A 144,179-nucleotide genomic window follows, 5' to 3' on the forward strand; every position below is an offset into this window, starting at 1 on the left:
ATAAAAGTATTTTAACAAGTGAGTTAATATGCTATATTAGTTTTATGTATTGCATACAGATTTATTATTTATTTATTATTTTCATTAAAGGTATACAGACATTTGATTTTATGGCGAAATTGCTAATCCAGCACGGCTGTGGTAACGCAAAGCCGAATTAAAGAACTTTTACTATATAACGATTAAAATCAATTAACTTGGGATGAATTTATTTACTACAGATAGCAAAAAAGAAGATAAATGCTGCGTTTTAATTGGAAAAAATATATAAATTTTAATTATGTACATTACAAGTGCATAATAGTACAGTACATAGTTTATTCAAGTATACATAGCATGTGTGTTCAAAATATATCCAATTTGACTAAAATACACAGGACAATGATAAACTCAGCTTTCTATGTATCTACAAAATATTACATTATGCATGTTCAAGTAGCCTCCGGGTTGATCGCAAGAGAAGAATGCACGCACATATAACATTATCAGATGCCTTTACCAAAATTATAATGGAACTATGAGGCAATGTTCTTAGACGAGCATTTCGTAGTATTAACCACTGCGTAATTCTGTTGTTCAAACAACACAACAATGTTCATACGGCAGCTATAATGAACCATCTCGCAAGAGAATCATATCTTGCCTCAATCCACACAGAGAAGAAACAATTGCTAACCAATCGTCATAGAGCTACTGGAATGACAGTGGTCCCAAGAGAAGACAGTATCGAAGCATTGTCGAAACAGAAATGTCAGGAAAGAGAAGGAACAATGTTACATGAACACACTTCTGTAACGTGATTAAATCAACGACACAGCAGACTTACAAATGTAGTAAGTTAGTAGTACGCAGTATAGCAGCCAAAATGTTAATGTATCCATTGTTTTGAAGTTAAAACAGGTTTACAACAGCTTATTTTAAACGATGCAGTCCATACAGACTTAACAAACCAAAACTTTTTACCAAGAATCAAAGAAACAAAAAAAAATGAAAATTTAAACTACCAATTTAAATTCTAAAATGTTAAGTACTATATACATTCCAATCTAGCACTACCTTAAAATTTAAGATTAGTGCAAATGAAAAACAAACTCAAATAGTATAGAATGATCTTAATTTAAGATAATCTCATACATGAAGCAATCTCATGTTATGACCTGACATTTAAATCGTAAAATCTTGTGGAATCGATCCATCCCTAATAACAATTTTAATCCTTTCAAACTATAACCAAAAAGGATTCTGAAATCTTTAACAATCAAATATAATTTGCAATAACTGAAGTTATTTTTTTTTATATTATTCACTGATTCAATTTCTTCTAGGACCAGAGTGCTCAATAACAGAATTATTCTATGGTTATTAGTATCTGAAAATTTCCGAATTCTTTAGTTGATGTTGAATAAATAAATACATATTATCAATATTCATAAATTTAAGTTTCTATTCACTTGTTTATAGGTGTAGAATTACTGTTGTATGAATAATTTAGCATTATTTAAAAAATACTCGCAGTCAATTTGAACACACTTAAAATAGTTTTGAGAATTATCTAGAACAACAACCAAATTGGAATGCAGAAATGAACCTACAACTGCAATCGAGTCAATACATTTTTTGTTCAGTACAAATAGCTCTAAAGCTTAGCTACAGATCAGACAAAGACAACCCGCGGTCCTGTTTCTCCGGCTTGCCGGGTGCGTACACTCTGCGATCCAACCCTTCCCGCCACAGTCATGAAACGTTTGTTCAAATCTGAGACTGGCACGGTTGCCAACACAACACACAGTTCGCTGCACTCTTGTAACTATGCGCGAGTCACCGACATCATCAGGGATGTGTCGAGACAAAATACATTATAATACGTATGGCACACCAAGCAACTCCCTACCTCACTAACACCTTCACGTCCTCCCAGATCACAACTCCTAAACTCTACAATGGAATGGATTCATAAGTGTCTCCACAGGGAAGGCAGAAGTAAGGTCCTTGCTGATAAGTCTCACTGAGACCACGAGGACACTTTTGTAATTTTTTTTGAACAAGAAGCAAGCATACGTTTGACCGAGACTCTGTGCGCTTTGTACTAGATGTCTCGTCGCAGTCTCGGGGCGACTAGCATCGCTTTTTGGCCGTATGATCACCCGCATCGAAGACGACTCCTTCCAAGTTTCCTCCCCCGTCTCCGCGGACGCACTGGTTCCCGCCGGGGAAAAGCACCGCTACGCGTGACTAGTCGTGGGGTCGTCGCGCCGGCGTGCTGGGGCAGAGCACCGCGTGTCTGCACGGCCTCACACCAGCGTGGACAGCTCGTGAGGGGAGGTGGTGGTGACGGAGCTCAGGTCCAGCATGGCCCCCGGCACGCCCGGGCTGACGCTGCCGCTGGCGTCGCGCAGGTGGCACGGCGCCTGCTTGGCTGGGTCCGTGGGCGTCGGCGGGGTGGGGTGCCTGTGCATCTGCTGCATCTGCTGCTGTTGCATCTGCTGCTGCTGCATCTGCTGCTGCTGCTGCTGCTGCTGCTGCTTCGCCAGCGCCCGCACCGCGTTGGTCTTCTCCTGCAACCACCGCCAGGTCACGCACCTCCCCACTGGCCCACCCTGCCCGCCACCACACACACCCTCGCGGGCTGAGGCAGGTTATAGTGATGATAACTGCCTCAATCTACTGTGGAAAATTTGACAGTTTATGTTGTTTTTAAACTGACCCATGTTATACTGTATTACTGTGTTGACAGCACATACCTACATATTGTCTTACAGGCATTGTAAAATAAAAAAATTAGTACTAAATGAAGATATGAGGGGACAGTGTGGCTCAGTGACAGCTTGAGAGAGAGGGAGGGAGAGTGTGTGAGAGAGAGGGAGGGAGAGAGAGAGAGGGAGAGAGTGTGTGAGAGAGAGCAAGGGAGAGTGTGAGAGAGGGAGGGAGAGTGTGTGAGAGAGGGAGGGAGTTGGAGGGAGAGTGTGTGAGAGGGATGGAGGGAGTTGGAGGAAGAGTGAGAGAGAGGGAGAGAGTGTGTGACAGAGAGTGTGTGAGAGAGGGAGGGAGAAAGTGTGTGACAGAGAGTGTGTGAGAGAGGGAGGGGGAGAGGGAGGGAGAGAGTGTGAGAGAGAGAGGGAGCTAGGTCGGGTGTTGGGCGGGGGCGGAGGCACGCACCCTCTGCCAGATGAAGACGTTGTGCACCATGGCGCAGCCACAGAAGATGATGCCCAGGCCGATGAGGACGCTCGTCACGATGGCCGGCGTGGAGTGGAACTGGATGAATGTGTACAGTATGATGCCTGCAACACACAAGAGGCACCGCGTCTCAGATGCCAGCACCTGGCTTCGACTCCAGCCTTCATAACTGTTGTAGCTTGCCGTGTCCTTGGCAAATAATTCACCAACGTTTCGGTCGGCACTGCAGTCGCCATCATCAGGGAGCAGTTATATACAGTAGGTAGCTTAGTTACCAGTAGGTAACTAGTAGTTACCTACTAGTAGGTAGCTATACATGTTAGAGCCAGTGTCTTCACTCCTTAAATATTAATTTGAAAAATAATCATTATTGTTTATTTTTTGTAATCACAACGGTTATGTCTTTTCAGCTATTAACAGAACATTAAGAATTTACATTTTATTTATTTCCAGGCGGACTAACATATTCTGAACGCAGCTTTGAGTGATTAAGAGTTATCATACTTTTTATGTTTTGAATTACAAATAATATAAAGAATTTGCATGAATTGTACAGTTGAATTCTTACAGATTAATCCTACATCCCCTTGAGTGGTTAAGAGTTATCATACTTTTTATGTTTTGAATTACCAATAATAGGTATAAAGAATTTGTATGAACTGTACAGTTGAATTCTTACAGATTAATCCTACATCCCCTTGAGTGATTAAGAGTTATCATAATTTGTATGTTTTGAATTACCAATAATATAAAGAATTTGTATCAATTGTACAGTTGAATTCTTACAGATTAATCCCACATCCCCTTCACCTTTTCAATTGTCCAGAATTACCTCTGGAACACACATACAACCCAAGCCCCAACATTTAATTTGATTACAAAATTAAATTAACAAAATGCACGTTTTTAGTTTTAAAGTGGTGTAAAAAAAAGCAGAAAATGAACTCAGTTTTTTTATGTATAAAATGTAATTACGTGGCCCCAAATTCTCTAGTTCTACTGGTCATGCGCAACACTGTTTTTGCTGCAGAGTTGGAAACAAAAAAAAAAAATTAAAATACCTGCATTTATTCAAAACTTTCACGCAATTGGTTTTTATTAAGGAGTTATTAAGGATTCTTTTTGAAATTTAAGGCCTTTTAAGGACCCCAATTAAATTAGAGACAGATTATGGACTTTTTTTTAAGGATATTAAGGGATTGTACGAACCCTGTAAACTTAAGTCATTTGTATTGTATCAAATCATTTTGTTTGACAAATAAGGTTTCAATTCATTTCGGTATATGTGGTTGTATTTCATTTCCATTTGTTTCGTTAAAGATTATTTTGGTTATTTCAGCTCGACATGTAAGAGTTGGGTAGCATTTCAATACATTTCAGTCAGTGGCGGATCCGGGTGGGGAGGGGGGGGGGGCATCTGGGGCAATGCCCTCTCCCCCCCGAAAAAACAGTTGTCTGCTACATTAATATTGCCGACAAAAATGATTGTTTCTGGAACCAATAAAATATTTTAATATAATTAATGAATTTCTTGTAGAATCATAAAAAATCTGGTGGTTGGATGTTATGTGTAGTGTGAGTAGATTAAATAAAAATTTAGTAATTTTAAGACATTTTTTCTCTGTCTATTCTGAAATCCTAGAGTGCCCCCCCTCCGAGGTGAACCTCTGGATCCGCCACCGATTTCAGCTCTTTTCTTTGATCTGTATTTCGTTTCAATTCCATCAACTGATTCACTGATATTCGATTAAATCAGGATGCGGAGCGCTGAGGACTCACCCGTCAGGAACACGGGGATGGAGATGAAGAACCCGCCCACGGCACACACCCGGGTGATGGAGGACTTCTGCAGGTACTTGCTCGTTCTGCGGACAAGCCAGCACGCCGCGTGTCCCTTCGCCATGCCATCCACCGAGCACAACCAGTGGCACAAGCTGCACATCGTCAGCAGGATCACACGAACCGTGTTTTATCACCAGATACCAAAAAAATTCGCGGGTTCATTTCACGACAGCCTGAAATTCAAATAGTTATACCTCAGTGCAGCCTCTGATATTGGCTCACAACTCACCTGGATGACTCCGGGCCAGTGAGAAACACTCAACCGAAGCTGTATCGAATCACAGGCCGCTACGTTGGGACACCTTCACAAGACAGCAGCCAATGAGAGGGTGACATTTGACCGAGTGTACGTAGAACTATAAAGTTCATCCTAGAGGTCAATGAACCCGTGAATTTTTCCGGTCCCTATTTATTACTAGAGACTGGAAAAATTCGCGGGTTCAACGACCTCCAGGATAGACTCCACTATCCTCTACACACTCGGGGCAAATGCCAACTGTTCGTTGGCTGTTTGACTTGTGAGTCGTCTCGACTGGGCAGCCTGTGATTCGACACTTCTACGAGTGAGGGTCTCTAATTGGCCCTCATTACTCCAGATTAACAGTGAACCAATGGCAGAAGCAGCACTAAGGTATAATTATTTGAATTGTAGCATTTCACGAATTGAATCAGCGAATTTTTCAGGTCTCTATTTATTACTCAAAAAGCGTATTTTCAATTCACTGGAACTAAAAAACCTAAGATTTTCTTTTTCGTCCTGTAGCATTAGTCTGTAGAGTACAAAATTTTCTCAAGAACACTGCAAGCAATTAAAGAAATAATAACTTTGAAAATCACCATAATCTAAAAAACAAACACACTACAGCTTTGACTTAAACATTCGGAACAAGACTAAACACTGTTTACATCATTTAAGCAACAAACAGTTTGAGTAGGTCATGCAAGTGGACGTGATTACCTGAAATCATGATAAAATACATATTTAGATTTTAATAAAAAAAAAAAAATAGTGCGTGGAGTCCCTCCGCGCGGAAGAAGTGAAACTTCGTAATGTGGAAATGAAAATAGGAAGGGGTAGAAATTAATTTTTAGTGAAATCATATTGTTTATTTAAGAAAAAATTTATTAACATTGCTTACAATGCATAGTAAGAATACCACGCGCATGTGCTTGGGATCTACCGACTCACTCTCTTTCTCTCTCCTACTTTGTACCTTTGTGTATCTTTCTTTCTCTCTCCCTCTTGCGTTGGAAAATTGGACGCTACGCCGCTCGCGCATGCGTTCGAGTGCCACGCATTCACTCTGGCTCTGTCTCTTTCTATTCCCCCTCCATGGTTGCGCTAAACGTTTAACGCAACCTTGTTGGAAGTCGCATTAGAAGTTTCACTTCAAAAGGTTCTTTTTAGTTTTCACACATTCTGGTACACAGATTGGAGATATTTTGCGAGTTTGAGGTTCAGAAGTGTATGAACATTAGATACTGATTTAACACAATTTTTTGGACATACGCCTTTGCAGTTTGTCACTGTCAGCCATAAAAAAAATTGCAAGAATGCAAAATAGAAAAAAAATGAAAACATAAACCCCCAATAAAATAGATGGACCCAACGATGAAACTAAACAGGTATTATAGACAACACATCGACAACAGCACAGACAAACACATTCAAACTTTAAATACCAGACAGCACAAGTAGTTTAGTGGGTTAACAACGACCAGGACAGTTTCAACAAGAACGGTAAATGCAGACGGTCAACAAACCTGGACAACGCAGCAAACATACAAACACAACGATGACAAAATAAACAGGTATTATGGACAATACAATGATGACAGAACAGTTGTACTGTCATTACTGGCAAGGCAGCGAACTAGCGATCAGTGACTATAGGTAACCATTGTCTACTTTTGCATTATTCTGTACACAGTTTATTCCCAGGCATTTTACGTTTCAACACAAAAAAAAAATTATAAAATTGCAATTTGATAGGAATAATAATTTCTAATACATTGAATATGAATAACATACTACAATCCTTGGGTCTTTTAGTTGGCTTCATAGTTTTTTTTGCATGCATTAAAGGGTTTAAAGGTGCAATTAAATTCTGTGGTGTAATTCTTGTGTCTTATTGACTTCATTATTTTATAAAACACTAAAAATGCATTCTAATATCAACAACTGATAATTAGATTTTCCTTTATTGGATTGATGAAGTTTTCTATGATAGAATGGGTAAGTTCACAAATTATGGCAGCCTTACACTATAATTTTTGATGTGTAACATCTAAGCTCTGGGCACATGGCATTTTGTAGGAGTAATTTCATGAATGGAACAAAAATGTGTAACCATGGTTTTGCCATCTGTGGAAGGATCAGAAATCTCGAAAAGGGGCCGGATCCAATGATTCATCCATATATATTGCTTTCGTGAACATTGCAAAATTTATTTTGGGCATAGCTATTAGGAATAAATATTGACAACTTAAAAATTTGTTAAAATCATGGCATTACAATTTTGACAACCCTTCGTTAACATTGAAAAGTACAGATCGTGCAGCATTAATCATCCTGTAGAGACACAACAGTTGGCCTACATATATTCAATGCCATGAAAAATAGAACATATTAATGAAATTTTTAATGTTAAAACTTAAATGTTGAACAGTACAATAATGTTAAGGTTTGTTTGTAGGAAGTAATTACAGATTGATTAATTACAAACAGTAATTATCCTAACTGATATAACATGTGCTTTAAAAAGTTTAAAGGTTGATATTTTAATAATGCCATAAAACTGTTATTTATAATGTATGCACGTAAGTTCACACTCCCTTATTTGTATGCAAAATAGTCCAATTATAACACATACTTTCAATAATTACTTTAAAATTAGTAGGCCTAATGTATAAAATGTTTAAATAAGTAACATTTGTATATCTCAAGGCTTGCCAACTATTTAAATTAACTATTTTATTTTGTGGGGAGGGGAAGAAAAGGAAACATATTGTGATAGCTTCGAATAATGTTTCTAGTTGTATTTACCAGTAGAGGCAACCGTATTTCAAACACTACGCGTTAATTATAAGCAGCGAGTCAGTTTCAAAGTGGTTCAGGGCTTTCTAACCATGAAAATACCCATCGTCTTGGGTCTTTCTGTGCCTGACTGTGGAACTTGAACAGATACGACTCTGGGCGGACACCTCACCCACGTCGCTGCCGTGTGACGGACTCGAAATACAGCGACGTGGCGCGTCGAGATGTCGGAGGGTCGCTATACTTCGGAATTAGTCGATAACACCATGTCGAGGGTGGCATCACTAGGTCGGCCCCTAGAGGGAGACATCTCGAGGTCTATACACCTAGAGCTACACATGGAGAGTGTCATAGTTAGGTCGGCACGTAGAGAACTACGCGAGGTCTATACTTCGAGAGGGACACATGGAGAGTGTCATCGCTAGGTCGGCGCGGAGAGGGAGACGGAGCCGTGGGCGGGGCCGCGCAGGAATGCGGCCGGGTCCAGCCGGGAGGGAGGCTGCGCGCCGACCTTGGACCAGAGACAGATCTCCCCTGCCGCGCCTGCGCAGTGGCCGCTGGCCAGGCGGCGTTATCGCGCCCGTTTCGCCATTACGAGGACTAGGGGTTCGGGGTTCGAGTCCCAGGTGTGCACTTACAGCCATCCACTCTCAGTTATGAGTGTCCGTCTCTGACAAGTGTCACGCTCGCTGGTGTCTCTGGCGCGGTTTCGCCTCTGAACTGCCGAACTGGCGCGAAGGTTTCTGGTCATAGGGCAACTACCATGTTTGAGTGGCAACGACAACATTATGTGGCGGAGAAATTAAGACCAAAGGTGTAATGCATGGCCATTGAGTGCTTACTAGGATCTCTATCTGAAGTTTCTTGTATAAAATGTAATGTTATTATAACATTCATTTTAGCCATTTCAACTCTTCTAAAAATACAGTTTAAAAAAACATTATCCGAAAACAGAAATTGTTATCCACCCTCAGCGTGTTCTTAAAAGCTGTCTGGCCAAGAACTGGCGAACTTGAACTCCCAGGTCAGCGCCATCAGCATCTGACGTCACGAACATTATTCGCAAATGAGAAGCACAAACTGTGAAATCCCGCCTTTAAATAATTATTTTCAAACAAAAGTTTTAACCCTATGTTTGTGTAATTTCGTCTTCGGGAACCACTTTCTTTAGTTTTGTTTTTCGTTAAGTTGCTTTTAAATGGAAAATGAAGTAGCTACCCGAAAACGCAAATTAAACGGTAAGCGCGTGTAGGCATGAAAATAACAGGTTTGGTACAAATATACGACACATTAATTTTAAAAAAATATCGAAATTCCGTTGATATAAATATCATCATTAATCTCCATTTTGTATATGGCTCTCGGGTGAAGGTAATGCAGACGTATCTGTGTATGCCGACGGGAACCAGGAGGGGCAGGCGTGCAGTCGGCGCGGTGTTGCGGCGAGCTGGAAGGTAAGAGTGGGGGGAATGGAGGGGGACTGTGCCCCAGTGCTGAGGTGAAGGTCACGGCCTGCCCCGCGCGGCGTGACCCCGATACCCCCCAGCCCCTGCAGCGCCCCGTCGAGACCCGGTGTCTCACTCGCTTGTGTATCACTGTGCGGCGTGTTGCTAGCTATGCTGACAAATGAACGATACACATTACGTAGAGACCTGAATAAATTCGCGGATTCAATTCGTGAAATGCTACAATTCAAATAATTATATTAAAAAAAAACTTTTTAATTTGTAGTTATCAGAGGTATTGAGATAGGTTAATGAGAGAATTTTAAAGTGCTTAACACGAAAACTACTTGCAAAAGATCATGATGCTATCTTGAATAATTTTCAAGAAAAAAACATTTTTTTTTAAGTTGAGAGTGTACGTTAAAGGCACGATTTCCAAGGCTTCAGCTAGCACAGGAAAAAAAAAAACTACCAACGATTAGGCAAAAAAAATTATAGGTGTTATCAGCATTGTAGTAGGAAGTCAATTGTGCCATTTTTCATGAAAAGCTCAGGTTGTGGGTGTGAAACTAACTTTCTATTAGTAGAGACCTGAAAAATTGGCGGATTCAGTTCGTGGAATGCTTACAATTCAAATAATTATACCTTAGTGCTGCTTCTGCCATTGGTTCACTGTTAATCTGGAGTAATGAGGGCCAATTAGAGACCCTCACTCGTGGAAGTGTCGAATCACAGGCCACCCAGTCGAGACGACTCACAAGTCAACAGCCAATGATTAGTTGGCATTTGCCCGAATGTGTAGAGGATAGTGGAGTCTATCCCGGAGGTCATTGAACCCGCGAATTTTTCCAGTCTCTAACTATACACATTAGTTGGATAACAATGTATTGAGATGAGAATAAAACGATGCCATGTTAAGCACGAGAAAGGGTAGATAATTAACAATAACCAACTTAAAAGGCATGTTTAGTATTAAATGTTCGCACGAAATATTTTATTATAGCACCTGCTTTAAATTACTAAAAATGCAAGTCATTTCTTTAAGATAACACGTCTGATATTTATAACATAATGAAACCAATATATATATATATATATATATATATATATATATATATATATATATATGGAACTATTCTCACTCAAAAATATTCGGAAGAGAACTAACTCCCCCTTCCCCCCACCAAAGAGGCCAAAAAAGCAGACTTTGGCATAACATAGGCAGGATCACAGCTTTACTTGGTTGACGAGTGGATGTGTCTGTAGGACTGTGACAGAGTTACGGCTCGCTGAGATTGGAAGGCAATGTATAAGGTTTCTTTCTTACTCAACCGTTCAAATCACTTTGTGCAACACCATTACGAATATTTTTTAAAAAAATTTATAACGCTTTGATCACAGCAGGGCCGGATTCAGGGGAGGGCAACTTGGGCGAAAGCCCCGGGGCCTCCACAATAGAGACTTCGGAAAAAACAATCTTTCAAATTCCGACAAGTAAACACTTTTTCCTTTGATATTCTTTTGTCGCTGTTTTACCTTTACCTACAGTAGTTTTGTACATACATGATTATATTATTGTTAAATATTAACATAAATATTCATTAACACTAAAATTTAATTTCATATAATTCGTATAATTTCCGATTATATTTATGTATGTTTTTTAAATACTAAGAGAATCTACTTGATTTCACAATAAATTATTTATTGGAAAACTCGACTGAAAAAATTTCATTTTATTTGTAAAATAATTTGGGGCCAGGGGGCCTCCGCTCCTCTGTTGCCCCGAGGCCTCCAGACCTCTAAATGCGGCCCTGGATCACAGACTCTATACAAATGACAGATTATCTGTTTTGTATCATCGTTGGGTTCGTCTGTTAGTCGCTGTGTTTTCCAAGACTGTCATCTTTATTTTTTCCTGTTTCGTGTTATAACTGTATTGTGATATTTTCCTGACTTAATTCCTTCCACGGTATTCTATGTGCTGTCTATTCATTACAAATTGGGTTTGTTTTTTCCGTGTTTTTTTGGTGTTCATCTTTCTTGCCCATTCTTGTGGTGTGTCTCTATGACACACAGTGAAAACCAGCAATTATTTTTTTTAACCAACCGTCCACACTGCAAGACTCCAGGAGCGGCTCCAGGGGGTTTATTCTAAGTTTCTCGGAAAAGAGTTCCCGATCGTGATTTCACGATTATCGGAAGCTGTCTACAATAGGGTAGGGTGGGGCTATTTGAGTACCCTAACATAAAAAAAAAAAAATTTACATCTTAAATTGATTAAAATTTTTTTTTGTTAAACATTGTAATTTCACTTATTGAATTACATGTTTCTCCGTTATAGAAGTCGTATCTATCAATGCATACTACAGAAATAAAAGTCAATCCCATTGTAAAATATGTCAATAAAAGAATATGTGAGGCTATTTGGGTTTCGCAAGGGGCTATTTGAGTCGTTAAAATTATATTTAATTCTGGAATAAATGAGTTGTTAAATAACATAAATTGTGCTTCGAAGTTATCTGCAAGTCCCTTTAGGCAATCTTTCGCGTACAAATGTTTCCTACTAAATAAAATGTCCACTAAGACCATGTTTAAAAAGTAAACAGAAACACGAGTTTCCATAGGCATTAAATGCATTTCCCACAAACAAACATTTTCTGACCGACAGCTCCAACACAAACTTCATGATACCAGCGAGCACATTGCTGATAAGCTATCCAGTCACCTTTCTTCAGCGATTCCAAGGAGTTATAACGTACGCTACAAAAACTACACGGTGTGTTATCAGTTCCTTCGCAGTGCATTGATACTTCGTTTGGATCATCCTAAGAAGATGAATTTGTAGATATTTCACGTAAATCTTCAGCTGGACAGTGAACACTTCTTGCACTGGAATTTTTCTTTAGTTTCTTGCATGGTTGTCCTTTCAATAGTTTTATTTGCCTCTTTGCTCTACAGTCAGAAATATCTTTTGATGTCAAAAGTCGAGATTTTTGTTTTCTGCTTCCTTGTTTTTTGTTACTATTTGTTTTAACTGGCGTTGAGAGAATCTGTGAAAAATCTGGAGACTTTGAAGACAACTGCTTCGTGGTTAAAGTTACAGTAGATATCTCGGAGGAATCACGATCTTTTTGCGTAGAAGCAGATTCTCCAGAAAGTGGAGTCGATGGAATAGAGCTCTCTAGCCAGGTGGTTCTTGCTGTGTGTAGAATAGTGTCGATGGTAAAAATTTCTCTTCAGGGACTATTTCAGGATTTTATGGATGTATTCCTGTACATTGAAAACCTTTTTCTGCAAGAGCTGGCATTGCAGTTTTGAGCCAGGCCATTTTGAACAGTTCCCCAAAATTGAACTTGCTGATTTTTCCACCTGGTTGGCTATGGATATACTGTGTGGCTTCAGCATGATAGTATGTTTTGAGAGACTTAAACACAGTTCTGTCCATGGGTTGAAGCACGTGAGTTGTGTGTGAGGGCAGACAAAGAAGTTCAATGTCATTTTGTTCACAAAACTCCAAGCATTCGAGGGAGCAGTGAGAAGAATGTCCATCCAGCACGAGAAGATATTTTCCGGGAACCCTAAAAACATTAAAATGTTTTAACCAAAAGAGAAATATTTCCTCGTTTATGTACCCAGACTCCGACATTTTAACTACCGTTCCTGATGGCATGTGCTCGTTATACTCTTGTCGGAAACGAACACCCTTAAATATCACCATTGGTGGAATATACTGACCACTTGCACTGCATGCTGCAACTATTGTAACATTTTCCCCACGTTCTAAACTGGTGATAGATGTTACTTCTCTTTTCCCTTTTGGAGCTACAACTTTGACTGGTCTATTGTTCATAGGTAGGCCACTTTCATCAACATTATAAATGTTCTGAGGTTTACAGTTGACTCCAATTTTAAGAGTTGTAGTTTGAAGCAAAGAATAAAAGTCACTAACCGCACCTTTATTCACCCCTGCAGCACGAGCCTTTGAAAGTCCTTCCATAAATGAAAGGAACCAATCTTTCCCTGCGATTCCAGATTCTCCCCATGGATGTTTTATACTATTTGACACAACATACTTGTAAACAGCACGACGCACTCCTTTAGAATCACATCCTAATCCTCGGTTGGATAAGTTTATCAGTCTCAAAACAAGTTATTTCTCTTGTTCGTCACTTAACACTGTTGGGTGGCCAATTTTTTTCTTTCTTGAAAGATATTCATGGAGGTGATGCTCACTGTACGATTGTCGAAGTCTTTCTGTATACACACTTCTCCTCAAAGGTTCATATGGTATGCTGAAATGAACTGCTGCCGCTCTCACGCTTAAACGGCACTCCAAGACAGCTTTGGATGCTGAATTAAGCTGCTCACTTGTCCACTTTAAATATGCACCAGTCCTTTTGTAAGTGCGAACCATCTGAAAAAAGTGAGATAAAATTACATAATATGGTGTGCAACAAAACTTTTTCATATAAATGTAATGTAATATAATAAATATTAGCAAAAACCATCTTTACATTTAATAAATATATCCTTGGTATCACAACAATCACTTTTGTTTTGACCCAAATAGCCCCATTGTTGACTCAAATAGCCCCAGAAAAACTACTCAAATAGCCCCAATTACTTTAAATCACAAATTTAGCAAAATATTCAATTCATTAAAAATAATTCTTGCGGTGAATATACTAAGAGACTCACAAATGCTTCTTTCGTTTGACATATAACACTTACGATAAAGTTTCATGTTACACTTGGATATCACTATTTCACCGGGTATTAAAGATAGAGTTTAATATTTCAAGACAGTGAGATGATTACCTTGCGCCGTTCGCCGCCCGTCCGTACACAAAATATCACATAACATCCGCACACAACATGTCCGTCTGCTCAGCACAACCTTCTTCTCGCTTCTGAAGTCCGGTCCGTGCCGATGATGCGCGGAGTTATTACGCAGTAGCCGAAAGTCTTATTTCGACTAAAATAGCCCCACGGCCCAAATAGCCCCACCCTGCCCTATGGTATTCTAAGTTACTTTCTCAAATCGGAACCTTTCGATTCTCGGAAGCCAACGATCGGTATTTTTCGAGTATACAATTGCTGTCAAAAAGCCTTTGCCGATCGGGAATTAGCAGCCATTTGAAATCATGGCGGATGCACTATTTATGTGTACACAAATAGTTAAACATGTTCGAAAATAGTACATTTTTGGGCGTGATCTATATTTACGATATTTTACGTAGGTGTCAATTGTGTTTAATATTTTGTAAAAGGAAATTTTTTCCCAGTAGCATTAAATATGTATGTTTTGGGGGCGTTATTCAAGTAGTTGACCTAAAGCCACGTCCAGACGATGCGATTTTTCATGCAACTTGCGCTGTGCGCTATTGCCTCTAGCGCATGCAATATTGCACGATGAAAATGCAAGACGCACATGCGTAAAGACGCAATGCTCGCTCCTGTCTACACGCTGCACTGGATGCAAGGTGCGCAGTTGAAATAATATCCATCGAAAGTGCGGTGGTTGCTACAGTTTCTGCTGCAGTGTGTGTCTCGTTCAAGAAAAAGAAGAAGACTATGGCAAAAAGAGTTCTTTAAAAGCAAACAAAATAACATGTTGCGAGAGCTTCAATGGGACGGAGAAGTGCTGTTTAGTTACTTTACACGAATGTCGCGACAGGATTTTGACGTAACGATGTTTGATGTAACGATGTTAAATACAATACACTTTATATGAAAAGGAAGTAGAGATACAAAATATAAGAATACCGGGATGCATTCAATACATTTATGAACATATTACTCAGGCACAAACACATTGCTACCACTGCTGTTGCCGAAACCATAAACTGCTTCATGATGATAAGGCAAACGCAGCTCTGTATATTGCTCTGACGATGAAGAACCCGTGGAACTTGTGCTTGGTAGGTAATTTAGTGGTTGGAATGGAGAGACGACTGATTGAACAACATCCTGTGAATCGATCTCAAAGAGAATGTTAGTGATACGGTTGTGAGCAATGTTTTGTAATCGAGTAGATGATAGGTTCCGTATCTTGTGAGCAACAAATTCTGCAAAGGAAGCATGAACATAGTTTATTTTTATGTTTGTACACACACTTTTCATGATCTTGAATGCTTCTTCCTCTCTGGTTACCGTACTCTTTCGTTTGTTCATTTGGAACTCGTAGTGTTGATAACTTTACACCTTCCTTCTATCGGAGATTTGAGATGAGAAGTAAAGACCACATCGTCCTCTGCATTCGTTTCTTCGTTTACTTCCGAAACCTAGTATAAACACAACATATTCATGCGGAAATTTGCTACTGTGTATAGTTTTAACTAGTATTACTAACAGATACGCAATATGTGTACGTTTATAGCATAAATAGTATAAATTTATTTCAGATGCCATCAAAGTGAAGAAGAGTGGAATGAAATTGGGAGTACCTTTGAAGCAAGATGGAACCATCCTAACTGCTGTGGTGCTGTTGACGGAAAACACGTTGTGATACAGTTTCCAGAAGGTAGTGCAACCGACTACTACAACTACAAAGGATGTTATAGTATAGAACTGTTAGGAGTTGTGGATGAAGACTACAACTTTATATATTGTAATGTAGGATGCCAGGGGAAAATTTCAGACGATAGCGTGTTCAAGCATTCGGAATTTGCAAATTAATTACCGACTGTCAACGGCACGTCGTACTGTTGAGAATACTTTCGGTTTGCTGCCATCAGTTTTCAGAATTTTTAGGAAACCAATAGAAATGAAAATTATTTCAAATGTTGCAGACGTTGTACTTTGCTGTGTGTATCTGCATAATTTTCTGCGAAAACAGAAGTCTTCCCGGACGTTGTATGGCATTCGGATCCCTGGATAGTGAGGATGCTAGTACCGGCAATGTTGTTGATGGTTTGTGGAGGCAAACAGTGGCATCTGATACCGGTATTTTGCCCCTGCAGGCTTGAGCATGTAAGCCTTCTGCGAGGGCTCACGACATCAGGAACGAATTTCGCGAATACTTTATGTCAAGAGTGGGGTCTGTTCCTTGGCAACACCAGTATTTGTAATCGTTGCAAAGTAATTGTGTCGTTTCCAGTCATGATGTGTAATGTTTCAGCAGATTGTCTTGGATTCATGTTTTCATCCATAGTGATTGATATACGTATAAACATTCTTTCAACAAAGAACAGAAATGAGACTAGAAGGTAATGATATATCAGAATTGAATATTAAGGGCTCTGATAACCGCTTTCTATATTTAAATTAGTAATCTTATTTAGCTACAGTAGATAAATTCTGGATGGACAGTTACAGACGATAAATTTTATCATCCCCGAAGCGAATTATGTGTAACATTTCATATAACAATTTTGCGATACAATGATTCACGATGTTGCTCGTTTCATTTTGTGAAATACCAATCGGTAAGTTATACATTTTCAAATAAAGTATGATTATTGAGGATTTAAATATCTATTGTACGGCAATATGTTTACAGACAAGACAGTACAAGTGGGATACTTTTTGTTTGATAGTTATCTTTAAATGAGATACATTGAGAAATAAATAATTGCAACTTTGAGTCCCCTATTACACTCTGTGGCTGCAAGCTCAGTAGACAGAGTCCTTAACTTACAAACATTCTCACATCATGCGGTAGATGCAATGTAACAGTGTATATTTGTGCAGAGACATATTTGTCAGTAATCACAAATATAATATCATGTATCATAACACAAATACATTACATTATACTTACATTCATCTCATTGTCACCATTGTTGGTGCTGTGATCAATGCTGTCCACAGTCTGAAATGGTAAAGCCGTGTCTTTCAAAAACAACAGTGCTTTGTATGCAAACCATGACGGCACTTCCTTTGCATTCGCTGCCATGCCACTTTTTGCACTACGGACTTTATCATGCTCCTTGCTAAAATAACAACGTAAGCTTTTGATCTTATTTTTCACAGCTTTTTCATTTAGTCCATACTTTTGTCCTAGTTCAATGATGGCATCCCTTCGAAGTTGTTTGTTTTTGTATTCTTTTAAGCTAGTGTTCCACAGGAGTTCATGTTTACGGTAGTCTTCTATGAACTGCAATGTGCTTTCCTGGCTATCACTATGAACAATCACAGTATCAATTAACTGAACTCTCACAACTCTCAACTACAAAAACATGCACACTTGTGTAGACAAACACGGCGTAGCGCACGGAAATGGCCGATGATACCCACTGACAACGGGAACACGTGCGCTACCAGATGCGCTACTGATTTCCAGGTAAACGCGCATGCGCTCGACGCACAGGCTGCTTGCGCTTGCCATGCGCTATTGCATGCGCGCAGCGCACAGCGCAAGTTGCACGAAAAATCGCATCGTCTGGACGTGGCTTAACAGTCACGAGAGGGCAGCAGGACTTGCGGGAGTGCGAGGCAGTAGCGCGCGCTGCGGCGAGTAGGACTAATACAACACTTTATCGGAATTAAGTTTCGCGTCCATTACCGTTTCCCGAGTGGTATCAGTAATTACTGAAGATATTTGTACATTTATTATGTATAAATATTGATCCATAATACATGTACAAATATCTTCAGTAATTACTGTTACCACTCAGGAAACGGTAATAGACGCGAAACTTAATTCCGATAAAGTGTTGTATTAGTCCTACCGGCCGCTGCGCGCTACTGCCTCGCACTTCCGCAATCCCTGCAATCTCGTGACTGTTAGGCCAACTACTTGAATACGCCCCAAAATAACGAAAGTATTTCTTCATATGGAAGCTACTTCTAACCATATACATATCACAATGCCATTTTATAGAATGATTTGATATGACGTATATAAGTAAAAGAAATGCATTCCGTTTTTTTAGTTTTGCCTTCTTTCGGATGAGTCCTTACCATGGTTACCGCTTTAAGTTACAATAATTACGTAATGTAAGTAGTGCTCCAGATACATAATAACTAAGTGGGAATGTAAAGACGTTCTTTCTATAATAACAATATTATAACGAAGATTTTATGCAAGTAAATTGAAATATAACCCAAATTTCAAAATACACATTCATAAATTATTCGCCTGTTTCAGATATCAAAAGTTTCAACAATAACTCAGCGTGTGTATTTTGTTGCAATCGTGAAATTCGATGAAAATTTTCTCCGCAAGTTTTCGGGGTGCTCCTCCATAAAATAAAGCAACATTTTAATTTGCCTCTCACTGACACGAGATCGCCGAGCAGCCATTATTTCAATAATACTGTTACGATTTACCGCGGGGGTTCGTAAAGGATAGCCCAATTAAAGATTTTTATCACACACACAGTTTTATTTATTACCACTACTTGTCCCTTACAATTAATGTTCTAAGATGGCAAATAATTAACTACACTTAAAGAAATGTCTATTCCCCAGTCACTCGTTCCACACACCTCGCTGGGCCGCACTTCCGGCGCAACTCTCGTCGCAGCACCCCTCGTGGGTCTCCGCCGCGGGACTCCGTCGCCGCACTCCGCCGCCGCCGTCACACCCTTCGCCGAGATCCCACACGACGACTCGCTCGCCACTTCACTCGGGACTCCGCCGCACCCGCAATTCTATCGCCCGGAAACACCCGACTCCACTGAACTCACTCACTCCCTGCCCTGGAACCTTCGTCCAAGGACTTCGCCACTCTGCCGCACCTGCGGCACTATCGCTCAGAAACTACGCCGCGGGAGAACTCCCGACTCCACTCACTCACTCAGACTCTCTGCCCTGGAACCTTCGACCAAGGACTTCGCCACTCTGCCGCACCCGCGATTCTATCGCCCGGAAACTCCCGACTCCACTGAACTCACTCACTCCCTGCCCTGGAACCTTCGTCCAAGGACTTCGCCACTCTGCCGCACCCGCGGCACTATCACCCGGAAACTCCGCCGTGGGAGAACTCCCCACTGAACTCCTCTCGAAGGTCGGCCCAACCTCCTTATATAGCCCTTGGGTTCCCGTCCAGAACAATCGGGCATGTCTCCGAGATATCGCGCGACCTTCGCCGTCGAAATGCCCAGAAACGCGTCGAGTCCTCGAAGGACGCGGCGGCTGCTCAAAGAACGCCGATAAACTCAACAAGCATCGGGTTCCCACAAAACGCGCCGATAAACATGTCTAAGTCCTTTTATTCCGCAGTACGGCCTCTTTTAAGTAACTCGATCTGAGGCAGGTGCGCGCTGCGACGGTCAGGATGTCGCGAGATAGTATGACACGAGATACCAGGGAGAGGATGCGGGTGGAAGGGGGGCGCAGACAGGCCGAACGAGCGCGGCGACGCCAAGCACTGCAGCCAAGCGCGATCGTAACAATACAATGACCGACCACGTGCAAACAACTCTAAACATTTCACACCAAATATCCCGTGAAAATAATTTAAGAAATAATAATGTTTTCGCTTGCTCGAGCACTTTTAAAATTACTTAAGATTTTTATAAATACTTTTATCAACATTGAAACATCTGGAAAGTATATTGTCTTATAAACTCTGTGTTATTATTTATAAATTTGTTAGAAATATGAAGTGTTTTTTGTTGTTATGTTGCAGTTTTCAAATCTCATCTTCGCTGCCAGAAAAATTGTAGAGGGGGAAATCGTAACCCGAACTTTGCCGAGATAGTTAGGCCTCGTAACGATACCGCGCTTAGAATAGCAATTTCAGTACCTTTCGATTACGATCGTTCGGAACCGTGTGTTGCCGATCGGCCAAAGAGCTATATGTCGGAATCGATATCGAAATGTTCCGATAGAAAACGCTTGAAACTTAGAATAAACCCCCACGGAGGACAACTGCCCGGCCCGCAACTGTCCACGCCCTGCGCCGGTGTATTCAGTCAGGTGATCTGTTCAAATATGGACACTAACGGGAAAAGGAAAATTATGTACTAAGATTTTATAAAATTGACCGGACGATTCTTAATCCGAAAATAATATCACAATATCGTAAGATAAATTGGCAAAACCATACTCGAAATGTAGGTCCCGAATGTTACGAATTATTAAAATGAAATAAATAAACAGTCGTGGGAAAACTACTGGGTTCATAAATGGATAGCCCAATTTAAGATTTTAGTACACAGTTTAATTGATTGCCAATATTTAGCTACATCACTAACAAATAATCTTCTAAAAATGCCTAATAATCAATTACACTTAAAAATGTATCTTCCCCTGTCACTCGGTTCTTACACACACCGCACACCTCGCTGGGCCGCACCTCTGGCGCAACTCTCGCCGCGGCACCCCTCGTGGACCTCCGTCGCGGGACTACGCCGTCGCACTTCCCTTCGCCGAGGTCCGCTCGAAGCTTCGCTCGGTACTTCACTCGGGACACCGCCGCGCCCGCGACACTATCTCCCGGAAACTCCGCCGCGGGAAAACTACCGACTGAACTCTCCACTGCACTCCGAGGCCAGCGTCCTGGGTTTATATAGACCCAAGCGCCACTTCTAGAATGCGCGAACGCGGATAGGGGCCAGTCGCGTCATCCAGCGCCGACCCGACGCCATAAATCTCTAGAAAGGCATCGACAGCTCGCATGGCGGCGCACGGAACTCCCCAGCTGCCAGGTGACAGGTGTCAGGTTCACGTGTCAAAGGCAGAGCGTCACACGGGGAGCGGAGAAAAAGAGTGGGGGGAAGCGGCGACCCTCGTAATCCACCAGGCGCGCGCGACACGTCTCACGTTGCGGCGGCCACTTGACGTCAGTGGCCGTACGGGGCCGCCAGCCAGCCCCGAACCTGCAGCCACCTCCGATCCTGCGCGCGCCGCGGCCCTGCTCACGTTTCGTAACAATATACATCTAAAATATTCCAGGGTAGGGCCTCTATAAAAGTTTAAAGCCCAGGGCCCCGCAGAGAGTAGACACGGTGCTGAAGAAACCCCAGGAGGACAGCGACTGGAGGCTAGGAGACACGCACCTCTCGCCGCCCTGCAGGGACTTGACGAGCTTGACGGCGAACAGGAACTGGACGGCGGCACGGGTACAGGACAGTAACAGGAGGCTAGGAGACACGCACCTCTCGCCGCCCTGCAGGGACTTGACGAGCTTGACGGCGAACAGGAACTGGACGGCGGCATGGGTCCAGGACAGTAACAGGAGGCTAGGAGACACGCACCTCTCACCGCCCTGCAGGGACTTGACGAGCTTGACGGCGAACAGGAACTGGACGGCGGCACGGGTACAGGACAGTGACCGGAGGCTAGGAGACACGCACCTCTCGCCGCCCTGCAGGGACTTGACGAGCTTGACGGCGAACAGGAACTGGACGGCGGCACGGGTCCAGGACAGTGACCGGAGGCTAGGAGACACGCACCTCTCGCCGCCCTGCAGGGACTTGACGAGCTTGACGGCGAACAGGAACTGGACGGCGGCACGGGTACAGGACAGTAACAGGAGGCTAGGAGACACGCACCTCTCGCCGCCCTGCAGGGACTTGACGAGCTTGACGGCGAACAGGAACTGGACGGCGGCACGGGTACAGGACAGTAACAGGAGGCTAGGAGACACGCACCTCTCGCCGCCCTGCAGGGACTTGACGAGCTTGACGGCGAACAGGAACTGGACGGCGGCATGGGTCCAGGACAGTAACAGGAGGCTAGGAGACACGCACCTCTCGCCGCCCTGCAGGGACTTGACGAGCTTGACGGCGAACAGGAACTGGACGGCGGCACGGGTACAGGACAGTGACCGGAGGCTAGGAGTTACGCACCTCTCGCCGCCCTGCAGGGACTTGACGAGCTTGACGGCGAACAGGAACTGGATGGCGCACACCAGCAGGCAGCACAGGTTCAGCGACAGGGTGAGCGCGCACAGGGCGAGCGTGACCTCGTACACGACGACGTACTCCTCGGCGGAGATGACGGTGAGCTGCTCGGCGCGCAGCAGGTCGCGCACGTCGGCGGCCGCCATGGGCGAGATGCGCAGCAGGAAGATGAGCGACAGCAGCGCCAGCAGCAGCGACACCAGGCACAGCAGCCCCAGCGAGGTGAGCATCTCCTTGATGCCCGCCTCCTTGGAGCGCGTCATGAAGCGCGACACGTGCGCCGGGATGAGCGCGGAGCCGGCGCTGAGGCTGGCGGCGCGGCCCCGCGGGATGTGCAGGCCGCCGTTCGCCATCTTGGGCGGCGGCGTCACCATCTGCGCACCACCCTCACCATCACCACCACGTCTCGCAAAGAGTGAATAGTAATGGTTAGAGACCGGAAAAATTCGCGAGTTCAATTCGTGAAATGCTACAGTTCAAATAATTATACCTTAGTGCTGCTCCTGCCATTGGTTCACTGTTAATCTGGAGTAATGAGGGCCAATTAGAGACCCTCACTCGTAGAAGTGTCGAATCACAGGCTGCCCAGTCGAGACGACTCACAAGTCAACAGCCAATGAACAGTTGGCATTTGCCCGAGTGTGTAGAGGATAGTGGAGTCTATCCTGGAGGTCATTGAACCAGCGAATTTTTCCAGTCTATAGTGACATGTCATCGGACATACATCTCGTATAGAGTTTAGTCATGGAGTGAAAGGTTAACGGGAAACAGAATTATAAATCTACTTTAAGATTTTATTCTTATTACTGGCCGAGAATCAAAACCATTGAGTCAATATATTACAATAATAGACACTTTTTTTTAAAAATAATTTTCAGAAAATTTTCTTAATTCCTAGGTTAATTATTCCGAATTCCCAAGATGGCAGCCAATAATGTCATCATTGGCTTACTGGAGGCTGGTAGACTAGGAACTTAAGCTGCTTTTAGGATTTTCAAACCTATTTGATTAAATGAGAGCCATTTACTAAAAAAAAAAAATATTTTTGTTTTTTGGAAGGAGCAAGGATCAACTCAAGTACTGCAATAGATCAAATTGATTACATAATTGCTGATTTTGTTGATATATTTTGGAATTTTCACAGAATTTCTAGTTAAATAAATACATATTTCCAAGATGGCGTTGAAATGTCAAGATGGCGGGCATCCTGGAAATAACTAATTGCCGAAGTCTAGTGGGTGAATTTAAACTAACATGGTAGTAACGCCCTCTAGCAGACGAAAACAATATGGCGGCCATTAGAAAACGAGATGGCGGAAGTGATTTTATACTAGCTGGTGATATATATACCTAGACACCTGTCACAATTTTTATAATTGCTTTCACCAGGTTCAAACTGAGGATCCAAGCTCAATGACATGTGAATTTTATATTAAAATTTTGTTGAAATTGTATTTATATTATTTTTTATAAATGAAATATTTCCCGAATTTCTAGCTAAATAATTACAGATTTTCAATATGGCGGACACGATGCTTTAATTTCAATAGTAGCGGACGTGATATCATAATCCAAGATGGCAGAATGATTTAATAAGAATTTTATAATTTTTTATTAATTTAAATTTTTTTCCTGCTTTTCAGCAAGTAAATTACCAATTTTCAAGATGGCGGACAAGATGTCACAATCTACTATGGTAGAATTTTTTATTAAAATTTAACTAATATTTTTTTATTAATTTTAATGGGTGTCCCGATTTTCTAACATAAAACTATGAATTTTCAAGATGGCCACAATGCTAATTACAACGATGATGTCACACAGAATTTTCCCCTCAAAATAGGAAATTTCTTCCTGATATGATTGAAACATTTTTGCTGATTTTTGCCTCTAAAGACTGGAAATTTGTGCAGATTTTGGCGAATTTTTGGCGTATTTTAAGTCTTTTCGGTAATTTTTGGACAATTTTAAGGTCAAGGTCATCAAATATGGCCACTGTGACGTCATAATCCACGATGACGGTCGTCTCGACAGGCTCCGTCTACTGACTCCTAGGCTCGGACCGGCCAACAAATACTACTGAGACGGTCCGCTTCTTGGAGTGTGACGCCACGGCGGCCATATTAGATGAACTTGACTTTAGACACTAACCTTCAAAATGTCCCGAAATTTGCCAAAAAATTACTCCAAAATTTTCCACACTTCGTCAAAAATTTTCTGCAATTTCCAGTTTTTTTAAAAAAAACCATTTCAGCCAAATAAAAATCCATTTTTCGAGGTGAAAATTACCGCTTTGAGGGAGAAATTACCCGTTTTATTCCAAAAAAAAATTCAGAGGTTGGAAATTTATTCGAAAGCCGCTTAAAAATTACCCATCGACAAAATAAACCCTAAGCCGCTGAGATCCCGGACGCCATCTTGGATGACGTCAAGTCCACCATCTTGGATTATGACGTCTCGTCTGCCATCTTGGAAAATCAGTTAATCTTCATCAGAAAAAAATTTAAATAAAAAAAACAGGTCATGCAGTCCTCGGTTGTAACCCGGTGAGAGCAAAAACAAAATGGCGTCGGATGCTTCCTCCGCGGAGGCTACGCACCGACTCCAGGGGCTCGGAGACTACAGTACCTGCACGACGGGGCCGCTAGAGGGCAGGACGGCGCTGCCTCCGCTGCCGCCGCCGCCGGGGCTGACGCCGGACGAGTTGCCGAGCGAGTGCTTGGACGTGCTGAGCGTGGACACGTTGAGCGCGTGCCGCTGGTGCGAGGGACTGAAGGCGCCGGGCCGCGCCAGCGCCAGCCCGCCGTTCATGGCGCCCGGGGGCGGCGGCGGGGGCGGGCTCAGCATGTGCTTCAGCATGGCGGGCGGCCGCGCGGGCGCATGGCTGCGGCCCGGCGGACCTGCGACACGCCGTCACTCCGCGTCACTTCACCTCACTTTCAACCACTACAAACACACACGATGGCTGAAACACCTGTATTTCGCGAACACATTTCGTGTCAAGGTATGTCACAAAACACTGTAGCTTTTTTCTTAGAGTGATGGCGAAACGTGTGCGTGCAGCAGTACGGTATCCACATTCCCATTGGCCCCGTCAAGTGCGGGAAAACACCTCTCGCCGACCACAGCCATTAACTACAAGAAAAAAAACTACGGTGTTTTGCGATGTACTTAGACACGAAATGTATTCGCGAAATACAGGTGTCCCAATTGTTAACTGAAACACGTGAAACAACTAATGGCGTAGAGACCGGAAAAATTCGCGATTTCAGTGACCTATAGGATGGACTCCATGATCCTCTATGCACTCGGGCGAATTGCATCAGCTCATTGGCTATTGAGCTGCTGCACCTGTTAACTGGGATGCTTGTTATTCGCTACTTCTTTTGTTTACATTTTTTCATTGGCCCAAAGTCCTTCAGATATGTTGTGGCCCAATCGCCGAAGCAGGAAAATTGCAACCTTTTTGGATTCTAGCCTATCGTGAAATGAATCCGCGAATTTTTCAGGTCTCTAATGATGGGAATAATGCTCGCAGGTTTTCACGGCCGTTGTCTGAAGTAGCTTAGCTTCTGGGTTGTAGCTGCGTCCTTGGCTAACTGGAGGTAACTGCTCCCTGATGATGGCGACTGCAATGTCGACCGAAACATCGGTGAATTATTTCACCAAGGACAAGGCTACAACCCAGAAGCCAAGCTACTTCAGACAATGGCCGTGAAAGCCTGCGAACATGGTTAATTAATGGGAAAATCATACAATTTACTGGTACTGATGCTTACAACATGGTATTATGCTAGTAAAAATAACTCCCAGCAAGCTCTTTTACCTACGTTTCTTTGAGCCCATATTTTTAACCAACGGGGCGCATACGAATAATCGTAGTTATTTAAGCCAAAAAGAGAAGGTACATAACAACAAAAATACATAATAACTAAAAAAAAGTAATTTTAGAAACATTATTAGTTCAGAATTTATAGAATGCTGTATTAACGGAGGGGCGTATTGAGTATAGTTTTGACAATGTTGCAGTAATGGTTGGTCGTATAAAAAATTATTTCAGACGAAAGATGTAAATACTAATTTAGTTTTTACAATAAAACAGAACGGATTTTTAACAGAGTACACGGTAAGTAAATTATGATTTTTTTTTAAAATTCAACCGCTTTAACAACAATGGTCCATCTTATCACAAATTGTGTCTTTCTTAAAGTAACACAAGGCAGGATTTTTTTGGCTTTCATTTCGTTTTCAAGTATTTAAGTATACTAACCTTTTTATTTGTATTTATTAGAAATTCGACTAAAATTAAAATAAATTAATAAATATGAATTTATTACTCACTTCAAAATAACTGCTCAGGATATCAATGATTATTTCTCAACCAATAACGATCAATTAACAATAACTATTACTCACTGTTGAAATACACCATAAAGAAACACTGTGCGCATTACTGTTTCTTTAAACAATTCTGCCATTTGGAACACGCCAAATCTCTGAACGAAAAATGAAATGCAGGGACTGTCTCGACAGCGCTCTCTGCGCTGCTGGTTGAACAAGGAGGAACGTGAGCGCTCTGGTAGCAAATATAAAATTCAAGGCATTAACAGCTGACTGCATAAGATACCTATATCTATTTTTTTCTGAAACAAGCGCATGCGCACAATCTGTCTTATTCTTTCGTTAATCTATCACTCTCAGTTCTATTTTTTGTTGGGAGGGGGACGAATCATCGCACAAAGAGGAGAACGAAAACGAGCTCAGATACGTATATAGCACAGTGCTCTCTTTACATCTCTTTGGCCAAGTACCTATTTATTTTCTGTCCTTTTCGCGTCAGAAACGTTTCACAACGTTTCACGAAAACGTTGCATTAAAATTCGGCCTAGAAATTTCACTCTCATCGCGCCCAAAGAAGTTTCACTTCAACAATAACGAACAGTTTAGCTTCATTAAATTCTAATACATGACGTTTACGTTATGTAACGAATAGTACAGTTTAATGACAAACATTTCATATTACTATTACTGGAGCCTGCCCTACCAAGTGTATTGAACTGGGAGAGGCCTCATAACTAGAGACCGGAAAAATTCGCGAGTTCATTTCGCGATAGGCTAAAATAAAAATAGTTATACATCAGTGCTACCTCTGCTATTGGCTCACAACTCACCTGGATGTCTCTGGGCCAATGAGAAACACCCAACCTAAGGCTTTATAGAATCACAGGCTGCTACGTTGGGACGTCTCGCAAGACAGCAGCCAATGAGTGGGTGACATTTGACCGAGTGTACGTAGAACTATGGAGTTCATCCTATCGGTCATTGAACCCGCGAATTTTTCCTGTCCCTACTCATCACATATGGGTTTCAACCATGCAGGAAGGGCAGCACGCATCGTGCCGTGGAAATGATTCAAGCCATGACTAACTCCCCGATACATACTCTAGACTACAACTAGCCAAGTTGGGCCCCAGGTAAAACCTCCATAGACGCAAGGAAACCCTGGGCTCAGATATGCTGGACTCGTTCCTTACCACAGGTCATGGCCCATGGGCGTATGCAGGTGGAAGGAGGGAGGGGTTGGGGGTGGACAGCTGCTCCCCTGTCTTTTACGAAATGAACAAAAATAAGTACAACAAGGAGCAAGGTGCTACGGTTTAAGACAACATGTGTAATTAATCCTCGCAAACTTACTGTTTTCATTGTGTTATTGTTTATAAACTGCTTGGCCCCATGAACACTACCCCACGAAAGAGGTTGAAATCCCCCCCTCATTTTCCTTAAGGTGTCATACAAATCTTGCGAGTTCAAATAAAATAATAACAATAAATATCCTCCACATCCAATATATCAATCCACTTATTCTAAAATGTCACACACACGCACACACACACACATATGGTAGACAGTTGTCTAAACAAGAAAACACATGGACATTTACACACTACGCTATTCTCCACAGCAAGACAACATGCGCCTTGGCATAGTTACAATTTGCATAAGCACGATGCACCATTCAATTGTTTACTGCTTTTTTCTCTGCCAAAGGTTATGCACTTTTTGACATAGGTACCTGAACAACGCAGAGAGATCGTCTCTTCCAAAAACACCAATAAACACTGTAGATTTTTTTCTTGCGTCTGCTACAAGTTATTTAGTAGAAACTTGCATGTATGAACTATAAATAGAGACCTGAAAAATTCGCGGATTCAATTCGTGAAATGCTAATTTCAAATAATTATACCTTAGTGCTGCTTCTGCCATTGGTCCACTGTTAATCTGGAGTAATGAGGGCTAATTAGAGACCCTCACTCGTAGAAGTGTCGAATCACAGGCTGCCCAGTCCAGACGACTCACAAGTCAACAGCCAATGAACAGTTTGCATTTGCCCGAGTGTGTAGAGTGTAGTAGAGTCTATCCTGGAGGTCATTGAACCGGCTAATTTTTCCGGTCCTGCGATATTTTTTCTGTCACCAAAACCCCTTGGGCAGAGGCGAATCCCATCAACCTTCCTGTTTCTTACTCCCCGACGTGACCTTGCTTGCGATTCATTTGAATGCATCATTCCCGACGGATCTGCACGTCGCTGGTCGCATCTCACCCGTCCGGAGAAGCCCGCGCGGCGGGAAGGTCACTGTTCACCCAGCACGGTTACACAATGCGCGGATTGCTTCAGTTCAAGGGGCCTGGTCAGGGACGTATTCGTGTCTGCGAGGCGGGACGGGTCGTTACCACAACGCCGAACGTACAATAACGCCGAATGCCAAATTGACCGCAACGCCTACAGCTAGAAAACTGCTGTGTACCACAACGCCGAAATACAGTAACGCCGAAAAATGTTGCTGCGGTGAGGGGGGCCAAATGAGCAAAATGAAAAACAACTGAATGAATTTGTGTGCTAACCTTACCTAACCTATACCTTTGTGACAGTCCTGCAATGCCATTTTTCGGGGTTAATGTATTTCGGCGTTGTGGTGCGTCCCAGGCGGGATGATATGTGCGACGCTCGCTGGTGTTTTTTGATTGCGGTGTCGCCTCTAAGCGCAAGGCTCTGAACTGGAGCGCACTCTTCACGTCGTTCATAGGACAACTGTGGAATCCGAGCGGTGACCGTAACATTATACGGCATATAAATGTGTAATGCAAGTCCCGTAAGTGCTTTCAAGTATATTTACTTACCGATTTGTTTATGTCTAAAAATTATTTTAAAAGACGCCTTTTTTGGCCCTTTTTCACTTTCCTAAAAATACAGTCAAAAAACTTAATCCGGAATCAAAACTACTTTCCGGACTTCAGCGAATTACTAAATGCTTTTTTGTAAACAGACCCCACTCGAACCTCTATTCCGATTTTTTATTTGCTGGTAGTTATGGGCCGGCCCAACAGATAGCGTCACATGTCGCGTGAAACATGGTTTCAGTTTCCACTGTAAGAGTCGCACTTCTTTATTTCCCTCTTTGTTCTGCGGTATGTCCGCCGCGCGAGATAGCGGTGTTCCGTAGCCTCTATCTGTCTCTGTCCTTGAGTCTCGTAGTATCGCGTTACCTTCGACGTACAGTCGGTACTTGGCGTTACGTTACCCGCCACCCCCACCACTCTCTTCTCCGAAGCGATCCGAGTTACCGAGTTCAACACCCAGTCAGCTTGCTCACACGCACACCAGACACAACTATTGGCTGGAGTGTTTTTTTTATGTGTAAGCATCAAGTTTTAGTTTTTTCCTACTATGCAATAAATACATTAGTTTTTTTTAATACCCAGACTTCTTTATTTTCGTGCTATAAATGGCACTCCGCTAAAGAGCAGAACAAAAATCCTATGTATGTTTTTTGCCTAAACATTAAAAGTGTCCAATGTTATAATCCCATGAAATGAACAGAAATCTGTTTCAAGAAATTTAACTCGATATCTCCCTTGCATTTGATTTTCTATCCAAACAAATATTTCCAACAGATATTCACTCTGTAATATCATGGGTAGAGAGACCTGCAAAATTCGCGGTTTCGATGGTCTTCAGGATAGAATGCACATACCCACGTACACTCGGGCAAATAACGCAAGTTCATTGGCTGCCGACTTGTAAGTCGTCTCAGCTGGTTTGTGTGTGATTCGATCCTTCTTTGGATGAGGGTTTATAACTGGTTGAGATTCGTCCAGATGAACAGTAAGCCAATAGCAAAATTATCTAAGAGGTATATGTGTTTGAATTCTAGCCTATCACCGAATGAATCCACGAATTTTGCAGGTCTCTAATCAGGGGTGTAAAAGGGAGTGCAAGCAATTCTTCACAATTAACATAACTAGCGCGTCTTTTCACACCGATGATCACAGGTGTAGATCCCGGAAGGGGGCAGCAGGGGGGCTTTACCCCTCCCGGAACTAAGATGCCCCTCACTGAGGGCGGGGGGGCTACAAGCTCTTGTAAAAGCGTGAAGTGGCTGTGAAACGGGTTTGATATCAATATGATGTCTCTTGGAAACCTTTCTGTGTATATTTAAAGTTTCCTGCTTATTGCAAGCATGCAGGCTAACATATAGGCAGTAGGCTATACAACACACAAGCAACGTATCCTGAGATGACTCGTCGCTTAACCCCTGGAAATTTCCGCGGGACCCCTTTGCGAACACTACAGATTTGTGTCCCTGCCCACGATATTACATTAAGTGAATATCTTTTTTAAATTTTTGTGGCAGAACAACAAATGCTAAGGAAATATCGAGCTAAAAAAATTTTTTTTAAGTGAAAACGTCTATGGGAAGGTTTGGACAGGGAGTAAATTCATGTAAGTCGTCATCGACATGGTCACGTGACGTGTAAACGATAAAACTATATATGTTCCTATGAGTATAACTTATTGCTAGAGACCTGTAAAATTCGCGGATTCATTTCGCGATAGGATAGAGTCCAAATACGTTTGACATTATTTTGCTTCAGTGATTGGGTCACAGTTTATCTGAAGGACTCTGGGCCAATGAAAAATCTTTAAAAGAAAAATTAGCGAATCACGATCATTCCAGTCAACAGGTATTACGAGTCGGTAACCAATCAGCAGATGTAATTTGCGCGAGCGCATAGAGGATCATGGAGTCTATCCTTGAGGGATTTGAAATCGCGAATTTTACAGGTCTCTATTTATTGCTAGAGACAGGAAAAATTCGCGAATTCAATTACCTCTAGGATAGCCTCCATTATCCTCTGCATTTTTCAAGAAAACATGCGTGTTCATTGGGTGCTAACTTGTGAGGCGCCTCCACTTGGTAGCTTGTGATTCGATGATTCTTTGATCGATAATTCTCATTGGCCCAGAGAGCTCAAGTTATCTCCGAGCCAATAGCAAAACCAGCAGAATTGTACACGTGTTTGGATTTCAGCCTATCACGAAATTAATCCGCGAATTTTTCCGGTCTCTACTTATTGCGCTTTTAAATCTTAAGTATACGATTACTGTGCAGTAAAAAGTAAGTATAAAACATATTAATATTCTCATATAGATATATAGTTTAAATAACGAAGAAAACGGAGTGTTTATAGCAATATAATCTAAAAATTAAGAACATCATTTATTTTTTTAATATCTACAATTACTATGCAATGCGTATTTCATAGTAATTTACTTACGTGGTAAAACAAATTTGTTGTGTGATAATATTTTTTTCGTAAAAATTGCGATAAAAAGGTTTTCACTTCTGTCGGCAGTCCTCACGACTGCTTTGAATTTTTTTTGAACTAGCACTTAAATAAATGTAAAGAAGAAAAAAAAATTCAACATGGCGTGTGAGACCGAGCCTTGAAGAACAGAACCACGAATCGTCATGAGTGTGACGTGCGCGAGGCAAGAAGTGACTACATATTCACAAGCAGCCTGGAAGCCACAAGCGCGCGCACAGAGGCGCATCTGGCAGCTGTCTGCCAGCACGTGGAGCCGGCACGGAGCAGAAAAACTGCCGCGTGACGCAGACCAGACTGCTTAGCGTCTCGCACGCACGCCGACTGAGAGAGCAGAGACGGCAGAGACGACGCACTTACCACGCACCGCGTTCTGTCGGTCGCTCCTGGCGACACTCTCGCATCGCTAGAGACCGGAAAAATTCGCAAGTTCACTTCGCGATAGGCCAAAATACAAATAGTTATACCTCAGTGCCGCCTCTGCTATTGGCTCACAACTCACCTGGATGACTCTGAGCCAATGAGAAACACCCGGCCAAAGCTGTATCGAATCACAGGCTGCTACGTTGGGACGTCTCGCAAGACAGTGGCCAATGAGTGGGTGACATTTGACTGAGTGTACGTAGAACTATGGAGTTCATCCTACAGGTCATTGAACCAGCGAATTTTTCCTGTCCCTACGGCATCGCACAAGCCCGTTCTGCGATGGCACGGAACAAGAAAAGTGATGTCAGGAAAAGTCAGGGGAAATCGTATTGCAGATTTGTGTGAAACACACCGACTACGATCTTGGTAGTTCTCAGTGCGTGACCATGCTACATCAGCACTTAAGCCCGTTCTAAAATGACACGCAGACGGAGACGGAACCGTACGTATCAGCTCGGCAATGCCCAGCTCTTCCGTTTACGTTGCTCCGTGCGACCAATAGAAGCCGAGTACTTGTCTGCGGTGGCAGCCATGTTTGTTTAAGTTATAAATACGTTAAATATTGCTTGAAGTCCAAGAATATAGTGTTCTATTTATCTTTGGCCTTTAATTTTTGACGTGACAACGTCTAATAAATCGACGAACGCCGGCTGCACGCACGAAAAAGGATGACTCATTGTCCCGTTACGCTATTTGTACGCTTGCGCCGCATCTATCTCTCTTCCACTCGATTGGAACAACCATCGATTTGACATTTTCGAGGCACATTCAACTTGAAACACTCATATTCGTTTCCTACTTTTCCTATCATCGTCCTATCCTTAACAGAATAACACAGATTGGAAGAAGTTAAATAGCAAACATGTATAAACGCTATAGTTAAAATAATCTGTTCGTTAAAGTAATAAGCATATATGAATTAATGAGTGCAAATAAAAGTAAATTTATCAATTAAATGGTAGATTTCATTTCACTACTTCTTTGTATCCATACAAAATAGTGATAATTAAAAAAAAATTTAATTCAGTTTTATTGATAAAAGTATGCAATCATTTCATCAATGTTTTGTTATGACGTTGTCACGTTAAACTATCGTCAGTAAACCGACTTTACAAACAAGCAATTTTTATTATATATGATAATTCTGTCCAAGCTATATATAATCTTGATATATATATATATATGTTTTAAAATTAAATATATATTTCGTATCCTTGAAATTCAATCTCAATGGTTGCCATTTGTTATAGTTCCGTGAGTTGTGGAAGCAGCAGACGCGATAATGAAAATCTCCGAGATCTGTCGTCTCCATTTCCGTGGCCTTGTAGAACGAGCCTTCAACAAATGTTGGCGGGAGGAATGGTGTTTGACGTGGGGTGACCCTTCAGCCAATATTTTTGTGACAGTCTATACAACCGACTCTTCACGAACCTCAGCTGCGAACGAGAAACCCAAAGTTTGGCAGATTCGTTTAGAATCACAGTGCTACATACACGTTCTTCCCACGTTTCATTCGGCTGCTGGCTCATTTCTACAGACCTGCAAAATTCGCGGATTCAGTGACCTCCAGGATAGACTCTACTACACTCTACATACTCGGGCAAATGGCAACTGTTCATTGGCTGTTGACTTGTGAGTCGTCTCGACTGGGTGGCCTGTGATTCGACACTTCCACGAGCGAGGGTCTCTGATTGGCCCTCATTACTCCAGATTAACAGTGAACCAGTGGTATAAGCAGCACTAAGGTATAATTATTTGAATTGTAGCATTTCACGAATTGAATCCGCGAATTTTGCAGGTCTCTACTCATTTCTTGATAATTGATCCCTTATGGGAATTTGTTTGCGTTATTAGTAGTGACATCAGGATAAACTCCCGGGTTCAATGACCGCTATACGATGGACTCCACAATTCTACGTATACTCGGGAAAAATCTCTCTCCCCACTCAACGGATGCTTGCTGTCTTGTGAGACGTCTCTTAGTATCTGTGATTCGTTACAGATTTGATTAAGTGTTTCTCATTGGTCCAGAGTTACTCCAGATGAGCTGTTAGCCAACAGCGGAAGCAGCACTGGGTTATAACTATTTGAATTTTAGCCTATCTCGAAATTAATCTTCGAATGTTTCCGGCCTCTAGTTAATAGTAGGCACATGCCAAATTCACGTTGCTATATGGCGACAGTCTGTAGTCTATTGAAAATATTTGTACAATTTATGGACACATATTTGTCGCGAAATGAAAAAAAAAAAAACTTTAAAACCATTGTCCGTGTGTCGTGGTTGGCTGGATTTCTTTCAGGTGCATGTCCATTGCCGTCACACCAATCACAGCCATTCAATGCGGAAGCAAATGCGTCCTGAATGGCTGTGTCGAATAATCAATGTCTTCTGTTGCAGACGGCCGCCAATCACAGGGAAGAAATCGCTGGCGCAGACGCACGGACATGCCTTATTTCTGTCTAACGAGCGATCAGATATTTTTTTTCCGCGAAAAAAATACCTTCCCCTAATCACGAGTTATCCGACACGCTGTGTCTTGTAGTAAATGACAAATTCCTAAAGATCACCTGCCTGAATCGCACTTACGACCCGGAGAGCAAGGTAAACCAGTGAACATGTGAACATTGACTTCAGCACGCACATGTTTATGGCTGCAGAGAATGAACGCCGTTACACGGCCACAGCTGCCGAGTGGTATAGTCGTGTACTGCGGTCAGGTTGCCTAAGACCCGTTCTACAATGGCACGTAAACCGAGCTGGATCACGTAAACAGAGACGCATCTCCCGGGACATTACACTATCGCGTCTGCTGCTTCCACAATGCACGAGAACTTATGGAAACCACTGAGATAGCATTTCAAGGTTACTAAATATCTATTCATCATTACGTATATATAGGGGCATGCATACATACAGGATAATTATAAAGTCCGTGAAACATTTCATAAAATCGGTACAGCGAAATGGAAAAGAATAACGTAACAAATTATATACCGCGTGAAAGATCAACTCTCAAAGTTTTTTTTTGAATGTAGCGCCTAAAAGCTATTTTAAAAAACAATCGACAGGGGCGCTAGTGCATGTAGTTGCTGAAAATGGCTGCGAACCAGGCAGAGAAAGCCTTTTGTGTGCTTTAATACGCCCGTAGCGAATCGGTAGTGAGTGTCAAAAGAGCTTTCCGTGGCAAGTTTAACAAAACACCACCAGTTTACAATAGCATAATGAAGTGGTACAAGAAATTCGAGGAAGACGGCTGTTTGTGCGACGCAAAACGGTCGGGTCGGCCAGGCGTGTCACAACAGACAGTGGATTGTGTACGGGACGTGATGGTGCGGAGTCTCAAGAAGTCAACTTATCGGGCTAGTGCAGAATTGAACATCCCTCAGCCAACAGTGTGGAAAATTCTTTGTAAGCGATTAAGAGTGAAGCCGTACAAATTGCAGCTTCTGCAAGCCATCAGCCACAATGACAAATTGCTCCGACTGCAGTTCTGCATTGCCATGCAGAACCGTCTTGAAGACAATGACTTTGCAAGCAAATTAATCTTCAGTGACAAAGCCACTTTTCATCTCTCAGGAAGAGTCAACCGACACAACACACGCATATGGGGGACAGAGAATCCACATGCAACTCTCGAACACGTCCGAGATTCGCCAAACAAGACAGTTTATGGCCCCTTCTTCTTCGCTGAGAGAACTGTCACTGGTATCACCTACCTCGACATGCTGCAATTGTGGCTTATGCCACAACTTGAAGCTAATAGCAGGGACTTCATCTTCCAACAAGATGGTGCTCCACCTCATTACCACAATGTGGTACGAGATTATCTGAATGAGACGTTGCCACATCGCTGGCCGCTGACAAAGTGCTACTCCCGTGGCCACCACGATCACCGGACTTGACACCTTGCGATTTTTTCTTGTGGGGATACATCAAGGATAGTGTTTATGTTCCACCTCTACCACAGAACCTTGACGAATTGAGATACGGCATCATAGCAGCTGCTCTTACCATCATTCCTGATATTCTGGGTCGGGTATGGGCAGAATTGGACTATCGATTAGATGTGTGTCGTGTGACGCAAGGTGGACACATAGAACATTTATAACTAGCGAAAAAAAAAAAAACTTTGAGAGTTTTTCTTTCACGTGGTATATAATTTGTTACATAATTCTTAGCCAATTCACTGTACCGATTTTTTGAAATGTTTCACGGACTTTATAATTACCCTGTATTTCGCGAAAAGATTCCCAGTCTAGCTGAGAGTTAAAACAGTATATCATCGCCTGTGTTTAGGATTGGTCGAGCTTCTTGCAGGTACACACCTCCAGTCAACACATCAATCACAGTAATTCAGCGCGGATGGAAACGCGTCCTGAGTGGCTCGGTCAAATAAGGCAACGACCTCTCTCGCAGACGGCCGCCAATCACAAAGAATAATCCGGTGGTGCGGGTATACCTTGTTGCAGTTTAATATGCATTCGATTTTTTTTTTCGCGAAAAATGCCTGCCCCTACGTATATCATTAAAATAAACGACAAAGTTATAACTTGATGTAAGCTTTTGGACATACGCCATTGCTAAGCACTTTTTCGGTAGAAGAAAACAAAAAATACCCAAAAGACAAAAACACAAATTAAGCAAAAAAATTCTGTTGTCAACAGGATATAAACACCACATAATATTCCATAACAGGAATATGGTCAAAAACAAAGAAAAACAAAGAAAAATGGACTAAGAGAACGAAAAAAAACCACAAATGATGAGAGCACGTTGGACTGCACAAGTCACCATTTTTCTTTGTTTTTCTTTGTTTGTCGACCATATTCCTGTTATGGAATATTATGTGGTGTTTATATCATGTTGACAACAGCAATGTTTGCTTAATTTGTGTTTTTTGTCTTTTGGGTATTTTTTAGTTTTCTTCTACAGAAAAAGTGCTTAGCAATGGCGTATGTCCAAAAGCTTACATCAAGTCATGCACTCCCATTGCACAAATCTTTCAAAGATAATGACAAAGTTATAATAGAATACTAAATAGTTTTATACTTGAAACAATGTCTAAAGAACGTAAACAAAGATGGCTACCACCGCAGACAAGTACTCGGCTTCTATTGGTCGCACGGAGCAACGTATAACGGAAGAGCTGGGCATTGCCGAGCTGATACGTACGCGTCTGTCTCCGTCTGCGTGCCATTGTAGAAAACTCTGTTCCGTGAGATCCGTATGCGTCTTCGCGTCACAGTAGAACAGGTCTAAGCGTTGACGTGGCATGGTTACGCACTGAGAACGTCAAGATCGTAACCAGTGTGGCCACACAAATCTGTAATATAATTTCCCTGACTTCTCCTGATATCCCTTTTCATGACCAAACTTGTTTTTCTTAAAATTTACCTGACTTTCCATATATATATATATATATATATATATATATATATATATATATAAATTTCCTATATAAAAAAAATTCAAAAGGACTCTTGCATGAACTATTTAAAGTGTGTATAACTATCCACTAAAACACCCTCCGAAAAAAAAAAAAAGTTCTTTCATTGTTTGGGTGATTGCTAGAGAGACCTGAAAAATTCGCGGATTCAATTCGTGAAATGCTACAATTCAAATAATTATACCTTAGTGCTGCTTCTGCCATTGGTTCACTGTTAATCTGGAGTAATGAGGGCCAATTAGAGACCCTCACTCGTAGAAGTGTCGAATCACAGGCCACCCAGTCGAGACGACTCACAAGTCAACAGTCAATGAACAGTTGGTATTTGCCCGAGTGTGTAGAGGATAGTGGAGGCTATCTTGGAGGTCATTGAAACCACGAATTTCTCCAGTCTCTAGTGATTGCAGACTGGAGCATGGCAGTTTACCCTGAAATGACAGCCACTGGGATATTTCCACGACTTTCCCAGGATGTCGAGTAGCTCGCCTGACTCTCCAGAATGCGCGCACCCTGGAACTGGGGTCGCACCCCGCCACCTTCTTCGCCTCTGAGCGTGACGCTCCATCATCGCCGAGACATCCGTCTGACTCGCAGTCTCCCCCCCCCCCTCCCACACCGCGGTCCAGCGGTGTTTGGGCAGACAAGCCGCGGTGACGTCACACGAGCCCACGCCTGTTCGCCGCGGCACTGCGCCTCCGCGCGTAAACACTTACCGCCTGCTTCGGCAGGAGGAACCGGGTCGTTGCCACAACGCCGAAATACCATAACGCCGAATGTCAAAATTGACCACAACGCCGACAGCTAGAAAACTGCTGTGTACCACAACGCCGAAATAACAACTGAATGAATTTGTGTGTGTTTCTTAAATGTGCCTTAACGCCGAAATACCACAATCAAACCTAACCTTACCTAACCTAACCTAACCTAGCGTAATATAACCTAACCTAACTTAACCTAACCTTTGTGGCAGTCCGGCAATTACATTTTTCGGCGTTAGTGTATTTCGGCGTTGTGGTGCGTCCCCGGAGGAACCTACCTACTTGATCTGAAGAAAAATTACTAGATTTTTTTCTATTGTTTTAAAATATTTAAAAAAAATTGCTAATTTGATGCGCTATTATGGATGCGCTCAAAACACAAAGCCACTGAACCAATAAAAAATATTTAAACAAACGGGCAGATGTTTTAACCGTCTAAGACAACTAATGTCAGGATTGTAATTCTTACAGTTGACAAGTTTATTGACTTAACATATTTAAAATAATACATTTGTACGAATTAAAATATTTATGCATTTAACTGCAAGTTATTTGATGCTTACATAGGTTTCTAACTCTCAAGGGGGAAAAAACCTATGTTACTCTTTTTTTTTGTCACAGCTGGCTAATTTAACGTGTTCTTCTGAAGTGGTAACATCTGTAGATGATGAATATTTGTTCGTAATTTGTTAACAATTTACTTTCATTTAATGTCACCGCTGAAAAGGTTTCTTTCAGCTGATGCTGCTGAATGAAAGAGGCGCAGAACAGAGGATAGTATATATTCCTCAAGCACCCAAAGGGTTCCTAGACAGTCAGTCATGCTCGAACTCAATAGAGTGACGGAACCTTTTGATCAAAATGACTGACCGTCCAGGGCCTACATTAAGCGCCCCATACACTAGCGGATATGTTCGGCGCATGGTCGCTACCACACACTACACGATAGAGACCGGAAAAATTCGCGGATTAAATTCGTGATAGTCTGAAATCCAAACACGTGTACAATTCTGCTGGTTTTGCTATTGGCTCGCAGTTTAACTTGAGCTCTCTGGGCCAATGAGAGATTACCGACCAAAGAATCATCGAATCACAAACTACCTAGTGGAGACGCCTCACAAGTTAGCACCCAATGTAAACACTTGTTTGCTTGAGAAATTCAGAGGATAATGGAGGCTGTCCTAGAGGTAATTGAATCCGCGAATTTTTCCGGTCCCTACTGCACGAGCATGCTTGTATCTTTCTCTACAACAGTGGTTCCCAACCTTTTTTTGATCAGGGACCACTTTAATTTCATTATTATTAGCAGGGACCACAAGGTTAAAAAATAATCTGTATCAATCTAAAAATAAACTTTAAGACTAATTGTTCAATGTTAATCGAAACGTTTAACATAAGCAATCTAAAAAACCAAAATAAACATTAATTAACAGTGTTATTATTGAAAACATATATTTTTAGTACACAACTCAGTTTGCATCAATGAGATTTTTGAGCTTGCATCTTCTGTTCAAGATCTTGAATTCTTGGGGTAATATTTTTGCTCAAAGCTACACGCATATCATCACTTACTTTCAGTCGAATCCTGGATTTGTTTTTAATGATCAGTAATGCAGAAAATCCTTGTTCGCATAAATAAGTTCTTCAGAAAGCATAAGATAGCGCAAAGCGATTTCTCAAATTTTAGTATATGAAATTGTTTTCTTACACCAAAACGTCTCCAAAGAATCAGATTCAAAAGCGTCCTTACAGTTCCTGTCATTTTGTAATTCAATACGTTCTTCTTGGATTTCTTCTGCAACTTCTCTAGCGTTAGTGCCAAAAGGGTTGCGTATCAGTTTTTGGTCCATATTAGCTGCTGTATTGTTATATTTTGGAAAGTAACGGTTGAATTCATCAACCAACATTTGCAAATGACATTTGCTGTTTTTTTGTATACTTTCCCCAAACATGACATACTTTTTGTCGTCAAGGAGAGCCTTCAATGTTACATACGCACTATAATTGCCCTCGCCAACTTCACTAATCCATTACTTAAGTTTGCAAATAAAAGTACGAAGTTTATCTTCAAAATTAAAAATATTTGCAACGCCTTCTAATTGTCTGTTTAATGAACCTTGCATTTGCAAGTTCAACTTATTTAAGTGTGTAAAAATATCCACAAGATATGCCAAATGCATCTGGGATGTCAAATCAGAAAACTGTACTAGTAAGTCTTCCATTTTTTTCTCACCTAGAAACAACTCAATCTCTCCTCTCAGCTCGTATAATCTTTCCAGCATATTGCCTTTCGACAACCAACGAACCTCTGTGTAAAAGAGGAGGTTCTCATGGTTGGAGTCAATTTAAGTGCACAGTTTTTTAAAAAGGCGTGAATTTAAGGCACTGCTTTTAATGACATTTACTACTTTTATGGCCAATTGCATTGTATCATTGAGGCATTTAGGAAGAGTCTTGGAAGCTAACGCCTGGCGATGAAGGATACAATGCGATGTTAATGTTGACGGATTCCTCTGTTTGATTAACGTTGCTAGACCGGAATGTGATCCTAACATCGCAGGAGCACCATCTGTACAGAAACCGACTAGCTTTTCCCACATAATGCCATATTTCTGGAAATATCCAGTTATTATGTACATGACGTCGATACCTCTTGATGTCATTTTCAGTTCCTGAGAATACAACAGTTCTTTTTTGATTATGTCGTCGTCTAAAAAGCGGACAAAAACAAGTAACTGAGCACAATTAGAAATGTCAGTGGATTCATCGCACTGCAAAGCGAAGAATGGCGACATTTTAATTTTTGAAACAAGTTGCTCCTCGATATCATTGGATATGAGTTCAGTTCTAGCTTTCACCGTGTTGTTCGACAAAGGTATATCTTGTATTTTTTTTTTTTTTGCTTCTAACCCTAAAACTTCTTCGACGGCTTTGATCAAACAAGATTTCACAAGAGTTTCTCCTATTGTGTGAAGCTTTTTTGATTGTGCTATTTATTTCGATATTTCAAACGAGGCTACTAATGTTTTTTTCAGATGATGGATATCTTGTACCACTAGGCCCGGGTTTCATTTTTTTTAATTCTCCAATTTTCCTTGAAAGAACTCTGGTGGTCGGTCGGAAAAATTTGGATGAATCGTTTCTAGGTGACGTTTTGATTTCGCAGACTTCAAGGCTTCGTTCGCGAGAACAGTTGCGCATATAACACATTGTGGTTTTATTGCTCCATTACTTTCTATCGAAGTAAATCCAAATTTAATGTAACTATTATTATATTTTCTTAGGCAGCATTTTCTGAAAACAAAACCAAAATGCAATAGAATGTAGGCCTACACTGTTATGATTATATTATGTTTTATGCCAAGTAAAAGAATAAAAAATAATATAGCTAAATTTGTTCATAATTCATAAAATAAATCACTAAATAAATAAATATAAACTGGTTTCCAAAAAATTCTAACCTCGCTATCATTTTTTTTACAAACTTAAATCTTTACTACACAATTTAAAAAATAATGTTGTCTAATCGTTAAAAACAAGGGTCTTGGTAGGTACCTTAAATTTCCCTTAACCCTCTTGATGCCAGCCTCAAATTGTCTAATTCTATGACGGTTATACTAAAAGTGCCAAGTCATTTTTAAATTAATTGCATATCTGGAGTTTAATATTAATAACTTTTTTACCTTTAATAACTTTTTACCTTTAATTACTTTTTTACCTTTAATTACTTTTACCTTTAATAACTTTTTTACCTTTAAGTATGGAAGTATAAATTTTTTACATCTTATAAATAAATTATTCTTTGTCATTTTTTTAGATTAAATAAAAACATAAATTTCCTTTTTTTATTTTATTTAAAGTTCTCGTGAAAAAGTTATATTATTTTTAATGGATTGGCGTTCGAATAGGGCATGGTTATCAAAGTAATATTCTTGGCACTAAGAATTTTTTTGGGAATATATAATCACTAAAACTATTACAAAAATTATTTTCAACGCACAATAAACAACAATAAAGAATAACTGGCAATATATAATATCCACGAAAATGCTTATTATTTTTTGATAAAGCAACTTAATAATTTGTTTGCCAGAAATATATAATTTTTGTAAATATTTGCAAAATACATTTTTATAAGCAGGAGCACATACTTACATATGTAGAAAATAATTAACACTTATAATTTACAAAAGAATCAAAATATATATTTTTTAAAATAAATATTGAATTTCTCACAACGGACACAGAAAAGGCGATTTATCCGACTTTGGCATTAAAAGAGTTAACGATGTTTTTATTTCGTTATGAAAAACCTAAAACAGCATAATAACAATTCAACAATTTTATGATAGCATATTTTTAAGAATTTTTGTGGCTTGCTCCACTTTTTAATTTGGGAGGCCAGTGTTATTTTACTATCTTAATTTTTAATTTCATATAGCTTTATTTTATATATAATTAGGTTTTCAACTAATTGTACCTAACTGTTGTGAACATTTGTAATACACAAACACAAGTATCATACGTAAACTAACGTCTACATTCTGTTTTGTAATTGTATGTTTTTATTAAAAAAGTTTAACAGAGAAAAATGCGTAGCCTACGTACCCTGTTCATATCTTATCAAAATATCCATAAGAATATTGAGGAGTTACAGATGTTGACCCACTAAACAGCTAAACAGAATCACTAACACAACACTGCTGAGCAAAACAAAAGAAAACGTACGATTGACTGACCGGCTTGCGCCATAATGTTTAGTCAGTTGCTTGCCGTTCCCCCGGTTGACTGTGCGCCACGCTCGCTTTTGTTCACCGACGCGCGTTCATTCAAAGTTTGAAATCTTTCACGGACCATATTTTAGCTCTCGCGGACCACTGATGGTCCGCGGACCACTGGTTGGGAACCACTGCTCTACAAAGACAGTCGGTGTTGTACTTGCACAACGGCTGCAAGCAGCCTTGCACTGTTCGGACGGATTATTATGTTTTGATGTTTTAAATTTTTCGCAGTTCACGACGAAAGCTTGCACGTAAATTGCCAATTTTTTTTGTTCACCAAGTCGACGTCGGCGTCTGGAAACATTTCTCTGGCTTTTTTTCACTATCTGTTCATAGCACTCTTGTCTGATATGCCTATTGACATATTCCTTACTCCTCATATCCCACACTGGTCGAAGAGTGCGATAAAAACGTTATTGTAATTAGAAGACATGCTGATGCGACAGCAGACAGCACACTCGCTGTGGGCTCGGGCGAGCATGTTGGGACCTGCCACTCGCTGGCGGATATGCTCGGTCCGGGGCTCGGCTCGGAGGGAACAATTTTCTTCCTTCACCAAGTCACACGGTCCCGGGGGCGCACGCGAGGGAAAGGGCGGTCTACCCGGGGGTCGACCGAGGGGGACTCCAGGTGAGTCTCGCAGGGTTTCCTGGTCCTCCCAGTCGGGGAAGCCCCTGAACTGTGTCACCCCCGTCGCACGGGCGCCGCTGGAAGCTCCCAGCGAGACTGCTGGCTCGGCCCCCGTGGCGGCAGGCAACCGTACAACTATGACCGGTGTGGGCCTAGCTTGTGCGGGGGGGCTGAATTGTATCCCCTCGGAAAGGGCACCTTTCATACTTTTGGTGGCGGTAGTGTAGCTGGGGTAGAAACTGGAAAGGTAATCCTCTTTCCGATTTCTTAAAATGTTTATGTTTTAAAGCAAATATGCACTGGAAAGGTATCCTCTCGGAAAGGGTACCTTTCAGGATTTTCTGTGCAATGACACAGCAGAAAATAAACTGGAAAGGTACCCTTTCCGATTTCTTAAAATGCATATTATTTTCTGCTTTAAAATCGTGAAAGTTATCCCCTCTAACCTAACCTTACCTAACCTAAACTAAACTAACCTAAACTAAACTAACCTAACCATTCCGAGCACAAACATGTCGCAAACTGGAAAGGTTACCTTTCCAAGGGGATAACTTTCAGGATTTTAAAGCAGAAAATAATATGCATTTCAAGAAATCGGAAAGGGTACCTTTCCAGTTTTATTTTCTGCCGTGTCATTGTACAGAAAATCCTGAAAGGTACCCTTTCCCGAGGGGATACTTTTCCAGTGCATATTTGCATTAAAACCGAAACGTTTTAAAGAAATCGGAAAAGGGTAGGTACCTACCTACCTTCCCAGTTTCTAGCCAGCTACACTACCACCGCCAAACGTATGAAAGGTACCCTTTCCAAGGGGATACAATTCTATCGTCCCGGCCTAGCATGTGCAAGGCGAGATCGTAAAAAAATGCTTCCTACTCTACGGAAATTACTTTTAAGCGCGGCAGCTACTATTTGTCGCTTTGGCGCTTACACACACACCAACAATTATAACAACTACAATTTATTACACAGCGACTTGGCGACTGTCAAAATTTCGCATGTGCCACTCATCTTTAAAAAAAAAATACAAAAAAGGCTTAACGTCACTGGACTCGCGCCCCAGCTGACCTGGGTTCGATTCCCGATCTGGCTACGCGAATTGTTCACTTTTTAAATACATCTCAGAAAAGGTCAAAGTGCAGGAAGAAGGGTTTACTAAAGGTCTTTAAGTGTGGAAGAGAGAGTGGATAAAATAAAAATTAAGGTTGTAGTGCATTGGCCTTGGAGTTAAGTAATGAATTTTTTTGGCAAATTTTGTATTGAAATGCACATGGACTGACGCATGATGCTGAAACTGCTTTAAAAAAAACCACATGCTCACCGCATTATAAATCAGTAATCAAAAAGACTTCAAACCCTCCAACATAAATTACAGTTTTAACACTAGGACTACCACTTCATTCTGGTTTGCTAACAATTCAACCTTGATGTGTTAGAAACCTTCCGGAGATATTCGAGCACGACACAACACAAATGCTTCCATGAAAACCGTCAGCGCTCTGCTAATTCTTACGAGGGAACTTCCATCGTGTGACAGGGGCTTAATCCTCGACGGGCAGGCTGCAGTACGCGGTCGAGTCGAAAGGTTTTGTGAGGGAAGCCTAAGATGTAGGGCCTACATCAAGTTCTGTCCCTGCCCGAACACGCCCGAATATTCACTTTCGGCCAACCTCGGGTTTATTTATATATATTTATATTTCTCTGTTTATTTCAATGTAGCTATACTAACCTAACTATAGTGTTTTAAAGTGTTTTAATGTAGTTAACCTAACCGACCACTTTTAATATTTGAATTCATTTTTCCTGCGCAAAAATAAAACAAATCCCGAGGTTGGCCGAAGGTGAATATTTGGGCGTGTTCGGGCTGGGACAGAACTTGATGTACATCTTAGGCTTCTCGTTTTGTGAAGGCAAATGCCGTATTCTGTGTCTCACTCTGGAGCGAGTTGCAAGTAGCGTAGTCGGCAACGCACAAGTCTGCGGTTGCAGGGGCTCTGGGTTAGAATCCCGGGTAAGGCGTGGATGTAATGTGTTAAAAATAATAGTCGCTTTGGCGCTTACTCACACACCAAAAATTACAACAACTACAATAATTACACAGCGACTTGGCGACTGTCACACTTTCCCACATGCCACTCATCTTAAAAAAAAAAAAAAAATAATTGTACGCCACTGGACTCGAGCTCCAGTCCCGATCTGGTTGTGTGAATTGTTCACTTTTTAAATACAATTTCTTCGACATACGCCATTGCAGTTTCGCACTCTTTGTCACAGAAAAAAATAATTCAATAACACAAATTAAGAAATAAAAATGAAAAAAACATAAACCCACAGAACGTAGAAGTACATCATTTAAGATAGGTTGATACAGCGTTTAAGCAACAATGTTTAGTTCTTATCAGTTGATGTAGAGTAGCAAATGTTAAATGAGCCATTATTTGGCACAGAAAAAAATAAACCTATTAGATTCAGTTTGTATAAACAAGTTAATAATTTTTTTGTGAGTTTCGGTGAAAGTATAAATGGTTGGAAAATTTTCCGGTAAGTTCCAGGAAATTCTTCCCAAAAATACTGACCCGGAAAACTAACATCCTCTAACTGGGCATAAGCCATTTGCTGCTGGTAGATTGTCCTGTGATCTATTGTCAACTTGGACCCAGAACAGAAAACATATTTGGTATGGATGTCAATTTGCGGAGATGAACCAAAAGAAAAGAAAAAAACCTGGATAAAAATACAAATTTACACAATTAAAGACCAGGTAGTAGCTTGGCTTCTGGGTTGTAGCCCGCGTCTCTGATGATGGCGACTGCAATGTCAACCGAAACGTCGGTGAATTATTCGCCAAGTACGCGGCTACAACCCAAAAGCCCAAGCTACTCCAGACAATGGCCGTGAAAGCCTGCGAACGTTATTAAAGACCAGGTAGTGTTAGCGATCAAAATTATATATTATTTTTTTTTTTTCACAAGGGACAAACTACAACCCCTGCTTTATCTGGGGCCAGCTCGAGAGAGAGAGAGAGAGAGAGAGAGAGAGAGAGATAGAGAGAGAGAGCACTCTCACCCCTCTGCAGCCAGGCCAGACCTCACTGTCTTGTTCTTGTTTGTTACCTCCTCCCTTCATCTATGGGATCGGGTGGGTTCTGAAGGTCGCGGCAGACAGACGCGGAGGTGCAGGCATTCCCAAGGGGGAGACCTGGAGGGGAGGGGGGCCGACAGAGTTCGGGAGTCAGGTTGCAAGGTCACGCCCAAGGTGTCTGGAAGATGGGGGAAGCAACTCCGCTCATGAAGAGACCCGCTCTCCACGATTATTCTCTCACTTGGAAACATAATTTTGCAAACTTGACTACTTTTTGCTTTTCACACAAAACATTGATATTTACTATAGTTTTTTTTATGATAACCTTAAACTTCATTTTTTTTTTGACGTGACGTCTAATAAATCGATGAACGCCGGCTGCACGCACGAAAAAGTGTCCCGTTACGCACATTGTTCCGTAACGCTGTGTCCCGTTACGCTCATTTTACGCTTGCGCCGCATCCATCTCTCTTCCACTCGACTGTTTATAAAGTGAAGTGAAAAGTTAATGTGGTTTTCATTGCTTATTACAACAACAATTTCGGCAATAAAGTTTAATTATTCTTGCATTTAAAAAATCTGATTACTAGTATAATTTCAAGTATTTATGCTTTTATTATTAAAATAAAAATGATTCAATTTTATTAATAAAGCATGCAATCATTTCATCAATGTTTTGTTATGACATTGTCACGTTAAACTATCGTCCGTAAACCGACTTTACAGACAACCAATTTTTTTATTTTTTTTGTTGCTATGCACAATATATCTGATCGCTTTGACGATGCATTTTTATCACTGAACGGTCATCTGATAGACAAGGATTTTTGTCACCTGTTTGGAAACCTCCGACGGAAAATTGTGCTCGACCGAAAATCAAAACTTTCCAGCGGGCTACAGAACCTGGCATGGAACACTACACATCGGCGGCGACTGACGCTTCCAAAGGATCCTCCGAGGAAACTTTAACAGTGGCGCACCTGCTTGGCAGGAGGCTGGAAGTTACGCCCATCAGTCATCATGCAATAAAACACCTGAAACCCAAACACCATTAAGTTTACGCCAGATATTATCCAGACTCCAAAAAATAATTAACACCCACTCCCATGCAGCGACAAGCTAACCAAGACATTGATTAATTTAAAAGTTACACAGGTTTGCAAAGCACTTATTTATAAAGCTAAAATAATCTTAAGGATTTATTTACGTTAAGTACCGTACAAAAAACAATAGTGTGTGGAGTCCCTCCGCGCGGAGAAGTGAAACTTCGTAATGTGGAAATGAAAATAGGAAGAAGTAGAAATTGATTTTTAGCGAAATCATATTGTCTCAAATCAAACTAAAAAAAAAAACAAGTAAATGAAATAATGAATATTATAAATTAAAATAGAACAATAAAATAGAGCAACCAGTAGGTATTTCAGCTAATTTCACGGCGCTCACACTGTTTACTTCGCTGCATAGCAAGAATACCGCGCGCATGTGCTTGGAATATTGGACGCTACTCGTTGCTAACGCTCGCGCTGGCCTGTAACAGGTAGGGTAAAGTAAGGTAATTTCGTGACACAGGTAATTTCGTGACATTTTTTATGACGTTTGTAACGAAAATACCAGCGGTTTTTTGGAGCTGCATTTTGGTCTGGTAGTTTCAGCGTTCTCCATTAGATAATGTGGTATGTATCGTTCGTGTCTTGGAATGCGTCAACGTCACAAAACAAAAGTTTTCGTAAAAGTGAGCAAAGTGTCGTTAAATTTGAGTACTCTTTTGCAGGTTTAACTTCGAATATTCATAAAAGGATCCATGTACATGGTATATTAGCATTTAATACACAGTTTTGTAGAGAATCTAAACCTCTTACAGTGTGAATAATTTTATGATTTTCCACGTCTGTATACAGTTGTTATTGCTTATGTTGTTCATGGCGTTTCTTAGCATTTTTGTCCTTGTTAAAGATACATTTTCAAAGCCTTTAATATGAATTGATCTTGTAAGTTTTCTAAGCTTGTTAGAACAAAATTATTATGAGAGTTTGTGTTGTAAATTAAGTTTACAATAACTTAGTTTCACTTAGAAAGCTAATTATAGTGTGTCACGAAATTACCTATATCACGAAATTACCCTTATCACGAAATTACTTATTGGCTACCACAAAAATATATTGGCTCTTATTTTATTTTTCAGTTGAATGATGAATAAAACAAGAAGTAAATACAGAAAATATGACTCAAGACAGTTAATTGCAGCTGCTGAATTCGTTAAACAACAAAATTGTTCACTTTATAAAGCCTCCAAGGAAATGGGTGTGCCATGGAGTACACTAAGAGACTGTCTAAAAAATAGCACCTGTGAAAACAGAAATGAACCTCTGCCAAAACTAGGAAGACCATTCGCTCTCACTTCAAACCTATAAATTAGTCTGTATAATTACATCATAGAGATGCAAGAGTTAGGATTTGGTTTAACTGTTTCTACAGTAAGGAAATTAGCACATGAACTCGCAAAAAATGCCGGCCGTGAAAATTTATTAAATTCCGACAGTGAAAGTGCAAGCAAATGGTGGTGGACATATTTCAAGAGTAGGTACAATCACTCATTAAGATCTCCAGAAAAACCTTGCAGCATACAGGGCTTCTATGGCAAATGAAGAAATCATTGGGGATTTTTATATTAAATTAGAGGAATTACTGGACAGATTGGATATCAAAGAAGCACCTGATAGGCTATGGAACTGTGACGAAACAGGTCTTTCGTATGTCGTGAAAGCAAACAAAGTTGTAACAGCAGTGGGAAAGCGATATGTTTATAAGAGAGTTTATGCAGACAGGGGAGAATAACATACACTTTTGGGATGTGCGTGCACAAATGGGACATGTATTCCGCCTATGATTATTTTAAAAGGTGTCAGGTGGAACGATAACCTAAAGAGAGATTGTTTGCCTAATGCAATAGGGAAGTTGTCTCCAAAAGGGTGGATTAACAGTGATCTGTACTTTGAATGGTTCCAGTTCTTTGTAGCCTCCATTCCTCCTGCTCGACCAGCCATCCTCTTCATGGATTCACACGCATCGCATATTAACCCTGAAGTTATTTCGTTTGCGAAAGAAAATCATATTTTCTTATTTACTTTCCCAGCCCATACAACTCATTTGTTGCAACCGTTAGTTGTAGGAGTTTACAAATCCCTAAAATCACATTGGGGTCAACATTTAACTCCTACATGAAGGGAAATCCAACGGAAAAACCAAATAGAACAAATTTTCATACTATTATGAATACTGCCTTTATTGAGAGCTTCTGCACTAAGAACATTACAAATTCTTTCAAGAAAACGGGAATTCATCCATTCAACAAGTGTGCTATTCCTAAGGAAGCTTTTGAACCCTCCAAACTAACAAACAAGCCTCTACCTCAAGAACAGCCGGAAAAGGATCAGATATTGGTAGCTGACAAGATCTTGGTCCTGCAATCAATGTCAAGAGACACCCTCATTAACAAAGGAAAGAGAAAGCGAGACTCAAGTGCAAGATGCCTTACTCCAGTAGGAGAAATTACCACCTTGGGGTCAATAAAATACGCATCATTGAGACCTGCCACTTCAACTTTAAATGCTGCCCTACCAACATCGAATCCTGTAATGTCATCATCGAAGGATATCTTATCAACATCCAAGGCTACCCCATCAACATCCAAGGCTACCCCATCAACATCCAAGGCTGTCCCATCAACTACTAAGGCTACCCCATCAACTTCCAAGATTGTCCCATCAATTTCCAAGGCTACCCCATCGACTTCCAAGACTGTCCCATCAACTTCCAAGACTGTCCCATCAACTACTAAGGCTACCCCATCAACTTCCAAGGCTGTCCCATCAACTACTAAGGTTACCCCATCAACTTCCAAGGCTGTCCCATCAACTTCCAAGATTGTCCCATCAACTTCCAAGGCTGTCCCATCAACTACTAAGGCTACCCCATCAACTTCCAAGGCTGTCCCATCAACTTCCAAGGCTGTCCCATCAACTTCCAAGATTGTCCCATCAACTTCCAAGGCTGTCCCATCAACTTCCAAGGCTGTCCCATCAACTTCCAAGGCTGTCCCATCAACTTCAAAAGCTTCGACACCAACATTAGAACCGTTCATATCTGGTCCAGAACTTCGCGAATGCAAGACAAAATCAAAGGAAGTCCAAATTCTTTATGAAGATTGGATCTGTGGTATGTGCGGGAACAGTTATTTCAGAGATATTCAAATAAGAAATGGCGCTTAATGGGTGCAATGCTGTTATTGCTTGATGCCTTATCATGAAGAGTGCCAACCTGCTGATTCTGAGGAACTAGTTTTCATGTGTGATAATTGTGCTAATGCTGAAAGTGAGTTGAGCGAGGTAAGCATCTAAAAAAAACTAGACTAAACCTAATTTTTCGAAGGTTATTTGAAAATTTTTTTGAAGAAATGAAGAAAACAGCAATTAGAATGCATGTTACAAGTTAAAATTATATTATTTGTTATTATAGTTGGTATTTATTTGAAAATATTTGTATTGTTATTGTATCACGAAATTGCCTAACCCCTATCACGAAATTAGATACCCATATCACGAAATTACCTGTCAAACCATTTAAAATTTGAAATTAAATTTTGTGTTGAAAATATGTATATAATTGCAAGTTTATTACTTATAATGTTAGTATTACACAGAAGTTAAACAATTTTGGCCAAATACGACAGTAATGGTTGAATAAAACAATATTTATTAGCGAAAAATTAATTTTATCACGAAATTACCTTACTTTACCCTATACTACGCTCATGCACTCTCGCTCTGTCTCTTTCTATTCCCCCTCCCCAGGAGCGTTGAACGTTTAACGCAACAGTGCTTTCATACCCCCTCCATGGTAGCGTTAAACGTTTAACGCAACCTTGTTGGAAGTCTCATTAGAAGTTTCACTTCAAAAAGTTTACCTTCACGAAATGCTGATACTGACGATATTTCAGAAATGTCATCGAGTTTTCCCGTTTCCGTATCAAATAAATGAATAAATGACACTCCGTTATTCCGTAACTGGATGTGTTAACCACCTTAGTTGGACCATGCCTGTGAGTTTACCAGTGTATGTTGTTCGTACTTGCATGTCTTTATTGCTACAGACCTGCAAAATTCGCGGATTCAGTGACCTCCAGGATAGACTCTACTACACTCTACACACTCGGGCAAATACCAACTGTTCATTGGTTGTTGACTTGTGAGTCGTCTCGACTGGGCGGCCTGTGATTCGACACTTCTATGAGTGAGGGTCTCTAATTGGCCCTCATTACTCCTGATTAACAGTGAACCAGTGGTAGAAGCAGCGCTAAGGTATCCGCGAATTTTGCAGGTCTCTATTTATTGCTGATGGGAGAAAACTTTTAATACTTTTGGTTCACGGCTTCCTACTTGTCATTTTTTGTATGTGAAAATTATCATTATTTTTTTAATTACCACTTACAGGAAGAATTTCCGTATTCTCTACCAGTGACAACTTAGGTTCTAGTGAAAATTAAGGAGCGTTTAGTTTGTTAGCACACATTTATATATTAAAAAAAAAAAACGCATTATAATACTGTTACTCCCCTTCTAACTCCACAGAAAATTGTAAATGTCATCGAATAATCGATGCACTATATATACACGGCCAGGTTCTTTAATCAACATAAGTTTGTTTAGAGTTATTTTTAAAATGGCCGTAGCGATCAAGATCAAAGTAAAAACTACATATTCGTGCAAAATATTTTGACTGTGCAGGTGGGTCTCCTTAAAAAAAAAAAAAAAAAAAAAAAAAAAAAAAACTTACGAAACTATTTACCTTTGAAATGTCGGACTGCGAAAACAACTGAAAACAGATGAGATACCAGTCAGCAACGGGGAATCTGCGATAGTACGGAACAACTACTGGGTATAGATGTTGTAGATCTGAGGTTCCCAGACTTTATTTTTTTCTCACAGATTCAAAATTTAGCTGGTTCCGGTGGTCCCCCCCCCCCCCCTGCAGCTACATTTCTACCATATTATTCTCAAAAAAGCCAAAAAAAAAATGGTTGTCTGTAAAGTCGGTTTACGGACGATAGTTTAACGTAACAACGCCATAACAAAACATTGATGAAATGATTGCATACTTTTATAAATAAAATTGAATCATTTCTATTTTAATAATAAAAGAATAAATACTTGAAATTATACTAGTAATCAGAGAATAATTAACCTTTATTGCCGAAATTGTTGTTGTAATAAGCAATGAAAACCACATTAACTTTTCGTTTAAATATAATTATGAACAAGTTTTCATATAAATAAACTGTAATCAAATATCTAACATAACCTATTATTACTGCACTCGCCGACAGATGCTTTTTTTAATAATAAAAGAATAAATACAGCGTAACGGGACAATGTGCGCAACTGGACAATGTGCGTAACGGGACACAGCGTAACGGAACAATGTGCGTAACGGGACACATTTTCGTGCGTGCAGCCGGCGTTCATCGATTTATTAGACGTTGTCACGTCAAAAAAAATGTGAAGATTAGATCGTTCATTTGCACGTCTGAACAAGCGTTGCGGACAGCGGCGGCGCTTTGCAAGTCTTGACACGTTTGTACTGAATATGGAATATGCAAGTTTTTACAAGTTAACAGTCACTGAGCTTCTTAAAATAAATTATCTGCCTACATTGATAGGTGAAGTCAAGCCAACATTTTAGTTCTTCACTTTCGAAAGCAGATACATTGTCGTGAACAACCCCCGCTGACGAATAATTGTGAACCCCCATTATTTTTTTTTTGTCACGCCAACGTAGACCCTTGTCGAGTCTCCCGTGGACTTCTAGGGCTCCACCTGGACCACTTTGGGGACTACGGGGGTAGATGATGTTGGGTGCTGTGGGAGTGTTGGTGGCACTGCTCGCCAGAGCCGCGAGGAACCCTGGTGCTGTTCACACGAGGCGGTGTGAACCAAGGTTGGGTGTGAACAGCAGCGAGGAACCCTGGTGCTGTTCACACGAGGCGGTGTGAACCAAGGTTGGGTGTGAACAGCAGCGAGGATCCCTGGTGCTGTTCACACGAGGCGGTGTGAACCAAGGTTGGGTGTGAACAGCAGCGAGGAACCCTGGTGCTGTTCACTCGAGGCGGTGTGAACCAAGGTTGGGTGTGAACAGCAGCGAGGATCCCTGGTGCTGTTCACACGAGGCGGTGTGAACCAAGGTTGGGTGTGAACAGCAGCGAGGATCCCTGGTGCTGTTCACACGAGGCGGTGTGAACCAAGGTTGGGTGTGAACAGCAGCGAGGATCCCTGGTGCTGTTCACACGAGGCGGTGTGAACCAAGGTTGGGTGTGAACAGCAGCGAGGATCCCTGGTGCTGTTCACACGAGGCGGTGTGAACCAAGGTTGGGTGTGAACAGCAGCGAGGATCCCTGGTGCTGTTCACACGAGGCGGTGTGAACCAAGGTTGGGTGTGAACAGCAGCGAGGATCCCTGGTGCTGTTCACACGAGGCGGTGTGAACCAAGGTTGGGTGTGAACAGCAGCGAGGATCCCTGGTGCTGTTCACACGAGGCGGTGTGAACCAAGGTTGGGTGTGAACAGCAGCGAGGATCCCTGGTGCTGTTCACACGAGGCGGTGTGAACCAAGGTTGGGTGTGAACAGCAGCGAGGAACCCTGGTGCTGTTCACACGAGGCTGGCCTCGCGGGCGCCTTATCGCTGCCCCGCGTTACTTCGCATTCCTCGCTCCCGTCCAATCAAGGGACTTTGTACACCATTCTTACCCGGCCATTTATGCTATGAGTTGCCCCAGTACCTCAAATGGTGTCAGTTATTTGCTAACCGTTCTCTGAATAGCTTTCCAGTTTCAACTGCGCACATTATTAGTCCAATTATTGAATGAAAGATTATCTTTTCCATGGTACAGAAAATATTCTTGAATGCAATGATCAGTATTGCCTCGTAATAGGTCTTTCATGCATGCAAAAATAACCATAGCTAGAGACAGGAAAAATTCTCGAATTCATTTCGCGATAGGCTAAAATACAAATAGTTATACCTCAGTGCTGCCTCTACTATTGGCTCACAACTCACCTGGATGTCTCTGGGCCAATGAGAAACACCCCACCAAAGCTGTATCGAATCACAGGCTGCCACGTTGGGACGTCTCACAAGACAGCAGCCAATGAGCGGGTGACATTTGACCGAGTGTACGTAGTAGAACTACGGAGTTCATCCTACAGGTCATTGAACCACGCGAATTTTTCCGGTCCCTAGTAATAGTGTAGTTGGTGTGTCCCAGCTCCGGGTGGAACTAGTGCATGAATGCAATGCAATAAGACCTGAAATGTATTTATCCCTTTTTTAGCAAAAACCTGGAACGACGCGACAGGGAGCTGAGTCAGGGTCACACAGATGAAGACGAACGCAGGCTCGAGGTTCGAGACGGCCGCGGGTCGATGGCTGGTCGCCTGCAGGGGAACACGTCAGACGTCAGGCTGAAGTTGCGCAAGAGAGAGACGGAGGTATTGCGGCCACGGACGCTCGCGCCTATCGCCGTCCTTGACTGCCAGCACAGCCGGTACACCCCCCACCACCCCCGGCAACCTGTTCATACCCGCGCACTCACCGGCGCGTGTACACACTCGGGGAGAACTCTCTTGGCTTCATTTGACGACAAGAAGCAATACGAACGTATCACCATGTACACATCAACCACTTCAACACGGAAAGGACAATCTCGTAGCTTCATTTGACGACAAGAAGCAATACGAACGTATCACCATGTACACATCAACCAGTTCGACACGGAGAGGACAATCTCGTGACGTCATTTGATAACGGAAAAAAAAAAAGTTTGAAATTATTTTAACACAGTTGCTTCAAGTCAAAAGTCTCAACAGCGATGCTAATAATATTATGGCCTTTTTGGCTCACTAAGAATATTTAAAATATTTCAACTTGATGTCATAACAATTTAAAATACCTTAAAATGATGAAAACAGTTTTCGGACAAAAGAGCATTCATAGGGGGAGTCGGGACTGGCTGCTCAGTTTCGTACGAGCCTTCATCAGTAGAGACCGGAAAAATTCGCGGGTTCATTTCGTGATATGCTAAAATTCAAATAATTATACATTTGCTTGCATCTGGTATTGGTTTGCTGTTAATATGAAGGACTCTTAGCCGATCAGAGACCATCAATTAAAGAAGTGTCCATTCACAAGTTACCTACTTGAGACGCCTCAAAATTCAGCACCCAATGAACAGGTGCCGTTTGCCCAAGTAGGGCAGAGGATCGTGGAGTCTATCCTGAAGGCCATTGAACTCGCGAATTTTTCCAGTCTCTATTCATCAGCCTGAAAGTATTATCCTTGATTAGAGCTTCAATGTGACAGGTCGAGGATGGGGGGTGAGGGGTTAAACCTTGGAATTACCACCAGGGCCATGTATTTTTCGCGAAAAGATTTGAACTCCTATTAGACTGCAACTAGGTATACCCGCCCCTGTGGTTTCCTTCCTTGTGATTGGCGGCCGTCTGCGAGAGAAGTCGTTGACTTATTTGGCCGGGCCAATCAGGGCGCGTTTACTTCCTCATTGTTATTGTGTATTCATGAGGTCGGGGCATAGTGGGAATTTGACCCGGGGTCAACTGTGCCCCTAGGGGAAGGGGAGGGGGTAAAAGAACCAAAACTGTGAAAATTTTTAAAATATATTATTTTTTTGGTTTGACGTGTTCCCGATCCCATAGGTCGGGGTATGGTGTAAAATGTGCCGGGGGATGTGTTAAAGCCCTAAAAATCAACGCTCCCGTAACCCGCCTTGGAGGCTGATTTTAGAAAAAACCAGTGCTCAGTTAATGCTTACAGAGAGTGACATAGACTACATATGATATGAAATTCCATCCCTAAGTAAGTATAAAATAGGTGCAAATTAAGTTTTACAATTGAAAATCGGGAAGCCTAAGATGTACATCAAGCTCTGTCCCTGCCCGAACACGCCCGAATATTCACCTTCGGCCAACCTCGGGTTTATTCATATATATTGTTACGATTTACCGCGGGTTCGTAAAGGATAGCCCAATTAAAGATTTTATTTCACACACACAGTTTTATTTATTACCACTACTTATCACTTACAAATAATCTTCTAAGATGGCAAATAATTAATTACACTTAAAGAAATGTCAATTCCCCAGTCACTCGTTCCGCACGCCTCGCTGGGCCGCACTTCTGGCGCAACTCTCGCCGCAGCACCCCTCGTGGGTCTCCGCCGCGGGACTCCGCCGCTGTCGCACTTCCCTTCGCCGAGATCCCACTCGACGCCTCGCTCGGAACTTCACTCGGGACTCCACCGCGCCCGCGACTCTATCGCCCGGAAGCTCCGCCGCGGGAGAACTCCCGACTAAACACTCCGAACTCTCTCAGACTCTGACTAACTCGAAGGTCGGCCCAACCTCCTTATATAGCCCTTCGGTTCCTGTCCAGAACAATCGGGCATGTCTCCGAGATATCGCGCGACCTTCGCCATCGAAATGTCCAGAAACGCGTCGTGAGTCCTGTCGAAGGACGCGGCGGCTGCTCAAAGAACGCCGATAAACGCAACAAGCATCGGGTTCCCACAAAACGCGCCGATAAACATGTCTGAGTCATTTATGCCGCAGTGCGGCCTCTTTTAAGTAACTCGATCTGAGGCAGGTGCGCGCTGCGACGGTCAGGATGTCGCGCGATAGTATGACACGAGATACCAGGGAGAGGATGTGGGTGGAAGGGGGCGCAGACAGGCCGAACGAGCGCGGCGACGCCAAGCACTGCAGCCAAGCGCGATTGTAACAATATTTACTTCTCTGTTTATTTTAATGTAGTTATACTAACCTAACTAACCGTCCATAGTGTTTAAAGTGTTTTAATGTAACTAACCTAACCGACCGATTTTAACATTTGAATTCATTTTTCCTGCGCAAAAATAAAACAAATCCCGAGGTTGGCCGAAGGAGAATATTCGGGCGTGTTCGGGAAGGGACAGAACTTGATGTATATCTTAGTCTTCTCTTGAAAAACATAGGTCACAGACACACAAACAATGAGTGTGTGTCATTTCTCTATGTCCGCCACACGGTCATACAGTAAGGTGTGGCAACTTCCTATCCTTCTACTTAGGGAAATCCATCCTATTAGCGAACTTAAGCCGCTAAGAACAGTTTATTTTAGAACTTCGTCAATAGATGGCGTTGCCTTGACTTTGTAAGGCACTATCGTTTGGTGCGTCCGTCACGTCTTGCCTAGGGGTTACCTGCCTTATCAAGAAATAAAGCTGAATATTGTCGTCCCCGGTTTTGCTGATGCGTAGACTTGATACACCAAGATTGTGCAATCAGTGGGACTTTGAAAGTCAAGAACAGACTTGTTAATAGAGACCTGAAAAATTCGCGGATTCATTTCGTGAAATGCTACAATTCAAATAATTATACCTGAGTGCTGCTTCTGCCATTTGGTCCACTGTTAATCTGGAGTAATGAGGGCCAATTAGAGACCCTCACTCATAGAAGTGTCGAATCACAGGCCACCCAGTCGAGACGACTCACAAGTCAACAGCCAATGAACAGTTGGCATTTGCCCGAGTGTGTAGAGGATAGTGGAATCTATCCTGGAGGTCATTGAATCTGCGAATTTTTCCAGTCTCTACTTGTAAATCGGCAGTGACGCTACTGATTACGCCGCGCACCTCAGCTGCCGAACAGCAATAGATAGACACCGAAAAAATTCGCGCTTTCGATGACCTCTAGGATAGACTCAACAATCCCCTACACACTCGGGCAAATGCCACCCGCTAATTGGCTATTGACTCGTGACACCTGTCAACTGGGACGCTTGCGATTAGATACTCTTTTGGTTGAAGGTTTTCCATTGGCTCAAAGTCCTTTGGATAAACTGTAAGCCAAACGCAGAAGCAATATAAAGGTATAGTTGTTTCGATTCTAGCATATCGTGAAATGAATACGCGAATTATCCCGGTCTCTAGCAATAGAAGGTCCCGGCGGAGCACGCATCCAGGCTGTGTTGTGGGAGCGGTGGTGACGGCACGGGCGCAGAATGCCGCGCGACCCTGAGACGGGAGTCGGGCGTGGGAAGCCGCAAGGTCGCCGGCGGCCTCGTGTTTGCACGGGCGCGCACACGCGGTCTGGCGCGGCGCCTCGTCCGCCCGACACAGAGGAGCACAGACTGCCCGCCCGACACAGAGGAGCACAGACTGTCCGCCCGGCACAGAGGAGCACAGACTGCCCGCCCGACACAGAGGAGCACAGACTGTCCGCCCGGCACAGAGGAGCACAGACTGCCCGCCCGACACAGAGGAGCACAGACTGTCCGCCCGGCACAGAGGAGCACAGACTGTCCGCCCGACACAGAGGAGCAAAGACTGTCCGCCCGACGCAGAGGAGCACAGACTGTCCGCCCGACGCAGATGAGCACAGACTGTCCGCCCGACACAGAGGAGCACAGACTGTCCGCCCGACGCAGAGGAGCACAGACTGTCCGCCCGGCACAGAGGAGCACAGACTGTCCGCCCGACACAGAGGAGCACAGACTGTCCGCCCGGCACAGAGGAGCACAGACTGTCCGCCCGACACAGAGGAGCACAGACTGTCCGCCCGGCACAGAGGAGCACAGACTGTCCGCCCGACACAGAGGAGCACAGACTGTCCGCCCGACACAGAGGAGCACAGACTGCCCGCCCGACACAGAGGAGCACAGACTGTCCGCCCGACACAGAGGAGCACAGACTGTCCGCCCGGCACAGAGGAGCACAGACTGTCCGCCCGACACAGAGGAGCACAGACTGTCCGCCCGGCACAGAGGAGCACAGACTGCCCGCCCGACCCAGAGGAGCACAGACTGCCCGCCCGACACAGAGGAGCACAGACTGCCCGCCCGACACAGAGGAGCACAGACAGCCCGCCCGACACAGAGGAGCACAGACTGCCCGCCCGACACAGAGGAGCACAGACTGCCCGCCCGACCCAGAGGAGCACAGACTGCCCGCCCGACGCAGAGGAGCACAGACTGCCCGCCCGACGCAGAGGAGCACAGACTGCCCGCCCGACGCAGAGGAGCACAGACTGCCCGCCCGACGCAGAGGAGCACAGACTGCCCGCCCGACGCAGAGGAGCACAGACTGCCCGCCCGACGCAGAGGAGCACAGACTGCCCGCCCGACACAGAGGAGCACAGACTGCCCGCCCGACACAGAGGAGCACAGACTGCCCGCCCGACGCAGAGGAGCACAGACTGCCCGCCCGACACAGAGGAGCACAGACTGCCCGCCCGACGCAGAGGAGCACAGACTGCCCGCCCGACACAGAGGAGCACAGACTGCCCGCCCGACGCAGAGGAGCACAGACTGCCCGCCCGACACAGAGGAGCACAGACTGCCCGCCCGACACAGAGGAGCACAGACTGCCCGCCCGACACAGAGGAGCACAGACTGCCCGCCCGACACAGAGGAGCACAGACTCCACCACCAGCGTAGACCCCCCCCCCTCCCGCTGGGAACTGACACAACTGTGGGACAATACACGTAAATGTCAAAACTATGTTTAATGGAAAATTAACTTTCTGTAAATATCAATGTTTTCTGCTATTTAATGCATATTGGCAAAACATATAGTCGGTACACAACATACAAGAAATGATTTGTGTCGGTTAAAACCTACGTGCTGAAACTCTCGGGCCTCGCGTGCCACCCCTGCGAAATTCCGCGGCCCCCTGCGTATTTTCCGCGCCCCCTGTGAATTCCTGCGGCCCCCTGCGTATTTTCCGCGCCCCCTGAGTATTCACGCGGGCCCCCCTGTTTATTTTCCGCGCTCCCCTGTGAATTCCCGCGGCCCCCTGCGTATTTTCCGCGCCCCCTGAGTATTCACGCGGGCCCCCCTGCGTATTTTCCGCGCCCCCTGTGAATTCCCGCGGCCCCCTGCGTATTTTCCGCGCCCCCTGAGTATTCACGCGGGCCCCCCTGTTTATTTTCCGCGCTCCCCTGTGAATTCCCGCGGCCCCTTGCGTATTTTCCGCGCCCCCTGAGTATTCACGCGGGCCCCCCTGCGTATTTTCCGCGCCCCCTGTGAATTCCCGCGGCCCCCTGCGTATTTTCCGCGCCCCCTGAGTATTCACGCGGGCCCCCCTGTTTATTTTCCGCGCTCCCCTGTGAATTCCCGCGGCCCCCTGCGTATTTTCCGCGCCCCCTGAGTATTCACGCGGGCCCCCCTGCGTATTTTCCGCGCCCCCTGTGAATTCCCGCGGCCCCCTGCGTATTTTCCGCGCCCCCTGAGTATTCACGCGGGCCCCCCTGTTTATTTTCCGCGCTCCCCTGTGAATTCCCGCGGCCCCCTGCGTATTTTCCGCGCCCCCTGAGTATTCACGCGGGCCCCCCTGCGTATTTTCCGCGCTCCCCTGTGAATTCCCGCGGGCTCCCTGCGTATTTTCCATGCCCTCTGCGTATTTTCGCGCGCCCCCTGAGTATTCACGCGGGCCCCCCTGCGTATTTTCCGCGCCCGCTGTGAATTTCCGCGGGTCCCCATATTTTCAGCGCCCCTGCGTATTTCCGCACCCTCTGTGTATTTTCCGTGCGCCCCTTCGTATTTTCCACGCCCCCTTGCGAGTCTTACAGATCTGCGCCCCTGGATGCTTCTCATTGGCTCAGATTCGACCACACAGAATATGGGGCGTGGCAGGTATGTAACAGATTTTTGCCCCTGGGCGTGTTGTCATGAAACTGAAAGAAACTCAACCAATCACGAAACACAGAGGTCGCTACAATGTTTTAACACACAGCTGGCCTAGAATTCCTTTCGCGAAAAATAAATGGCCCTAAATATTGTACAATCGGATAAATTAGCGGATTCACTTCACGATTGGTAAAAATTTAAACCATTTTAGTTATTTTTTTGCTTTTTCTACGAGTCTTCAAGTTTGTATGGAGGGCTGGGAGCCGACAATCCAAGTTTTAGTTGAGATATCTCAAAAGACATGAGCCAATGAACGTGTGAGTTTTCCCCAGAGCGTGCAGAGGGTTATGCAATCTACCCTGGAGGTCAAGGAATCCGCGAATTTTTCAAGACTCTGGGACAGCCACAGAAGAAGCCAGAATATAAAACATGTTTGAAATATAGCTTTAGCTTTTTTTTAAAAATAATTTCGGATGTTGTAACTATACATATAAGCATTGCAAGTTTTCGCTGTGTAACAAATTTTAGCACCCGATGTACGATACTTTTATCGACTATCAAAAAAAAAAGGTCAAACAGACATTAATAATGTAAGTAACTGGCTAACTATTTCCGCAATATTCACTTACAGATAGAGCCACGATTATTTCATAGATTCTCTGGGTAACAAAGTGGACTTGAAGCACCTATACATCGGCTTCACGTTGCTGATTGGACTGCAGAGCTCTTGACGATCCTGGGCCAGTTGTAAACAAGAAGTGGCTACCCAATAACAAGTAACCCGCCAAAAGGATGTGACCATGTTATCGACCAATGAGCACTCTAGAAAGACTATCATGTATAGGCCAGATGATTCCAGCCTGGAGAGAATGACTCCGCTAAATAATCGCTAGGGACCGGAAAAATACGCAAGGGTTCAATGACCTGCAGGATGAACTCCATAGTTCTACGTACACTCGGTCAAATGTCACCCACTCATTTGCTGCTGTGTTTTGAGACGTCCCATCGTAGCAGCCTGTGATTCGATACAGCTCTGTTTGGGTGTTTCTCATTGGCCCAGAGTCATCCAGGTGAGTGGTGAGCCAATAGCAGAGGCAGCACTGAGGTATAACTATTTGTATTTTAGCCGTGCTCGCATCAGCTGATACGCACTACAGGCTGTCAACCACTAGGATTTGAAAAGGGGGTGGGGCAGTAAAAAAAAGGGGGTGGGGGTGGAGGGGTTTAGAGGCCGGGCTCGCTTTGGCTCGACCCACCCACCCTCAGTCTAGCTACGAGAGGAATTCAGACCACCCTTGTGCCTTTCTCTCTCTCCTCCATAGCTTCTCACCCCACCCTCCCCTTCCGCAGAAGCACAGGGTGGCCAACATTCGAATATCGAGGGACAGTTACAAACATTCAGAAATAAACCGAGCATTTTTTTTAAAGTGAATACGTCTTTAAAATTGCTTCCATAGTAGGAGGCAATTAAAAAAACGAATGATAACAAAATCGGGGGATACAGTTCGGTGTTGCAGCTACACACCTATCATCTCCATCCAAAATTTAATTACACCACTGGATAGCTAAAGGATCAAATAATTCGTTACGCTAAGTGAGGGGGAAGCGCCGCCATTTTGAGGTCATTTTGCTGCGTTTAGAGATTTCCATTTAGTAGAAATAACTTTTGACTCTGAGAAGCTACGACGTTCGTTTGAGTTTCAATCGTCAGCTCTCGTCAAAATCTATCGATTGCATAACGTTGTATTGTTTTAACGTTTACCAGAAGTCACGATGTATCCTGTACGCCATTTGTGTCGTACTATTCGTATCACAGACCTATAATTAATAAAGTTATAACACGGTAATTATTTGTTTACTTGATTTCTTTCCTGAACCCGACAAATGGAAATAGTTGCTATCATAAACAAAAAAATGGAAACCCGAAGGACTTCTTAGTGTTCAAACATTATTATAACATACATAAAATAGCGTATTTTATGTTTTGTATAGAAAATATGACCTGTTACGTACACGTATTCACGTACAACACACGGCCGTGTCCATGACACAGCCACACCCCATTTTTTTTTTTACGTGTATCGTGTATGGAATGATTAGTATCAAACAACAAACTATCCCACTCTCCTTTGTTCTAGTTCTGATGTGTACCAACCTTAGCTCCCGGTATACGACATTTGGTAGGAGTAATTTCGTTAATGTCGAAGTAACGGAAATGCGTAACCACGGTGCTGCGTCTGCGCGGAAGTCTCAGAAATCTCTAAAAGACAGCGGACCGCAGCCATTGGGAAAGAGCGTGTTTATTGTTTACGTGTGTGGCGATTAATTTTTTATTCATAATTATTGCGTGTTGAATTGATTTAGCTCATGTGTTGTTACCAACAATGCTGTTTTGTAATGTTCGCAGGCTTTCACGGCCATTGTCTGAAGTAACTCTCGATTATAATACTACATTAAATAATTGATTTTATAAACGTGTTTATATTAATATAGAATACTGAGTTTTTATTTAGATTTTTTAAAAAATGATTGAATTTACACTTTAACAACCGTATTTATAATATCACAATAGCAATTTTATTTCTATTAATTATTTGCATGCAAAATTAAAGTTCTTTTTTATCAGACGAATTCGTGCCACACCCTGGATTCCCTCGTGCTAGAACACCAGCCCAAATCTCACACGGCTACAGATTGTTCCAACCTACAACAGGCATTCTCACTGTCCCCTCCCACATATGCGCCCTATCAGGGTAGGGTGGGAGTAGCATTCCAGTTCTCTTTTATAAACATTCCAGAGCTTCTTAAGTAACAGAACTGTGAGGGATCGCTCCTTGTTGTTTGATCGGGAGGGTGTTGGGGCTTCGGCAATGACCAGCGGCTGGGGCCACCAACCCAGCACAGTCACCGCCTCAGCCCTGTATCTCGCTCAGCTGACCAGACAGTTGGCTGTGTCCTGAGCCCTTAAGACTTTATCAGCACTGCTGGCCACACTCGGAAATGTTCTTCGACGTCCCACAAGGGGGGAACATCCAGGAAGCTCTCAGTAGACGGAAGAATGTGCTGTGCTAAGAAAGATTCGCCCGCGAGGAAAGCGCACTCGGTGCTGGGATGCGTCGCCCTGGAGGCGAGGCGCGGGGGTTGGCAAGCCTGCGCACCGCGGCCATTGTGGACGAGCGACAGGGTGAGGGGAGTCATTGACGGCGCCTGGCGGCTCCTGGGGAGTGGGGAGACCAGTTCCTTCAGTCCCTGTCGCGGCGGGCGAACCCCTTCGTCTTCACTTACACTCACATTTTTTTTCAAATTTTAAATCATTTAGGTATTATTAGAGACCGGAAAAATTCGCGAGTTCATTTCGCGATAGGCTAAAACACAAATGGTTATACCTAGAGACCGGAAAAATTCGCGGGTTCAACGACCTCCAAAATAGACTCCACTATCCTCTACACACTCGGGAAAATGCTAACTGTTCGTTGGCTGTTGACTTGTGAGTCGTCTCGACTGGGTGGCCTGTGATTCGACGCTTCTACGAGTGAGGGTCTCTAATTAGCCCTCATTACTCCAGATTAACAGTGAACTAATGGCAGAAGCAGCACTAAGGTATAATTATTTGAATTGTAGCATGTCACGAAATGAATCCGCGAATTTTTAAGGTCTCTAGTTATACCTTAGTGCTGCCTCTGCTATTGGCTCACAACTCACTTGGATGACTCTGGGCCAATGAGAAACACCCGGCCAAAGCTGTATCGTATCACAGGCTGCTACGTTGGGACGTCTTAAAACACAGCAGCCAATGAGTGGGTAAAATTTGACCGAGTGTACGTAGAACTATGGAGTTCATCCTGCAGGTCATTGAACCCGCGAATTTTTCCGGTCCCTACTTATCGCAGTCTGGTGAGCATTCGGATTTTTTTTTTCCCCGCGAAAAAATTCACGGCCCTAGCTGTTGTAGTAAATATTTGTAACTCACAGCTGTGAAGACGTGGACTGCGCGTAAGGTCAACCAATAAAAAATGCCCGTAAGGACGGCGCACGTCAGTTGTTCCCAAAACTAACGGTGCAATTGAATGCTACGGCTTGAATCGGAATATCAGTGTTCACTTTAGTGCCTGAGTAAGAGGCTTTTGCGTCTTCTTGGCTACATGCACGAAAAATCTGGGCGATGAAACGGGACCTTCAAGATGCTAGTGGGCTCCCAAATCCTTGGTTACCAACTCCGGGACTTACAAATCAAAAAGAGTTACACCACGGATTGGGATCAAAAGTGTCATCAATTTGAAACGTCGTCGCTTTAATAAAACTCCTTAAGTTTGTAAATAGTTTTATTGACTACTGTTTAATAACATTAGAGAATGTTTGTTCATTGTGAGGTACACCCCTCCACTCCACCCTACCAAAGCATCGCTGTTCTCCACGCCTCATTCGCAAAGTATTGCTATTCTCCATGAGTCGAGTTTCTAAAATGACATGTTTTTTAAACGCCATTTACAAAGTAGTTATAAAAACAAATATACGTATAGGAAGTAAAAGCTGGAATACGGTTGATATGTTACAATTGCCTTTTCCTATCCTTGAACTATAAATTGAGACACGATTGTTTCGCTGCAGGCTAGAGTAACTTGCCTATACGCTCAAGCCTTCCTAGTGTGCTCATTGGTCGATAACAAGGTCACGTTCTTTGACCGGTTACATGTGATTGGGTACCCCACTTCTCCTTGTTCATAACTCGCTCAGGTTCTTCAAGGGCGCAAACAACCGTGGCTATAACTATAAACAAAAAGCCAGGCACTGCCTTTCCTTGGAAATCGCAGGAATATTCTGGACCTATTAACGCTTGATTCACGCCTGTACCATTTCCGAGAATACTTGGACAAGTTTTTCTATCCTCAGAGTCGGGAAGTGACGACCACGGAGTAAGTAAAGAGAGACAGAGAGACGTCACTCCTATGTTGGCGAAGGTTCCTTATTGGTAGAGACCTGAAAAATTCGCGGATTCATTTCGTGAAATGCTACAATTAAAATAATTATACCTGAGTGCTGCTTCTGCCGTTGGTCCACTGTTAATCTGGAGTAATGAGGGCCAATTAGAGACCCTCACTCGTAGACGTGTAGAATCACAGGCCGCCCAGTCGAGACGACTCACAAGTCAACAGCCATTGAGCAGTTGGCATTTGCCCGAGTGTGTAGAGGATAGCGGAGTCTATACTTGAGGTCATTGAACCCGCGAATTTTTCCGGTCTCTACTTATTGGATATTCTCTGTTGGGGGGATGGATCTCTACAAGCGAACCAACTTCAGTCTAAAAACGGGGGAAAAAAAAAAAAATATATTAAAATAATATTTAAGAAAATAAGCATTTTATTAAATTCAGGAGTGCTTATATCCCGCATACCAATGTCAATAACTAATACATTCGTGTTAAATCTTTAATGTCTTTCGTTAATTAAATTCGGCCATTTTTGAACAAATGTATTTTTTACGGACATGCAGGACGGCATTTTCGTTCTTTTTTCCCCCTTACATAAAATTGTCATTTTCTCAAATATTTCATTTCGGGAAGATTTTTGTTTGTTTAAAACTCACTATCAACATTTTAACTGCCCATTTGAGATTTTTGAAACAAATTCAGTTAAAATTGGGAAGTTATCTAGCAACAAAAATTACGAAAGTATTCACGCACGTAAAGACTACAAACATCTGCCACAAGAAAAAAAAAAGAAAAAAAAATCAAGTGTAACAGTGTGACCACCCTTTCGGTTAGTTTTTACATATACCTATACTCAATAAAGGTGATAATTTCGTTACACTAAATTAAAATACCTATCTTTATAACCATTAAATAAAAAAGAAAGATTTTTTAACTATAGGATAGTAATTATTTTCGTTCCTATCGAATCAAACTTTTAAATGATAAGGGTTGGTACTTTATTTGTAGGTTAGGTTGGTAGTAGCACAGGGAGTCTAGTGCTAGGCCTGACAGGCGCGACTGGGACTCGACAAGCCCGCTGCCCCGAGGCTACACGGTTACATTTTGCGAAAAACTACCCCTAAGGGGTGAAAAAGGGGTAAGTACGTTTTAAAGATGAATAATAATATGTCGGCAATTAATTAAGCGTAATACATGATATCGGGTACCAATAATAAACATACAAATAGAAACAACGACATATTTTATATTTTGAAAAATTCAACCCCTTAGGAGTGAAAAGGTGTAGTATGTTTTTAAGACTGATTATATCTCCGAATTTAATTAAGCGTAACAAATGCTAGTGAGTACAAATAATAAACATACGAAAACCATTAACCAATAATTTTTATTTTGCGATATTCGACCCCTAAGGGTTGAAAAAGGGGTAAATATTTTATTAAGATAAATAATTGTTTCTCCGGATATAATTAAGGGTAGTAAATGATTTTGAGTACCAACAATACAAAAACTCCCAACTTCAATTTTTATATTGTGCAAAATTCAAATTCTGTGAGGAAAAAAATGGTAATTATATTTTAAGATTAACAATTACATCTCCTAATTTAATTAAGCGGAATACCTACATGATATTGGGTATAAATAATAATACAAAAGCTAACAGCCACAATTTTTTTTTAATGGGGATGAAAACGGGGCAAGTCTTTGTCGTCGCATCCTCTTTCTGGTGTATACTTTGGCCACACGTGTGGTAGCCACTTCTGTCGACTACACCGAAGTTCTACAGTTGTCTACCGCAACAAGTTGTGGTAGCCACTTCTGTGAACTCAACCTCCTTCTTCGATGTGTACGGCACCACGTTGTGGTGACCACTACTGTAAATATAATTTCTTCTACTTAAATGGGCGCCATGTTCCTATTATTATTCATAAAAAATAATATTTAAATGGAACAAACATTTATATATATATATATATATATATATATATATATATAGTAACTGTGATATAGCCTGATTGTAGTGTTTCCATCAACTTTATCGATCATAATTCAATAGATTCAACATAGGCATGGCTTTATATAGAATACTAAATTTAATATCATATGACAAAATAACTTCCAACGAATTAACATGTATCATTGAAACCATAAAATTAACTACTTCCATCAACCATTCTCTTACATAGGATATTGCCTCATTTATGTTGAACAAAAGAAAAATCTTACTCGAACAGTTATATTTGATAACAAAAATAAAATATTAATGTAGCTATAATACAGTCTGGATGAAAAATCATATAGGCCTAATAGATATTATTTTCCCAAAACTAGCTTCAATCGTTTACACACGAAATTCTCACCTCTACCTCTGAGCTTGTCGACAAAGTTTAAGTTGTGAATATTTCAAACATATCAGTTTAATCTGTGCCAAAGAATAGTTGTTTTTTTAACATTCAAAATAATCAGATCGTTCAGGTTTACCTAAATTCTTCATGAACCAAATCAAGCCTGAGGCATTGCAAATACTGAGAATGGCCAAAACTCAGCTAAATCAAACCTGATTAAAACAACTGATACTTAAATTTGTGGCCAAACTTCACAGGATTACTATCAATTGCCACTCTTGATATATTAAGACCATTTTCTGAAGTTACAACACATTTTCGTGGAACTCAATATACGATCAAGCCATATTCAAACAATGGCTTTTCCCAACTTTTTTCTTCTATATCCTTCCCTGCACTCATACGAAATTCAACTCTCTAATTGTTATAAAATTTAAACATTGATTGTTAGCCTAAATAAACAATATGGCTGGGATTAATTAACTTGACTGATACATTGGTATCTGATGAAAAATATACGTTAATACCTAACCAAATTATAGTAATCTGACTAAATTTAAATATAAAAATTCTGAAAATACTTGCCCTCCACATTAACCTTCAAACAAAATATTAGTAAACATTGTGCACAGATAGAAATTAAATAAACATATAGCCAACATGAACAAAATTAAACTTTAGAGTCCAAAGAGTAATCAAATAATTGTCCATGGAGGTAACACACTAATAAAATCTGAAACATACATAATTATAGAAATCAAATATTGGTTTGAGGCAAGACTCTGTACGTGGCTACGCGTTCCTCTTCATTTATTAAAAAGAATCGTACCTCCAAAAATAACTAAGTAAGACGTAAATCAATGGTAAAATAATAAACAATTAAATTATTATTTATATTTAACTTATGTCCAAGATTCCACCCCTAAGGGGTGTAAAGGGGTTGAGTTTAGTTAAAAAAAAATGCATAGCTATTTCTGAATCTACTATATCTATGGGTTAGAAATTAAGTATGAACATTAAGCCATTGAGTTAAAATTTTTATTATTTAATTTTTCCGGATTTCGTCTTTTAAGGGTGTGAAAAGGAAGTTAAGTTATGTTTTATCATAAAAAACATTAATATATTCATAGCAAACAAAGCTAGATGTAAGACTCTTGGCATAAATAACGCAAATAATTAATTACGCAGAGTAGGTACCTACTTTGTGTCTATTCATTTAGAAAAAAAAAGTTTGGAATTAGTCACATACATTTCTTTAAATGGTAAGATTTTATAAATACTCTGAAATGCAAGAGAGAAGTCGCGGGTTTTAAGCTAGTTCACAATAAATAAATGTTTCTAATGACATGGTAAAGTATTCAATGACATTTTGAAGTAATTGATTTTCAAAAAATCACATATCCTACTAATATTATAAACGCGAAAGTTTGTAAGTATGGATGGATGTATGTTTGTTACTCTTCACGTAAAAACTACTGAATGGATTTGAATGAAATTTGGCCTACAGCTAGCGTATAATCTGGATTAACACATAGACCCCATATTAATATGAAATTCCATCCCTAAGGGAGTGAAAAAGTGATAATTTCATTTTATAACAGAAAAAAATCATAGGTCATAGCATAGACATACAAATAGTGAGTGAGTGTCATTTCTCTATGTCTGACACATAATCATACACATAGTAAGGTCTGGCAAATTAATATTTTTCTCCTTGGTGGGACCAGTCCGCTTAGTGGAGCTCGCAGCGGCTAGCAAAATAAAGACGCTAATAACAGTTTTGTTCTTATATACTCTTTGTTCTTAACTTCGTCAATAGATAGAGTTGCCTTGAATTTTAAACGCACCATCGTTTGATGCATTTGTCATGTCTTTAAGTATCGTTTGTTTGTGCCGTATGCGTTCCTATACCATTTATCTGATTGCGATTAAATTTTGGTGATTTGTTATGCGCATGCCCATGAAGGTTACTGAGACGGTATAACTATTTTTCAATAGTTGGAGCACCAATCGTGTCAAAAAATGTGTTTATTTCATTTTATATAGCGGCACTTCGTCTGTTTTTATTGTCTAAGTGCGCACGCATGACACAATTAATTTAAATATAAAAGAGGACAAAGATAGAGTGATATATATATATATATATATATATATATATATATATATATATATATATATATATAGTGAGATAGAGACGGAGAGATAAGTTGAGATAGAGCGAGGTATAGAGAATGAAATGGGTTAGATAAAGAGATATACCTATAGATGTATAGAGCTATATATAGAATATATAGAGATAGTGGGAAGTATATAGGTACGTAGATATAAAGAGATAATAGAGATAGAGATACATAGATGTAGGCTATATAGATGTAGATAGAGATAAACATATATAGAGAGATGGATAGATGATTTATATATGTGGAACTACTTCAAACATATTACAAAACAAAACTGAATGAGGCATTGCAATCCAGGCCGAGCATTAGCTAGATAATGGAATCTTTTCAATATTAGTAATCTCTTATTTTTAAGCTTTTTTCTATATTGCTTTATAAAGACTAAATTACATACAGACCAGGTAAATAACTATAAACTGGCAGAACAACGTCTGTCGGGATCTGAAAGTAATATAAATTATTTTGCACACTTGACATTCAAATTAAGAAGACAATTACTAACTACATCTGATTTCGAAAAAGGTCCCCTTCACCCTGTGTTCAGCCCGGGCAACGCCGGGTATTGCAGCTAGTACATATATATATATATATATATATATATATATATATATATATATATAACTTTTGTTTGCATGTAGCCTCTTTTTTATCCTGCGTAAATTTCGTTGCAGGGTCGTAAAAATTCACTCTCATCATGTTTTTTTTTCATAAAGTACTTAAAAAAAAGTATCTACTAACTTCAATAATAATATCTTAAAATTTATATAATTTATGATGGCTTACTAAATGGAATGTTCGATGCAAATAAGCCACGCGATTAATTACTGGATGTCGGCCAGTGGAAACACTCTGTGCTGCAGGCTAGGAGGGCATGTTCTAAACGCGAAGGGGTCGATGTGGGATGGCGAGAGGAGGGGGGGGGGGGGGGAGGGGGTAGCAGGAAGCTATGCGCCAGGCGGAAGCTATTACTGGCGGGCTAGCCACCTGCCTGACCTGCCTGGGGGTTCCTTCACAGGGCGCGGCTTACACGGTCAGGCGTCTCTGCACACGGGGGGCCTGGTCGTTACTTCAGCGCCCCACACACTAGCGGATATGCTCGGCGCATGGCCGCCACCACACACCAGAGCTTTTTAATATAGGCACAGAACTGTTAGGGATCGTCCATTAATCACGAGAGGCTCGAAAAGGGGGGGGGGGGGGATCGGAAAAAATCACGAAATATCACAAGGGGGAGGGGGGTGTAGAGAGATATCACGTGTATTTATTTTTTCACGCGATTTCTACTAAACTGAAAAGCGACGTGTGACCTTGACTCGCCATAGCCAGGCAACAATATCCCCGCCCGCCGCAACATGAACCACCCGGCTCGGCTTGCCAGTCGCCAGTAAGACTGTGATTTTGGCGCGGAATACACGCTGTGCTTAATTTTCCAGAATTAAATTAGATTATACCTATATTTAAAGATAATATTCTGAAATTTTTAAAAAAAATTTGTAGCAAAAAAAATACACGTGATTTATTGGGGGGGGGGGTGGGAAAGTCTGAAACCTCACCACAAATCACTAGGGGGGAGGGGGGGTTAAAAATTTGCTAAAAAAACATCACGTGATTAATGGACGACACCTTAGGGATCGCTCCCTGTTGTTTGATCGGGAGGGTGCTAGGGCTTCGGCAATGACCAGCGGCTGGGGGCCACCAACCCAGCATAGTCGCCGCCTCAGCCCCGCTGACCAGACAGTCGGCTGTGTCCTGAGCCCTGAGACATCATCAGCGAGCGTCGCGCCTATCGGCCCGCCTCACCGCGCCCCCAGGAGGCAGAGACACGCCGTCGGTCCGACGCGACGCCGCGCCGCCAAATCGGGCCAAGGTCAGCGGCGACGAGCGCCAAGGCCTCCCCGCGCGAAGACACGCCGCCGAGTTGGCTGTCCCTCGCTGCTCGAGCACAACATCCACGTGGTGCGGGTACTCTTGCGACCACCGGGTCTCAGGTCACCGTCAGGGGCGCACATCTGTAGAGACTGCACCTCCAGGATATAGACTCCGCTATCCTCTGGCCAATACCAACTGTTCATTGGCTGTTGACTTGTGAGTCGTCTCGACTGGGCAGCCTGTGATTCGACACTTCTACGAGTGAGGGTCTCTAATTAGCCCTCATTACTCCAGATTAACAGTGGACCAATGGCAGAAGCAACACTAAGGTATAATTATTTGAATTGTAGCATTCCACGAAATGAATCCGAGAAAATTTTTCAGGTCTCTACCCGGACCCCTCCCAAACACACTTAGTTTTTAGTTAGGTTAGGGAAGAAAAAAATTGAACCGAGGACAAGGTTCGGGTGAGACGGTGTTTGGGGCAGCACCTGCCAGACACTCGCGCTTGACCTGGGCAGGGACCCACCGACCCATGAGGGGGGGGAGGGGGGGGCGAAGAGAGAGAGAGAGAGAGGCCCGCGCAACAACCGCGCAACGACCACTGTCTGCGCGCGCGTGCGACAAGTCCTCGGCGCGGGAAGAATATCCCCGAAACCACACCTACCGCCATAGCATCAAACACTTCTCTTGTACAAGTGGATTAGATTGACGATCATGAAAATTTAAGCTATTATATTTAAATTATTAAACGTCCCCCCCCCCTTTCCCCCCGCTGTGCTACTTAGTAATATATTCAGTTTTATCATAAGTAACTAATTAAACTTCCATGTCAAGGCCCTAGATTAAAACTTTGGTCCTAGGAGTATTTAGCATAATGGCTATTGTTAAAAAAAAGGGGGTTGTCTGTAAAGTCGGTTTACGGACGATAATTTTACGTGATAACGTCATAAGAAAACATTGATAAAAATTGCAAACTTTTTAATTTTCAAATATTATTTACAGTTTTAGCAAATTTAATTTAAATAATATGTTTAAATATAATCATGAACAATTAGTTACAAAGCCCGCCTTAACCTGTTTGATATTAGGTATAATTTTCTCGCATGGTGGTTGGCCGGTTCTTGCACGCTCGGCTCAGGCGAAACGTGACAATGAGTCATGCTTTTTCGTGCGTGCAGCCGGCGTTCATCGATTTATTTATCACGTCAAAAAGTTGGCTGAAACCGCAGGTTACCTAACGCGTCAGTGGTCGCGCTATGAGTATTTCTCTCAAACCGTAAAATAATTCGGTTTGTTTTTCAAGACGAGCCTTGGTCTTTCATCCAGCTGAATTTTCAACTTTCACTGGACAACACCTGAATTGGTTGCAACGAATCACGCACTGTGCGTAGTGTGAACCTTTCTCATCGGACTACCAGTCGCGTTTGTAAACGCGAGACGGTTATGAATATCGTGACCTTGACACTGCAGATTGAGCTAATTCTTGTTGCAGTTATGCTGAAACATACTTCCTTAAATTCGATCTATTAATTTTGTCTCGCAGAAACGACAAAAGTGAAAAATTACAAAACATCTAGCCAGAAGTTCCTACTTATATATGACCAACCTAAGAACATAAAAATTCCGTGTGGTTAAAAAAAACTTAACTATTTTGTATAATCTTATATTTTCACAGGCTTAAATCAATACTTAGGTGTAAATCTTAAGAGTTTAAAGGAAACCACTTATATTATGTTTATGTTATTGTATTATAAAATCATTTTAGGGCACAACTTATAAACAGTATGAATAATAAGTCGTATGTAGGTATTATTTTATTTACTCAAATATGTTTATATAAAAAAAAAAAATTGGTTGTCTGTAAAGTCGGTTTACGGACGATACTTTAACGTGACGTCATAACAAAACATTGATAAAATGATTGTATACTTTTATGAATAAAATTGAATAATTTTTATTGAATCATCACTATTTTGTATGGATGTAAAGAAGGAGTGAAATGAAATCAACAATTTTATTCATAAATTTACTTTTATTTGCACTCATTAATTCAAATATGTTTATTAATTTAATGAATATATTATTTTAACTATAACTTTTATTATGTTTGCTATTTAACTTCTTCCAATCTGTGTTATTCTGTTAAGGATAAGACGATGATAGGAAAAGTAGGAAACAAATGGGAGTGTTTCAAGGATGATGTGAAGGAAAATGGCTTACCCAACACCAAGATGCAGTCAAAAAAATATATTTGCGCCACGGACTCTGCAGCAATGCTAGGAGGAACGGGTTCGCAAAGAGCAATGAAAATGTTACATTGAAATGCATGAAAACAGAATTACGCCACGGACTAGGTCGCAATGCTAGGAGGTTCAGGTTAGCAAAGAGCAATATAAAATGAGCGTAACGGGACACAGCGAAACGGGACAATGTGCGTAACGGGACACTTTTCATGCATGCAGCCGGCGTTCATCGATTTATTAGACGTTGGCACGTCAATAAGTTATTGTGAGAAAAATTCTCACGTGCAACAAACAGTGTAACATTGTTAACACGCGCTAAGAGCGGTTATCCTAGAGTCTCGGAAACTTAACCTTTTACAAAAAAAAAAAAAAACTTTGCTGTACGTGCATTTTGCTCTAAATTATGTCTAACATGTTGGACGCGAAGGCATTCGCATAAAAATATTTTCTACTGCAAACCATTTTCACTCTGATTCTAATACCGAGCCAAAATGTACTGGAGCCACATGACTCGGCTATCACATGAGCGTTTGGCCCGGACACCGCAGTCCCTCACACACTCGGTGACACTCGACACAACAACTAATAATAATAATAATAATAATAATAATAATAATAACTTATTTACCCTTTTTGACGTGACGTCTAATAAATCGAAGAACGCCGGTTGCACGGACGAAAAAGTGTCCCGTTACTCACATTGTCCCGTTACGGTCATTGTTCCGTTACGCTGTGTCCCGTTACGCTCATTGTACACTTGCGCCGCACCGACAGAAGTGAAAACTTAAAACTTAGTTTATAAATGTGTAATATGAAATAATTTCACGTCAAATGTACGTAAGAAAATGAATCTCATTACTAGTATAATTTCAAGTATTTATTCTTTTATTATTAAAATAAAAATGATTCAATTTTATTCATAAAAGTAAACAATCATTTCATCAATGTTTTGTTATGACTAGAGACCCGGAAAATTCGCGGGTTCAATGACCTCCAGGATAGACTCCAATATCCTCTACACACTCGGGCAAATGCCAACTGTTCATTGGCTGCTGACTTGTGAGTTGTCTCGACTGGGTGGCCTGTGATTCGACACTTCTATGAGTGGGGGTCTCTAATTGGCCCTCAGTCCTCCAGATTAACAGTGAACCAATGACTAATATCAAGCAACTTAAAAACCTAGCTCACTTCCTTTATGTACTATCTATAGGTGCAGTATTCGCTATTATAGCAGGACTCATTCAGGAATTACCTTTATTTACATAACGAGCCCGAAGACTTGCTAGATGCCCGTGACCTCTTGACCCGAAGAGAGGAAGGAAAAAAAGGGGATTGTAAGGGGGGGGGGGAGGGAAGCAAAACAAAAATACGCACCGGACGCGAAACAAGAATGGTAACTGGACGCGAGCCGCCACTGAGCCGCGGCTACGAAAGTAGTTCTGGAGGGGGACGTACCACAACACCGAAATATACTAACGCCGAAAAATGTCATTGCAGGACAGCCACAAAAGTTAGATTAGGTTAGACTAGGTTAGGTTAGACTACGTTAGGTTAGGCTAGGTTAGGTTAGACTAGGTTACGTTAGGCTAGGCTAGGATAGGTTAAGTTAGGTTATATTACGCTAGGTTAGGTAAGGTTAGGTTAGGTAAGGTTAGGTTAGGTAAGGTTAGGTTTGATTGTGGTATTTCAGCGTTAAGGCACATTTAAGAAACACACACAAATTCATTCAGTTGTTATTTCGGCGTTGTGGTACACAGCAGTTTTCTAGCTGTCGGCGTTGTGGTCAATTTTGACATTCGGCGTTATGGTATTTCGGCGTTGTGGTAACGACCCGTTTGGAGTGGGGCTCCGTGGTATATAGCAGCTCCACGCCTCGGGAACACATGCCTGCCGCGCCTGCGCGAGCTCTAAGGGCGACACTTGCTCGCGCATCACACGCATCTTCGCCTCTACGTGCCGGGCAGCAACTGGCGAGCTGTCTTCCCCCCGTAGGCACGTTGGAAGCGGTTACCCTGTTATTTATTGCTGCCTGAACTTCCCTACATCACTTCAAATACTGTGTGTGGAGTCTATGAAACCTCCTCGCTAGTCCGCGGCGGGCATGACGCAGCCGCGGCGACCTTGGGCCGGCAGCGCCGCTGCTGAGCTCGTTTGCTCGGTCTGCCTGGCGGGAAGTTGCGTCACGCGGCTACGCGCTCAGCGCGTGGCGACTACACCTCTCTCAGATCGTAGCGGGGCATGTGTCTCTGCTGGGTTCGAACCACGACCCCGCCACAAGGGGATGAAGCTAGCGATCAGTCTATGACCTATGATTTTCTGTTTACCCATGTCTAGAGACCCGGAAAATTCGCGGGTTCAATGACCTCCAGCGCAAGGGCGCCCATATGAAAGTTTGTAAGGGGGGGCAGAATTTGTAGGGGGAGGGGGGCAAACCATCCCAAATGACAAAAAAATGGCCAAAAATGGCCTTAAAGAACTCAAAATTTGCCAAAATGCTCAAGAACACCTAATTTTTTTCTTTTTCTGAAAGCTAAGGGGGGGGGGGGGGGCACGGACCCACCCTGCCCATAGGTATGGGCGCCCTTGCCTCCAGGATAGACTCCACTATCCTCTACACACTCGGGCAAATGTCAACTGTTCATTGGCTGCTGACTTGTGAGTCGTCTCGACTGGGCAGCCTGTGATTCGACACTTCTATGAGTGAGGGCCTCTAATTGACCCTCAGTCCTCCAGATTAACAGTGAACAAATGACAGAAGCAGCACTAAGGTATAATTATTTGAATTTTAGCATAACACGAAATGAACCCGCGAATTTTTCGGGTCTCTATCCATGGCGATCGGTGGAACGGTTTAGTAGTTAATGCGCTTTGCAGCGTCATCTAGCGGCGAGTTACAAAAAAAATGAATAGCATAAAAATCTTTTCCTTGAAAAACTCGATGTACGAACATTCATGACGATCGGTTAAAGGCGTCGGAGTTCATCAATTTAATGCATACATACCAACATCCTATTTTATTTATATATATATATTTATATATATAAAACGCTAAGTTAAGCTAGTTTTCTTAGTATGCCACACCAAATTGGGTGTTTATTATTTAAATAAAGACTTTAAAACCTTGTGGGTGTATAATTTAGTTGAATGTCTGAAGTTTATAATGGCTGAATACTACAAATAATTAGAGACCTGAAAACTTCGCGGATTCAATGACCTCTAGGATAGCCTCCATTTTCCTAGCTGCATTTCTCAAGCAAACACGCGTGTTCATTGGATGCTAACTTGTGAGGCGTCTCCACTGGGTAGATTGTGAATCGAGGCTTCTTTGGTCAATAGTCTGTCATTTGCCCAGAGAGCTCCAGTTAAACTGCAAGCCAATAGCAGAACCAGCACAATTGTACACATGTTTGAATTTTAGCCTATCACGAAATCAATCCGCGAATTTTTCCGGTCTCTACAAATAATATAACCTGTGAAGTCACTGGCGTTTGCCTACAACTGGTATAATAATGTCAATATACAATATGTTATTGTAGTTGTTAAACTTTAAATGTGTAGCCCCTTCCATAACGAGAGCAAATAATATTAAATTATATAAAAATTGTTACGACACAAAAAAACTTCTGAAACCAATGTGGCGTCTTTCGATATCCATCCCTCTCCTTAACACTATTTTCCAGTTTTCGGTTTTTTTTTTCTTCCTGCAAGTGATCTAATAAACAGGAATGGACCGTGAGTCAGGAAGAACTTCACTCCTCCTGAAGCTGGATGAATCATCTCACGAGGATATGGAGCGTGACGTCATGCATCCCGTATCGCACAACATTTTTTTCTTCACAAACAAATTGAAAATGAATAAGCAACGCAAATTTAACTGTACAGTTCACGCAACGTCCATTACCGTTTTGCAGTAAAACTCAGAGAAAACGCTATCATATTTTAATAATCAGAACAAATACTCCAACCACATTCTTCATGTGTTAGTAGAGACTATGGACCGGAAAAATTCGCGGGTTTAATGACCTGTAGGATGAACTCCATAGATCTACGTACACTCGGTCAAATGTGACCCACTCATTGGCTGCTGTCTTGTGAGACGTCCTAACGTAGCAGCCTATGATTCGATGAAGCCTTAGGTTGGGTGTTTCTCATTGGCCCAGAGACATTCAGGTGAGTTGTGAGCCAATAGCTGAGACAGCAATGAGGTATAACTATTTGCATTTTAGCCTATCGCGAAATGAATTCGCGAATTTTTCCGGTCTCTAGTAGAGACCGGAAAAATTCGCGGGTTCATTTCATGATACGCTATATTCCAAACAACTGTATCTTTATATTGCTTCTGTGATTGACTTTTAGTTTATCAGAAGGACTTTTGAGCCAATGAAAAAACCTTTAACCAAAAAAAGTATCGAACCGCAAGCGTCCCAGTTGACAGGTGTCACGAGTCAATAGCCAATGAGCAGGTGGCATTTGCCCGAGTGTGTAGGGGATTGTGGAGTCTATCCTAGAGATCATCGAAATCGCGAATTTTTCCAGTCTCTATGTCTATGTATTAGTTAAAGTGATTAATCGTAACCATTACAGAACGACGTGAATTCTTTCTATTTTTTTCGGGGAATCATAGCCAGTCAGCAAAGAAATTCTCCATCATCAGGGCATTGCATTTTTCGCAAAAAAATATTTTCGCACAAGTTGTACCTTTAAAATATTGTAGCATTTGTCTGTGTTTCGTGAATGGTAGGGACCGGAAAAATTCGCGGGTTCCATGACCTGCAGGATGAACTCCATAGTTCTACGTACACTCGGTCAAATGTCACCCACTAATTGGCTGCTGTGTTTTGAGACGTCCCAACGTAGCAGCCTGTGATCCGATAAAGCCTTAGGTTGGGTGTTTCTAATTGGCCCAGAGTCATCCAGGTGAGTTGTGAGCCAATAGCAGAGGAAGCACTGAGGTATAACTATTTGTATTTTAGCCTATCGCGAAATGAATCCGCGAATTTTTCCGGTCTCTAGTAATAAACATTATTCAGTTGCAAGTATTGACGGCCTTATGAACTGGGAAGCCTTCTTTTCACAGACGAGAGAGCCAAACGCCCGATCGTGCATCTTCGGTTTTTTTTTGTTCATTGTAACTCATGATAACTAATTGTCCATTAGGTTAGGTTAGCTACATTATAAATACTTTAAAACATTGTGGACGGTTGATTTGGTTAGGATAGCTACATTAAAGATACTCATGTAAACGGTTTCCTAGCCCGGGATAGCTACATATTAAAAAATTATTTACCAAGCAACCATAAAATGATTTTATAATATTTTTAATGTAGCTGTACTTACCTAATATAACCAACCATCCACAATGTTTTAAAGTATTTATAATGTAACTAACCTATCCTAATCGACCGCAAAATTTAACGCCACACCGGTTTATACAATGAGATAGAACGGGGGGAAAAAAAGCGAGCATGAACTTGGGGGAACTTCGGGTGTGGCTCTCTCGCCTTGAGAACTGACTGGCCACAGTAGCGCAGTCTATCGTGGGTACCTACTGTCGGGCCGAGGGCAGCCGCGCGGACGTAACGGAACACACCTCCCTCTCCCCCTCTCAATGACTCGCGAGAGGCGGCATTCCATTCCGTTCCCCGCGACAAGTGCGACGCGGGCAGGATTGAGTAACCCCCGGGTGAAAGGAACAGGCGGGGCCGGCCGGAGTCCCAGCAGCAGGAAGGGGGGGGGGGGGAAGCCTTCTTTTCCACACCCGACGTTCCCCGAAGTTCATGCTCGATTTTTTTTTTTCTTCCGTTCTATCTCATTGCGGAGCAGGGATTCAATGTCCGCTGCTGAGACGCACACTGCACATTCACCCAAGAACAGAGTAGCCTCACTGCGGCGGAAACAGAGAGCCTTGGCGACATTTCTCAGCGGGGAACACAATTCAAAGTCATTGAGCTGTTTTTATTTCAACAAGAATTTTTAAAAGCAAGTGGTTTTACATAACTTTCCAAACAAAATTACTTTAGCAACATTCAACCATTTAAAAACATTTGGGCTTAAACCATATCCGATCCCATTTACAGGATAAGACTTTAAACAAATGTGTCGTGTTGTCGGCCATTTCCGTCTCTGTATTCCTAACATTTTTTTTGACGTGACAACGTCTAATAAATCGATGAACGCCGGCTGCACGCACGAAAAACTGTCACGTTACGCACATTGTCCCGTACCGATGTGTCCCGTTACGCTCATTGTACGCTTGCGCCGCATCTATCTCTCTTCCACTCGATTGGAACAACCATCGATTAGACTTTTTCGAGGCACATTAAACTTGAAATACTCCCATTCGTTTCCTACTTTTCCTATCAGCGTCCTAGCCTTAACAGAATAACACTGATTGGAAGAAGTTAAATAGCAAACATGTATAAAAGTTATAGTTATAATAATCTCTAAGGTAAAGTAATAAACATATTTGAATTAATAAGTGCAAATAAAAGTAAATTTATCAATTAAATTGTAGATTTCATTTCACTCCTTCTTTGTATCCATACAAAATAGTGATAATTCAATAAAAATTATTAAATTTTATTCATAAAAGTATGCAATTATTTCATCAATGTTTTGTTATGACGTCACGTTGAACTATCGTCCGTAAACCGACTTTACAGATAACTAATTTTTTTTTTGATTGACAGTTTTTTGTTCGGTGCTTTTGCAGTCCTACCAACTTTAGATTATACTTTATCTCACAAATGAATTTACTGAAGTTAACTTTTACGTCAAGCTATTTAAATTACATATTGATTTTTTTTTTTTTTTTTTTTTTTAAATTTAACAGAACAGTTTATCACGTTACGATACTTGTAACCGCGAAACAGCATTTTCCTGGTTGGGAAGGAAATACCTTCAGAATAAATAGGCTAGATGTTGATCTACTGATCATGGTATCTTGTCTTTGAAGCTTTTAACTAGGAGTTCATTAAATGTGGGCACAGACATACGAAAGTAATTTGGAAAAAAAAAATTAAAAAAAAAAAATCACGTCATCATCTCTTCGCTAAAAAGAGAACAAAATGCTCCATGCAGATGAACCCCCACCCCCTTTTTTTTCTAAACTGGGGTGAACCCAAACAGTTCTAAAACGTTTTCTTCTCCGTCTGTACTGAAGCAAACACACCACCGCGATTTATTCACGTCTGTTTAGTTCCATGTCCGGACCGCAACTGACGGACCGAGAGAGCAAGCATTCCATGAACTGGCAACAACCCTAGAGGCGGATGCAAAATTATTTTTGGGGAGGGGGGGAGGGGGGGGGGGTTACTCTCTATAATAGATAATACCAAAAAAAATTTTTTTGGGCTTGACTATGTTTTTAATAGCCTACTAACGTATTGGTTTCTTAATAAAACATATCAGTGCAGCATATACGATTATTCTTGTATACTTTCCTGTTGACAACAGCAATTTTTGTTTAATTTGTGTTTTTTTTGTAGTTTTCTTCTACAGACATACATGTGCTTAGCAATGGCGTACGTCCAAAAGCTTACTTCAAGTCAACTCAAGTACATTATAACGTTTTAAATTAAAAAAAAAATTGACAATGAAGTCAGGTTTTCGGGATGGTGACAGAGAAGGAAAAGGGGGAGGGGGTGAGAATGAACCATGTGACCCTCCCCCTCCCCCCTACCCCACTGTTTGAGCGCCGTTACATCTTACATCCCGACGGGGAGCAGAGACATGCGCCCAGGGATGCCAACTTGGGGGTTTTCCCCCCAAATTTAGGGGGAACCAAGATGTAATGGTTTTTTTTTAGGGGGTAAATTTATTTAGGGTGATTCTTAGGGGGATTTTTTTTTAGCGCGTACATTATTTAAGAAATTTTTTGAGGGCGTGAAATTGAAGTGTACCTATATCTTGAAAACAAAGTGAAAGAAGAACAGCAAAACAACTTGCTGGTCAAGAGAATTCCGTTTTTACTTTTACCGTTTAACACTTTCACGTTGATAGTAGTCTGGTTGAGGTTGTAGCCGTTAGTTTGTTGTGTACTCGCGAGTTTTATTGGATTGCGAAGTAAGTCGTTTATGTTTTACTGTGGTGCCAAGGAATAAAAAAAAACAAGAATAATTAATTATTCGTGTTCAAATCTTTTCCAAAATGCCAATATATATATATATATATATATATATATATATATATATATATATATATATCAGTAAAAATATACGAGATGTTGGGAGACCGACCCAGGACTTCAAGGATAGTAAACATGTATTCTTTAAATCGAAATTAAATTCGTACATATATAAAATTGCAGATACTGAATGTTATTTTTCAAAATTATTATGCTCTGCTTGGGCAGAAAAATAAGGAAATGTAAGGTTCAAGAGAAAATAATTTTAGCTCTGAAACAGGGTGTACAATGAAAATTTTAGGGGTTTTTAATCGAAATCTAGGGGTAATTGAAGTTGGTCATAGGGGGAACACTGTGTAGGAGTTGGCATCACTGCATGCGCCTTGCCCCGGGCCTATCAGGGCAAGAAGCAAACCTACATTGCGTCTCATCCTTAGCGCGCAGTGTGCATTTTAATGGGCATTTACTGTCTCTTTCCAATGCACGATGTATGCCATTAGTAGAGACCGGAAAAATTCGCGGATTAATTTCGTGATAGGCTGAAATCCAAACACGTGTACAATTCTGCTGGTTTTGCTATTGACTCGAAGTTTAACTTGAGCTCTCTGGGCCAATGAGAGATTATCGACCAAATAATCATCGAATCACAAGCTACCCAGTGGAGACGCCTCACAAGTTAGCACCCAATGAACACACGTGTTTGCTTGAAAAATGCAGAGGATAGAGGTAATTGAATCCGCGAATTTTCCCGTCTCTAGCCATTCGCGGGATCGATGACCTCCAGGATAGATTCCAATATCCTCAACACTCGGGCAAATGCCAACTGTTCATTGGCTGCTGACTTGTGAGTCGTCTCGACTCGGTGATTCGACACTTCTATGAGTGAGGGTTTCCAATTGGCCCTCATTACTCCAGATCAACAGTGGACCAATGACAGAAGCAGCACTAAGGTATAATTATTTGAATTTCAGCATAACACGAAATGAACCCGCGAATTTTTCAGGTCTCTAGCCATTACGCTGTCGTTCTTGTTCTGATGTACTCTGTTGCCAGATGTACGCCAGAGAGCACATAAATTTTAGTCACAAACTTCAAATGAAATGATTTAAAAAAAATTGTGTCTGAAACATTGTATTTTGTAATGAATATTATTATTATTAGTATCATCATCATCATCATCATCATTGTAATGCCAATTTTCTCAGGTATTTAAAACCTCAAGATTAAAATATTTTCCGGGGTAGTTTCACACTATCACATAGTTTCAATTGACACGCCACTACGTTTGGTATGTGCTCCAGTGTTTACGAAAGTGACTATACACGGGTTTATATTGCTACACGTGGGTCCTCCGTCTGTCGTGTCACATCTACGTTCGTCGACTTCAGTTTCATTTACACGTAAGTATACCGAAAGCTAATATGTTTACACATCAATAATAAAGGCTTGACAAATAGCTGACAATGAGACACGGAAGTTAGGAGGCGCGAGTACTGCACAGGCTGCTGCTTCTACTCGTCACCCAGCTACGTCACGAAGACGTATAGAACGGCAGTGGCACGCCAGAGAACAACCCCCCCCCCCCCCCCAAAAAAAAAAAGCGTCCCTCAAGGGCTCCGCCTACCCGGGCACACATACAGTGCGCTGAGCTTCAGGAAAAACAACGCGATTTCAAAACTACTCAAGATATCCGAGTGGGGTCTGCTTACGAAACGCATTTAAGAGTTCTCTGAGGGCCGAAAAGTACTTTCGATTTCGGATTAGGTTTTTAAACTGTATTTTTAGAAGTGTTAAACTGGCTGAAACGCATGTTTTCAGAGTAATTTTAAGACGTAAAACAACCGGTACAGATTCTTGAAAGCACTTAAGGGACTTGCATTACACCTTTATCTTCATTTCTCTGGCATATTTTGTTACGGTCACCGCTCAGATCTCACAGTTATCCTGTGACGACGAGAAGACTGCGCGCCAGTCCAGAGGAGACACCGCGCTAGAAGCACCAGCGAGCGTCGCGCTTATCATCCCGCCTCGCTAACACACACACACCCCTGACGAGGCGACGGATCCCTACAGACAGGGCAACTGTCCTCTCGAAGACCTCTAGCTTATGTTTTTTATATCTGTATCTCGGAAGAAAAGAGCACGTCAATTTTTTTTAGATAAATATAGTTAGCACCACATCCATTAAGTATATGTTTCGCTCTATGCATTGGTATTAGAGCACTCACACCATTATGTCCGAAGTGCATACATACAAAGGTCTACTAATTTTTTTTTAATGAAAACATTAAATTACTATCTTAAAAAAATTATTTTAGTTCAGCAAATAAGCATAAAAATATTATGTTTAAGTTCCATAAAGCAATCCCTACTACTGGCGAAGAAACCTGGAAATAAACAATGTTGAAAAAGAAAAAAAAAATAATAATTCTCCTGAAAAGTTACAATTTTGTGATATGGTGTCATAGACTTCTGGGGTACAGATACAATAATAATAGTCTTAACTTTCTAAACGGGGTGTGTGATTTTCATTGGCATGCGTACGGGTTGCATTTACATATTTTTTGTAGGGGTTCGGCCTTGCACTCTACTTTAGCAGATTGAGTGTAACGTGATCTGTTGCCTATTCGTGTTCATTTATTATTCCAATGAGTCGAATACAATGATGAAAAAATTTAGGATGTTACAATTATTACCGAGTTGCATATGGGTGCATTTGCACCGCAACTAAGAACATAGAAAGTAAATAGTTTAAAGAAACAGAAATGATGCGTCCGTAAATTAGTGTGGCTTGTGATCTTGTCAGCCGGTGATTTTTACTAGCAAATGTCTGCTACGACATCGCTGATTGATAACATACGTCCCAACATACAACGTTCATAGTTTTACCTATAGGTTTAATAGGGTACCTAATCAGGGCCGGCCCTACACATTTTTCAAGTGTAAGCGAACAACATTTTGGCGCCCTCCTCCCTCCCAAAAAAAAAATTTAAAAAATCGATAATGATAACTTTATTAAAAGCGATTTTGATAATTTTGGTTTACAAAGCAGTACCACGTGGTTATCTGTAGTAGTATATGAATGGGGTTCCGAGATCAGGCCTCAGGCGGTGGAGCCGAGAGCCGGCTCCGCCATCTTGGATTGTGACGTCACGGCGGCCATCTTGGATGGTTGTGACCTTGACCTTTGACCTTGACCTTGAATTTGATCCTCAAAAATCGCCAAAATCCGCCAAAATTGGGCAAAATTGCCCAAAATTCCTCAAAAATCGCCAAAATTTCCATTTCTGTGGAAAAAAGTTCCGCCAAAAAATCTCAAAAATTCCACAAATTAAAAATTTCTCATTTCGAGGGAAAAATTTCCCGTTTCGAGGGAAAAATTCCCGTTTTTAGTCCTTAAAAATCCCAGCGGCTGAAAATTCCTAAAACTGGCTTAAGCATCCTTAACTCAAGCCTCAGTTAAGCCATTTCTAGGAATAAGGATACCATGACCGCCATCTTGGATTATGTCGTCACCGTTGCAATTTTCGTTACGGTCGTCATCTTTAACTTTTTTATTATCCGATTTTAATAAAAAAAATGAAAATTTATTAAAAAAATTCAAATAATAAAAATTTAATAAAAATATTTAAAAAGCATACTTTTTCGACACGGAGCTCGGAGTCCTCGGTTCGAACCCGACGAATGCAAAAAAATAAAAATGACGACCGATCCTTCCCTCGTGGTGGGTGCTGGCAGACTGACTCCCACCACTTTTTATCATCATCTAGTATGACGTCATGGCCGCCATCTTGTCTTCGATGCTGGAAGCCATCATCATTATATCGTCGGCTAGAGTGCGCCGATGACATGTTAGTTTAATTCGTATCCGCTAGAGTGCAGTAATAATTTATTACTGTGACACCTGCCATCTTGTCATTTGGCCGCCATCTTGAAAATCCGTAATTATTTAGCTAGAAATTCGGGAAAAATTCCAAAATTCATTAAATAAATTTATAATCTATATACTGATTGATTAGGTCGACTAAGGTCCTTGGTACGATCTAGGACGATGCAAAAAAAATATAACATCAATTTAACATAATATTAACAGGTTCGAGGAATTAAACACCACAAGTTCTTTTACAAACATAATATTTATTACATAATTTCTATTCTACTACAGGATCATTTGCGAAAGCCAGCAATCTTATAATCATTTAGTTCCGCAGCGGTGTGAAATGACTAATTCTTAGCTCCAATCGGTTTATACTAGACAGAGTCCAGCCAGAACCTTTACAGACATAGTCCACCTCTTCTTGACAGAGTTTCTGGATACCGTTTTTTTAACAGTTTGCTTCACATCGTTAGAACTGTAAATTACTGCAGCCGATGTCTTGAATGCACACTTCTTCACTTTGTCATCGAACGGATATGGCTTTCCATATATACAGTCCAACCACAAGTTATATTTCAAAGGTCCGTTTGTTGCTACATCATCAGTAAGCTGATTGATTATGTCCTCTCTGATATCATCAAGAAAATTACAAATGTCTTTCGACTCACCTAACGTATTTAAATAATAGTAGTCCTTCAATGTTCCACGAAATGCAGACTGCGCCAAGTAGAAGCCATTATCGTTCACTTGTAATGCGCCGAACACAGTCTTAGGTTTATTTTCCTGTTCAGACGTCATACCAATCGGTTGCTGCACATCGGTTTTCTTGCTTGTACGCTCACGAGCCTTCAACCTAAACCGAGGAGTCGAAATTTCTGCAGGTAGTTCAGCAGTAGGCACACGGACTTCACCTTTACAGTTTTTCGCATGTCGTCGCAAATTATCAATTCTAGTAAACCATTCATGACACTCATCACATCGAAACTTCATGCGAGATGGATTCTTCGTGCATTTGCTCCGCTCATGTCTTCGTGCATCATGAGCAAATGCGAACGACGTATCACAGTAGCTGCAAGGATACCGTGGTGATGAAGACGAACCTTTCAGACCCGATCCAGATACTGACGTTGCTGCAGTTGCACCATCTCCAGGCATACTCTTATGAACATCAATGCATCGTTGTTGCGCCGAAACCTTTACTTTCTGCCGAACAGCAGGACCTTTGCATGCCTTCATGTGCGTTTTCATATTATCTTTTCTGGCAAACTGCTTATGACATTTCTCACAAACAAACATTTTACGATATAGGTTCTTGGCACATTCTCTATTCTCATGTCGTCGAGCATTGCTGTTGTTTGAGAAAAATTGTCGCAGTAACAGCACCGATGTTCGCTAGTTGTCAAATCAGCATCCATTGAAGTCTCCATCGAGGTCGTATCGTCGATCGTCGTGGTTTCCTGCACATCCAGCTCAGTAGTCATTAAGGTATCTTCTGCTGGTGGTATCACATCTGTTGAAGTCTCCTCCAGTGTTGACGTCGTCGTCGTTGCCAACGAGATCTGCTCCACCATTGTCGTCGCTGACGTCAAGGTTCCCGTAGACGATGGTACAACGTCCATCGAGTTCGGCGTTAAAGTCGGTAAAGATGCCATCGAGTTCTCAAGAACAGGTAATTACGCGACTTATGCACCAGATGAAATAATCTAGATGATCCTTACACCGACGACGTCAGTAACAAACTGAGCGACCTGCTGTCTAGGACTCGCTTATATATACATGCACCGGATGGAATAATACGCTAGTCAAATCAAGAATCATTTACAATAATACTAGAGTCAAAACAACATTAAAAATAGAAGGACCATCAACGAAAAGGAAAAACAAAAGGAAGCACCGACAACGAAAAGGAAGCACCATCAACGAAAAGGAAGCACATTTGGAAGCACCGACAAAGAAACGGCAGCACCGCCAACGAAAAGGAAGCACATTTGGAAGCACCGACAACGAAAAGACAGCACCGGCATCGAAAAGGAAACACATTTGGAAGCACCGACAACGAAAAGGCAGCACATTTGGAAGCACCGACAAAGAAAAGGCAGCACCGCCAACGAAAAGGAAGCACATTCGGAAGCACCGACAAAGAAAAGGCAGCACCGGCATCGAAAAGGAAGCACATTTGGAAGCACCGACAACGAAAAGGCAGCAACGACAACGAAAAGGCAGCACATTTGGAAGCACCGACAACGAAAAGGCAGCACCGACAACGTAAAGGCAGCACATTTGGAAGCACCGACAACGAAAAGGCAGCACATTTGGAAGCACCGACAAAGAAAAGGCAGCACCGCCAACGAAAAGGAAGCACATTCGGAAGCACCGACAAAGAAAAGGCAGCACCGACAACGAAAAGGCAGCACATTTGGAAGCACCGACAAAGAAAAGGCAGCACCGCCAACGAAAAGGAAGCACATTCGGAAGCACAGACAACGAAAAGGCAGCACCGACAACGTAAAGGCAGCACATTTGGAAGCACCGACAAAGAAAAGGCAGCACCGCCAACGAAAAGGAAGCACATTCGGAAGCACCGACAACGAAAAGGCAGCACATTTGGAAGCACCAACAACGAAAAGGCAGCACATTTGGAAGCACCGTCAACGTAAAGGCAACACATTTGGAAGCACCGACAACGAAAAGACAGCACATTTGGAAGCACCGACAACGAAAAGGCAGCACATTTGGAAGCACCGACAACGAAAAGGCAGCACATTTGGAAGCACCGCCAACGAAAAGGCAGCACATTTTGGATGCATCATCGAATAAGGAAGCACATTTGGAAGCTCCATCAACTAAAAAAGGCAAAAAGGAAGCACAAGTTACGAGATCTAAGTCTTAGTAAGAAATCATAATACAAGAAATAAAAACATTACATTCTTATAATTTAAATTATTTATTTTATTGCTTTACATTATACAAATGCAAGTAAAACAAGTCATTATTGTATGTAGCCAGCATTCCTCAGTTCCTTGAGTATGAAGGATATTTCTTTGATGCACGAATAGTTTCCTGCACAAAGCGAACCATGTAGAAGTCTTAGCCGGTCAACCAATATGTTTGGATCTTTCCATGATGTGTAATCATTCTCTTCTACAACCATCTTCCTTGCACCTTTATAATAAATATTATGATCTCTGGTGTCTTCCGTTTTACCACCAACCGCATGGTAACTTTCATGTTTGAGACGGTGATCATCACAAGCTTGATCAGATTTATTTAATATATCACGTCGTTTCCATCGTTTCGGTCTCAGGACACCGCCACATTCTTCGATCTTGGCAGCTTTAGGTGCTTCATCATAGTCTATGTCTTTGTCAACAGCCTCAGAGTCACTGTAACAATTACCGTAGAAGGAATCGTCTTCACCCAATTTACCGTAATAATTCGATGTTGATGATGTTGAAGTGTCTTCATCCTCTTCATGCTTCCTTTTTAGGAGTCCATCATTTTTACAAAGTAGGAAAGATCTACTTGAATTCGGCTGGAATATATTCTCACTTTTCACGTTAAGGATTCTTCCATTGTCTTCATTCTTCCGTAAATCATCAACCTTCTTCAATTTAAGTTCTTTGTCGAGATCGGAAGAACCAAGAAAATTATTGTCATAATGCAGATCACTCTTCCTTAGGCTAGTAGATTCATCGTTGTCCTCTAGCTTGTACGCAGGCTTGGCGCTACAAGTTCTGCCATGTCTTTTTAGGCTCTCTCTCCGCGTAAACGACTTGCTACATCGAACACAACTGATCATATTGCGCAGGGGATTTTTAACACAGTCATTCTTCTCGTGTTGTCTTTTATTCTTTCTCAAGATAAACTCTTTACTGCAAAACTTACACCTATGTTCTTTCGATACAGCGGCAGATCCCAAATCGGAATTCATATTAGTTACTGAGACTAATACCAGATACCAATTAAGTGTTTTAAATTAGATTCAATACTTAAATAGAAATTTTTTCATATTTCATCAGCGAGAATTAATATATCTCATGCAAAAGTACTTTATGCATGTAGTTCTGCTTTTCAACAACAGATGTCGCCACATGTTGCTTGCAGGTAAATAATATTTAGTTCTTTTATGCGGGATGCGGGATGCTCACTAACGATCGCAAAAGAAGGATGGCTTCGCTAGACTCCAAGGAAAAGGAAGTTCGTCTTGCATGTTGGTGCTCCACAGATGTCTCATGGCGTAATATTAATTTGACTGAGTAATGATATTTGTTAATTCCACCTGATAAAAATATTGCAAGTTTTGATTTAGTAGCAGAAATTATCAAATTAAATGTAACTCCAAATAAAATGACATGCCTCATTAGACCAAAAAAAATCCATGCAGAGAGCGGTTTCTCAGAATAGTCAGAAACACTTGAAGAAACCACAGGAATGATTGCAAGAACACGGGGAAAAACCATCAAAATATTGTCAAGAATAATCAGGAGCACACTGAGAAAACCACCATAATATTAACAATAATAATCGGAAGCACACGGAGAAAACCATCATAATATTGACCAGATTAATCGGAAGCACACAGAGAAAACCACCACATGTTTTCTTTGATATCATAAAATTACAAGAAAAAATATTTAAAAATAAAAATAAATTAATAAAAAAATTAAAAAAAATAAAAATGCATAAATTTCTGGCTTGTACAAGAACTCTATCTTTGCTCAACAATGATAAGTTTACAAGCTAGCAGAAACTGTTTATGCATTTTTATTTTTTTTATTTTTTTATTAATTTATTTTTATTTTTAAATATTTTTTCTTGTAATTTTATGATATCAAAGAAAACATGTGGTGGTTTTCTCTGTGTGCTTCCGATTAATCTGGTCAATATTATGATGGTTTTCTCCGTGTGCTTCCGATTATTATTGTTAATATTATGGTGGTTTTCTCAGTGTGCTCCTGATTATTCTTGACAATATTTTGATGGTTTTTCCCCGTGTTCTTGCAATCATTCCTGTGGTTTCTTCAAGTGTTTCTGACTATTCTGAGAAACCGCTCTCTGCATGGATTTTTTTTGGTCTAATGAGGCATGTCATTTTATTTGGAGTTACATTTAATTTGATAATTTCTGCTACTAAATCAAAACTTGCAATATTTTTATCAGGTGGAATTAACAAATATCATTACTCAGTCAAATTAATATTACGCCATGAGACATCTGTGGAGCACCAACATGCAAGACGAACTTCCTTTTCCTTGGAGTCTAGCGAAGCCATCCTTCTTTTGCGATCGTTAGTGAGCATCCCGCATCCCGCATAAAAGAACTAAATATTATTTACCTGCAAGCAACATGTGGCGACATCTGTTGTTGAAAAGCAGAACTACATGCATAAAGTACTTTTGCATGAGATATATTAATTCTCGCTGATGAAATATGAAAAAATTTCTATTTAAGTATTGAATCTAATTTAAAACACTTAATTGGTATCTGGTATTAGTCTCAGTAACTAATATGAATTCCGATTTGGGATCTGCCGCTGTATCGAAAGAACATAGGTGTAAGTTTTGCAGTAAAGAGTTTATCTTGAGAAAGAATAAAAGACAACACGAGAAGAATGACTGTGTTAAAAATCCCCTGCGCAATATGATCAGTTGTGTTCGATGTAGCAAGTCGTTTACGCGGAGAGAGAGCCTAAAAAGACATGGCAGAACTTGTAGCGCCAAGCCTGCGTACAAGCTAGAGGACAACGATGAATCTACTAGCCTAAGGAAGAGTGATCTGCATTATGACAATAATTTTCTTGGTTCTTCCGATCTCGACAAAGAACTTAAATTGAAGAAGGTTGATGATTTACGGAAGAATGAAGACAATGGAAGAATCCTTAACGTGAAAAGTGAGAATATATTCCAGCCGAATTCAAGTAGATCTTTCCTACTTTGTAAAAATGATGGACTCCTAAAAAGGAAGCATGAAGAGGATGAAGACACTTCAACATCATCAACATCGAATTATTACGGTAAATTGGGTGAAGACGATTCCTTCTACGGTAATTGTTACAGTGACTCTGAGGCTGTTGACAAAGACATAGACTATGATGAAGCACCTAAAGCTGCCAAGATCGAAGAATGTGGCGGTGTACTGAGACCGAAACGATGGAAACGACGTGATATATTAAATAAATCTGATCAAGCTTGTGATGATCACCGTCTCAAACATGAAAGTTACCATGCGGTTGGTGGTAAAACGGAAGACACCAGAGATCATAATATTTATTATAAAGGTGCAAGGAAGATGGTTGTAGAAGAGAATGATTACACATCATGGAAAGATCCAAACATATTGGTTGACCGGCTAAGACTTCTACATGGTTCGCTTTGTGCAGGAAACTATTCGCGCATCAAAGAAATATCCTTCATACTCAAGGAACTGAGGAATGCTGGCTACATACAATAATGACTTGTTTTACTTGCATTTGTATAATGTAAAGCAATAAAATAAATAATTTAAATTATAAGAATGTAATGTTTTTATTTCTTGTATTATGATTTCTTACTAAGACTTAGATCTCGTAACTTGTGCTTCCTTTTTGCCTTTTTTAGTTGATGGAGCTTCCAAATGTGCTTCCTTATTCGATGATGCATCCAAAATGTGCTGCCTTTTCGTTGGCGGTGCTTCCAAATGTGCTGCCTTTTCGTTGTCGGTGCTTCCAAATGTGCTGCCTTTTCGTTGTCGGTGCTTCCAAATGTGCTGTCTTTTCGTTGTCGGTGCTTCCAAATGTGTTGCCTTTACGTTGACGGTGCTTCCAAATGTGCTGCCTTTTCGTTGTTGGTGCTTCCAAATGTGCTGCCTTTTCGTTGTCGGTGCTTCCGAATGTGCTTCCTTTTCGTTGGCGGTGCTGCCTTTTCTTTGTCGGTGCTTCCAAATGTGCTGCCTTTACGTTGTCGGTGCTGCCTTTTCGTTGTCTGTGCTTCCGAATGTGCTTCCTTTTCGTTGGCGGTGCTGCCTTTTCTTTGTCGGTGCTTCCAAATGTGCTGCCTTTTCGCTGTCGGTGCTGCCTTTTCTTTGTCGGTGCTTCCGAATGTGCTTCCTTTTCGTTGGCGGTGCTGCCTTTTCTTTGTCGGTGCTTCCAAATGTGCTGCCTTTTCGTTGTCGGTGCTTCCAAATGTGCTGCCTTTTCGTTGTCGGTGCTGCCTTTTCGTTGTCGGTGCTTCCAAGTGTGCTGCCTTTTCGTTGTCGTTGCTGCCTTTTCGTTGTCGGTGCTTCCAAATGTGCTTCCTTTTCGATGCCGGTGCTGCCTTTTCTTTGTCGGTGCTTCCGAATGTGCTTCCTTTTCGTTGGCGGTGCTGCCTTTTCTTTGTCGGTGCTTCCAAATGTGCTGCCTTTTCTTTGTCGGTGCTTCCAAATGTGTTTCCTTTTCGATGCCGGTGCTGTCTTTTCGTTGTCGGTGCTTCCAAATGTGCTTCCTTTTCGTTGGCGGTGCTGCCGTTTCTTTGTCGGTGCTTCCAAATGTGCTTCCTTTTCGTTGTCGGTGCTTCCTTTTGTTTTTCCTTTTCGTTGATGGTCCTTCTATTTTTAATGTTGTTTTGACTCTAGTATTATTGTAAATGATTCTTGATTTGACTAGCGTATTATTCCATCCGGTGCATGTATATAAGCGAGTCCTAGACAGCAGGTCGCTCAGTTTGTTACTGTCGACGACGGTGTAAGGATCATCTAAATTATTTCATTTGGTGCATAAGTCGCGTAATTACCTGTTCTTGAGAACTCGATGGCATCTTTACCGACTTTAACGCCGAACTCGATGGACGTTGTACCATCGTCTACGGGAACCTTGACGTCAGCGACGACAATGGTGGAGCAGATCTCGTTGGCAACGACGACGACGTCAACATTGGAGGAGATTTCAACAGATGTGATACCACCAGCAGAAGATACCTTAATGACTACTGAGCTGGATGTGCAGGAAACCACGACGATCGACGATACGACCTCGATGGAGACTTCAATGGATGCTGATTTGACAACTAGCGAACATCGGTGCTGTTACTGCGACAAGATTTTCTCAAACAACAGCAATGCTCGACGACATGAGAATAGAGAATGTGCCAAGAACCTATATCGTAAAATGTTTGTTTGTGAGAAATGTCATAAGCAGTTTGCCAGAAAAGATAATATGAAAACGCACATGAAGGCATGCAAAGGTCCTGCTGTTCGGCAGAAAGTAAAGGTTTCGGCGCAACAACGATGCATTGATGTTCATAAGAGTATGCCTGGAGATGGTGCAACTGCAGCAACGTCAGTATCTGGATCGGGTCTGAAAGGTTCGTCTTCATCACCACGGTATCCTTGCAGCTACTGTGACACGTCGTTCGCATTTGCTCATGATGCACGAAGACATGAGCGGAGCAAATGCACGAAGAATCCATCTCGCATGAAGTTTCGATGTGATGAGTGTCATGAATGGTTTACTAGAATTGATAATTTGCGACGACATGCGAAAAACTGTAAAGGTGAAGTCCGTGTGCCTACTGCTGAACTACCTGCAGAAATTTCGACTCCTCGGTTTAGGTTGAAGGCTCGTGAGCGTACAAGCAAGAAAACCGATGTGCAGCAACCGATTGGTATGACGTCTGAACAGGAAAATAAACCTAAAACTGTGTTCGGCGCATTACAAGTGAACGATAATGGCTTCTACTTGGCGCAGTCTGCATTTCGTGGAACATTGAAGGACTACTATTATTTAAATACGTTAGGTGAGTCGAAAGACATTTGTAATTTTCTTGATGATATCAGAGAGGACATAATCAATCAGCTTACTGATGATGTAGCAACAAACGGACCTTTGAAATATAACTTGTGGTTGGACTGTATATATGGAAAGCCATATCCGTTCGATGACAAAGTGAAGAAGTGTGCATTCAAGACATCGGCTGCAGTAATTAACAGTTCTAACGATGTGAAGCAAACTGTTAAAAAAACGGTATCCAGAAACTCTGTCAAGAAGAGGTGGACTATGTCTGTAAAGGTTCTGGCTGGACTCTGTCTAGTATAAACCGATTGGAGCTAAGAATTAGTCATTTCACACCGCTGCGGAACTAAATGATTATAAGATTGCTGGCTTTCGAAAATGATCCTGTAGTAGAATAGAAATTATGTAATAAATATTATGTTTGTAAAAGAACTTGTGGTGTTTAATTCCTCGAACCTGTTAATATTATGTTAAATTGATGTTATATTTTTTTTGCATCGTCCTAGATCGTACCAAGGACCTTAGTCGACCTAATCAATCAGTATATAGATTATAAATTTATTTAATGAATTTTGGAATTTTTCCCGAATTTCTAGCTAAATAATTACGGATTTTCAAGATGGCGGCCAAATGACAAGATGGCGGGTGTCACAGTAATAAATTATTACTGCACTCTAGCGGATACGAATTAAACTAACATGTCATCGGCGCACTCTAGCCGACGATATAATGATGATGGCTTCCAGCATCGAAGACAAGATGGCGGCCATGACGTCATACTAGATGATGATAAAAAGTGGTGGGAGTCAGTCTGCCAGCACCCACCACGAGGGAAGGATCGGTCGTCATTTTTATTTTTTTGCATTCGTCGGGTTCGAACCGAGGACTCCGAGCTCCGTGTCGAAAAAGTATGCTTTTTAAATATTTTTATTAAATTTTTATTATTTGAATTTTTTTAATAAATTTTCATTTTTTTTATTGAAATCGGATAATAAAAAAGTTAAAGATGGCGACCGTAACGAAAATTGCAACGGTGACGACATAATCCAAGATGGCGGTCATGGTATCCTTATTCCTAGAAATGGCTTAACTGAGGCTTGAGTTAAGGATGCTTAAGCCAGTTTTAGGAATTTTCAGCCGCTGGGATTTTTAAGGACTAAAAACTGGAATTTTTCCCTTGAAACGGGAAATTTTTCCCTCGAAATGAGAAATTTTTAATTTGTGGAATTTTTTGAGATTTTTTGGCGGAACTTTTTTCCACAGAAATGGAAATTTTGGCGATTTTTGAGGAATTTTGGGCAATTTTGCCCAATTTTGGCGGATTTTGGCGATTTTTGAGGATCAAATTCAAGGTCAAGGTCAAAGGTCAAGGTCACAACCATCCAAGATGGCCGCCGTGACGTCACAATCCAAGATGGCGGAGCCGGCTCTCGGCTCCACCGCCTGAGGCCTGATCTCGGAACCCCATTCATATACTACTATCTGTAATATTATTTTTACACTCACTACTTTAATAAATTAAATCATGATATTAGATAAAATAATTTACAAACTTGCATCAATTTTTACAAGAATAAAAAACGGACCTATGTTATAACTGTACATAACATAGAGAATGTAAATGAATATAACTGCACTCACATTATAAAAACGTATGGCAAAACTAAAAATAAATCATTAAAAAGAGATTTTTCTGGCTTTCATTTTTGCGAATTCATTGAATATGAAATCGGTGTCCATTTCATTAAGCAACTCATTTTCAATGGCCATTGTTGCCAGCCCACTCAAACGCTCTTGAGAAAAAGTTGTTCTTAAATAAGTTTTTATCAGTTTTAACTTAGAAAAACTTCTTTCACCACTGGCCACTGAAACCGGAAGAGCCAGAAGAATTCTCAGCGCAACAAAAATGTTTGGGAAGGTGTCCATATAACCATTTTTGGTTATGAACGACAAAGAATTAGCTGGAGAACTTTCAGACGGCAGCATAAGTCCAAAAATTTGTAGCTCGTCAAACAGTTCAACTCCGTTTATATCACGATCTGCTCCATCACTTAGAACACTGTCTAGAAAATTACAAGTATCCTTCAACTCATTTCTATCCCAAGTGTGTAAATTTGTAATATCATAAAGAAATTTGAAACTCTTACTGTGGTTCTCCATGAGTTAAAATCTCTCTTTAAGCGAAGATATTGCTGTGTCAAGTACTACAAAGAAGAAGTTAACTTTGAACGATGTCCTCCCATCCTGAATAGGTTCATCTTCAGTCTCGTAGGAGAATTGCTTTTTTGTTTTCCTTGGACCGGACTTGAGTTTCTTTTTCAAAGTCAGCAGCAATACCGACTTTTTCTGCAACCTGTTTTGCATATGTGATGACGTTATTCAGGTCTTCATCAGATCTTATTTGCTCTAGAAATCTCTGTACACTTTTGACGAGATCCATTGAGCTTTGCAGGTTAGTTGTAACCTTTTACAAGACCTTACTTACCATGTTTATTTTGAACAGAATCTCATACCAAATTACTAAACAACACAGAAACTTGAAACTTTGCCGTTTTCTTACGATTCCTAAAGCAGCGTTTCTGCCAAATACATCGAGTTTCTGGTCTTGAGAGGCTTCATACACAGCATCGTATATTTCCTCAATAATCTTAGAGGCAATAAGGCCTCAATCCTACTCTCCCATCGAGAGTTGCAGAGAGCTTTTACAGTAAGATTTGGCGTGTGTTTCATCAAAATACTCCATCGGTGGGTTGAACATGAGAAGAAATTAAAAATTTCTTGAATAATGCTAAAACAGTCAACTGCAGAAGGTCAAGACAGAGCGGCATCATTAACCACTAAATTAAGGGAGTGGTTTCCACATGGCAGAAAAAAATGCTCGAGAATTCAAATCAAGTATCCTTTTCTGAACTCCAACATGCTTTCCTTTCATATTGGAGCCATTATCATATCCCTGGCCTCTCATGTTCTTTAAAGGAATGTTCCGTGTAGATAGCTCATTGAGTAAGGTTTCTGTGAGGCCTTAGCCTGTAGAATGTGTGATAGGTACGAAACCTAAGAAATGTTCCTTAATTGACACTTCTACATTTTCTACAAATTTAACAAACCTTACCACTAATGTCATTTGTTCAGTGTGACTTACATCGGGTGTACAGTCCAGTATTATGGAATAATATGTAGCCTGTATTATCTAATTTAAAATACGATCTTAGATTTTAGTGGACAAGATACCAATAAACTTATTTTGAATATTTTTGCTTAAGTAATGAACATATGTTTCTTCAGAATTAACAGACGCGTTGGAAAAGTGGTGTGGCACCTGACGGTGTGTGTGTACATGTGTGAGAAAGAGAGATATCGTCTGCTCTACAGTGCTCTGCTGCACCATGCGTCTTGCGTGATGTGAAGTTGGGCCCATCAAATTCGTTCCGACGAGACGTCACACTTTAGAGGGCGTGGTACATAAGTTAATGATAAACACCTTCGCAGTATGTTACGAGAATGTGAAAACTAAACAAGAAAAAATAAGTAATGCCACGAAGAAACACTCTACTGTAACTGCTTGTTATTAACAAATATTCTCTTCTCTTTGATATTAGTGCTTATTATTTTATATTTGGGGCCGCGGCGGCCGAGCGGTTAGATCGATCGCCTTCCACCAAGGCGATCCGGGTTCACTTCCCGGCCGGGTCACGTAAACTAGGTACTAATATGTACCATGGACAAGGCCGGGGGTTTGCCGCCTTCGGCGGCTCGGCGCCCCCGTTTGACCAGCGCCCCACGCGGCCGCGTAGCTTGCTTATACCTAGGACCGGCCCTGTACCTAATATCTTAAATTTTACTTCAATAGCTTCATATTTTTTACGGTAATACACAATTTTGCTTCATTTTATCCACTAGTGAAGAATTGAGGAAAACAGTAAAAAGTATTTGGTAAATTTTTGATGGTCATCATTATTCATACCCAATATCAACTTAATTTGCTTCGAAGATGGGTTTATTTCTCTTACGAAATTACTTGCAATCCTTTTCAACCCCTTACGATGGAATTTCGTAATGATGTATAGGATGTGTGTTGAATCACTATATGGGTTACCTGCCACCTCTGTTCCAAATTTTATCAAAATCTGCTGAGTAGTTAAGACGTCATTGGGTAAAGAAAGACCCGTCTGCAATAGCCCGAACCTGTGGGCGGTCCGTGTCCTTATCCTAATGTGAATGACGTCACACATTGTTGCACGGAAAACGGCCCTGTCTACAATTGCGATGTCTCAAGTCCGAATCTATTGATTTCTGAAGTACTCACCAGAGCGCAGTAAAATAGAGCGCCAAAATAAATGTTTTTCGGTTGTTTTTTATTCATTGTAAATGAGTAAGCAGCTAAGTTTTAAATATTAATTTAAAGTGTGAAATTCGTAGAAATCCAATAATATTTATTTTAGACAGCAAATGTAATTGCTAATAAATGAAATACAAGTCCACTGCAAAAAAAATTCATTCGTGTGTTTGGCCTTTGAAAAGCGCCGGTCGCAAACGGACAGCACTGATCATTATTATGTCTCGGTACTTTTGGCTTCTTACCACACCGTCCGTTATTACTGTTTAACATTTTGAAACGGGAACCAAAAACAGCAAAATTACAATTAGTCTTCTACTGTGCTACCGAAGGACACGGTCAGGGACAAAAAGTTCAAGTTGACAATGTATTCAGACCAGGGAGATTAGTTTCCGTCGGACACAAATCGGGTCATTGCAATTATATAAATTAGTAGGGAAAAATTCACATCCGCTTTTTTTTCTTCATTTTTATCCGGATACTCTCTTGATGTAAACAATTGAGGTAATAAAAATATTGGGTTTCTTCTAATGTTTCTTTACTAGTTTTGACCAAATATATTATTCGTGTAGGATTCTATATATATTTATGATACGTAACATTAAATATGTATGAAGCTTTGTTAAAATTATTTCAAGTTGTGGAAAATCACTGAAATAACGAGGATAAATGTAATTATTATCGTGTTAGTGTAACTAGTCACGCTACTTTACCTAATAACCACATAGAAATACCAATGTTATGTAGGTACTTATAATGATCGCACTGCTTGTATCACTTATTTGTATAAACAACAGCTTCACATGTTGGAGAAAAAAACACTTACTGTTTGTTTGTAATTAATTCCCATCGTATTTCCTCCTAGGATGTTTAAGTTTAACCAAAACCAAATAATATTATTTTGAATAATTATTTATTCAATACAATCCGCAGAGCCTTTAATTACCGCAGAAATCATGTTTTTGTGCGTTTACGTGATTGAGTAACAATCATTCATACGCTCACGTTTATATATTATTAGGGTAACACATTATTTAATAACCCCTTCTACAAAAAAAAAAACGGAAAAAACTTAAGAAACAAATGTAAATAAGTATTCGTGTAAAGGGGCATAACATTTCTCCGAATAAAAAAAAAACGCTGTTAATGACGAGCCCTGAAGGCGAGGATACGCATTAACTTACTAACGGTTTTCTCGGAAAACCATCGTTCCGTAACGAGAACTGGTAGCTCGACTGTATGCACGAGCAGGAATGCTGACATAACTGGCCGTTGTCCCTGAGAGGTCAAGACAACTTACTCCTGTTAACTTCAAATGTTAAAACCAATTGTCGTGGAACTAAATGCGGTATTTTTTCAGAATGGAATCCTTCACCAGGCGATGCCTACGGTAACAGTCGAGAAAAGCACACGTTTAAATGACGAAAAAAGGAATTTCACGACGTTGAACAAGTGGCCGCAGCATCCCAACCGCCCAGATCAGCTCCATCTGCATGGCCTCGCTACATTCCATTGCGACCAACTGGTCCCGCAGGCCAGGTAGGTAACCCTTCGCTCGCTCTACCCAGCCTCCTCACCTACCGTCTCTGCTCCGCTGACAGCTCCTTCCACGTATTTATCTTCGTTATGCAGCAAAGTTTCCAACACTCAAGTATCCACACTGCGTTACAAAAAAAAACACTTCGATCCTCACTGAAAACTCGCACAAGAACTGACTACGGTCATTTTGCCTTCCAGCTAAACACCTCCTCCGCTCGAAAAAATCAGTTTTTTTTCTTTCTTCTTTTAATTTCGCCCGGTGCAGTTAGCCATCGCGCCTTTTCAGTAACGACCGCACTTGGTGTATACACCCCAGGCGCTACGCGACCCCCCGATTCACCCGCCTGTGCCGTGAGCGTCCAAACAGACCAGCTCCGCTCCGCTGCGCTGCTAATGTAAGGTTATGGCGTTAGATGGCGTAACGGTCGCTCCCGCCCTCATACTTGCAGGTTCGGAAACATTTCAAAAATAATAGTCAGCTCGAGACTACTGTGGTTTTTGCAGAAAGTTGTAAAAAAAACAATTGCGTTTTACGTTAACTGATAAATGTAGTAGTAGCATCAGTGCACTTTAAAAGAACCCAGCTTTTACTTTATAAAAAAAACAATAATAATAAATTATATTGCTCATAATTACATTGTTTTACTTCATAATAATTTAGCAAGGCAAAACATTTTTATTTCAATGACAAATGCAGGTTTACATGTTATTTACTCACTAAAATTGTTTCTGTAGTTGATATAAGTTGTTGACTTGCGTTTTTTTTTTCGTCGATAGCAACTGCAATGTCACTTTTGTTTAGGTTATGTATGCTCATGCTATGAGAGAGTGTTTCGTTCGGGTTGTGTGAAAGCGTAAAGCATAATGGATAATAATAGTTTAGTGCTTGGAGTACGACTGTCATTGAACTCTTTCCAGCGAGTTAAAATCGACGGGATTAATTTCGACAGTAAAGTAGATCATCTGAGAGCAGAAGTGTCAAAGCAAACCAGTGTACCGAAACAATTATTAGGTTAATTTTTCTTTTTTGCTGCTTATTTTAATTAGTAATTGTAATTATTCTTAGATAGTAGCAAATAATGTTTCTTTGTTTTCAGTGCTTATTTATTGTGGGAATGTTCTTAATGACGGTGTGACGCTGAGATCGTGCGGATTAAAACCTGGGGTAATGGTTCACGTTCTCAAGTCAAAAGGTAACTTACCAACTAACCATTTTACTTTTGGCTGTAACAAAATTTGGGAGTTGTCTAGATCCCAATACCATAACAATATTGATGACAATATGGTGACGCTAACGTTAATAGTAATTTTCTTACGTAACGGCTTTTCCGTGAATAAATTATTAAATTACAAGAAAAATTTTTTGAACTTCTTTAGTGTAATTAGTATTCACCCTGAAAACAGCGTACCTAAATTCATACTGGATTTGTTGGTTACATTACTATACCTGTGCATTGGTACTGCTGTCACCATTTATTTCTTTCCAGTGTGGGTCTGTTTGTTTGTTTACGAGAACTTTTGTCAATACAGGCATTACTTTAATAATCAAAGTAGTTAATATTATGATTGTTTTACAATTTATTATAATGAAATTGTTTCTAACAAAGTCGTTCCTCTATTTACCCTGTAAACAGTGTTTCTTAATTTCTACTGGTTTCTGAAAAATTATTGTTTGTAGTTACCATTTGTATATTTTTGATTTGGGTATTGCAACTCAATGTAACATAAATAATAACTTTAAAAAAAATTATGCGAGTCCATACTGTTTCAAACGTAATAATTATTTGTGTGTGTATATATAATCACAATTGAATGGACACAATAACGGCCACAATTTTTCACAAATCACTTCCAAACTGAACCGTAAAAACTAGTAGTAGAATATCGTAAATGGGCAATATCCGACTAAAAGGGTAGAAATGGAGAAGATTATTTTAAAAACAGAAATATTGCTGTAACTCCTATAATATGGAAAAATGGTTTGTTTGAACATATTGCTCATAGAAGTAATACCAAAATCTTTTGTCTGAATAAATTTTTGATACGACCTACCTTAACTGCAGGGTGTTGAAAAAACAAGGCTTATAGAGTACAAACTATATCGTAGGCACAACTATAAATTTGCACAAATTTGTTAATCTTATAATTTTTATCTAAAACTTTTGTCTGAAATGATTTTTGATCAGACAAACCATTTCTGCAAGGGGTTGAAAAAATGAGGGGTAAAATTTAAACAAAATTCATTACTTCTTTGGTAGATTATTCAAATTGTTTGTAAATCTTATAATTTTTATCAAAATCTTTTGTCTGAAACTACTTGTGATAAGACAAGCCATTGTTGCAGGGAGTTGAAAAAATAAAGTGAATAATTTAAAAAAAAAATATATTTTTTTTTCTGAACCATATACACTATTAAATTTCTTCTGCTTTATTGTAAAACCTTTAATTATTATCTACAACTTTCGTCTGAAATAATTTTTTATACAACCAACCATTTCTGCAAGGGATGGAATAATCAGGGGTTGAATGACAAAAAAATGTATTACTCCCTTAGTATACACACTTGTCAAATCTGTTCAAATTATTTTAAACCTTATAATTATTATCAAAACTTTTGTCTGAAATAATTTGTAATAGGTACAACTAACTATTGCTGAAACATATGGATAAAGAGATGTTAAAATATAAAAATATATTAATAATTCCCTTAGTAGGCATACCATCAAATCCATTCACATTGTTTGTAAATCTTGTAATTTTTATCTAAAATGTTTGTCTGAAAAAGTTTTTGATAATAAAAACCACTTCTGCTAAGGATTGAAGAAACCTGAGGTTGAAATAAGAAAATGAATAAAACTTCCCTGCCATGTACTATTATCGAATTTATGTTTATTTTTGTTTAACTTTATAAATATTTTTGAAAACTTTTGTCTAAAAAAACCAATTAAAATATTTACTGTTCTGTGGTAAGTAGTTATAGATCAAATGTTAATATGAAATTTTTTTTTCCAAGTTAGATGGAGGCTCACTAAGCGGCAATCTCTACAAATACAGAATGAAAACAATTCTCAATTATTCCTAAGTAGTTAATATTATGAGTGTATTGTAATTAAAATTTTTTTTTACCATTTTGAAAGTGGTGAAGGTGATGAAGTAAAGAGGTCCTTAATCTTGGTTTGCACTTGAGGGTACAAACTGTGAGTGACCTAGCCAGGAATCAAACCCGCATCAAGTACAACATTATTGCTTGTGGGAGACAAGTGATCTGTCCACTTGAACACTGTGGTTGTCATTTATGGATGTGTGTATTAGCACATTTTTGGATGCCCTAAAAAGAGGAAATCATAGACATCTGTTCATTTAGGATTTTGAGGGTGAGCTTGGTATGAAAGTCTAAGCCAACTTGCTGACTTGATGTAAACTTTTGGACATACGCCATTGCTAAGCACATGTATGTCTGTAGAAGAAAACTACAAAAAACCCAAAAGACAAAAACACAAATTAAGCAAAAAATTGCTGTTGTCAACAGGATATAAACACCACATAATATTCAATGACAGGAATATGGTCAACAAACAAAGAAAAATGGACTAACAGATTGAAAAAACCCTCACAAATAATGACAGCACATAAAAAAAATTCAGCACAACAGTTTAAATGAGTCAAAAACAGACAAAACGAAAAGACGAAACAAACACAATCGTTTTCCAAAACGTTTTCTTCAGACATATGTGTGCTTAGCAATGGGGTATGTCCAAAAGCGTACATCAAGTCATGCACTCCCATTGCACAAATCTTTCAAAGATAAGCCCACTCGCTGGTTCTGTATGGACGCGTGTGCAGAGACGATGGTCCACGGCAGGCCGTCTCCGACGGAGGGGGACATCCAGGAGTTGGTGACAGCGTTCCGGTCGTTCGCCCGCAACCACAGCCTGAGGAGCGCCTTGCAGGTACATAGGCACTCTGCACCGTGAGGTGTTTCAGCCTAGCTACTTTCGTAATGGTACTTTTTGACGTGACAACGTCTAATCGATGAACGCCGGCTGCACGCATGAAAAAGTGTCCCGCTACACACATTGTCCTGTTACGCTGTGTTCCGTTACGCTCATTGTATGCTTGCGTCACATCTATCTCTCTTCCACTCGATTGGAACAACCATCGATTTGACTTTTTCGAGGCACATTAAACTTGAAACACTCCCATTCGTTTCCTACTTTTCCTATCATCGTCCTATCCTTAACAGAATAACACAGATTGGAAGAAGTTCAATAGAAAACATGTATAAAAGTTATAGTTAAAATAATCTCTTCATTAAAGTAATAAACATATTTGAATTAATGAGTGCAAATAAAAATAAATTTTAACAATTAAATTGTAGATTTCATTTCACTCCTTTGTATCCATACAAAATAGTGATAATTCAAAAAAATGATTCAATTTTATTTATAAAAGTATGCAATCATTTCATCAATGTTTTGTTATGACGTCACGTTAAACTATCGTCCGTAAACCGACTTTATAGACTAACCAATTTTTTTCTTTTCTTTTGAAGCTACAAGTCAAATTGAATAAATCCTAAAATTTAACAAAATAATTAAATGCCAGATAATTCATTCAGACGTTTTTTGATGTATTCTTTCAAAGGTTCAGATTGATTTAAAACGTATTTATGGACATATATGTCAATGCTGGTTTCCATTAAGGTAGATGTACCAGTAGTCGTCATGCTAAGAAGAGTTTTATAAAAAAAAAAAATTGTGTACATAACCTTGTAGATGTATTACTGCCCCTACATGTTTGTTCTTAACCTCAAACTTTACTCTACAATGCTATCCAACACTCTTCGATAAACACAAATTATTTTTGTAGATTTATAATTTTGAAAAAAGTGTGATTTCGAGCCAGTAGTCGTCATGCAAATTTTCGTGTTTGCCAGTGTTCGTCACATGTTTGTGCCAGTAGTCGTCATGTGCGATTTCGGCTGCATTAGTTTTAATTCATGGATCCAGAATGGTAGTATTGTACTATTTGGGCTTCAAATTTTATTTGGTACTATATTTTAAACATCAAAATGGCATTTCATAAAGATCGTTCAGTAATATAATGAATAATCCTCATTAAATTTTGAATTTACTTACAGCACTCACGGAACAAAGAGGGACAGCACATAGAGCTGTAGCAAACCGAATGTATTCGTTACTGAGTAACGGGTGTGCCGTCTAGTAACGAGTAACGAAACGTTACACACGGCTGCATTTTGTTACTCGCATTTCTTGTATATTTTACGCATGTGCGCGCATATTCAATGAATTTACGATACAAAGAACGATGTTTGTTTATTAATAAAGTATAATTTGGAAATTCCTCGTCTAAGTTTTTTTACTGTTTATTAAAGGTATTATGTGTGTAGACAAAGTTTGAGATTGGAACAGAAACAACGTAACAAAGTATTTTTTTACAAATTAGAAATATGTATGTTTTTGTTTTTCACTATCGCGTATTTTCACGTTTTTTTTTGTTCTTATCTTAAAAGAGATATAATAAAGCCACTCTAATGAGATTTAATTGTTTCTTGGTTAACAAAAACTGTTTAATTATCAAATATTGTTAATTGTTTATATTATATTTATTATTATTTACGCGACGTCATACTGTACGCGTACGCAATACGACTCAATTCGTTGCTGCAACATAGCATGTTATGCGGTATCACAAGTAAAATATAAAAATGAATCAGGGCCCGCCCATCTTCCTACCCAAGGGCGATTTGCCTTTGTGTTTATCGGACAATGTGTTCCTTGGCACACTATTTTTTTCCGCTGCACATTTTATACTCATACCATTCGCTACATCTTTAAGAGCAGCTTCCATGGCTGACTCTTCATACAACAGTATTTTCCGTTTTGGCATTTTGCCCTGTAATTAAAGAACGAGACACATTACAATGTTTAGTTTACTTATTAATGTCAAAATATATATCGAATGACCCCTAAATTAATGTAAACAACAATGCCTACACAATTTTTGCAATCAATAAAGTAAAGTAATTTCCGACCCAGAAGTCGTCATACACATGCATCGGAAGTCGTCATAGGTGACGACTACTGGATCTGATCATAATAACGTACTTTGTCTATTAACAACAAAGAACCAATATTATTTAAGAACTTTAGGGTGTAACTTAGCACAACTTTAAATAAAATATTAAATGTACCAGTGCTCGTCAGGTATGACGAACACTAGCAATACAAGGTTTTTATTGATCCAGTTTTCGTCACCCTAACTAAATCATACAAAGAAAACGAATTTTTTTAAATAAACACTTTCACCTCTTCAAGAACATTTAACTAACACATTCAGCACAAAACATCACGAATAAACATGAAAAATTACAGAATTAGAAGTAAAAATGTGCACTAACGTCCTTAGTGTTTTAGTATAGGAATTCCCCTATTTATCTTCACTGCTCTACGAACTTTTGATGCACGGACTTTTTTTGATTGAAAATAGTGTTTGTTCCGAAAACTATTGTGGTAATTTCAGCTAGAACGTCGACTAAATTTTTGTCAATATTTAAGTTGGCGATATATTGAGCTACTTCTCTATTATTTACATTTGAAGTTGCTAGTGACGACCATTGGAGCAGTGACGAGTACTGGGGCACTTACCTTATATGTCATAGAGAGTTTGATTACACTTAATCAACAGGCTACATACGTAATATAATTTTCTCACACTTTATTTCCATTTCTTTCCAAATAATTTAATTTTATTGAGTTAGTATATTAAATTTTTAAATAATTGTAAATTACATGGAATTGTAGAAGTCGTTAAATTAATTTCAGTTCATAAATTTTTGCTATTAAAATATCTCTTTGAAATGTTTCAAAGCAAAACTCTAGAGAACCCTACTGCTATTGCATATTTTTCTGTTGAAGCCTACTTCTTTTTGAATTTGACTTAGATAGAGTACCATAAACTTCAGATGCGTAGGATAGTCATGAATAAAATTATGGAAAGTATCAAAATTAGTGCATTAGGATGGTCATTGGGTAGTAACGTACATAATGTGTTGTCACTCAACCATAGCTCTAGTGAAATTGACACTACATACCATTTCTATTGGCTAGAGACTTGTAATATCAGTATAAATGTGTATTTGTACCATGTGGACAGTTTGTAAGCATGGCGTAGACAGTTTGTAAGCATGGTGTGGACAGTTTGTAAGCATGGTGTGGACAGTTTGTAAGCATGGCATGGACAGTTTGTAAGCATGGCGTGGACAGTTTGTAAGCATGGCGTGGACAGTTTGTAAGCATGGCATGGACAGTTTGTAAGCATGGTGTGGACAGTTTGTAAGCATGGCATGGACAGTTTGTAAGCATGGCGTGGAGAGTTTGTAAGCATGGCATGGACAGTTTGTAAGCATGGTGTGGACAGTTTGTAAGCATGGCATGGACAGTTTGTAAGCATGGCGTGGACAGTTTGTAAGCATGGCGTGGACAGTTTGTAAGCATGGCGTGGACAGTTTGTTAGCATGGTGTGGACAGTTTGTAAGCATGGCGTGGACAGTTTGTAAGCATGGCGTGGACAGTTTGTAAGCATGGCGTGGACAGTTTGTAAGCATGGCGTGGACAGTTTGTAAGCATGGCATGGACAGTTTGTAAGCGTGGCGCGACTGTGGTGTTGCAGCGGCTGACCCGCCCGGAGGTGCTGGAGAACGTCCTGATGGCGACGCCGTCCTTGCGGGAGGACCCGGTGGCCATGGGCATCATCCAGGACCCGGAGCTGCTGGTGCATCTGGAGGACATCACCACCGTGCGCAAGTGAGGCCCCCTCGCCGCTGCGTGTGTGCTGTGCATGGGTGGACCCTACCCTCCTGGGTTTTGAATAAATAAACTAATCAGTAGAGACCTGCAAAATTTGCAGATTCTTTCGGTGATAGGCTAGAATGCAAACACATATACCTCTTAGGTAATTTTGCTATTGGCTTACTGTTCATCTGGACGAATCTCAACCAGTTATAAACCCTCAACCAAAGACGGATCGAATCACAGACAAACCAGCTGAGACGACTTACAAGTCGGCAGCCAATGAACTTGCGTTATTTGCCCGAGTGTACAGGGGTACGTGCAGTCCATCCTGAAGACCATCGAAACTGCGAATTTTGCAGGTCTCTACTAATCAGTCATGAAATTCGTTGACTTTGGGGTCACTAGAGATGATGAAGGTGAAGGGGGAGAATGGAACGCCGGTGGGATGGGAAGGGATGACGACTTAGATAAATTTCTAAAGGCTCACGCCACAACTGACAGCTTGCAAAAAAAAATCTAAGTTTGACCTCGCATCACCTTGATGGGAGGCCGGTGATCAAACCACTATGGCTCTTTAGGTTGTCGAAAATCGAAAACAAGGTTCGGGGCCAAGAGAAGGTTTTTTTTCTTGATCCAACATCGCCGAGCACTAATTCATGAGCCGAGCTCATGGCCGTCGTCCTTCCCCTTGATGATTTTTTTTAATTCTGCTACAGGCATCTTAATCTTAATATCAGTTTGTGACAATTCTAAATAAAATTGTTTTAAATACAATTTAGGTTTTCCCAAAGTCTTAGAAATCAGATTTTTTTGAGGTTTTTTTTTTCGGAAAACTTGATTTTTAGAGATTTAATGAATGATTTAAATATAGGTAGTTCTGAGATGAACCCTATATAGGAATGATTAATCCAAATTGTAACAACCAAAATTACAGCCTTCCTCATGCAATCCAGTAATAATCATTTGTTATAAATTTTTTTCATATTTCGGGTTAGATGTAAAATTTTTTCCTTTCAAAGTTATTGTGAACGTAATTCTCCGGGTTTATTGTTTTTATTTTTAAAATTCATATGTTTATTTTTGAAGTATTTTTTTTTTTTGCGGTCTTCTTTGTGTGGGAAGGCGTGCTGACGTAATTCTTCATTTTTCCACGACCGAGGCTTTGTTTCACACGCTAGGCGTGTGAGTCACGGTCACGGGAGTGTGTTAGAGAGAGACAAAATCGCTGCGTCGTGGGAACAGAAGTAAGCGTTTCATGGAAGCCTGTGTTGCCATGCACCGTGGTTGGCTGAAAAATTCGTCAGCGAGCCCAGGACACTGCCCGCACGAAGGGAAGGAAGGCTGTAATATCAGTCATTGTCCGAGCACCGGGCGAGCGGTCGTTCGGGCGGCGGGCCGAGCAGGCTGTGGTTGGGCGATGGCTCAGTGTTTTATATATTTTTGAGGTACAGTTTAACTTTTTTTTTGTGTGCTCCATCGTACGGAATATAGTTTGACTTTTAAATGAATAAATAAAACAGGTAATACATCGAACTTTGTGTATAAATTTCGTATTTCTTCGTGACCTGCAACCTATATGTTCCACTCATCACCAAATTTGAGCTAGCCAGAGGTGGTGAGTGGTAACAAAATCCCTACACCACATGATTTCATGCTTTCATCACATGCTATGACTGACAAAAATTTGTCCTTTAAGTTTATAGGAACCATAAAATAAAGACTTGTTTTGTAGAAAAAATCATATTGTAACAGTAAATATATAATATGATCTATCTAAAATCGTGCGCAATAACGCAGAATAAAAGAAGCAAAATAATTTTGGATACTCATTCGAAACTTGCATCTGTTCTTTCTGTTGTCAATAAAGTTTCAGTTACCCACAATTGTAATAATAAATATGTTTAAAATAAATCTATCTAAAATTGTGCTCAAAAACACAGAATTAAAGAAGCAAAATAATTTTGGATACTCATTCGAAACTTGCATCTGTTCTTTCTGTTGTCAATAAAGTTTCAGTTACCCACAATTGTAACAATAAATATTTTTATAATAAATCTGTCTAAAATTGTGCGCCAAAACACAGAATTAAAGATGCAAAATAATTTCGGATACTCATTCGAATCTTGCACCTGTTCTTTCTGTTGTCAATAAAGTTTCGGTTACCCACAATTGTAACAATAAATATCTTTATAACAAATCTATCTAAAATTGTGCGCAATAACACAGAATAAAAGAAACAAAACAGTTTCGGATACTCATTCGAATCTTGCGCCTGTTCTATCTGTCGTCAATAAAGTTTAGGCTACCCGCAAGGCTCGGTGCTGCTGGTAGGGTCGGAGGTGCCGTGTGCGCAGGCTGGCGGAGCAGCACCCGCACCTAGTGGAGGCAGCCAATCACATCGCGGCTGCGGTCCACGAGGAGGCGGCGGCCGGCACGGCGACCAGCCAGGCCTCCACCTCCGGCTACTCGTACTCCGTGGACGCCCTGAGCGACGACGACGAGATGGACTCCTCCCAGGTCCGTCGCCTCGCTCGGCTGGGACCCACCCCAGTGTTTGCCTGCAACAGTCCATACACCTCCTCAAATATTACAAAAATATTTAAAAGATATGTACATCCAAGGGATATGGGCACTGCCAAATCTCTCCGGGTGGGTGGGGGAGGGGTACTATTTCCAAATATTTTCATCCTTCCTCCTTCACTATACACCTCAATTTCTTGGTAATTTGCATCAATGTAGCATTTGTTTTCCTTGATAGACGATGGGTAGGGACCGGAAAAATTCGCGGGTTCAATGACCTGCAGGATGAACTCCATAGTTCTACGAACACTCTGTCAAATGTCACCCACTCATTGGCTGCTGTGTTTTGAGACGTCCCAACGTAGCAGCCTGTGATTCCATACAGCTTTGGCCGGGTGTTTCTCATTGGCTCAGAGTCATCCAAGTGAGTTGTGAGCCAATAGCAGAGGCAGCACTGAGGTATAACTATTTGTATTTTAGCCTATCGGCTCGCGAAATGAACTCGCAAATTTTTCCGGTCTCTAGTGATGGGGTCACCCCTACACCCTGAATCCTCTCTGTGTGGTTTACTGCAGGCCCTTCGCCTGGTTTTTATGTAATGTACAGGATGTGTTTGAATTAACAGGCAAACTTCTGCTGCAGGTTAATCATGACAAAAGTTGAAATAGACTTGTGGTCTAAAGTGCTTCCCAGTGCTGCTGTACGTCTTTGAATATGGGGATGCACAACATTTTTATTGTACCATATTTACCCGCGTATGGATTGCAGATTTTATGTGGATTTTTAGGTTAATAAAATGTACTGCGATCCGTATGCAAAAATTTCCATTTTGGATTTAAAAAAAAAATAAGATTGCTCTGTTGTGGTTGACTACATGCTTAAATAACTTAAATAATGCTTATTTCCTTGTCAATTTTTTTGTCAGTTTCTTCAATAAAAACAAGAACGCTCTTAACAGCATTTTTTGTCATGAATGAAATGTTGCAGTAGAAAGCGTAGGAAATCTCACAATAAAACACACATTTGTGTTACAAAAACCTGATGAGTGATGTACAAAAACCTACATGCTCTAATCACAACCGGTAATGTTGTGATTAGATCATGTATGTGAAAGAAAAATTGGGAAAAATCCTCTGAAATCAGTTTTTTTTTGTTGTAGTCCAAATTATATTTTATTAATTTTTATTTGCCTAAAACTGTGTGTGATGAAGTAACTAGTGAATATTTTTTATATATTTTACGTAGGAGGAGACACTACCCTAAAATTGCTGTAAAGATCTTTTCTAATTTTTTTTTTTAATATCTATATTTCTAGCACAGCTTCAATGAATAGTTTCTGAAAAAGAAACAGGAATAAAGTTGTTAAAAATCGAGTGGGAACGCTGTATGTGGCACAGCTGCAGCCAGTGGCGGATCCAAGGGAGGGCACCAGGGGCAAGTGCTCTCCACCCCCCCCCCCCCCCCACCGAAAAACCAATTGTCTGCTACATTAATATTTCAGACAAAATTTATTGTTTCTGTAAAATATTTTAATATAATCAATGAATTTCTTGTAGAATCATAAAATCTGGTGGTTGGATTTTGTGTGTAGTGTGAGTAGATTAAATACAAATTTACCGTATATACCCGAATCTAAGACGACATTTTTTACCATAATTTATAATTCAAAACAAAGGGGTCGCCTTAGATTCAGATACACTGATTTTTAGGTAAACCTACCTATTTTGGGTTAATGTTTTCGGGTTGTGTAGTAGTTATTGGCTGCACATGTTACGACCGATGTTTTTGGAATTTTCTATACCACAATATGGCGCCCATCTTATAGACTAGTTTCTTGTACAAAAACATTAATGTAGGTTATACAGTACTTCCTTGCTGTGATTATTTTTTTGACAACAATGAAGATGATGTATCAGCGTAATGAAACTCTTAACAGTTTCCAACAGTTACAGTACCAGCCATATAGGTATTTATTTCTGTTTGTACATAAACTGTTAACAGTAGGTATTTCAAAAGTGGTGGTTGAACTACTTTGTAACATTCATATTTTCAATTTTATATCTAATTTGTTGGCATGTGTTTAATACAATGAAATTTTTTTTTTCCTTAAAACATGAGGCTGTAGTTTGGGGGTTGTCTTAGATTCAGGTACATACGGTAGTAATTTCAAGACATTTTTTCTCTGGCTATTCTGAAAACCTAGAGTGCCCCCTCCGAGGTGAGCCTCTGGATCCGCCACCGGCTGCAGCTGGCGATGGTGTCGCGATGTGACCGGTGTGGTTTGTCGACAGTCGTCGGACTCGATGCCGCGGGGGGAGAGCCTGTCCCGGCAGCACTCCTACTCCACCATCACGGCCGCGCAGCTGGCCGCCGCCCTCGCTTCCGCCACGGGTAACCCTCGCCTCCTCCTGGCCGAGTGTTCTCAACCTGAGTGCATGTTGCCGGCATTAGAAACTGCAAATGCAAAAAACATTGGTTGTCTGTAAAGTCGGTTTACGGACGATAGTTTAACGTGACAACGTCATAACAAAACATTGATGAAATGATTGCATACTTTTATGAATAAAATTGAATCATTTTTATTGAATTGTCACCTTTTTGTATGTATACAAAGAAGGAGTGAAATGAAATCTACAATTTAATTGATAAATTTACTTTTATTTTCACTCATTAATTTAAATATGTTTATTACTTTAACGAAGAGATTATTTTAACTATAACTTTTATACATGTTTGCTATTTAACTTCTTCCAATCAGTGTTATTCTGTTAAGGCTAGGACGCTGATAGGAAAAGTAGGAAACGAATGGGAGTGTTTCAAGTTTAATGTGCCTCGAAAAAGTCAAATCGATGGTCGTTCCAATCGAGTGGAAGAGAGATATATGCGGCGCAAGCGTACAATGAGCGTAACGGGACACAGCGTAACGGGAAAATTTTTTTTGCGTGCAGCCGGCATTCATTTATTTATTAGACGTCACGTCAAAAATACTTAAGCTAGCACAAACATATTTATTGCATGAAATACTTATAATTACATTTGCAGCTCTGTATGACGTACAGAACACTGACACATCAGCACTGTAGCCTCACCATTGATGGCATTCAAAGGAAGAGACATTGGATATCCATCTAGGGTGTCTCAGCCTATGCGTGCTCAAGATTCATCATTTGTGTTCATGAGTTGCCGTCCTACCACAGGCCAAAGAAGCTGTGTGACATTGTGATTTCCCATGAAATGTCAGAGGAGTCTACTTGGGGGCCCTAGACAGTGCTTGAAGTTGTGAGACAAGAAGGTGCTTCAACACTTCATGATCAGACGGTTGTACCATCGATGTGAACTAGGTTCGAACAGGACTGAAACTGACGCCACCCCACACCATTGCTCCCAGTGCTGGGCGCTTCAAGCATGTTTCGGCCAGGCGTGCGCCACAGTGTTACCAGATCTGGATGCGACTTGAAACTCAAGTAGGAACAGTATTCATCATTCGTCTCTCTAGGCACAACATTCCACGGATCAGCGCAGTCTCGTGTAGTTGTGGCGAGCAGTCGGTGACTGCTCCAGTAATGGGCACCTGGAAAATTACGCATGCCCTGGCACTACAGACAGCGATGAACAGTTAACGTGGACACAGGTTGAGGTACCACATGTGTGATTGATCTCCCGAGGGAAGGTGTTACGCACACCAGATGTCTTGTCTTTGCACTCGTTAGTGCGACGGGGCCGTTGCCTTCCTGCATGTCGCGTGACTGTCCCGTTGCTCAACTCATTCGTCCCGTATCCGTGTGACTGTGCTTGCATTTCGTACCAGTTTCACGTTCAGGTGATCCACAATCTTGTTAGGCCACGATCGTCCTGCAGCCAATCACCGAAACCTGCTTGCATGGTTGTCACGTCCTCCAACACGGCCAAGCCAACTCTTGTCTGTGCCACTTACTCTCAGCGTCCTCCGCTTTATACCGCCCGTAGTGTCGCAAGTGGTCAAGTGTTGCCCCTCTCTGTTGAAGAACTAATCATGTCATTGTCCAACCCCGGTCCATCCATTCTCCCACTGAGAGGTCGTTCAGGTGATTCCTTCCATTTGTTGGAATTTTAATGGCCAGATGTGTGTTAAATCTTAGCATGGGGAATGCACCCACTACAGGTTACTTCGTATTAGGAGAGGTAATCTAATACAGTGAAACCTCTATCCATCGTTTTTCAAAGGACCAGCAGAAAAAAACAATGCATGCAGGAAGGAAAACAATAGATGTGGGATTTGTTTACAGACCTCGTTAAATGTATGCAGAAGCAATGGTTTCCAAGCTTATTATACATAAAATCGTTATAAAAAATTTAAATAATAGTTATTATTTGTTAAATCAGTTTTACTTTAAATTAAACAGATCACTAATTTCAAAATACAGTACATATGTACATCAATTAACACAATTCACAAATTGAACAAAACAAAATAGTATTGTAAGTGACCTCTTATTGCCTTAATGGAAAAACTAATAAGGAATTTAAATTTGTTCTTGTTCTTGATGACTGTATTACTGTAGTGCTCCGTAGAATGTGATAAAATTAACCAGCTCACAGTGTCTGCAACATTTTCAACCTGTGAGGAATGAAGTACGAAACGTACCTTGATCCATGCTTTTACACCCGCCCCTTGAAGTAGCACCCTTATTCTTTACAGGAAAACGGAGCGCTAATCAAATACTTTTTTTTTTACACCAGTGTATGTTAATTAAAATAATGTGTTTTCCAATGATGTAAGTGTGCTTGCTGACAAAACATTTTAATAAAGACACTACTCAAATCGATTATCGTTCTAACATATGTATAAATACATTTGAAGTACATTAAAATAAATGTTGAGTAACATTTGAGATTAAACAACCAGAAATTAAATTCAAATCATTCACGGACCACTTTATTTACATAACAGGTATTGGACATAACATATCTACAAGGCTCTAACAACATTACTGATTTAAAAGATAATAATGCTACATATTAATATAGGAGATATATTTCAATTCTAAAGATTATAAAATCATACACTAAAGGTTTTCTATTAGAAGGATTATTTAACCTGTTAACGTTATTACCTACTCTGTTGTTTACTTAATGAGTGTCTGCTGTGATTGGCCACTAGTGTATCCTAGTGGACGTGAGGTAAACTAGCCCTGAAAGCTTCTGGCTTCTCTCCAGAGATGCTGCTAACATGCGGGATGGCGTAACATGAATGTTGACTGAATGCTTGGGCGTCATTCTAATAAATATGTAATGAAGGAAGTGAATAGCTGTTTAAGGAAAGACAAAATATTGTTTGTTGATTCATCACATTCTTAATCCGTTGCATTGTATTCAATGCTACACCTTTGGAAATAAAAAATTAACGTAAAAGAAAAAAAAATTACACTACTTTGAGTCTATGGCCAGCTACTTTAAATCATGCCATAATTAATTGGCGTTGTTACATCTAAACTGTGTAAATCAAACAGCATTACTTCGAGGAGAGGGGGTGTATAGGAATTGGTGATTTACTTGACAATGGATGCCGTAATAGAGTTTTTTTTTGACGTGACAATGTCTGATAAATCGATGAATGCCGGCTGAACGCACAAAAAAGTGTCCCATTACGCACATTATCCCGTTACGCTCATTTTACGCTTGCACCGCATCTCTCTCTCTTCCACTCGATTGGAACAACCATCGATTTGACTTTTTCGAGGCACATTAAACTTGAAACACTCCCATTCGTTTCCTACTTTTCCTATCATCGTCCTATCCTTAAGAGAATAACACAGATTGGAAGAAGTTAAATAGCAAACATGTATAAAAGTTATACATAGTTAAAATAATCTCTTCGTTAAAGTAATAAACATATTTGAATCAATGAGGTCAAATAAAAGTAAATTTATCAATTATTAAATTGTAGATTTCATTTCACTCCTTCATTGTATCCATACAGAATAGTGATAATTCAATTAAAATGATTCAATTTTATTCATAAAAAAGTATGCAATCATTTCATCAATGTTTTGTTATGACGTTGTCACGTTAAACTATCGTCCGTAAATCGACTTTACAGACAACCAATTTTTTTTTTTTTACTTTAAAGATTAGAACTCTTAATTGCCCCAACTTTTGGAAGAGCGAGTTTCTCGGACGTTCCGATTGCAAGCCCCGGATCGCCGTGACGGCGTGGCGCGCGCTGCTCCGCTGTTGCAGGCATCTTCCCGCCCACGCGGTCGTCGTCGACGTCCTCCAACCCGGGGCCGTCGGGCTCCGGCCCCGTCATCACGCCCGAGATGTTCAGCCAGGCCATGGAGCAGGCCATCGCCACGGTGGGCTCCTCCGGCGGCCAGGAGTCCCCGCTGCCCGCCGACGAGCCGGTGAGCGCCTGTCACAAAATAACTGTAATACTCTGCAGGTTTTTTTGTAATCATATTGGTTAAAATTGTGAACCTGCAACATGTTCCGTTATTGTTGATTCAGTCACATTATTAATCCACGTATTTTATTGGTGGATAGTTTATGTATCACGTCTGTCAAGTTAAATGCCGTAAACACACATGGCAACAGCAGCACTTGATGACGTATTATCGTAGCCTGCTTGCATACTTGTTCAGTCGCATACTTGCTTACTCGCAGGCTCCCGCACTTGGGATACAGTCGTACGTTCTTAAACACGTTCGTAACTGTGTACTCACCTTCATCCTTGCATGCTCAGACACTCTTCACGTGTTGCTCTGATTGAGTGGTTTCACTTCTAAAGTGCGTGGTGGCCACGCACCCATGTCAGCCCACTTAACGGAATTAACTAAAAGAACCCTCAGAATGACACATATGTTCAGAGCCGAAATGACAAATAGTAGTTTCTTTATTTATCATCTGCAAATTACAATCGGGGCCTTTATTATTTTATTTTTATTTCACCAAAGTTCCTATCGTCCTAAGTGTCCACCTTGGGGCTATACTATTACTAGAGACCTGAAAAATTCGCGAGTTCATTTCGCGATGGACTGACATCCGAAAAAAGTATACCTTCGTACAGCTTCTGCGATTGGCCCACATTTTATCTGGGGGGAACTTCGGGCCAATGGAAAAACCTAAACCAAGAAAGTGCCGAATCATGGAAAAATTGGTTGAGTCATCTCACGAGTCAGCAGCCAAAGAACAGGTGTCATTTCCCCGAGTTTGTTAAATACTGTGGAGTCCGTCCTGGAGGTCAGTGAACCCGCAAATTTTTCGGGTCCCTAACTATTACTCGTTGATCCAACCTCAGTATTCGCAGTAACCCGGGCTCCCGCGACGATGGTTCCGGGGTGGCCTGCGTTGACGACATTGCCCTTCGGCGTTGTGGCGGTGGCTGGCACGCGCTTCAAGCGGAGGGAATCCGTATGACCAGGGATACCTGTATTTCGCGAATACATTTCGTGTCAAAGGTATTTCACAAAATACTGCAGCTTTTCTCCTATGGTTATTGGCTGAGGTCGGTGAGAGGTACCGTCCCGCTCTTGACGGGGCCAGTGAGAATGTGGTCGCCGTACTGGCTGCACCCTCGCAATTTGCCACGACTCTTGGAAAAAGCTGCAGTGTTTTTGTGAAATACCTTGACATGAAATGAAATCGCGAAATACAGGTGTGTCTACTCATTGGCCCCGTCAAGAGCGGGACGACACCTCTCACCGACCTCAGCCAATAACCACAGGAGAAAAGCTACAGTGTTTTGTGAAATACCTTGACACGAAATGAGATCGCAAAACGCAGGCGTCCCTATCGTGCGACGTGTGAACGCGTGGAGGGGGAAGGCAGTGCGTGTCCGTGTGGTTCCCAGGCGGCGGCCGTGCGGCCGGCGGGCGAGGGCTGGGCGGTGCACCTGCAGCAGATGCGCGAGCTGGGGCTCACGGACGACGCCGTCAACATCCAGGCGCTGGAGGCGACGGGCGGCGACGTGCAGGCGGCCATCAACCTGGTGTTCAGCGGCTCGCTGGGCCCGGGCCCCCTCTAGCCTTCCTCTGTCCCCAGTGGAGCAGGACTGCACACGGACAGCGTTTATTTAAAAAAAAAAAAAAAAAAAATCTTTTCATAAATCCAAATGAATGTGTGTTCGAAAGCTTCATTAAAAAAAAAAAAAAAAATACTGTGCTTGAATTTTTTTTAATATTTAACTATAAAAGGCTACAGAGAAAATTATTGAATTTCCAAAGTTCTGTGTTGCTTAAGACTAATCGGTTCCTTGTGACAGAAAAAAATGAAATTTTTACTTTGCAATCGAAAAAGAGTTTCAGAATTTTTATTTATCTCCCGTAAAAGTCGTGTTATTCCCTAGTGGCTTGATGTTCTCTTATTTCACGCGGCTTCAACTCTCTTCAGTTTTGTTAATAGTAAAATTAAGAAAAAAATAAAATACATGTGTTGGAAAAGTGTTTTTTTAAGTATAAAAATTCTCTTATTTTCTGCACTACCTCGGTTTCCAAAGGATAGACGATAGCTTGGGGTGACGGCAGTTGGCAGGGTGCGGATGGTTCGAGCCTTGGAGACAGAAGCAATCCCTCTGAAATAGTGAGCAGCATATTAGTGCAGTGTAATACACTACAGAGTAGATAATGCTACAGATACCAGATATCTTTGTTGCCCAATACTTGTTGAATTATTTTATTTTATTCAACTTCAATAGCAAACAAACGAAAAACTGACTAATCATAGGAAAATAACAGTAACACAATACATAGGCAGTATCAACACTTGCACCAATATCTAATTAGAAACACACGCAATTCTCTTTTAATTAAAACAATTATATTTTGTTTAGATTCACATGCATATAGCAACAAATATCTGAATATTTTATTAGGAAGGGCAACAATCATAAAACAAATGTTTTATTAATAATTTGAGGTGGTTCGCAAGATGATATCTGCAGTAACTATCACTAGTTAATATTTAAATCAGTTGGTTAAATTACCTTGGCTTAGTCTTTCGGTTTGCAGGCGAAACTGCAGACAAGACTCCTGGTAAGATGGATGATTTTGACACTATTAAGCGTTAATGTTGTAATTTAAATAAAATTCAAAGTTATTTTCATCAATTTTTGCTTGAAATAATAAATTATGTTACCAGATAATAAATAAAAATAGTTTCAGTTCACTACTGTGATTCACCAACATAAAAATATAATAGGCTTCATATTAGGATGCATAGCCTGCTAGAAGTTGCACTGGTAAAAATTCACCACTTTTAAACTTTGATAAATTGGCCTATAGTTCAAAATTTTTTTAAATTCTGATCCTCTCACTATTCTTCAAAACTCTTTCGGCTCTAAAAATTAAATACTGAATGTTTAGATAACCAAAGTAAACTGGGAAATTGAACAATTATCACCAAAAATATCACACATCCATATTAGCCAGCCACAGAAGTGTCTTATTTTGAAATAACCAACGATTTTTGAAAAACTATACTTAGCTTGTAAACAAACTCTTGGTAGCCATGCACGGTTGCCATAGAACCTTATGAAACTGCTACCAGGTAAGATATGCTGTCAATTCACATCATTGACAAAAATTATATCTTAAAATAAAATTATTACAAACATTTAACCCAAATAGTATTCAAAAACACATTCTTTCTGTTCTTAATTAGTTTTGCGGAGAGCTTTTTTTTTTCCCAATAGGTATAACATTTGTAAAATATTTTTGATTAAGATTATTCACAATTCATTCTTTAAAAAGGCCTAAATAAGCTGTTTTTTCTGTAGGCCAGTAGGCGTACAATAGTAGTAATAAACAAAAATTAACCAACACTTGACTAGACAATTTGCATATTTAATATTTCAAGTTAGGCAAATATTTTCTCACGTTTGTTTTGTGATTTAACTATTGATTGTATGCATGTCACCTTGAAAATGTCACACAGCTTTAACCTGAATTTAACAAACTTTTAGAAAACCTTGCATTCTGGTTTCTATGGGGGGAAAAATTATTTTGGATAACCACTTTAATAAAAATTTCTTGCACATTGACGTCGTACCGATGCTACCTTCAGCCGGTTCTCACCCGATCAGTGACCCTCCCGTTCGGAGAGGACCCCAGCCACATCCGGAACGAGTCAAGTGAGGGATTCGCTACCTGACCTACGTAACAATTAAAACATAAGATTCTAATTACAAGGATATTTGTCAGTGCCATTAAATAAAATCCAGGATCTCATCAGTGTTAATGCTTGTAAACAAGTCTTCCATGTGACTATATTTTCAAACAGTTAATTATTAGTGATAGAAATATTAAGCCCTCAGCAAACAGTTTCCAGGTACTAATTTTTAATTAAGTACCTGGAAGGATGTATTATATAAAATTATAACTAAGATAAAATAAAGGTGTTGGCGCGTGGCACGGGGGGGGGGGGGGGGGTGGACGAGTCCTCCCGCCCCCGCGTGGCGGCCATCTTCGGCAGTCTTCGAACACTCGCGGCCGGGGCGGACGTGTGTCCCGTGAGTAGCTTACATTTTAAGTGCACCGATAAGTCTTTATGTTCAGTAAGTAAATATATCACAACCTCGCTTTACCGCTGCTCACGTGTCCCCGGACCATTTTCGGCAGAGCCGGGCCTATCCCGACCGCCTTAACAAACACCCCGCGCAACCGCGTCACGGGTTAACTCACGGTACTGGCCGCCTCCGGTAACCATACCGACCCGCGAGACTGCCGCGGAGATTGGGGTAGTTTGAGTAACGTAATCATGTAGTGCTATGTAGTGATATGTCATAAACGTGTACCAGTGCTGTGTGTCAATCGTGCATAACGGCGCATTATTAAAATAATTCAGTCCAACTCGTGTGTAATTTCAGTGTCACATGTATAGGTATGCAGTCTCCTACACTGCCTAGGGCGCATCCTGTATCCACTCAGTAAGCCAATCACCACTGTAAGCCGACGTACCTAGCGGGGCACGCTGGGGCAGCGAACCCACGAACCTCCTCACGGTCTAGTTCTTCCAAGCTAGCCTGGCGCCCACCGGACAACGAATCTAAAGCTACGCCCTTAGCCTGCTAGGCATTCCCCGTAACTATTCCATAGGGACGGGTGGCGGCAACATCACAAACATTATTTTGGAAAACTTAAGAAGAAATAAGCTCTACTAGCTACTTATTTTTTGGACCTTTCTTTAACCATACTTTGTGAATGAACAAAAATCATATTTAGGAATTTGTGTCTGACTTTGCACACAGAATTACTACAGTTAGGTAAATATTGTCACTGCTGTTAGTGGCGAACAGAAAGACTGCCCAGTTCAAAGCTTTGTGAAACTGAATTAAATGCATTGCAGAGTGCTGGAGGGTTTATTTGAGGATAGTTAGCCCATAACTGTTTGAAAATAATAAAAATTGATGTTTTATTTTGTTTCTGTAAATGTAGGCTAAAAACTAGTAGTCTGCACAAGCAGCAATCAAAGTGTCTTATCGCTTTCAGGCCCGTGCAGTTATTTTTTCAAACCTCCAATGGTTAACAAAAAAAATTTTTCAATGCATTTATATTAAGTTAGCTTAGGAACCAACTAATATTAAAATCACTCGTGTCCAAAGTATGACTTGTACTCACATCCCTAGGAGTCATCATCATCATCATCATCTGCTTCTAGCCTGAGGCTGGACCAGCAAAGTAAATGCCTCCATCTTTCTCTGTCACTTCACCAACACTCATTCTTCACTCTATTCCAGTCTTCTTCTCTATTGCACTCCTTTAACTATTTACTCTTCCCACCTCATCCTTGGTCTTACTTGGGGCCTTTTCTCCTGTGTACTTCAACTTCATCATTTTCCTAGGCAGCCTCTCTTTTCCACATTTTCTGGACATGGCTGTACCATCTCATTCTTGCTTTTCCAATGATCTCATTCAAGGCTTTGCACTATCTCATTCTTGATCCTGTCTCGCCTCGTATCTGCAACATACTCCTCATATAAAATGCATTCCTATTGTTCTGATCTTCCCAGCATCTCTTTATCTACAGTCAAAGTCTCTGCTCAATAAGCGCTCCACACACTTTAGGAATAGCTGTCGGAAACACTGACCACTTCCATTTCAAGACCGGCAAATGAGATGTAAACAACTAATAAATGTCCTCCAAAAAACAGAGTTATAAAATGAATATTTTAAACCAATGGAAAAGGCATTGGTGAGGCTTTTAGAAATGTTTAGGCCTAGAGGTAGGTAATTCAGATAAACAAATCTCGGTTATGTCTCCATAGCAGGGCCGGAACTAGGAGATTCGTTAGGGGGGGGCAAAGCTTAATTTGCCGCCCCCTCCTTACCAACATTATAAAATACCCTTTTTCGTTAGAAGCGGTGGTTGAAATGATACCATTCATTTATACATAATTGAGAACTTTTATTTATCAAGTACACTAATTGGAAAACTAATACAATTACATTTTTTATTATAATGAAATATACTGTTATCAAACTATTGTTTATTGTTTGCACAACAGTGAAAATTAATGTCTTACCAATAAGTTTATTAAGTACTAAAATTACATAAGGAACATGTGATTATGAATTAAGTATAATATTGTATTGATAACCATACAAAGAAACTTAATTAAAAATTTAATTTTTCGAGCATGATTAGCTGCAAAAGTGTTAATACTATCATCAAAATTGATCAAAGCAGGTCGTTTGTGTTCAATAGATATAATACTTAGATTTGTTAATCTCTGCTAGCCCATCGTGCTTCTCAAATAGCTTTTAATACGTTTAAGTTTACTAAAACTTCTTTCACCTGAGCAATTGTAACTGAAAGGGTGAGAAACATTCTCAGAGCAGTAGTAATGTTAGGATGTGCCTCCTCCAGTTTATTTTTGTATATAAGGCTCAACATTGTTGATGCTGTAGCATCTTTTAATTCATAGTCTACTGTTAATGCATGGTGCTTAAAACTTTCAATTTCAAATACGAATTCTTTTTTGTTAAGATCGGCACTGTGTTTCCTAATTCTGCTGCTTTGAATTTAAATCTTCTACTTCCATTTTATGAATTTGAACACCACTTAAAAATCCAAACTTTTTGTTATGTTCTGCAAAGCCTTAAAACTGTTACTCAGTTCCATAATTAATCTGTCAATGACTTCCAACATTACTTGATGTAAGTTTTTTTGACATACGCCATTGCTAAGCACTTTTTCTGTAGAAGAAAAATAAAAAATAAAATAAAAAAATAAATATGTAAAAATAACCAAAAGACAAAAAGCACAAATTAAGCAAAAAATTGCTGTTATCAACAGGATATAAACACCACAAAATATTCCGTAACAGGAATATGGTCAACAAACAAATAAAAACAAAGAAAAATGTACTAAGAGAACGAAAAAAAAACCACAAATGATGATGACACAAAAATATTGAACCCAAAAAAATTCAGCAAAATGGTAGATACGAGACAAAAACACGACAAAACGAAAAGACGAAACAAACACAATAGTTTTTCCAAAACAGAAACAAGCTACGTTTCGAGAACTGCTATCTGCTCCCGTCCTCAGGCAGAGACGCACATGGTACGAAAACACAGGTGCGACTGAGTAGGGGCTGGAAAAATGAGGGTATTTATCAGAGAAAGGGCTACATCTTGCTCAGCCAAGTGATCACCCGCGCAACGGGTCCTTGAGATGCCAGCTCTCATCGCAGTGGTTTTACTCACTCCAGACCACGAATTATGGTAATACTTGTTTCTTAGAGTGAAGTAACGCATTTGAAGTACGAATATATTTACAAATTATGAATAATCAAGTTAAATAGAATTTCTTAATTTCTTGGCTAACTTATTGGTTGCGATATGTACACTTGCAAAACTTTTTTTAATGACTAGTTTCATTTTGTTTTAGTGAACCACTTTTCATATTTTGCCGCCCCCTGATATTTTCCGCCCGGGGCACATGCCCCCCATGCCCCCCCTTAGTTCCGGCCCTGCTCCATAGATTGATGATGGTGGTGTTAATAATGAACAATTGGGCTTAAACTTGATTGTCACCAGAATAAGTTCACAGTTCAATCACAAAAACACTGCACTTTTTACAGGTTAATTTCAGCTGTAGGCACAAGTAGAATTGCTGTGATTAAATGTTATTTATGATCAAGTTCTGAGTGTTACCTTGTAGTATAGTTGGATAGGAATTGCTTACATGGGGGGGGGGGGGGGGGGGGAGGGAATTGTATTATATTATCATGTTTTTCCTTTTACGTTTCTTCAACAGAGGTCAATTGGCAATGGATCCGGAGTGAACCATTGAGTTGGAACAGCAAATTAATTAATTTGTGGGTACTTTGGAGTCCCATTAGATCATGTACACATCTGTAAAAAACTCTTGGCTTTGACCCCGCCGGGAACTGAGCCCAGATTGCCCTCAGTGGGAAGCGAGTGATCTGACCACTGGACCACCTCTGCTTTTCGTGAAGAATGAAGATACCGCCACAGAGCAAACTTAAACCTTTAGGCTCACAAGGAATCAAGTGATTTTTGTTTCCTCGGGGTCATTTCCCCAAACTACACCCCCATATCTCCCCATTTTATATCTTTTTAAAGAAGGTAGGCTTTTATAGCTCAATTTTTTTTTAATGGTATTAAACACCAATTTAGCTGGCCTGGGTTATGATGTTTCCTACTACTCTGCAGTAATATTAATTTTAATGTGCAAGAAAAAAAGTTTAGTAATTTTATGTTATTTAAGATTTGAGAATGTTTTGTTAATATTTTATTTATTAAGATTCGTGACATGCCCACTGACATTTATCACACTTTTATGGTGGGCACGAAAAAATGTCAAAACAAACAAGTAGGTATCACAAAAAAAGACAAATGTTCAAATGCACAAGAGATATAGAAACTGCATGTAGCCATGCACCGCAAGAAAGCACCACACACAGTGGACACCACCTACAAGCAGTGGCGGATCCAGAGGTTCACCTCGGAGGGGGCACACTAGGATTTCAGAATAGCCAGAGAAAAAATGTCTTAAAATTACTAAATTTGTATTTAATCTACTCACACTACACACAACATCCAACCACCAGATTTTATGATTCTACAAGAAATTCATTACTTATATTAAAATATTTCATTGGTTTCAGAAACAATCATTTTTTTGTCGGCAATATTAATGTAGCAGTTAACTGGTTTTTCGGTGGGGGTGGGGGGGGGGAAGCAGTTGCCCCTGGTGGTCCACCCCCCCCCCCTGGATCCGCCACTGCCTACAAGAAGCAGTCCATGCAGGTAGGCACTTCCCGCAAGCAGTTACAAACCAATCAGTCAGCTCTTACGTCATGCAGATATCGCAAGATGGCACAAAACATAGTTATATATAGCCTATATATAAATTGATGCAACAAATACAACTACACATAATGTTGACATCATCCCACCTGCCTGGGCTGATGTAGAGATGGTCGGTTGCGGATAGCGGGGTGTAACTCGCTCTGGTACAAGAGATCTCTCTCTGGGATGGTTCTTGGCCACGAGGCTCGAGACAGCGGGCTGGTAGCTCGGTAAAGGCCCTCCCACCGAATCGTGAGCCGCTCGGAACGCTATGATATCTATGGAATGAAAGCTCATGTTCATGGGAAGCCTTCTTTTCACAGACGAGAGAGGTTATGTTAGGTAAGTATAGCTACATTAAAAATACTGTAAAATCATTTTATGGTTGATTAGCAAATAACTTTTTAATATGTAGCTATCCAGCGCTAGGAAACAGTTTACATGATTTCACAGTATCTTTAATGTAGCTATCCTAACCAAATCAACCGTCCACAATATTTTAAAGTATTTATAATGTAGCTAACCTAACCTAAATGACCATTAGTATCCTTTTATCAACACCGCCATTATTATTTGCAATGAGCAAAAAAAAAAAAAAAAAAAAAAAACCGAAGATGCACGATCGATCGTTTGGCTCTCTCGTCTATGAAAACAAGGCTTCTCTTGTCGCGTACCCGTCTCCGTAGAATACGTGAAGACGTGGCGGACGTCTCTCGGCCGTTTTCTTGTATTGCCCGGCGCCAGCTCTCGCGTAGAGCAGCCTCCTGCGGGGAGGCAGGGGTGGACCGTCCGGCCCGTGTAGCTGCCATTGGCGTAGCTGTGTTCATAAAGTTGGGGGGGACAAATAATGATTTTGATGTCATGTAAACCCATTCCCCTCTTACTAAGAAGGGGGGGTCCCGGGGTCCTCCACCGGAAAATTTTGATTTTAAAAGTGCAAAATAGCACTTTTTAAGCAATTTTTGTTTCTAACCATGGGATACATCGATGTTAAAATTATTATTGTTTCCTTAATATAAAATTTGATGAGTGAAGAAATTACAAATAAAGTTGGGCAGAATAATATTATAAAATAAAAATATCACGGTCTAGAAAGTTGGGGGGGGGGGGGGATAGACCCCTCCATCCAAAATGTTCAGGGGGACACGTCCCCCCTGTCCCCCCCGGTTCCTACGCCTTTGGTAGCTGCCGAGGGGCGTCTCGCGCGCTGGAGAAATGTGCGGTGCAGGCTAGTTGTTTTAGCCCGCGGACACGCCAGATACAAAAACAACACTCATGCACACGGTAAAGAACACGATAAAAGAGATGATAACATACTTTATAATAGAAAACAAGAGCTATAATAGCGGGGAGTTTATGGAGCGTCTCGCGGCCGCGTCTAGCCTCGAAGGTGGCTCGCACGGGACTGGAGACCAGGACGCAGGGTCTCCAGATTGAGTTTTCAAAATTTCCCCAAAACAGACAAAATATTTCCCCAAAAATCTTTAACCTACCTTATCTACCTATTCCTTTAAAATATTATTTATTATCAGTGTTGGCCGCTTAAAGGTGTGGTATTATATGTTGAGAGCTGTAAAACTATCGTACGTATCAAGAATCAAAGTATATAAATTATTTTTTTTATATAAAAATAAAAAAATTCGTCTAACCAGAAAAATAAAAAAATAATAAAACCTGCTGCACGGGCGTCACTTTTGATTTTTTTATGATTTTTTTTGTTCTATTGATTTACCGATCACGATGGTTTTTTTTATTGTATACAAGAGAGCTAATTTGTGGTTTAATGACTGACTAAAGTAAAATTACAGCAGCATAATTTTATTTATTAATTTTTGATAATATTGAGTACCTATATACCAACACAAAATATATATTTTCTCTGTCATAAATATTACAGTAGATTGACCTATTATAGTAAAAAGATTGTGTTACATAGTACAATTAACGAATGAAATTAAGTGAAATTACTATACATAACTATTTTACTAATGTAAACACTATATATCATTTATACTGGAATAAAACAACAATAATGTCAGTACAACCATACTTATGCCAAAAGAAACATGACACCGACATCGTTATGATTATTATATACATCCTCTGACTTAAACTTGGCAAGCCTTTTAATGCTTAGCTCAAATTTATTACAGCCTTCGTTTCTCAAACTGTACCGCACTCTAATTATGTGATCTGCTGTGCTTGTATGCATTCTATTTCTCAATTTGTTTTTCACCACATTCATTATGGAGAATGCTCTTTCTACACTAGCATTCGAGAACACCAATACCTATCAACTTATTTAAATCAAGGCCATCGTAGCTAGCTGCTTTTTAAAACCATTCAATAAAGTGAGTGTTTAAAAAACTAAACGTGTTTTGTTTGATAAAAGGATTAGAGATGGCATTAGAAGTAATACTAAGCAGGCAGATTAAATACTTCCCCATTTTTCCCCGTTACCGAAATATTTTTCCCCAAAAATTTCCCCAAGGATCTACTTTCCCCAAAATTTCCCCCCAAAAAATATTTTTCCCCAATATGGGGGAAAAAAAAACCCAATCTGGAGACACTGCCAGGACGCCGGCGTACTGCTCTCGCGCGCACGGAGCGGAAGTGACGTCATTCCCAAAGCCGCGGCGCGCTGCGGACAGGGCTGTGATCCGGGCTTTTACCCCAAGGCACGGAGGTACGACGTCACCCTGTACACCACAAGGGCAAGTGAAATACGCAACGTTGCAAGTACACAACTGCAGCCTTAACCGACCATTCTAGGGCCTCTTATCAGGATATCAACCTGCAGCATTTTTCTTACACGTATTATATACGTATGTATTATATATCTGACATTTTGTAAAACATTCTTTAATATTTACGTGTGATTACAGTAATAATCAGCAATAAGGCAAAAAAATAAATTCCGGACATGTCCGCTCGCGCGGGGCAACGGAAGACCACCATACTGGAAAACAGCTATAATGACAGTATTCCGCCTGACCTCTTCGAAAAAGGCTGAAAAGCAGTGGCGTAGCAAGCAGGTGGCAGGGGTGGTCCCCGCCAGGGGCGCCGGCGCAGGAAAGGAGGGGTGGGTTTTTTTTTTTCGCCACGACGGTTTCGCGGTTACTGAACCCTCCCCCCTTTTCTTTAAACCCAGAAGAGGCCGCCATTTTCAAGTCTGGCCAGAGGTGCCAGTCACCTTAGCTACGCCACTGCTGAAAAGTACCATAGCTGAAAACTGCCATAATTTTAAAGGACGAGGCGGAATTCTGCCATATTTTCTTATACACTCCATGGAATGAGTACAGCTGCGTTTCTCTCGAAGTAGTGTGAAGAATACATCGCTAGGTAGCGCTGTAAACCCCCCTAGATGTTTCTTAGGTTAACTTAAGTTACAGATAGCGCTTCTGACGGTGACTTTCTGTAGTTCCAATCATAAATTAACTCAACAGATCGCGCACTAATAGAAACAAATGTTTCCAAAAATGGGTTATAGGAAGCAGCACTGTATAGGCTACTTATAACTACGATCTTTAAAAATAAAAATATGATAGTTTTCCATTATGGCACATTTCCTCCTGTTTTGACGGGGGTCGACGGAAGACTGCCATACTGGAAGACTACCATACCCGAAGACTGCCATATTGGAAGACTACCATATTGGAAGACTACCATAATCGAAGAATTCCGCTGGGGGGCGACGGATAAGTGCCATAATGTAAAAATATCATAAGTTAAAACGCGACCATACAGTCCTAATACTCGAACGACATGATTAAATTATGTCTATTATCTTAGAAATAATTTGTATAAATAAGTAGCATACAAAGTCCTGTGATTCTAAAAATTGATGTTTTAACTCCAGGTCATTAGTTGAAATTAAATGCAATCTAGTGACCGAAAATCACAATTACCTGACAACCGACGGTTAAGTAAGTAAAATAATGCATAATTTATTTCATATGTTTGAAATTCCACGACAGATTATCACCATCAGGTGTATAGTCTGTGATTAGAATCACGGCGAATATTATTGGCCTCAGCTTCCTTAATGGAAAACCAATCTATAGTAGTCTACTGAGGTGGCAATTCAATTGAGTTCATTTTACATGTCTATCAAAAGAACAATAAACTAAATTAAGCATGAATTATTTCACAAAAAAATGTTTATGTTACATCTTTAATAAAACCCACATTATGTTTCTGATGGGCTGTTGGGGTTCACTTTTCGTGGGCTGACTTCACCACGACCTTACTTCTTAATGGCTGTGGTGTTGTTTTTGTCATCTCGGGGCTGTTACAGGGTATAGTGATTCCAGCATTATGTTTTTAGCATGTACTGTGAAAACCATTAGAAAAGTATGTTAACATATAGATGTACAGAAAAACCACTGCCATTAAGAATAGATCAAAGCAATCACAAATGTGAATACGGAATAGTGAGAGCGATTCAAGTTTGCTGTTTAAGTTTTATTGATTAAGTAGTTGTGACATTAGGCCTATATTTTAACTGCGTCAATGACAACGAAATTATTTCAGAATATTGATTTATGAAAGCCTTGAATTCGATTTTATATTTGTTTACCAGGAGAATAGCCTATTTTCGATATTATTATTTTTTATTCTGAAATGCTTGCTTTTCCGTAAAAATATTAATAGCGAGGTCAATGCAGACGACAAAACACAACGCCACAGTAGAGCGACAATATGAAAGGATTTAGCCATGACCTAAAGTAAGGAAACATCCTACCAATTTTCTAGAAAAAATCGGTGGAGCTGTATCGAGAGTCACGGCCGTTGGTTTCACGTGGAACTTCTATGTCAGAGAGTTGCTTTTAGTGTAATAGTTTAAAATAAAAATAATAAAACGAGACATTGTCTACGTACCAAATATTTTAATTCAAAACAGACACTAAATGGTAGCTTACTATTCATTTCAATTAATATTCGACGAAAATGTTTAACATTGGCCTGAGATATGACAAATGAGATACCGAAGGCATAATATCAAAATTATCGTTTTTCTGGTGAACTTACACTCTCTATTGCCCAGTGTTGTCGGTTCTCTATACACAAACACACGAATCACCGCGCTATCACGTCTGAGTCGTGAGCTACACTGAACAGAATTTTATTCCTAACCTAAATTAAAACTAAGTGTAGGTATTTGGGAGGTCTAGGTAGGGAAGATTCTTAAATGTGTCTCAGGCCGAAGTCTATACAGTTAGGAAAATGTTAAAGAAATATGATACAGACCTTTTCGTTTGTTCTGTTACCCATATGTTTCGCTGTGATTTTTAAGACGCTTCACGTCAAAACGATACGACAATGGCCAGCCGGGATTTTAAACAGTGTTCTCTGGGATACTAATCTAGTGTATTACGACTCGGTCCATAAAAATCGATAGGGTATCTTTTCTCATCTTCAGATTGCCTTGTAGTGATGCTTCATGCTACAGGCGTGAGTGTCCGATAATTGCATAACATTACAAATACATAGTTTCAGACTATAGTACTCCATGTAGGCTATCATCACATGTCTTGAAAAATTATTGACATCTAATATTATAAGTACAACTATAATAAATTACAGTCACGAAAATTTTACTTCACGTATTTTGAGTATAACCTGTACTAGTGTGTATAACTACATGTGATTTTGTTTACACATTTACCATGGGTGTAGACCGTATTTGTGGAAGGGGAAGACAGAAGCCAGTCACTCCTCCGGGAACTCTTTTACAAAGATAATGCTTGAAAATACATGTTTAGGCTATTTGACGATCCCTTAAGTGCTTTTGAAACTCCTGCCATTGTAATTTTTGTAAAATTATTTTTTTTGTCTAAACAAATAGGGCCACCCTACCTAACCAACCCCTCTTTTTTTTCTACGTTCTTGACACTTATTGTTACAGAAACAGGTTCCTCTTTTGAGTAAGCTTCTCTGCACTTATACCTGTGCCTTTTTAACATAAGTGTTAACAAATATACACATAAAACTAAACAAAATACAAATATGTTTAAAGAAAGTCAGTATCTAAGTGAATTTCAAATACCGCTTAGTTTATTGAATAAAATTTCAACCGACCAACAACATTTTAAATAATAGGTAAATTAATTCAGGATGTAGTTTTGGACATACACTATTACTCATTAAACTGTATGTCATGAGAAACCTCAGTCTGTTTGTGCCTTAAGATCTCTCTCCAGAAACGTCGCAACTGTTGTCTTGGGAAAAACATACTGTGTTATTCTGTGCTACCATCGTTGTGGTTTTCAAAATATCTGTTTTGTTGCTCAACTGTTGCTTGCGGTGTTCGTCTGTGCTGTGGTCGCTGTTTTGTAACATCGCTAGGTTCACCTGTGCGTCTCTGTATAGCCGTTTTATATTTTAATGTTTTATCTCTTAAGTTTCATCGTTGGGTTATTCTGTTTGCCGTTGTGCACAGTAAATTTTCTTTGTAAATGGAACATTAATATTCATATAAACTTAGATATTTGATAATTTGTACATTCTTTTAAAAAGAACTGTATCACTACAAAATAGTGTTACCATTCATGTTTTGCGTTGCCCCAGTACCTCCAATATTTAAAAGTTATTTGTTAACCCTTGTTTGAATAGCTTTCCAGTATTAACTGCGCATATTAAGCACGGTAAAACAAAACACAACCAAATTGTTGAATATTTGATCGATTATCTTTTCCACGGTTTAAAAAAACAATTGCCGAATGTACACATCAATTGAAGTATAACATTATTAGCCAATTTTTGTAAGAAATACTCAGTTATACTTCGATAAACTGTATTTCAGATGTGCAAAAATAACCAAAGCTATGCGGTGTACAAAGTTATAATATCTTTCTTTTAGTATTGCAAACTATCCCTTGTTAACTGTTTTCCAATATAATCTTTTGTAAAAGTACTGAAAAATAAATTCTGTGAGTTGTCCAAAGTATTTTTCGTCTTTATTTACTGTTCTTGTTGCTAATGTCTCGTCGTTGTTAGGCCACTGTGTCCGTCTGTGCTGAAATAATGTATATACCAATTCTTTCGACGTAATTCCCTGAGTTTCGCTTGTTTTCTGTATGTTTGCACATTTATCTTTCTTGTCTGTTATTCAGGTTTCTTATGACATACATTATAACACTGGTCTGCAACAAAATCCTCCTTCAAAAAATTATGTCATAAATATGAAGATTTTGATGCTCTGAATTTGTTCCCTATGGCCAATTTTTTCTATCGCGTCTAGATTTTTCGATATGTTTTTGCTAGTTATAAGAGAAAGAAGGAAAGTGCCGAAAGTGATTTCTATGGTAGTACATATGCGCCTGCGCAGTATACACTGTGACTTTACAACAGTTAGTTGAAAACTTGTCTTTTAATTGTTTAAGTTCTATATCAATACTTTAGTATGTTTTGCACAAAATTCATGTTATACATGTATTTTATGTGTAGGTTATCCATTTTTTATGAACAGAGATAATAAATATAAAATAGAAATTTAAAATTTTTTAAAAATAAATTCCATTCAATTTTAGGTAATAAAATGCCGCGCACTTGTAAGAATTCTACCGACTGTTTTTGCTACATTTGTGGTGAGTTTACTCTAAAAACACAGCGAAATGCGATAACAGATGTTGTTAAAAAAAAGCTTATAAGCTTTATTTTGGATTCTCTATCGATGAGAGGGATAAAAGTTGGTTCCCAAAAATTTGCTGTAAAAGTTGTTCAAGAACGTTGAGAGGTTGGCTTGAAGGAAGTCAAAAATCTATGCCGTTTACGATGCCAATGCTTTGGAGTGAACCTCAGAATAATGAAAATGACTGTTATTTCTGCATGACATCAAAAGAGGGATTCTTGAAAAAAAAAAAAAAAACAAGATTGTATATCCAAACACCGCATCTGCAAACAGACCACTTCCTCGTGGTGTAGGCAGTTCACCTCCAGTACCTCCAAAAATAGCGAGAAGATGGAAAATAAAAATACTTCTGGTCTACAGCCTCAATCGAGTTTTATTTCTACCTGTACATCTTCATCATCATACGCTTTATCTGGATCTTCAAGCCCATCAAAATAACCTTATTTTCTTAAACAACCTGATTTAAATGATCTCATTTAGAGACTTTTGTGCTATCAATATCAAAGGCTCAATTACTCGGATCAAGATTGAAACAGTGGAATTTGTTGGATAAAAGTACAAGAGAGTCATATTTTCGCACAAGACAAGAATATTTTACGAGTTACTTTTCCAAAGAAAATGATTTAGTATATTGTAATGATGCTGCAGGGCTTCTTGAAGAACTGAGTTTCCCAGAAAATTCTGACGAATGGAGACTTCGATGGAAACGATGAAAAGAAAAAAAAACTACAAAATAACTTGAATTATATTACCATAATTGGATAAATATACTGATATTTCTATAACTTGTAACTGTAAAATTATCATTTTTCGTTGTAAAACTTAGACCGTAGTCTTTTTTCATTTTTTTAAAATTATTGTTACTAAAATAATATCGTTTTTTTTAATTAAATAGACATTATATTTAAAATCTATGTGCTGTATTTTTTTGCATGTTAAATTCCGTGGTAAGAGCCCCCAATATTATGTAATCATGCATGAAAACAATGAGGAGAAAATGTTTTTTTTCTGCAGACCAGTGTAATCAGCAATGGTGTATGTCCTAAATTATATTATATAGGGCTATAATCAATATCCCCAATTGCAAGAACCATTAAAAAAAGAAGAGAAATCAAAGTATTTATTTGGTATTTGAAACCCGTACGTTTGCAAAAAAAATGTATTTAAAATAAAATGATATATTATTTCGTAATAATCTCAAAATAGCAAGTGTAGTATGCATGGAGAATTAAATTTAATAACGAAATTAATATATCTACTTAAGTTGTTGAACTGAAGGAAAGGTTCTAATAATAATAATTGAAAACAACAATATTATAAGAAAAGTAAAATCTCTTGTAGGATATTTTTTTAGGTACGAAAATAAACATACACAACCATTAAAATAACTTTTGATATTGTAACAGTTAAAACATAATACATGTTTTATACTATTACACGTAGAAATATTACACATCCAAAATGAAAACACCGAATTCCAATTTTTGTTACAATTAAAATTACAAATAATTAAATAGCGATGTCACTGCGATGTGCACAAATATTAAATAAAAACTTTCTGTACTTGTATACTCAAAGAAGTTCATGTTTAATAATCCCGATCATTTAATTAAGTTTCTGAGGGTTTCATTGTATGAAATAAAACATTTATGCTCCTGCTTAACCCTGATGTAAGCTATTACCAAGAATTCTGTACTCAGGAGTACTGTAAGTTCCAATAAAATATAGTTGTATTCAAATAATGTGAATATTTCTCAATAAGTAAGCAAATCTCACAAAACTAGTGTCATCTAAATTCTTAGTCTTCAGAAACTGATCGATTTAAGGTCAGTACTATCATTGCCTAAAATTCCGGCGATGTCAGTATGAAATGTATCTTTTAATTTGACATCCCCAACACTATCGTTGATTTATTACTTAATTTAAGATTTTGAAAATGCCTATTTGCAAACAGTTGTGTGAATAGCTTTCCAGTATTAGCTGCGCATATTAAGAACGGTAAAACAAAAAAAGCCAAAAGTGATATACAAGGTTAACTTTTCTGTTACTTTAAAACAAAATAATTGAAATGTTATAGAATCACGTCATGCTTGTAAGCACACACATATTTTAACTAAACACACTCTTTTAATATCCAACATTTATTTCAAAATAACTTTACCATCGACAGAACGAGCTCTTTACATATTTTTTTACTAGTCTATAGTTCTATATAATTATTGTACAGCGGGAGGGACTGTATGTTTGTTTGCAGAAAATCAACAAAAAAATTGCCAGACTAGTTATACAAATTATATTTAACTGTTATGAAATTAACACAATTCATGTTGAACGAAGAACGTAAGAATACATAAATTATTTCGTTACCGAGGTTAGATGTTACTACACGTACTGCACGTGTTAATGACACGCGAAACTCGTAACATCATGTCAGTGTTAAGAAGACTGCCAGTATCCGCTCTACCACTCTGGTTCTGGGGTAGAGCGCCTGCCTTGTGACTTGTAGGACCCGGGTTCGCGCCCCGGCTCCTCCAAGGCGGATTGCCCAGACGAAATGGCGGCATTTTCTCTGGTAGGAATACAATCCCTTGTAACAAGTCAGGCTACCAAAGAAACGGTGGGTGGAACAGAAAAAAACCTTCCAGGTGGCTTCCAAATGGGGAGCCCGTTTCTTTTCTTGGGCTCCCCATGCGGTGGCCATTCCGGGGGTTTCTCCGGGGGAACGGAGTTTTGCAAAAATGTATTTTTTTAGTTTTGTAGCGTTTTAGTTTTTAGTAACTGTAGCATTATCATTCCAACATGTTATTTATAAAGCTCAAACAAACATTTGCTTTTGTGTATCAGTCAGTGAGTTCAACCATTTATCGGTAGGCCTATATATTTTCTTGAAGTATTATTGACAGTTATATTTAGTCACAAAATATTGACCAATACCTCTGTTATGTAGTATTTTAGATGTTTTTGACGAAAAAATATTTATAGGCACATGAATTTTATTCCTAAAAATATTATTTCTGAAAAAAAAAAAACTACAACAACAGTAGTTTTTAATCAGGAAGATCGTCTTAAACACACACAGTATTATGTGTACGTATATACATATATATATATGTTTTAATTATCTTAAAAATAAATATCATGATATAAGGTGTTCCACAAAGTAGTTTATCTATATATATATGTTTGTACGTGCGCGCCCGTATAACATCCAGATATAAATAAAATATTCTATTTATTTCAACATGATCAAAGCCTTTTATACTTTCCAACCCAATTTTATTATTAAAAAAATTATAAATTTTAGGCCTCATCAAACAATGCGTGGGACATATTATTTGTTTTAATTATCTTACAAATAGACGCTTTGCAGTCAAATTTGCAAATGCAATTTCATGGTATTAGATGTTCCTCAAAGTAGTAGTTTATTTCAACTACTCTTTAATATTTAAAAAATGATATTCCAACTGTAATCGGAATTTATTAAGAAAAGATGCTGAAGAAAAAAAAGGGAATATGTTTGTGAAACTATTCAGCAAGATATTTCAGCTGTCTAGATTTGGTTTTCAAGTTAACAAACGTCTCTGAATTACGATAACATTTATTGTATAACATTTCGTAAAGAAAAATTAATTAAATTAATTAGAATTATCACATAGTAAGAAATGACATTATACATAGTGTCCACTTTTAATACCTTCGAGTTATAGTGGATGCCAAGTTTTTATTTTTCACCAATACTATTAGTTGCACTTGAAGATCGTAGGTCTTATTAAATTTATAACTTTCTCTGCATCAATACTTGATTGTATACTTTGTTCTTCAAATTGATTAGCTATGAAGTAGAATATTGTGTCGTAATTTGGAATTAAATAACTAATTTTGATGGAATAAATTTGAAAGTAAGCAGCAAAAAAATTCTTATTTTAACATTTCAGGCTTTTAAATATGCTACATTCATATATAAATTTAATTTGCATGTTCTATTTACGAGACGTTCAATCAGTGATAGTCTACACATTTTATTACATACGTTTTATTACCATTTTTGATGTTTCAGACATAATATCTCGGTTTGGATTAAGAATTTCAACTTGCAATTATAGAATTAGTGACACTTTTAAAACCATTAGTAACTATAAAATTTGTACAAAAGGGGGTTGTCGGTTTACAGACGATAATTTTACGTGATAACGTGAATGGAAGAGAGATAGATGCGTCACAAGCCGATCGTGCCTCTCTATCGCTTGTTCCGCGCTCTCGCTTGCACGCTCGGCTCAGGCGGAACGTGACAATGAGTCATGCTTTTTCGTGCGTGCTACCGGCCTTCACGTCAAAAATTATAACTCTTTTTGAATAATCTAGAAACTTAAGCAAAAAGTTATTTATAATCTACATATTTATTTTGTATACTCCATTTTAGTTTCTGTTTAAGATTTTTTTTGAAAACCAAAGTAACCAATTAGTTTATATGAACTTTATCAATCTTTATTTTACGTGTGCTGTGTTATTTCGTATTTTGTCGTAGTTATTGATATGTATCAGTGTATGTCTTGTGTTAATGGGTTTTTGGTTGTTATTCTATGTGCCTATGTTTTTATGTATCTATCATATTTCGTTTATAAGTGTTGTAAGGAAAAAAAAAATTAAATTCAATTTGATCTGACAGTTTTAAAGAAGCAGAATAATATGCTACGCACAGTAACATTTTTTATTTACTAATAGAAAACATACTTAAATTTCAGCAGAGTCTATTTTTTAAAGACTGCAAGCCACCAACATTCCATGTACGTCGAGCCTATGTCTCCCCTAGAGCGCCTGTGCTGCTTACCCTGTGCCAACAAACTACACTACACAAAAATATTTCCCTCGCATTTCAGCATCTTAAAAACACATTTTGTAGACTTTAAATAATTTAATATGGACATTAAAAACTTAATATCTGAGTTTTTTGTGTTCTGTCACACTAAAAATGAAAATATTACATAAGAAACATTGCGTTGAATATTTGCGTTGGATTTGCACTCTTTCAATAATGACGTACAATTACTTCAAGTATTCCAGTGTGCCAAAATGTAAATTCTATGATGCTAGTTACATTACGATTTTATGAGTAAGGCCGATTTCCTCATTCCGTAGAATGTATAAGAACTTTTGGCAGAATTCTCCTTCGTATCTAACTATCATATGTATTTCTTTTTAAATCGTCGTAATAAGAATACAGTGCTGCTCCCTATAAACCATTTTTGGAAAAATTTCTTCTCGTCCGCGATCTGGACATTATTTGTAGTTGCAACTATCTGTAAGTTTTAAAGTTCACCGGAGAAACAGCTAGAGGGTTGACAGCGCTACCTACCGAGTATTCTATATGCACTACTTCGAGGGCAATGCCGCTGTAGGTACTCTTTCCATGGAGTGTATACGAAAATATGGCAGAATTCCGTCTCGTCCTTTGAACGTATGGCAGATTTCCGTTACGGTACTTTTCAGCCTTTTTTCGAAGAGGCCAGGCGGAATACTGTTATTATGGTAGTCTTCCATTATGGTAGTCTTCTGCGCCCCCCGCTCGCACTGTGTCGATCCGTCATAATCGTCATGCGTAGCTACGACCGTTGTTCATCTCAAGATTACCAGTGATCCTAGTTCAGCGCTCAAAACAGAAAATGTGATTCGACCATGATCTTGAACCGAGATCACGCCTTGAACTCTAATGGATAGAGACCGGAAAAATTAGCGAATTCATTTCGCGATAGGCTAAAATACAAATAGTTATACCTCAGCGCTGCATTTGCTATTGGCTCACAACTCACCTGGATGTCTCTGGGCCAGTGAGAAACACCCGACCTTCGGTTTTATCGAATCACAGGCTGCTACGTTGCTACGTCTCACAAGACAACAGCCAATGAGTGGGTGGCATTTGACCGAGTGTACGTAGAACTATGGAGTTCATCCTACAGGTCATTGAACCCGCGAATTTTTCCGGTTCCTACGTAATGGAGCAACTAGCCATTATAAACTTTTAAGAGAAGGCACACTCGCCGTAACTGCGCCTAACAAAAGTCGAATAAATACATAAACAAGTAGAATTACTGTCGTGATTCTCACGTTTTATACACAGACGCAAGACAACGTACCTGCAAGGCTTCAGTGGAATCTTCTGGTTCGTCTATAAAATAAATTAAAAAATAAAATAAAAAAATAAAAAATGGGGTTTGGCTGTGTCATGGATACGGCCGTGTGTTGTACGTGAATACGTGTACATAACATGTAATATTTTCTTTACAAAATATAAAATACGCTATTTTATGTATGTCATAATTTTTTTATTTTAACATCGTATATATTTACGGTAACTGTTTTACACTAATTTTTTATATATGCAATAGATAGATTTTGACGAGAGCTGACTATTGAAACACAAACGAACGTCGTAGCTTCTCCGAGTCAAAATTTATACTAAATGGAAATCTCGAAACGCAGCAAAATGACCTCAAAATAACGTCGCTTCCCCCCTCAACCGTGCGTGATGGGTCACAGTCCTCACTTTACGTAACGAATTATTTGATCCTTTAGCTATCCAGTGGTGTAATTAAATTTTGCATGGAGATGATATATTTATATATGATGATATGATATATATTATAACACCAAACTCTATACCCCGATTTTGTTATCATTCGTTTTTTGAATTGCCTCCCACTATGGAAGCAATTTTAAAGACGTATTCACGTCAAAAACAAAACGGATTAATAAAGATTCGCGCTACTGCAATCTCCCCAGCGGTGACAAGGGACCTCAAGAAAACAATTGCTTCTTTGAGTGAAGTTCGATTGAATCTTGGTTTTGCTCTCTATGTGGTATCACGTAATAAAATTCTAGGTGATTATTTCAACCCTATTTGGAATGAAATAATGTATATTGTTCTTCCATAATAAACATTTAATAATTTTGCAGTTTTTAGTAATATTGCTACCTTATTGTTTTAAACTATGAATATTAAAAAAAATTATTACGTAGAAATGCTTAGCCAAACAAAGTTTTAAATTTTTTTTACTGAAGTAATGTTTAAAATGCTTAGTAGTAGCAAAATTATTAAAATAAATGTTACAAATATAGGAAATTCTGGCATTATGAATGTGATTTCTTCAATTAATTTTATTGCGATATCTCGAAAACGAACCATGGATGTTATAAAGTATTGCAGTCTTGAAATTGTGTTATTATTTGTTACCAACAAAAGAACACCACCATTCGGCATAAATGTTTACTTAGAAACTAAATTTTAGGTTAAAGCATCTACACTCACCATGTTTGGCGAAGAACAAAATTTCCCGAGTGATTCAAACCAGTAGGACTGATGGTTTGTAAACGTATGTACGTTGTAAATGGTTTGTAAGACAAATATAACCAGGGTTGTCAGTTGTTTCAAGCGCACCAGGGTTTCTGAACCTGGGGGCGCTGGGTTCGAGTCCCAGCTCGTGTTGCATGTGTAAGCCCCAGGGCACAAGCGAGGGCTGTGACAGCATCTGGCGGGCAACACCTGCCGCGCTTCCAAAGATGGCGTCGTCTCCACCGAACCGAACTATCAGCTTCTTGGTGTCTAAACTGACACCCTGCCAACACGGCGTGTGGGGTGGAGGAAGAGCTAAGATGACACCCCCTAGCCATCTCTTGCATCCGCTATTGCCTGCTTCAAGATTTGGTAAAAGTTCCGTACAGTAGCGTAGCCAGGATTTGTGTATGGGGGGGGGGGGGGGTTAAGAAGCAAAGCGGGGAGTAAAAATTTGGACTTTAAGGTGTAAAAGAGTGCTATTTGAGCAGTTTTCGGTACTTAACTTTAATCATTGTAATGGTAGGAATATTATTAATTTTTTAATAAAAAAATTGTTTGCGTGATGAAGTAAGAAATTAATTAAAGATATTTTAATCAATCCAAGTGCCTTGTCCACGTCCACTCAAAATCATAAATCATGCTCGAAGCTCGACAGTAAAAAAAAGGAATAAAAATGGCTGGGTTTCGGCAGAACTGGCCTATTCCTGGAAACAATTAGCTTTAGCTTGAAGAGTTACCCAGTCACCACCTGCTTATAATTACCGCGCTGGTTAAATACAGTAGGTGTAAGATATTTGAAAGCTTGGGACCCGTCACGGCGTCACAACCTTATAGCTTCTGCTCGCGACAGGGGTAGGGGAAGGGAAGGGGAATCGGTAGGGCTCGCTTACCCTTCCCCTCCAGTGCAGTGGCCGGTGATAGCAGTAAGGCACCCAGACGTTTAGCTAAACTGCTTTCAGATAAGAAAAAAAATAATGGCTAAGGGGGAAGGGGTTATAACCCCTAACCCCCCCCCCCTGGCTACGCCCTTGGTTCCGTATCACGTATCCAAGTTTAATCCCTTGATCCTGATGGCATGATTTAGAATACGTTGATCCCATGGCACATGAAACTTGCTGTTTTAACTTAGTACGTCGAAAGATCCTGTGCATAACAAAAAAAAACTTGTGATATAACAACGAATTATTTGTAAAATATATACGAAAGTAAAAAAAAAAATCCACAGACCCCGACATAAATAGTGATTCCGAGTTCATGTTATGTCCAGGGTCTCTCGACATAACTAAAACAGCAAGCATCATGTAAGAGATGATCAATATATAAAGGATCATGCCATCAGGTTCAAGGGATAAACTTGGTTAAAGGGATACGGAATAACTACCTAAATGTTTTTTTTTCCCAGAACATCAGATGGATGTTGCTATTGTGAGATTGTTTTTACGTACAGTATATTTCAGTTAAAGAGAGCATTTCAGAATCTATGCTAGAGGCTTATTTCATTTAATAATATTATATAAGTTTAAACTTCTGGTCCTAATGTGTCGTCAGTTGGAACGTGTGGAAACCTGAGATGAGACCTGA

The 144,179-nt window shown here is 40.3% G+C and overlaps 4 protein-coding genes across 6 annotated transcripts in view; 3 read left to right on the forward strand and 1 right to left on the reverse strand.

The window, feature by feature from the left end:
- Positions 1 to 248: 248 nt before the first annotated feature.
- Positions 249 to 102,432, reverse strand: LOC134531592 (uncharacterized). The gene is made up of 6 exons (XM_063367318.1): positions 102,051 to 102,432; positions 24,927 to 25,198; positions 22,245 to 22,672; positions 4,957 to 5,042; positions 3,157 to 3,281; positions 249 to 2,555 (listed from the first exon to the last, which is right to left on the reverse strand). The coding sequence occupies exons 2-6, from the start codon at positions 25,155 to 25,157 to the stop codon at positions 2,292 to 2,294; spliced, it is 1,134 nt and encodes a 377-aa protein (XP_063223388.1). The 5' UTR covers positions 25,158 to 25,198; positions 102,051 to 102,432; the 3' UTR covers positions 249 to 2,291.
- Positions 59,193 to 60,626, forward strand: LOC134528617 (sarcoplasmic reticulum histidine-rich calcium-binding protein-like). Its single transcript, XM_063362369.1, has one exon. The coding sequence runs from the start codon at positions 59,193 to 59,195 to the stop codon at positions 60,624 to 60,626; it is 1,434 nt and encodes a 477-aa protein (XP_063218439.1).
- Positions 102,433 to 102,577: 145 nt separating the features above from the next.
- On the forward strand, positions 102,578 to 120,747 carry LOC134531597 (ubiquitin-like protein 7). The gene is made up of 8 exons (XM_063367331.1): positions 102,578 to 103,020; positions 103,106 to 103,201; positions 105,852 to 105,958; positions 109,701 to 109,834; positions 112,177 to 112,339; positions 114,634 to 114,733; positions 118,562 to 118,725; positions 120,171 to 120,747. Exons 1-8 carry the CDS (start codon positions 102,873 to 102,875, stop codon positions 120,342 to 120,344), a joined length of 1,086 nt encoding a protein of 361 aa, XP_063223401.1. The 5' UTR covers positions 102,578 to 102,872; the 3' UTR covers positions 120,345 to 120,747.
- Positions 120,748 to 142,481: 21,734 nt separating this feature from the next.
- Positions 142,482 to 144,179, forward strand: part of LOC134539094 (uncharacterized) — a 20,724-nt gene continuing 19,026 nt past the window's right edge. The window contains exon 1 of one of the 3 annotated variants that reach the window (XM_063380864.1): positions 142,482 to 142,625. The gene's annotated coding sequence lies outside the window, so the exon portion shown is untranslated. Of the gene's footprint in view, positions 142,640 to 144,179 lie in introns of all 3 variants that reach the window. The other 2 variants (XM_063381014.1, XM_063380946.1) reach the window with 2 other exon arrangements.

This window comes from Bacillus rossius, chromosome 1, assembly GCF_032445375.1.
Source record: "Bacillus rossius redtenbacheri isolate Brsri chromosome 1, Brsri_v3, whole genome shotgun sequence".
In the NCBI taxonomy this organism is placed as follows: Eukaryota; Metazoa; Arthropoda; class Insecta; order Phasmatodea; family Bacillidae; genus Bacillus; species Bacillus rossius.

Bases quoted from the DNA above. Each gene is read 5' to 3' on its own strand.
- LOC134531592 (XM_063367318.1), bottom strand. From the start codon at position 25,157: ATGCTGAAGCACATGCTGAGCCCGCCCCCGCCGCCGCCCCCGGGCGCC. The intron at 22,673-24,926 runs GTACTGTAGTCT...GGTGGTGCGCAG, and splicing joins CTAGCGGCCCCGTCGTGCAG to ATGGTGACGCCGCCGCCCAA. The intron at 3,282-4,956 runs GTGAGTCCTCAG...TGTGTGTTGCAG, and splicing joins CATCCCCGTGTTCCTGACGG to GCATCATACTGTACACATTC.
- LOC134528617 (XM_063362369.1), top strand. From the start codon at position 59,193: ATGCCGCGCGACCCTGAGACGGGAGTCGGGCGTGGGAAGCCGCAAGGT.
- LOC134531597 (XM_063367331.1), top strand. From the start codon at position 102,873: ATGGATAATAATAGTTTAGTGCTTGGAGTACGACTGTCATTGAACTCT. The intron at 114,734-118,561 runs GTAACCCTCGCC...CCGCTGTTGCAG, and splicing joins CGCCCTCGCTTCCGCCACGG to GCATCTTCCCGCCCACGCGG. The intron at 118,726-120,170 runs GTGAGCGCCTGT...TGTGGTTCCCAG, and splicing joins CGCTGCCCGCCGACGAGCCG to GCGGCGGCCGTGCGGCCGGC.